The sequence below is a fragment of the Orussus abietinus genome, unplaced genomic scaffold, assembly GCF_000612105.2.
Source record: "Orussus abietinus isolate OABI.00-Male unplaced genomic scaffold, Oabi_2.0 scaffold21, whole genome shotgun sequence".
Taxonomy (NCBI): Eukaryota; Metazoa; Arthropoda; class Insecta; order Hymenoptera; family Orussidae; genus Orussus; species Orussus abietinus.
The window spans coordinates 622,160-744,055 of NW_019396018.1; the positions used below are offsets into that span (position 1 = coordinate 622,160).

Consider the following 121,896-nt stretch of genomic DNA (forward strand, 5'->3'; position numbering starts at 1 on the left):
GCGCAAAATCATTTCCAACGTGACGAAATAATCCAGACAATTCGTGTTATCAAACTTTCCTAAAAGCCACTGCGGAGTTCAAGAGATTTAATTATCATAAGACGAAACGCGTGTTCCGCCCTCTTGGCGGTCGTTAAATCCGCAAACTGCTTTTCGCAACCTCGCGACATGGACGACATGGGATATTATCATTTTTACGAGGCACGTTTCACCAAACTCGACGGATATTTTCGCGGCAATCGGGGAAATCGCCGAGGGAAACGTTCGTTTGATGTTGATTAACTCATTTTCCTTCACGGTGTATATATATATACGCTTAAAGCCCGAACAGACGAACGACCTGTTTGCGGTAATCCTGGCCGGGTTTGCGGAGTATGAAAGACGTACACTATATCGCGAACCGGAAGTCCAACGAACCGACCGGATTGCGAGCAATTATCCAGCTAAACACGGAGAAGCAGGAATTGCCGTTTCGCGTTCGCCGGACAATCGACTCGGATTGAATTTCCTTCGGCAAACACTCCGGATATCCTCGCATTATGGCGTCGAGTGGCAGGAAATCGACGATTGCCACTTGAGAACACCCTATAACACTCGATTCCGTCTCCCAAAATACGCTACTCGCGAAAAAAAAAAACTTCAACACCAACGAATCAACGCTCTAGATCATTGTTTAGTACAACAACGGAAGACTATACCCATATCTCGTTAATAGCATGTATTTCTGAAACAAAACCCTAATCATTATCTCTTTACATTATTCTAAACGATGCGTAGCTCTCTCATTTGCGTGACTTCTATTTTTGGGTATCGCGATTTTCCGGCGAACAGGGTAGTTCGTAGCTACTCAAGGAATAATCATGAAGAAATTATATCCGCACTTTACAAAACGTTTCCGTGCACCCCCCGAAAAAATTGGATCGCTTCGATTTCCGAGGAGCACACGTAAATGTAGGCAATATAACAATTCCAACGATTCACGTATTCCTAATATAAACGTTATTATATCCATCAATAGTGCTTTCTAATATATACGGTAAAAACAATTATCAGTAAATACTTAAAAGTGGCGAAGAAAATATTGCGTATTACATATCGGAAGAATTTTGATTAAGTATTCGAACTGTCGACTGCGATGGCGAGAAGATGTATCTTGACAAAGAGAAAAGAAATCTTGCCAGGTTCGTTGAAAATATTACGAGAATTCCCGGAAGAGGCAGAATCTTTCTCGAAGAGAGGGCTGTTATCCCTTCGACGACAAATCTCCAGGAAACGGATTTTCCTCGAGGAAACGTGGGCTCGGAAAACGTCTTTGCTCGTTATTAATGGACCTAATGGGCCCGTCGTGCTTGCGAATCCGCCCAAAAAGTCGAGGCCACGCATGCGAAAACTTGGAGGATCTGCAAGTACGATCGCCCGCAGGACATAAGGAACCCGACTCCGGAATTTCCTGCCGCAGACGTTAACGTAACTAGGGGAAACTTCCTGAAACTTCGAACTTCCGACGTATAAACTGTGAAAACAGTTCAGGCTCGTTTACCTGGCTGGCGTCAATGGCGTCTACCTGGACGACGTTAACCCTGTTTAACGAAAACACGACAAATAATCAACCTTCTCTTCTAGACACATGTCCCCGTTCTACCCAGTCACTGGGGAAAACCTCGGGGTAGCGAGGAGAGCTTCAATTTATAATTCCTAACGTAAATCCTACGTTGAATATCGCGTCCGAACTCCAACGATCGATAACAGCTCCCTTCGGCCCCTGATATCCATGTATTAGATTCGCCCACACGCCCGAATGACAAACTACGAGTTTCTTGTTATTCCTCCTCACCTGTCTTCGCCATCTCGGAAAACTGAAAATGATCTCCTCTTCTTAATACACCTCTCCTGGAAATAAATGCAAACACCGTTGAGATTCCCCTTAAACTGAACATTTAAGTAAGTACAATTTAAATAATGGGCTTCTGAACCAAAAACAGGAATGACTACGTGAAAATGGACGTAAATAGAAGAATCACTTAATATAGTGCTTACATGGTCAAGAGACGAGGTAGCGTTTCAAACAAGATCATGGCCCTCAGGCGAGCGATCCGTGTCTTTGTCCTAAACATCGCTTTAACGGACACTTAATTTTCTTCAAACTTCCAGCACTACCATAAGAATATTTCGGATACTTTTTACCATGTATAAATGGCATTATTAATTTGTTCTCTTTCATTTAAAAGCAAAATCATCGGAACAGATGAAAGTATTCAGAGGTTGTGTCCAGATAAAGTGCCAGTATCGTCAGCGCGACTATATTCCGACGTCGTTGTCTCCCTATGTACCTCTCTATGTGCCTACGTACCTATGCATGAACAATTATTACACCTATTTAAAATACCTACTAACGGCACTTATGCATAGTCAGGTTATTGGCGACCCATCAAGGGAAATTGATTTTCCCGGGAAAGAGGGTGGTTTTCCACTTTTGGTCGGCCCGAATGGGAAACTCTGAAATTCGGGCGTCCTGGGCGAAGGCGAACGGGTTAATGGAGTTTGTCGGACGACGGGTCCGATAGGGCCGATAGGGTAGGGAGCAATAGCGGACGTTATCAAACGCGCTCGTCCAGGGGGCGCGTACCTTGGGGTGGCTCGTAGCTACGACACGTTAGGTATCACCGTGCATACAGGAGACACCAGACCGGGTCCTCTGTACCTTCGAACTACCTTATCGACCGCCCCACATATTACCTCTGCCCCCGTGTCAAACTACAACCAATTGGGCCGAGGCACCCTCCGACCTCGTAGAGGCCGACCGTGGTCTTCCATTCGCGCATTTACATCTAGGCAGACAACGATGTCGACCCCGATGGAAAATTTATCCGATTTTTCCTCCAAAAAAGGGGAACAGGTAGATGAATTTCGCGACCCTTTAAAAGTTCCCATTGATAAGCATTTCCTTTATTCCCAACTCAATCCTTTCGGTGTGACTTTCGCCAATACGCTTTCGTCTGTAGGATATTCGAATCGCGAGTACAGCACTACACCACGAGCCAGTTATAACTGAAACTCACTATAATGAAAAGGTGAAAAAATGTGAAACTTAAGAAATTTGACCGAAGTCGCGAATCGATGCAATACTTTAACGGGTGGCTACGGACTATACCTATGATAAATGGTGGAATATACAGCGTGCGGTGATAGGTGACTATAAGCATCGGAAGGGGTAATGCATGTAGGGTGCTTTTTGTTTATTTTTTATTTTTATTTTTTTTTTGGGGAACATTGCGGGCGACCCAGAGGGGTTCTTCGCGAATCAATGGGCGGGTTCCTCGCGGACCATCGGGGCAAATAATTCCCGCGTTCCCGCCGACACACCGAAGGTGATAATTCACCGTAATTAATGTCACCGCGAAACGCGGACCGCGGATTCGCGCAATGTTTCACCGTCAAAGCGACGACCTCGATGCGAAATTCTGCGAACGGTGACCTCGATGCCCGAGAGGGGACCAACGTGAGGTCTTTGATGTCGGTCGGGCTCGTGAATCTCGAACATCGCGGGGTTTCGTCGACCTCCCCTTTCGAGGACGTCTCGAGAGCGCGATGTCGCGGAGACAGGGGTGCGATGTCTCGAACGCCGGAGTGAAGAGGAAGACGACGGAAATAAGGCAACGAAGCCTTTCATGGAAATTCACTTTCCAATGCCAATGTCGAGCGTCGTAAATGCTAGACTTTAAGGGCTGACAAGAAGACGTCAAAAATTTCTCGCGGTATTAGAATTGCTTGGCCAGAATGCAAAATGAACGAACGGTATTAAATACGGCTGAGGAACGGTAGAGAGTACAGTTTTGAGTGGTATGTGGAGCATGGTCAAAATTTCACGAGGATTCGAATGAACTTTGAATAATCGAACTGGGATCATTTTAAACAAAACTATGAACCGAAATGACGACGAAAACGCGTCCTCGTTTGAAACTTATTTCTTTGCATTTTGGACTTCTTGCCGATCGGACGAAGTGGTCTTCGCTCTCCGATAGAAAGCAAGAACCGCTTTTGTAGTTCATATTTTCAGGGAAACCCTCCTTGTGACGTCCACATGTTATATTAAAAATTATATCAATATTGGCTCAGCAAAAAATAAAAAGTCATTTGTAATTAAGGAAATAAATCTTAAGAAAGACGACCTGTGAAATAAAAACCCTGCCTATCGAAATAATGATACAATACACATATGGAAATAAGTATATTTCGTGCGAAACTCTGTCAAGTTTCATAACTATTTTGTTGTTCATTCGTAATCGATGACTGGTTTACAAAATGGCAGCGAAACTTTTGGCAAGCGATATCGAGACACATATGAAAGCGTTGAATGTCTCCAAAACGCGTTACCGGTCCTCTAACCTCGGGGATCGCAAGATTTCGAAAGCTCCCCCTCTGGAGGCCATCCCGATAGGTCGATGTCACAAAGACGAGTTTGCGATATCTCGAAGACCGAGCAGGAAGCCGGCGGAGATGAGACTCCGTCGCCTTTCAAGGAAACGTTCTCTGGAATGCCATCGTCGAGGGGTATCGCGATATTTGCGATCGCGATACAAGGCTTCGGACGTAAAGGGAGGCGGTCGAAGTTCCCTGGTGTGTTCGTCGGAGGACCTGACCGTAAAACGAACAGTAAAAAGTGCACCGAGTCGCCTGGTAAATGCCCTGTAAACGCAATTACCGTGCGCCCTTATCTAGGTGCCGACGGCGTCAGAATAAAAAAAAATGAAAGAAAAAAAACTGTCCACATACAAACTTCAGTACTTTAAATAATTTTGAGTAAATAGCTTCTCATGAAAGTTATACGTAAGTGTGGACTGTTGCTGACTGAATTCGAGGACGGAGCGGATGGGCTTCTCGGGAAGCGCGAGGGGGATGTCAACCTTTGCGTGTGCTAGCAATAGAATTTTGTTTTGAGCAATCCAGATTCGGCCGAGCTCCCCGTGACTCCTTTCGAGACATCTCCAAGAGAAATTACAGCAGTTAATCACGCATCTACCGACTCGATTTTCTTTTTTTTTTTTTCATCCTGGACAGCTTTTGACTCCGGCCTCCTTCTACATAAGGCATATTCACTCTTTCATTAATGCCGTTTAAAACGTATACCAATTATTGTAAGACTGTCCCGGTACCGTTCGTCTGTCGGGAGTGTGAATGGTCGGATGGAGACAGTCACAGGGTTAGAGATATTTTATTGAATTTAATAAATAATGCAGCATATATATATATGCTACATTATTTAATGTAGTGCCTAACTAAACGCAAATACAATGTAGGATGTTGATTATAAATTTATAATACCGCTTCGATACATATTTTGCAGAAAAGCGTGTGGCTTATCAAATTTTCCGAAGAATCACGAATAGCCAATTTCTTTTCTTTTTCTTTCCGTGGAAGATTTTGCCATAAAGTCGATCGCGATCGACGGAAAACGCTAGTGATGGATAAAACGGAGTGAAGGTGACAGGGCGATTCGCAAATCCTACAGATATCGCATTGCTCGTGAATAATAACCGGGGCGACGATTATTCAGGCTTCACGGAGTGCAATGGCGAGGCTAATATTTTCCTCGGAGTCCAATAATCGAGGCCCTCTGTGCGCCGCGTCCCAGTGGCGAGCCCTTTAACGATAATATCTTGGCAAACGAGTGTTGTTCCGTAAAATGGAATTGAATCGCGCGAATCGCTGCTACGCTTTCTACCTTTCCGGCCCTCTTTGGTCGTCTATCCTCCGTTCTGCCTCCTCTGGCGCTCCCTCTCTCTCCTCCACCCATACGCTCGAAATGGTCGGAACGCCGCTAAAATAATGAAGTCAATGGACCTCTTCGTTAATTCACGAAGCATTTCCATTCCCGGTGTTTGGATCGGTGCAAACCTCTCCACCGAGACTCGTTTGGATCCGCCGATTCAGACCTGGAGTCCAAAAACGTTATCATAAACGTGTTTGCGAGGAGACGCGGCTACAAATTGGATATCCTATGCAGTCACGCATTAATTTATTCGTCATATCGATCTAGGTTGGTCAGGAGTTCCGAAAACCACTTCGAGATGTAAAACATTGAAGGGAACTAGGAGGAACAGAAATCTTGCTGGTCTATAAACCTGGTCTGGGATTGATGGTAGGAATCAATTTGCGAGTCTTGTTTGCTATGTAGAAAGTACTAATATTGTTTATCGTTACTTCACGTTGTTGTGTAGAAGTATCAACACGGTGAGAGGTTTCTACAAAAATGAGTCATATTGGCAGGAGATGGGCCAAAGTTTCAAAAACATCATTTAAAAAAGTAATCAAAATTTTGGGAGGGGGCGAGGAAGCAGAAGTTTTACCGAAAAGTAAACCTGATCTAGTGCCGATGGTGTAGGAACCGACTTGCATATTTTGTATGCGATGCAAAGAGCACCAATTATTATCACTGCAGGTTCTCGTCCTGAAACGTCAACATTGTTGTCGTCGCGGGGACATGTCTCTACAAAAATTGGACGTTGCATGTTTTCACGTATTAATTTGTTGATCATATCGATATGGATTGATTGGGAGTTTCGAAAAATAAACCAAAGTTCGAAGAGAGCAGAAATTTTGCTGACAGAGAATTTTCTTCTGAACCTGGTCTGATGTTGAGAGCGGAAACATATTTTGTTTACCATGTACAAAACATACCGATTTCCCTTATTTATTCCTGCATACCGTCGTCCAGAAGGGACATTTCAACGGAGGCGACATCGCAGGGTCGGTCTAAGGAGAAATAATTCATTGCCTGAATAATACTGGACCTTTTCACCAGGGATTGGTATCAGATTCCAAGATTTTGAAATGCATTTTGAGAACGTCATTTCAGAGTGAGGGGAAATCGATAGGGACGCCGATAAATGCCCGGATCTGGAGCTTCGCAAAGGTCACCCCCGAGCCCTTTAAGGGAGGAGAGTTGCTTCGGTTCCCGAAGAGGAGCAAAAAGGGATTGGAGAGAAAAGTGACTCTTGAGAGAAGCGTTCTCACGGCTCGTTTCCCACGTGCCTCCGACGATTGGAAGTCGAGTAGAGGCTAAAGCGGAAATAGAGGCGAAGAATCGAAGCCTGCGGAAGCTTTCCGAGTACCCGGCAAGGGTTAGGTTCGAGTGGCCGATTGTATTGCCCGCTGAATAGCCGAGAGATAGAGAGACCGGTCTAAAGGAATTTCCAGGAAGAAGATCGCCGATCCACTAGGAAATTCGCGTGCATCACCCCGCGACGAACAATGAGGCATAAACTGCACCACTGATTTTCCCGTTTCCTTTTCATTCCATTCTATAAACATTCCCTGACGTAATTCGAAAACATCTACCCTGATAGAGAGTGCTCTAGTCCCGTAATATACTTTCTGTTTAAACGGAATTACGTGGAAACGCAAAAGTACCACCAATACCGCAAACGTTCTAAGTAGTGAAACCTACGATTAGGTAGGTAACTGTATTTTAAATGTAAATTAATTACTTTCCAAAATATAAATACGCCTCTGGGCATGAAAACCTCCTCTGTACTCTTTTCGCTAGGTGCACAAAACCGTTTCATCTTAGAGAGAAAGCGAAAGTACATCCGAAACAAAAGAACTCCCGGGTCGGAACCTCTTGCATGAAGCGCTCATTTTTAACGGCACGTATGAGGCTGAGGTGTACCACGGTAAGTCCGTTGTTGGCACCGAACATACACGGTGGTGTACGTGCTCGGAAAACGGGAGCATCTTTGCAAAGGCTACCTCTGGGAAAGGGCACTCCCGCGTCGAGAGGTTTAACGGCTGGACAAATCGGAGATCCGCACTTTCGACGTCCTCCAAGGTGTCCGAACGTGCGGCCGCCCGTGAAAACGCTAAACGTCTTAAGGGGGTCTTCCGGTTCGTTATTCGCCAAACGAATCCAGTTCCGAACTGGTCCGCCACTTGATACTTGATCCGGGGTACGTTTGTAACGATCGATCGACACCGAGTCCCTTCTTAACGATCCTTATTACACCCCTGACGGTAGGCCCGACCTTTTAACCGCGATATCACGTCTCGAGAATCCAATCGCGAGTCCGTGATAACGATCATGACATTGCGTCGATAACCCCGCCAACCTGAGAAACTGAGGAAAATGACGAAAAAACTGGCGGAAACCTAACTAATGAAATTTTTACGTAAATTTGATCGTTTTATGTTTCGGAATTATTGGTCACCAGAGTGGGTAGTGGGAGAATTCGGACATTTCTTGTCAAAGGGATGAGAGTCTAATTGTTGTGTACGGTTTTGTATATCAGTTCCGACATTACATACAAATCACCGGAATCGGCCTACATTGAAGGAAATTTTCACTCTGAGTTTGAGTAAGTGTATTTTTGTTTAGAAGAATTTATTCCTCGTTCCTTAAATTCTGAGAGATTGGTGGGGAAGTTTGAGAGTCATTTCTCGTCCTTTTGGTCATCGTGAAAATGTTCAAACGTCAAGTTTTAGCTTCAATAGTCATTGACCCAGACAGCGTCGTGAGTGGGCTCGGAAATTTACATTTTGTTCAGAAAATAAATATGTGTTCTTGAAATTTTCCTAAGGGAAGAGAAGCTCGAACTCTATCTAGGTTTAATACATCGAAATACGTTAATATTGATGATGTGTTCTTACAATTAGAGATATAAGTGTATCATTAAATAATACAACATTAAACAATTATTTACCATAAATATGGACTAGATTAGGATATGATTTGTTACGTTTTATATGAATTTATCGAAAGCGTGTAATTTCGTTACAGATTACGTCCATGTAGTTACTTAAACCTGTGGGCCCGACTTTCATCGTAGAACGTAAATCCCTAGCGAGGTGGCTATAACTGGAGCACGAGCGGAATTATCAGCGACGTTAACATCGCGGTTCTCAACTATGTCGAACTTAAGGTAACTCGACTCTCTTGAATTCGCAGAGGAGAACCTCAGCTCGAGGTTCCCTCGGAAGTGCACCTTGACTCGGTTGCGAAGCGCTGGTTACTTTGAAGGCTACTTTGGAAAATTACTCGCCGATAAATCCTCCGATCAAATTGAGTAAATTCGAGGTAATTATCTACATTAACGATACGAATTGAATATTCAATCTTGGCAAGAAATGCTATTAAAAAATTAAATCGTCTTCAGTCTTCCTAATTTTTTGCTGGCAATTCAACCTCCATTGTTCGGTTCTGAGTCTGGCAAACGATTGTTAATATAGATTGATGTGCATATGTTAAAGAAAATAATCGATGTAACTTTCGGCTCGCAATCTCGATAACCACCTCCGACTTTACGTGGTTATTAAGAAATCTGTGTACCGAGGTATATCCACCTGTTACTCGGACCTTGCGAGTAATACACGACCAGGTGAAATGCCTAGGTAAAAGGAACTATTCTCTCTCATTACCCCGAGTACCGGGTTACCTAGTTCGTCCAGCAATTTAAGTAATTCTATATTCTCAAATGTCGGAAGAACAGGTGTGTAAGCCGATAGCCGAGGTAAAGGTATGCATTACATGTCCAAAGTATGTGCAACCACGTAAGCAATAATGCCAATTATCCGGAAGATAATCATGTAGTTAGAATTTTGAAATCGATATTACAACTACTCAAGCCGCACGAAACAAACGTAATGCTAATGAAACATACAATGTAAAAGATAATAATCACGTAATGTCAGCGTTTGCAAATTTCTGAAAAAGTGTCTTTTTCATTCCATAGATTGATTATATCATTACGGAGTGATTGAAGACACTAATTTCAAATACATTCAACTGAAAATGGTTACACTATTATATATAGCTTTTACAGAAATTAGACGTGTATGTTATATTAAGCTGGTAAATTATTACTAACATGTAATGCATGCTGACTGATATTATCGTAATTCTTAGACTTAGCTTTGGTGTTTACTTTATACAAGAGTTTATTTAATTTTGTACGTTTCATTTGTTATACTCGAGTTTTACAGGAAAGGGTAACTCGAGCACTCTGTTATTAAAAACTTTGCCGATAAAGTTTCGATATCTTATCAGTGTCCGAGTTGTCGATGGAACGTCATCCCTGATCAAATGTCCCGACTTTCGTCCAGCTCGGGGATTCCTAGAGCGATGGAACAGTACTCCATTCGGGAAATGCGGGAAATATGAGAGGGTCGAGTTACACAGCCATATCGGAATGATTTGGGAAATGTTCAACTGCTTTAGAGCATGTAAGAGTAACGGAGAGATACGAAGAGAAACCTTCGCGTACTTTTTCCTGTATCCAATTTCACTAAACCAGCATCAGCGGTGCAGAATAATGTTCCTTTTCAAATGCGTTTACAACGAGAGCTACGTTCTGCCAGCAGACATATTTTCCAGGCAGATACGTGCAAGTACAAAGAGAAGAAAAATCATAGTGAAAGCGTAGAGAAAGTATGAAAAAGAACCTTCTATGCACGATGTACGTTGCGAAAAATTGAACGCAAAGGTAACACCGCGGCGAGATTTCGACTGTTTTTTTTCCCCTGAAAATACGAAAAACCGGGAATTTTTCAATACCCAACAGTATATTCTGAGTCTTTTGAATGCATTTTTTTTAATTCGTCTCTTTTATCCTGCTGTCGATGAACGCGTTGCAATGTGTTAAAGTTGTAGTTCTCTTGTAAAAGTATGAAATTAAAGTTCTCTTTGGAAACAAATATTATTTGCACTTTTAAAAGATACTACTTTGAATTGAAAAACGGTTGTCAATTGAAAGTTTCAAAGATCATACTTATTGACTACTTGATTATCAAATTTTAATTCGGTCGTTCGGCGGTTCGACCTGAATTTTGTTGATGTATGTCATTAAGGGTATGTTATCGGTTTGCGTTTGTTTAACGTGGGTCACATATTCTATCGGTAATTAAAGCATTCCATGACCTGGTTAAATACATCCCTGTCCGCGGTTTCGATGCATCCACTCTGAACCGCGTACTTTGTAGTAACGATCTACCGTATTCAGGTATTCTATAAAATAACGTACCAGACAAAAACGTTTCCAGAACGTAGTTCGCCGTTAAAGTCCATCGATCAATCTCAGATTCTCTTATATTTTATTTTCCTTCTTTTACCCAACTTCATTTTAGCCAACATAAATACCTTAAATTATTTTCGACCAAGTGAACAAGGACAGAAAGCGAAATGCAGAAAATAATATCAACTGATTCCCTATAAGACATTAGCAATTTCATAAGGTCGTATCGGTTCACAAGGTAACTCCCATGCATTGCATCACCTAGACGGAACGAAGGTCAGGTTGTCACGGAGGAGTCTCAATTTCCAAAGTTTTACGGGGACACTCTTCGGCTGACTAAGCCCCAGTCGTTCCACTAGCTCGAGTCGAGTTCCGCCTTCCTCTAGGGGATTGGCCTCTTCTTAGGTCAGCCGGAGACCGTCCTCCCTCCAGCCGCCCGAGAAAGGCATATCTTGTCGAAGAGACAACAGGGTGAAAACGAAGAGATAGAAAATACCTATATAGAGAAAAGGGAAGAGAGAATACGTGTCTTATATATCTGTGTGTATATATACATAGATTTTATATATCTTTAGAGAGAAGCAAAGGGAGAGAAGTGTTCACAGAGATGACGTTTTCTAAGACTGCACAATGGCGGTTTTAATATGACCTTCCCTGGAGGACAATAATTCACTGCTTCTTCGGTCGTGCTATATGAAACTCCCGGGAGAGGAAATATTGTTTGAAACGTTCCACGAAAATGTCATGGAACTCTTCCTTATAACTTTATTGGGGACCACTGAAGATAGATCAAAGTAACCGTTAACGGTCCACGGCGACAAATCGCTCGACGATAATTATCGTTTCATGAAAGGCGTCGCTCTAACTCGATGGGAAAAGTTGGAGATCTCTTCCCGAAATTCGTGCCGGCCACAAAATCCGACCCGAGAAATGCAATCCCGTGTATCCCGAGGGACGTCACCTAATGGTCAGAGTCCTTAATCCTCGTGTACTCGGCGATGTCGGGGAGACGAACTTCCTGGAACAAAGAGGGACATCGATCCGCAACGCGAGATTCCCACCTGCCGCAATCGCCTTTTGGGATTAGAGTCGGACCTGGGAACTTCTCCAGGTTCACTCTCCAGAGTTCCGGGATCTACGGGATACGGGGGAAGTTATTTAGTGCGAACGGCGACGTTTTTTAGTACATCGAGGTCGGGAAACTCACCGATCGGAACCTTATGACACTTTCCTACCGATTGGTACGAACCCCTTGGAACTAAACAATTTTTTCTAAATTCAAATAACAATTAATCCTACATGTTCCTACAATTTAATAATGAACGGCATTCCTTCAAACCGACAACCAAACGTTTAACCTATTCGGGACAAAATCATTTGAGGCAAACAAAATTCAAGAGAACGTTCGGATCGATGGTAGTACACACAAAATTTACTTTCTAAGTGGAATTAATCACTTCTGATAAACTAAATCTTTCTTGCTATAAAAACTTTTTGTCTCATACAAAATTGATTTTGCGGGAATCATTGGCATCGCAAAGGACACGATGACAATTTTGTACCGAATCGAATTGATTTCGCGAAAAAGTATCTCACTTTTTTAAGCGAATCAACTTTTCATTTCAAGACGTTCATACACAGAAAATCTAACGATAACGAATAATAAAAGCTTCTCGAAGGTAAGCTCAAGAAAATTGATAATCGTCTCGAATACTGGAAATGGCATGTAAACATTTCTCTCGCCTCAAGAATTCCTTGATTTATAGAAAGCTCAATATAATTGTCATAAATTTGAAAAAAAAAAGGAAATAGCTATAATAAAACTCGTTTGACGAAAAATATCGACCTAAAGAATTTGTCGACTCTATTTTCCAGTGCGTCGCCCTCAGGAACTTCCGTGCAGGATTTCACCCTCCGAGTAAAGGATTAAACCTCTGCTTCCCGTCCTCCCTCTCCTCCGGCAGTAATACTCGCGATTTAAAGAACGGTCTTTCTCGTACAAAAGGCGTTTAAATTGCACGAACGATCGAGCCGTTTGAGGGAATCCTCCTGTCTCCTCCATTTCTCCGCCGAAGGGGCGTTTCGCCCTGGTTCGCGATTTGGAAAATTCGCTGTTAGTGCGCGCAATGTCGCCGGGAGGATCGCCTCTGGCGGAGGGGGAGGGAATATTCTTTTAAAACACTTGCTCGCGAGGGCGGATGCGAGGTTCGATGGGGACACATCTGCACGCATACATATGCAGATGCAAGTGCAGGCACATGCGCAGGTGCACGTACGGCAGATACATCGGCGAGTGCATCGGTGACGGTATATAGGGCAGGCGAATGCGATGTGCCTCCACCCGGGTAACCATTTTCATTTGATAATACAGCTGCTCATTGTTACGTGGCCGGCATTATTCTAACTTGGCGAACCGGGGGCCAGCGGAGAGAGGAGATGTTGGTTTCTCGAAACATATGTCGGTGTCTGCTCGACAAAATTCTATTGCCTGCCAAGGCTCCCAATTGTCTGGGAAACAAAGGAGGCTTCGGTGTGCTCGAACGGCGCTCGAGCTTTCCATGAATCTGGATCGAATTCAGACCCGACCCCGAGCATGGCGGCTAATAATTTCGTATCATCTTGCAATTATGTGATTCTAGCATCGCTCATCGAGACTGGCTCCCTGGACCACGAGGCGACTAAACGAAGAAGCCGGAAGACTTGACTAATTATCCTTCCTTCGTTGCAAGACCCGAGTTCAATTAATTTAATCGATTTAAGTGATCGACGGACATCGCATATATATCTTTTTTATGGTAGGGAAAACTAATGTCTTTTAAAGTGAAACTTCTTATGGCACGGGGGTGTGCATAAGTTTGCATGATACAAAAGAGGCCGGATTCGGAATGTCAAACGCTCTTTTTCCAGTTAAATATTGTTTACCTTCATCTTGGTGTCTCGGCATTGACACAATTCTTGTAAATTTTAGTTTCACAAGTCATGACTATTTATATCTTATTCTTTATGTGTCAGTAATGAGACAAATGACGGACACGTTTTCGTTAGTATTAGTATGCTCTCCTCTCGGTTAATTATTGACGTTTGAAATTAATTGAAAATAATACGAATGAGAAAAAGCGTAATTATGCCCAAAACAAACAATATCGAGCATGTAAGAGCATTTAGTGAAGAAATAACAACTAATAATTCTCCTTAACTTAAAAGTTTCACCTCCAAACCGCGTTGCGATTGATACGAAGATAATCATTTTTATCTTTAGTATCGGAAATTTGATAAATAATTGCATGCTTCTTGTATTTGTAAATTGGAAAATACTGGTATAGCGCATCGTGAATTACTAACCGGAACGGATCGCTATCCTCGCAGGTGATAGGAGTGAACAGAGTGACCGATGCTTTCAAATTTGCAAGCGTTAATATGCTAATATGCTAACATGCCCGGGAAGCATGGGTTTCCCACGCATCGATCTTTTACTCGATTGAACCGCATTTCCAAAATACTAACGCGATTGTGGACAAACCCGTTTACGATGCCATTGACAGCTCACCCCTCGTACATGACAGCGAATGATAAAATACAAACTGCATTTGAAATTGCTAACATCTTTGAAATGCCGGCGTTGCACCGAATTTCACAATGTCTCCCTTTGTCACCGAAACGAAATTAAAAAACCATTATTACCTCTATATTATCTCTATTTTTATATTTTTTTCCTTAAACTATGAAGTGAAATTATATTCGGTAATCGTATAAGGTGCCCTAATTACCCCGTTCACGCCAGAACATGGGCGCAGAAATTTCATTTACGTGGGTAATTGTCGCAAAGTCGGGCAACGTTTGTTCAAGGCGCACATGCACTTGCATCCGTGTTGGGTGCATTTCGGTAGAATTTATCGGTGTCGGGGTCGATGGAGATGTCGTCTCCTTGGGAGACACAGGTGCGGATGCATTCTCGAATTCGCGGCACCTTTGGCTTACCTTTAACCCTGCATAATTGGATCGGGGTGCGCACTTTGTCTCTGAGAGTGTAGACGTGCACGGGAGTTACATCGTCGACGACGGGTGCAACCTGTTTACCTAGATTGGAAACGGCAAGATTTCATCGCTTTGCCTCGGGCTAGATCTCGAAAGCTTTCTACTTTCACGGTAATTTCCTTCCAGAGAAATGCCAGAATCATCCCCCGAAGGTGTTCCTAATCCTCGCACTAAGCGTTCGTCATAATTGCCACCCAATTCTGATGCACTTTCCGGGACGAACTGCATGTCGATTTCAGCATCTCTAGTAAGTGCGCAAGAAGTCCCTTTAATGAACGAACGTCATGCCCTGCATACTTTTTCGATTCGATGCCTGTTTTCAACAGAAAGCACGAAAAAGTATGTTTCGTTAGTTACGAATACAGTAAAATGTGTTCCAAGGACTGGATTATCTGCTCAGCTAAATGTAGGGAAAAAACGTCATTTCCGAATTATGGAAAAAGCGAAACATGTGTTTAAAATTGATGACTAATTTCGACCGGAAGCCTGAAACTGACCCTTTCGTGAATTATGAGTACAACGCCACGGGTGTCAAGGACCGAATGATTATTTTTGCTTTGATTTTCGAAAATGTCCTTTTTGTAAATTACGGTAACAACGAAGTATGCTTTTTAGAACTTGATAAATATTTTCGACTGATTGTAGATGCAGGAAATCGACCATTTTATTAATCAGGTATAATGTGATGTGCCTTGAGGTCTCGGCCATTACCATTTTGTAATAGGTATATTGGTTTGTCGATTTACGCGAAATATGCATTCCGAGCGGATCTCATTTATGCGGATGGAAATCACATAAATGTAGTTCAGTTAATCCAACCAAAATACTGAAAAATCAGTGAAAATTAGAAAGGTATCTATTTCACAAATTTGAACAAAAAAGGGAACACTGAAAATTTTCAAAATCAGATTAAGGGTTATTCTCTGTCGCTGTCGACATTCTACTTTAAAACAATTATTCTTCTCTTTTTAACTTCCTCAAGATCACTATTCACATTATTTACACAAACAGGCTTAGCTCACATTAAGCAAACCCAAAAAGGTCAGCATAATGTAATTAATACTATTGTACAATACCTTCAATATATATTTTGGAAAATCATATTTTCTATCCGCGTACAATGAGACCGCGAAAATTGAGATCGCTTATAAAAAGTACCGCGTGAACGGGGAGATTATTTGCCGTATATAAAAAGAACTGCGTAAAAAAAGGTACCACGTAAATCGAGGGGTCGAAGCAAGGTACACGAAAAAGTTCTTTTCGTGAGTTACGGTCATAATGAGGCATATGTTTAGGACTCGATTATTTCTTTCGACAAAGTGCACGATAGAGTCTTTTTCGTGAATCATAGTCATAATGAGACACGGCTTCAGGGGTCGTTGATTACCATAATGGCTCGATATCGGTTAGATGTAAAGCAGAAATTTGTGTCTAAGATACTACTTCTATATTTTAAAAATGTTTCCGTCATTTTCTGTTCCCTCGTCGACATCCACGATACCTTTCAGAGTCAAAGATAGAATTTTCACGATCGCGTACGATATAAAGTTACTTACAGATCCCAGTAAACGACGGAATTAAGGGGATGTGAAAATGGCATCCGAAAGGTTAATTGCTCATAAAACTTTTCTACGAAGTGGGTGTCCCAAATCGTTTCAAACTTTACAACGTGAAAGTGGAGGCCTTAAGATAGGTACTAAAACTCAAAAAATTTCATTTTTTATAGAAAATTTTGAAAACATCTATAATCATATTAAGAAAAAATTGAAATTTAATGAGTGTCAGGACCTTCCTTATAGTTTCTATATTCACATTGTCAAGTTAGATACGATTCGGTACACTCAGTTCGGAGAAAAGTTTCATAAACGAGACCTTTCCATGCTGCTTTCCCATCACCTTAAACGTATCGCCGATTCCATTTGCGACCCTTTTCCACGACTTTACGGACACTTAGCTGCTCTTTTACGAGCGGCAAAAGTACATTGCGAATTTACATCTCGGGAGTTCGTTAGAGATCGGTGGAGTCGCGAAGGGGTATAGAGATCAGAAGGATCGGTTATGAGCATCGATTGAAAAGCCATTAACGATTGGCTATAAATAACCCGTAAAAAGGTACCTAACCGCTGCACAACCGCTCAAATACCTCATAGATAACCAATTGTCCAATTGGAAATCTATTCGTTTCTCTTAAAATTCATGAAATTCTCAAGGCACACTTTCTGGGTTCGATAGCCATCGGCAATCGATCGACGCCACTTCGCTGTCTGGTCTAGACTTTTTCTACATTTTCCTCCACCACCGTAAATCGTTCTCCACCACCTAACACTTACTCGGTCTATCCCACTTTTTATCTCTCTTATCGGCAGTATCTTCGAGAGTCTATCGGGCAGAGGTATTCTCCAGACGAAAAAGTGAAACGAGTCGCCGATTCCACCTGGGCTCTTTTTGCGAAGGTTTATCGACACTTTGGACTCTTTTACGGCGAGCTAAAGGCACTTTGCAGATTTTCATACCCAGTCTTCGTTAGCGACCGCCATACTGGCGAAGTAGTGGATCGACGCGATCTATGGCACTCGATAAATTCCGATCGACGAACCTGGACGTGTGCTTACGGGTCTCGATTTGACGACCGGAGGGAATCCTCCATTTCCTCTTACAGTATGGACGTTAACACTCCACGATCTATGGGCTTTGCTTCATGCCCCCAATCGAAGAGCCGATTGCATGGCCTATACCATTTTGTGGTCGTATTAACTGGCCAATATTTACCTGCGGTGGCACCAAATATATGCAAAACCACAACACGTGCCGAACCATTTACTATATCGGATTTACCTATTACGATAATTGATCTTAAATTACCTTAAATTAATACCTATGCGCGCAAAAGGTGATTTTGTTAGAGTTTCGACAGAGGAACCGTGTAATCCTGGCGTAATTGGGATAATTATCCCACTTAATAATTTCATTTGAATAAGACTAAATCTGATGCACAGGGTAGGAAAAAAGTTATCGAACAATCCTTCAAACATTTTAAGATCACACGTTGTATAATTTCCTCACGTACAAATGTGTACATATTTACATGGAATATATGTATATTAGATGTATATCGGGTAAGGAAAAGTTCCAATACAATGTTTGAATTTAAAACTTTTAAAGCAATTAATGGACATTGTTCCATATACTGTAAAAAACGTTATTTTTGGTTAGTCGGTTAATAAGTAATTGTATCTCCCGAAATTAGTTCATGAAAATGTCTGACTTTGTCCACTTTATTCGGTCGAACTCGCGTCGAGCACTGATTATCGATCCGAATAACAAGGCAAGTGATACTTCCCAAGTTGAAATTTTGATCCTACTTTAAAACCACTACTTGCAGGACTTAAGTGGATTTTGAGATAATATAAAGAAGGGTAACTCCTATATAATTGAATTTACTTTCAACTTAAAAAGAGGCGGATTTTTTACGAACTTACCTACGAGGTCAAAATTAAGACTTAAACAATGGAGTAGGACGAAAAGAAGACTTACATAGGTTACGCAAGTTAAAAATAGGCCTGAAATACTTACATGGATTACGCAGGTTCAAAGTAGGCCTAAAATTTTCGACCTCGGGTCCAATTATAATCTCAAATTTACACGTAATTCCGTTGAACCCGACCGAGCCTCCGTAAGCAATGTTCCTTTGAAAATTGAATGTTCTGCACGCGCTCGACCGTACTTGCATTACAGCCATTCCTCCATACATATGTAAGCGCTTACTTGCATCCAAGAACACGTATCTCCCCGCGCGTTCCCCTAAGATTCATTGCTGACCACCCGCTAAATGCACGTGTAGATGCACCTACTTGTTTGCAGACAAATGTCCGCCGTAGATTCTACGAGGGTTGCCTCAGGCGGCTGATATTTGCCCTAACAATTTACCCTTATTCAGCTTAATCGAGGCCAGTCCCTTTAGGGTAGCCAGTACAACCCTTCGCATCGAGCGGGCCGGGATTCTCTTCGGAATCCCGATATCCCAAAGCAGCCATTTATTAATTTCGTTCCCCTAAAGCATGCGGCTGCTCGACGAGCCGCTTCCGCTCGAGGATCCATGTAAACTTGCGATCCCTGACCTGCGTTAACGACCATTAAAGGCCGATGGTCGTAAACTTGGCTATTCACAAAGGAAGACCCTCCATTTTGCGGGACCTAATATCGTCGATCAAAGGGATTTCGTAAATATTAGAGACGCGTGACTGTATAGCTGTATGAAAAGAAATATTATGTAATGACATTTATGCAAAATTGAAACGCTAGGAATATAACGCGTTAAACGGTATATGCATCTTTAGATGCACAGAAATATCTCCTATAGGTATGGTGATGCTTAACATGGACGAATTAAAACGAAATTCTGGTAACGCGAAAATGTTGTTTCAAGCGAAAAATGCAGGTGCGTATCGTAATCTTGACATAGAATTATCTGTAACGTTCGTCGATATTAATCCGGTAAGGGGAGAGAAGGTAAGAGGGCACTTTCATAATTTTGAAACTGGATTAGTCGTGGCACGGACCCTTACAGAACCGCAACCCCTTCTCGATCGGTTGAGACGGGATATTCTCTGGCATCCCGATATTGTAAAGCAGCTGTTTATTAATTTTGTTTCCCCCGAACAACCCTAGAAGTAGGTTTTTCTTGAAGAACTATGCGAGCTCGGAGCCCTGGCCTGCGTCAAGTCGTGATTACACGTGGCCAACCGTAAGCAAGGAAAGTTTTTCACCGATGGAATTTCGTGCATCGGGCGTTGGTATCGGGTATCAAAGGAATTCCACGAATTTCCATAATCTCCGTTTACACGATAATAACGGAAAACGTTGTATAGCACAACGCCGCACAACGAATTAATAGGAAATTGAGGCGATACGGAGATACCGTTGCGCCGAACAGTTTTAACAACAGCAGTTTCCAGCGATATGCGATAATCCGAGCATGAAACTGTCGGAAACTCTGGGGTGCGAGGGTGCATGTGCGAACAATTTACCCTTACGGCTTAATTCGGCTTAATCGAGATTCGCTCCCTTACGGTGGCCGTGCAACCCTTCGGATTGGACGAATCGGGATTCTCCGAAATCCCTGATATCCCCGACCAGTCATTTATTAATTGTATCTTCCAGAAACCAATGATTCTAAATGAAAGCATTTCAGGAAAAATACCGAGTCGGGATTTTCAGAAATCCCTGATACATCCTATCGCAATTTATTAATTATTAATTATACCTCCAGAAATTAATGGTTATCAATGAAAGAATTGCAGTAAAAATAAGGACGACAAAAATTCGTTATCAAAATAAAAGCCAAATACAAGTATAATAGAATAAATAATTTTATTCAAAGATATTAGGAAGAGTCCACTATACATTTTCATCCATAATACATTTCTACTTATGTAAAGAAATTCAGTAGCGAAATGAGTGGTAATTTAAAGATGGAGTGGATCGAACTTCTGCCACTTAAACCAGCGGAAGGGAAGACCTATGGTCCTATTTTAATCTTTAAGTCCTACTTTTGATTTTGTACAGCCTGCGTAATTCGAATCATGTTCTAATTTTGGTCTAGAAATAAAAAAATAGAAGTACCTGCAACTTTTAAGGTCTGAAGTAGAACCTCGGATGTATAGAAATTACTCTTTTGCATGTTATATCAAAATCCATTAAAGCTTACAATTAGAAATTCTAAGTAGGCTTATAACTTTGACTCGGGAATTAGGGAATGGATAAAAGGAAAGGTCTCTAAAATTATAATAGATCTTTGTAGGTATCGTTTAAGTAATCTTTAAGACATCATTTGTGAGAATCTTGACGACTTACAACCGGCCTTAAACATACCTCCACGACGGGAAATCGTGAATGTTAGCCGAGGAATCTCTGCAAACAGCCGCATACTTTCTTCGCCCACAGATGATGGACGATGGCACGATCTGCAGCTTCCGATACCCTGGGGCTTCCCGAGAATTTCCAATATTTCGAATACCTTTGAAAAATGACCGCGATGAGGCAAAAGTCCGGCCCGGACGCTTCCCTTTACTTTCCCGAATCGACCGAGTTGGACGAAACGCCATGTTGTAAATGGCCAGAAGAAAATTGTAAACGCTCGGAAATAGTCTCTCTTATAGGACAAGATATTCACTGAAAATATTGCGTGCGTCAAATAGAGTGTCAAGAAATTTTTTAAGGGTGTTTTGTGCTGAGTATAACTGATCACTGCCCGCGACGGAACCTTTCACAACACCTGACTATTTAAATCAACATTTCGTTAATAATTCAAGCGACAGCTGGAGAGGAGACGCTTTATGTGACCTTTTTCCGTACATTGCCCCAATTTCGGTTCGCTAATACCGACTGACGAAAATCCCGAAAAACCGAGAGAACTCGGCCACTCGTCCGGGCAGATTAAATTATAATTGATTGAACGGTATGAGACGGATGATTAACAATATACAATTCAATTAAAGAAAAACGTTTATACGTTGGTTTCTACTATACTAATTAATTATTTACATGATTTAGATTATTATTTTAAATTAATTACATTATTGAATTAGTGTTTCGCGGATAAATTGAATCAATAGTTGCAATACCCACCCGTAGAATAAAAGAATGAAAATGCTGTAAAGATGAAATAATCGACTAAATGGTCGTAATTCGCTAAAGGGGAATTACCGATATCGCAAGTGGGAAAAATCATATCGGGGGTCGTTTCTTACATCAAAGTTCGACGATTCGGCCATTAGGGAAGTCTCGCAATAACAAGGAGTAACCAGGGGTAACTAGGCCGCAAACGGGGCAAAAGCGGCACGCGAACATGGCCTGTAAAACGCGAGATATAAGTTTCCTCATAAGCGGTTTTCGAGTGTCTTCCCCGAACAGGGAGAAACAGTGCCGGGCATTATTTTAAACAGTATTTCACTGCCTCCAACCACCGAAGTGCATATTTCAAGTACTTATTTAACAAGACACTTTGAAATACCACCCCGAGGCAGCCACTTCCTTCCATAACTCTTCGATGCATTTTCCATGGAATTCTCAAGCACTCTCTCGCTTAGGCCAATTGTATCACAGCCATCCGGTCCATTCCGTGAAACTTAAATATTTAAAAATAAATTCCAAATACCTAGCAACCATTCTATGGAAGCAAATCAATTAATTTCTCGAAATCCAATTTTCGATTTCCATTTTTCTAAACGGCGTGCTTCCATGAGAGGACGAACAATCCAGGTCTGCGCAAGGGAGGGGTTGAAACGCATCGATCGGACATCGACAGGTTGATCCAGGCGAAAAATTAGGTTGATCTGGAGAGAGGGAGTCGTAAATCTTTGGGAACTCGATAATAAATCTGGGCTCGTCTTTTTTCTTCTAGGACCTCACCAGCGGCGATGCGTGCGGAGGCGCTGCGCTGAAGGCGTCGACGTTGGATTTATCGATGGCGCCATCTTGATGCAAGTCGGCCGAAGACGTGGTCCGAGGGCCTTTGGACGGCCCTCGACCTGAGTCTGTCCAGGAGTCTGGACCACCGGCTCCTGCAGGAGGACTCCTGGACTCCAGGCCACGAGGGCACGAGGATTAGCCACCCCCAAGCATCCTCCACCCCACGTGGCCGCACCCTCATCTGATAAGGTGAGGATGACCTACAGCCTCTTCGATGAAAACTGGGAAACTAAAAAAGAAACTCTACGAGCCCTTTCTCAGCAGGAAGTGATTTTTAGGAGATTAAACTTGCGGGGAAAGCGACAATTTCGAGACACTTTTTTTATAAATTATGCAGATCGGAATTTCATTGGGCTGTTTTCTAAGCCACTCGGAGTCGAATCGATATCGTAAAACGATCAGCTCAAAAAGTATAATAAGAAATAATAATAAATATGTAGAATTAGCATTAATGAAAAAAATTTGGTGCAACTTCAAATATTGTTTATAGGTGACGGATAACATGTCCACGATTTTGAATGGGTTAAGTAACGTTGATTCGACCAAATTTTAAATGAACCCTGTTCTTTTGATTTTTATGTCTGGAACAATCTAAAATGTCACTTTCTTTTAATTTCTTGGGGATATTCACAGCCCTATGTCTAATACAGACTTCTTTTTTCGTTGGAATATCGATTCACTAAAAAAAATTCCTAACCTCGAGGGAACTGAACTTGAAGGAAAGTAAGAGAAAACTACGATAATTTGCATGAGTCCCTTCAGTCTTCTCGCATTTTCCATCGCGTTATAGAACGGTGTTAAAAAGAAAACAATGCAAATGTTTCCTGGCCATGTAGTCCGCAGCTGAGTTACTTTTCCTTCTGCTTTGAACTGCCCTGGAGTTAGAACACGACACGAGCAAGAACACGATGCCGACGATAAAGTTCAACCGTGCGTGCAGAAAAACTCGTCCGCGTACTTTCCTCCCTCTCGTTGCAAGTTGTCGAAGCCGAGTTTATCGGGCGAACTTTTCCATTTATTAGCCGGCGATGAATAATTCCGCGTTACAAATGCATGGCTCGTCTAGAAACTCCGGCGGAAGGAAGCTTGCCGGAGAGATACCTCGGAAGCGATCAAATTCGAGGCAGAAATCGAGGACCGGGGAGACCGCGCCGAGAATTAAAGGAAAATTGGATACATTTGCGTAGAGGCCATGTCCCCCCAAGCAAATCCAAATAATTAGGTCAATCGTCCTCATTAACGTTGGCGCGAACAAAACCGGGCCTTCCAATCTTGCCCGCCGAGGACGGAACAGGCTCTTCCAGGCTAAAAAAAGAAACGCTACTTTCTTGCCCCGCGATTATGCGGACATTTTTCAAATTTTAATGAACCAGCCCGGCTCACCGCTAGAAAGTAAGAAAGGAAAAAAGGGAGAAAATCACGAGTCCTGCGCCAAGAGACAGAATTCAGTTTCATTAAGTTCGCGGTGATTAAAGGGGGGAAAAAAAGTACCACACACGGAAGGAAAATATAGGAGGGAAATAAAAAATGCCAAGGTCCTTTGAAGACTGGGTCCCTTTCCCTCGTTACCGCCATTGCCTTTTAACCGCTTCGGTTGCTACTCGGATTGGACCATTGAGTACAGGTAACGACCTTAATTAATCAGGCTTAATTAACACGGTTTGGAAATAAAATTCCACCCAAGAAAGATCGGCGGAGGGGGCGATGTTTTCCCTTAAGATTAAGTAAAACCCGCCTCGAGCCAGTCGATTCGAATAAGACACATTTTTTCAGGGTATTTACCGAGCTGTTTGAAATTTTACTTCATGAATTGATTTTACTTCATGTATGAGTACCTAAGGGATGTCCTGGCAATTTGAACATTTAGAATTTCGGACTAGATTTTTTTTGTTTATCCTGGACTAGAATCAAAATGGCGTCGCGCTCCTGTACTTCGATCAATATACAAGTCTCGAAGGATCTAATGCGAGAGAAAGTTTTGTTAATACTAAATGCAACCGATCGTGCTGCCGTCGATTAGAGCATCAAAAATCATGCTTGCAAGGGATTTCTTGAGTTTTACGTCGATCTCTTTATAATCATTATACTGAAACGACTAATAAACTGTAACCGCATAGATCATTTCGTAGAATTTTTCATGTAGTTAGCTGATAATCGTCGGTAACGTGGCGGTACTGTCTCAGATGGTACATCGGACAGGACTCATTTTACCTTAAAATGTCGTCTGAGAAAAAGCGAGGAAAAGAAATTTGAAATTTCATTGCATATGTCGTTCCACTTGTCAAGTTTATTAAGGGGCTTTGAATCCTTTTCGGCTCGTTTAAGGGTCTTTATCTCTTGCAAAGGATTATAGAAAAAAGTGCAGACGACTAACCGGCGGATTTAATTAGGAAAGGGAAAAATGGGAAAAGAAAAACTCTACTTTAACCGAATCCCGTGGCCGGCAACCCCCTGAAGGGCTGGTTATCTCTGCGCATCCGTCTTCATTTTTCGAGAAAACTTTTCAGGGGTTCTCACTTTTCTCACCCTGGCAAAAGTCAGTTCCGCTTTTCTTCCAACTTGCGACGTCAATCAATCGCTGCAAAATCCAGTCACCTTGAAATTTATTTACAGATATAGGTTGAACAATACGAAGAATGACTGTAATAAAATCCGATGACACCCTCATCCCACTTGTTTCGACGAAGTCACCGAAAAATCGCCCTGGTGATACGTGGCAATGTGGAAACCTAAAAGAATGATACGAGGGCAGGGGAAAACAATAAAAACGTTTGCAGAATGTTCGCCTTAATTATTGAGTTGGGTGGAAAGCCTTGCGACGGTAACGATACAATTTTAAAATTTATTTTCATTTATTGTGTTACATCCTCAATGAAAGATATTTTCTCAATTTCTATCTATGATCTGCAAACATCTATCGGACAGCTTCTGGATACCGCTCTGTGGATTTTGTAAACTTTTAGAAATGAAAATATTAAGTGTCGTAGGATATTTTAGCCAACCCAATACCTTGTAGTCAAGGGATAGTATCCATTAATCTCATGGAATTAACAATCGCAATTTTAGATCATTCTTCGTGCCAAAGAGAAAATGTTATTTACAGAAATTTGGAGTCACTGCATTTTTGAGAGACTCTACACACTCGTATTGTCATTGCTATATTTACTCCTGTTGGGAAATTTGGAAAATCGTGCCAGCTGCAGAATAAGGGAAATAGAGGTAAACCGTCGAACCGGCAAAATGGCTGATTGGTTGATTTATTTGCCCCAGGCCAGCTTTCGTATGTATCGACAAAGTATTTAGCCAATGCTAGGGCTTAAATACGAGAGCACAAGCATCGGAAGCAAACTCGAGGTCGAGGATAAATCGGATTTGAGGACAGTAATTATTGTTTGCCAACGCCGTTACCGACTGCGGGGGTTGTCCAACACAAATGTATCCCCCAGACTTTTCCTGGCCGTATAAGGGGCCGTATAAGCCTGCTGTAATTGAGAATAAATACGTTAAACAACCGAGTACATCCTTCAACGAAAATATTTGACATTGAAATAGGAAAAAATTGCAAACCCGAAAAGGAAACGATACGATTTCGTTAAATTTTTCACAGAATATTGTATGTACAAATTCGTTTTTAAGAAAATATGAAGTCCTGGGGTTTTATTCTTGATGAAAGCCTTGACGTTTGGAGAGAGGAAAACAAGAGGGAAAAGGAGAATAGAAGAGAGAGAAAGAGAGAGAGTAGGAGAAACATGATTCCTCTAGAGGATGTGAATTCAACGGCGAAGGTACATTCCGAACTGAGAAATCGAAACCGGAAAAGCACGTACTCCGGAAAGTGCATTGAATTTTTCATAATGGGGGTACAATTTCGATAAAGAGAAATGCCTCGGGAATTAAAACGCGAAATAAAAGGACCTGTGGATACGTGGAAATCAAATCCAGAGAGGGTGCGGACAATTAAATGCTAAATGTAGGGGTGAAGATGTCGAGAACTGAATTATCTAAATCACCGAGCAAGTTGATATATTTTCGAAATAAATACAGTCTCCGGTGCGTTGATTTAACTTAGGCTGTTAAAAAAATGCATCGAGTTACCGAATGAACATTTCCCGTGCTCTGTATAGAGAACCAAGAAGGGAAGAAACACAGGTGCAGTAGTTTTATTACTTTCAATACCGGAATCATGGATATGCCCACTTTGAAAAATAGCTAAGCCAGATTGCTGGACGTGAACGAAATGGACCGTAACTCGGAGATATCGTTTACGATATTAATCTTAACATTTCTGACCAGGAAGGAGAGGGTCGATAGACCGGACCGAAAGATCGAAACCAATAAAGTATCTAAACGCTTTCAATGCTAAGGAGTATTGAATTTATTGAACGCGAAACAAACCGTTCAGTACTTACCGAACCGTCTATACACATTTAAAAATTTTATAAATTATCAATGAAGATGAATGTCGTCAAGTTACATCTTCTTATTTTTTTACACCCTTGCACTGAAATGACATGCTACACGTGTAATGGCTATTTGTCTCAAGAACGGAAAGAACGTGTTACGCACATTGTCAAATTTTTCGGCGCGAAAATTGAATTTACCAAATGTCATCAATGCGTAAGCACGTTCTCAGTGATTTTAAGTTTTATTTCCCCGTAAATTGATTTGTATGTGTTGTCACGCGTGTCTGGTTATGAATTTCCAGCGCAAGTGGTTAAAAAAAGGCCGAGAATTTGTTTTATTCAATGAAAAATAGAAAAATAAATATATATACGTCATTTTGGAAGCGATCCAGACGAGATATCAGTGCTTGTTTCGAAATCGTAAACCAAATGAGTATCCTTTAAAGTAGGAATTTTAGAACCTGACCTAGGACAAATCCGAGCACCCGAGAGACCAGGGTGAAATCTTCAAATCGAAAATCGATCCGTAACACGAACTAAAAAAGTATCTTTTAATGAACGAATCTCAGCACCTCTGACCTCAGAACGGATTTAAGCGCCTCAGGGTGCAATATAAGGTTTCCTAATGAAAAAATCAATCCAAACCGCGAATCAAAAACGTATCATTGATCGAATGAATCTCAGCACCCTTGAACTCGGAACAAATCCGAGCGCATTGAAGAGCAAGAGCAAGAGAAGAACGCTTCAAATAAAAAGAAAGATTCAAATTACGAGTTAAAATTACATTTTTTAGCAAGTAGAGAAATATTTGGTTAAATGGTTGTAATTTTTGTTAATTTAACCATAGAATATGAGTATTATATGCACGACCAAATATTTAGTTGACGTGATAAAATACGTTAACTAATAATTTTCGATTGATAACATCAAATATTGTGGGAGAGCACACCAAATATTAAAGCAACTCGATACATTTAACCAAAGTCTTTAGTTTATTGGCTGAAATATTGCCTAAAATTAACAACACTTTTCAATGAAATAGTTTGTAGTCGATCAAAAGATCGACTACATTTGGTTTCTTTGAAATCGTTTGATTTTATCCAAAGAAAGAATTTTTTCTGTGCTAGTAAACAGCACCTCGGAGAGTAATATACGTTTTTCAAATTGAAAGATCGATCCAAACTCCAAGTGAAAATAATATCTTTGAGGAAACGAAGTCCATCGCCTCTACAACCGGGTCAAATCTAGACGCCTCAGGGTGCAATATACAGTGTCCATACAAAAGGTCGATCCGCACGGTGAATCAAAATATAGTTTTGAGGCGAATCTCACCAGCTCTAAACCCAGAACAAATCTCAGCACCTCAGGGAGCAGGACGAGCTCTGCAGATCGGAGGATCGACTCGGCGCTGCATCAGTTTTGCATAGGAGATGCCCTGAATTTTTCATAACGAGAAGATGATTTTCAATCCCGGGGAACGATTCCCGGGCCCCCGATGGGATATCAGGGGGAGGTTATCAGAAGAAATCGCGAGCGAATCGCCCGGAATGGGACGTCGAAGAGGCGACTTCCCTCTCGGCGTTCTCTCTCGTGGAGAACATCGACCATCGATCGAAAGGGCCGGTCATTTGCGGACGTGATACGTAGCTGCACATTATGCGCGTTTACATGCACTCCGGGGGACGTTGAATCTCGGCCGAAGGGCCGAAAGTCAATTTTGGTTAACCATCGACCTTCGAGCCGCCACCCATCGATCGACCTCGACACGCGCTGCCGGATGTCGCCGATGTCAATTAATGTTAATTTCATTTATGAGAACCAATGTCTCGCGGGGCCTTCTCTTCGGAATCGACCCTCGTCGAGCCGACGTTTTCCTCGGAGGCCTTCGTACTCCTCAATCGACAGCCATCAAACATCCTGATCATGAATTTAGACAAAAGGGGGAACTGGAGAAAAATGCTGCACAAATCGTGAAAATGAATTTTCAGTTTAGTATTTATTATTTTTTAACGGAATACATTTTTGAACTGGCACTTTTTACGGCACGGCAATGCTTGTAAGTTCGCGTATTTTGAGAAAAACTCGATTAGGAAGGAGAATCTCATTTTTTTACGGTTACCATTTACATTCATATTTGAGTTTTAATAATAACACAACTTGCATAAATGTTTTCGTTACCGTTATCTAATTTCAATTTGTTGTTTGAGAAATCAATCAACGACTGGGCTCTGACTTGGCGAAGTTAATGTCCAAATCGCCGCTCACTATTATTGGTATCTCACCAGAATTCTTTTTTTCGGTTAATTACTGTTTACATTCATTATTGTCTCTTAATATTGATATACTTTGTGTAAATGTTATTTTTACAGTTTATTAACTATATAATGAATAAGAGAGACTTCGTATAACAAAAGGGTAAACTAAGGTTTATTAAAAATGGGGTCAGTCTGTAGGGTGGCTTTCGCCCTTTGTTATCGCCGTCGTCGGTTACAGACTATCGTCCCATTTCGCTTCGAGACGGCTTTAGACCTCCGTGTCCTTTACATTTCGAGACACGTGGATCGCACACGTGAAAATCCTCGGTTTCCTTCGAAGGACCTTTCCCTTTTATTACTTTATGCATTGCCAGCCGCATCCTGGCAGCCCCCTTCGAAGCTTTCTTTAAAACTACTTTCCGTTACTACATCGAATAATTAATTTTATTTTTTAACATAAAATTGAAACCAAAAGCATGGTTTCATAATACCCTGACGGTAGATATGTATGGGGTGTTTTTATACACTTTATATTCTACGCTATAACGGCCGGTTTAATTTTTGTCAAAGTATAGAATAAAACGTGATTACGCACGAATCACGGTTAACGCGGCATCTTCAAGATAGTAGGATTGCTCCCCCAGGGTGTGCCAAAGTTTCCAGTTGAAGTGCTCAAAATCGAGGCACTTAACCCGGAATTTCAATTATCCATGGCGTACCCCTAATCAGCGGGTGAACCGCCACGTATCGGTCGATCCAGAAGCGATTAGTCCAGGTGCAGAATCTTCCCTCTGTCACCGAAATCGAAATCCATCCAAAATGTGCACCCGTAAATCCCATTTACCCCCGAACACATTTTTCTAACGAAACTTCTTATGACACGGTAATTGATACGTGTAAGTTCGTTTATCAAAGAATCTTTATTCGGAAAACGAAACGCCTTTGTTGTTACATTTAATTACTATTTACACTAATTTTTCTGATTTAATAGTGACACAATTTGCGTAAGCACTTTTTTTAGAGCAGGTGCTTTATTCTCTCATTTTATTATTGCCATTTGAAGTGAAATAAAAATAATAAACATAAAAAATCACGATAACGCCCAAAGTGACCATTTGAGCATTTGGTGAATGAATGATTAAAGATAATTAATAATGCCCAATAATTCTTTTCAACTTAGAAGTATCACTTGCAATTCTAGTGACGGCCATGCACCGATTTTTTATTTTCCGGAGGCATTTCTCAGTTCTCCCTGTCTAAGAGCATCCAACGTCCCTCCCTGCTCAAGTAGGATGTTCAAAATCGCGGCGCTTGGCCTCGAAATTTCAATTACCCGAGACCCTCCCCTAATTATCCCGAAAGCCGTCACGTCCCCCGTTTCCGCGGTGCATACCCCTGCCGAAGAATTTTCCTTTTGGTGTTTAGGGGTTGCGCGTCGCCTCTTTAACTTGCACTTAATCCGCGAGGTGTCTATACCCGAGGCATGCTCGGTGCATCCGTGTTAATTACGCGTATTGCGAGGTTCGATCCCAGGATGGATGAGAATGGAAGGTGGGGAAGGCTTGCAAGGGACAAGAACCCCTAAACGGAATCGCGAGTCCCGGGAATTAAGATCCGATATAAAAGTAGCATCTCAGAGATCAATCGTTTATGAAACTTTTCTTTTAAGCAGGCGTACCGAATCGTTTAAGATTTTACCGCGTGAATGTGCAGGCCTTAAGAAGGTCCTAATACCCATGAAATTCTCCTTATTATAAAAATCTGGAAAGTATTTATAAACAAATTTTAAAAAATTAAATTTCCTGGGAGTTAGGACCTTTCGCGGGACCTTCGTGTTTACGTGGTAAAATTTCTAACGATTCGATAGACTCTGATCGGAAAAAAGTTTCATAAACGATTGACCCCTGAGTTGCGGATTTCATGTCACCTTAAAGCCGTAACACTTTCGACAGCCACCCTGGGAACTAATTACGCGCAAACCGGAACCAAGAGAAGAGGAAAAAACACCCTATCCCCTCGAGTACTGAGACCCGGAAAAGTACACCAATTATTAGCCTCTTGATCATTCCCCGGATGTCGGGGACCTTTCGGTCGCGATTAAAACCCCACAAAGTAGCGGAGACCTTAGATTCGACCCTTAAATAGCTATTGTCGGTGTTTCGGGCGAAGAGGAGAGTCGAGGGCGAGGCGTCCCACCCTTTGACCGAAGGAGCCGCTTTGTCGTTTCAGAGCTGGAGAAGCGGCCGCTGCCGCAGCTGCCTCAGAGCTCTGAGGAGCTGGAGGATTTGCAGAAGCTCCTGCACTTCCCCGAGGAGGTGGCGCTCAGGTTGGCGGAGTGCGAGTACCAGCTCTTCTACCAGGTGCCCCCCAACGAGTACCTGCGCCACGTTTCGCAGGCCCTGACCACCCAGGTACACCAGAGGGCCCCTCGGCCGCCGCCCCCGCAGCCGCCCTCGCCCGGTCGGCACCGCGTCTTCAGGGGCTACCCGGGCTTCGGACCCTCCGCCGCCACCACCACCGCCTCCACCCAGACCGAGGAGGAGTCTTCGTGGCCCACCACCCCGCCGCCCCTGCACCGGCCTCCCCTGTTCTCCTCCGTGCAGAGCCTCATCAACCGATTTAATGAGGTACCCGCCACCCCGTTTCATCCCATTACTCGGTCTAGGCCGAATCCGTTGTCTTTACGCGAAAAATAAGGAATTTACAATTTATCAAACGACAACATTGCCGATCAAGTTTTCCTCTTCCTGCGGGAATAATTGCACCAACAGCAAAAATGTTTGCCATTGTATGGAGCGTAGGTGTAGCTGTTGTAGACGTATTTATAGAAAACGATACTTCCTAAAGTAGCTAACGAATTTGTAGTCAGAGCAGAATGAAGAAGAGTTTTCGGAGTATAATTTCGAATTGGTTTAACAGCGAGCTCGGAATGTAGGATTGGGTGAGGGAGTAAGAGAGGATTCTGACGAGAGAGTTAGGTTCTATTTGGACCGGTAATTGACGGGGTTATGATAATCTCGTAAACTTTATACCTCCATTTTCCTCCATTTTGCTCAGGATTCCCAGATAATTCCATTATCCGCGGATGAGCTATCGGCTGCGATCGATCATTTGCATTCCACGAGAGCACGTTGTACTTGAATGACCGACTCTTGTTCCGCAGATTGCACCGGAAGCGATCGATTGGTTTTTAGTCACCATTGTCTCTTGCAGTCCAGACCTACATACATGTAGTGATTAAATATAATAAGCGACTCCTTCGGTCTTCGCTCTTTATTAAACATATAATCCTAAATTAAATTCAGCACAAAACTGACAACCTTGTGATATAAATGTTAAATTATTTAACCATTTATCTACGACGGAGTCGGACGTGGAGATATACCATCTGTACGGATAGCTCGACCAGGGAGTGTTAATATTTTATTTGAACACGATATTCATTTGTCGCTTTGAATACATGGGAACGAAGGGGGCCACTAATGTTGCGCTTCGTAGACAAAACATCGATCAGGCAGAAGCCACTTTAGCGGCGTTTCGTAATTAAAGGGTTAATAAACGCTCATTCGCCATTCGTCCACGTCAATTTTCGTAGTTAGTTACCGTCCATATCACTTTGTCAGCAATCTTTTCAAATATATCTTGGCATGGCACCGTCGACACGAGAATATATACTGTCGTTACCTCTTTTATCTAATTCAGCCTAATAATCTACGAACTCGTAAAACATTTTTCTACGCTTTCCCGGGTTCCTGTGACATCGTTGGGAAGCATCTTATCATTTATTTTGTTTCCCTACTTGGTAATTAAATGCCTGCTTTTGATCACCAGGTGAGCACATGGGTCACCCACGTGATAACGAGCAGCCCCACCGTGGAGGAGCGGCAGGCCGTGCTCTCCTGTCTTTTGAGGGTGGCTCAAACCTGCTGGAACACCGGGAACTTTAATGCGGCCATGGAGATCATTGCCGGCCTCAAGTAAGAGATTTGTATTAACTCTAACCTTTCCGCACAATGCACATCCAACTAGGGGATTAGTTAACACCAGCATCTATGTAGACCGGCAACCCTAAATAAGCTCTCATAGCACCCTTCGGGAGGTGTTCCGAAGAGAGAGTCCCGACATCCTGAGAACTATTTCGAACAGATCCGTTCACCGCGAAATTGAAGATGGATGCAATTGTGTTCGGCCAATATTCCTGGAAATTCAATCAATGCAAACGCCATTTACGTAGTAGAACGACAGTTTGCAGCAGCTAACTCATTTACTCTTGTGCCGGGTGATCCAGAATTAAGATGAAGTGAAACCCGCCGAGAAACTTAATCACTGTCGGTACGAACAAATTCTGCTAGCTGTTTGAAACTAATAACTATTATAATAAATATATAAAAACTATTTGAAACAATTCGCCGCGTTATCTACATTCGTATTTAAATTAATTGTGTCGTCCTACATTGAGAATTGTAAGGAGTAGCATACTCCATATGTCGTTTCGTCCAATGCTCATATGTTGATCTAAATATGAGGGCACACGCCATATTGATTTTAATCTTGGATATATTAACACATTTTTATTCGAAAGTATAGATTTCGAACGTGTCAGGAAGTTCCTTAGGTACTCGCAATTAATGTAATAAAATTTCAAACGGTCTGGTCGAATACACTCAGAACAATGTGTCTTATTTAAATAGACTGATTTGAGACGAGTTTCACTTCACCTTAAATATCTCGATCAGATTGAATATCTTAACATGGTTAGATACCTGTTCGTTTGCTGCTCGAAGCCTGAATTTGTTTGAGAATTTTCTATTATTGTATAAGCGTGTTCAGGAAAATACCAGTTTCCATTTCTACTCACCACTTGCTGCCGTTAAAGCCAATCGCTCTAATGAGGGTGTTGCGTGTTGCCTGGTAAATAATTTATTCAACGACGCGATGCATTAACTCGTGGGAATAAGCCATGACAAAATAATTGACAACGGTTGCCTCCTTCCGGAATGTCTAATTGCTCAATAACCGAGTTCAGTCTACCTCCGCGGTACAAATAATTCCATCATCTACTCTAAATGGAAATGAAAACAAACTGAACATCAAACAATACCAACGAGACAAAGCTACAAAACTTGACCAGAGCCTTTATCTTCGAAATTTACATTATTGGACCACCTAGAATTCAAAACCACCGACTCGAAAGAAATTCTGTTGACACTTACGGTCCTGTAAACTTCCCGATTGAACGAGCATAGGATATAAAGATTAAATTTCCAACTCGTAGAACTTTCCAACGTTACGTCGTCCTCCGAGTTCTAGAATTGCGTATCTCGCAATTTATTTCCATTCGTTGGTTCCTACTCTCTGTTCCCTTTCCACTGTCCCAGATTCGTGTATTCCGCCATTCATTTCGAATGATTGGGTCCACCTTCTTGTTCTCCATTTCCTACTTCGATATTCTGTACCCCTCCACGGTTGGGTATCGTTTTTTGTTCCGAATTATGTACTTTTCAATCGTTATTCCTTTTCCTTTAATTACTTTCTGGCTGTAAAAGACCGTTTTGGAAATAAAAATGAAATTTACTGTATTAATAAATTCGTGAAATTCAAAATTAGCTATTATACGTCATTCGGCGTTTGTAGGTATAAAGGAAGAGAATACGACGAACGATTGGGTTAAATTTTGCGACCGAAAATCCTTTCTTATCTGATAGTGCCGTTTGAAAAATATTTTCCTTGTGAGCGAAGATTCTTTTTATTGTCGGGCAAACAACCAGGGTGCTTCGGACGTCTCGAATGGCTCGTCGTCGACGTTATGTCGCAGAACGACTGCGATTCCCTCGGAATCGTGGATAACGTCGATCTATGCAAAGATCTAGGCTCACTCCTAATCTCGCGCGTATTCGCGATTCGCCTTTACGAGCTGAGTATCCTCCTAAGGGAGAAGAACGGCGAGTCGTCCGACCTCTTTTCCAACCTCCTCCTTTTTCCCAAAGATCCGAGCCCGAGATCCTCCGCCTTTTCCTGCGCTTAGAGAAATGGACGATGAAAGAAAGATATCCAAAATGATGAATCCTCTCCTGCCCGAGAACTTGGATTTAAAAGGGGTGCCTCATCCCATAATCCACTTCCAAGACGATACAATTTTCATCCCACCTCATCGCGACTATTGCTACAAAATAGAGTCTAACCGCAGGATTTAAATTTCTCGATCAATAAATGCATTAATAACAAATCGGTGTTAAGAAAACTTCCAAATTAAAGAGAACTGTTACGTATTGTTGATCATTCTGAATTATTCTTTCACGAAATGTCCTCGCGCGTTCGGTACTGGTAGTCTTTGATATAATTACTTTCATTTTTATTTCTATTATTTTTACTTCAGTTTAAATATCGATTGAATTGAGGGAATAACGCATAAAGACGAACATAAATTGTAATTGACTTAGCAGAAATTGGGATAAGACCCCAATGATAATGAGCAGCGATTTAAATATCAGTATTTCCTACCCAGAAGCAAATCGACTTCTTAGACAACAGATTTAAATGAAAGAATGCTTGAAATGAAACTTATCCGTAAATTGTATCAATACTAAAACCCAAATCGAATGTAATTAGTAATTATCTGTAAAAGAAAGCGATTCTCCTTCCTAAACGACTCCCTTTTATAACACGCAAGCTTACGCGCACTACCGTGGCGAAACGAAGTGTAACTGGAAAAAGTCGCGCGGATTTTGTGCCAATTTTATCGAGGCGTGTTGCCACAATTTCATGGATTTATCCATCTCAGCCGGTGTCTTGGAGGTCTTAAAGTTTAAGGCGGTCTCACTTCCCGTCGTTAAAAGCGGATGCGAGGAAAAATTCTAAATCCACCTTTGCTCCGGGGTTCAGGAACGAAAGCCCCGACAGGGCAAGGAACAGAGGATGTGAAAGTTTCGCGTCCGGTCCGGACACTCCGGACTCGTCCGACTCCTTTCCGAGTCGTCTCGAGCCGTTTCGAGTCGTTTCGAGTCGTCCGAGTCGGTTCGAATCGTCCGACTCATCTCGCGAGTCGTCCTAACTCCTTGGCCAGATCTCGCGCTGCACTCTGCATTATTAAACCCTGAAAGACTCTTCTGAATCCGTCTTGTACGCATATTGCAGCCCGAGTGAGTTCCGGTGGGTGTCCATTAACCGCCCCCAGGGGCCGACGTCCGTAAACCTTTATGAGCTACCTCAATTTCCGGGGACGATCCAGACATTCTGACCCGTTTGTCCAGGACCTGGTCCGCGGCGGTTTCGTGCTTTCCAGCTTTCGAGCTTGTCAAGCCTCGAGCACTCCTCTCCGAGGACGAGATCTCGTGACGCCCAACTGCCGAGTGCTTTGTTAAAAAATTTCATACGTCTACCTTTCCATCGGTCACAAAAATTAACTCGAATTATTTTCTATGTAACGCTACGCTTTTAAGCGCTTAAACTTGCATTTAGCGCGAAACTACCGAACTTCTGGACAATTCTGATGAGGAAATGATGGTACACTGTAGAAAATAACCCCCCGGCTCGATCGAACCAGGAAACTACCCCTGAATTCTGATATCGTTTGGGGAAAAACAGAACTTTAAACAATTAAAGCTCGGATCGTAATTTAATAGGTGCTTTCACCTGGATACCCATGAAACTCGAAAATTAGTCGATAACCATGAAACTAATTACCCACCAGCGGCTGAAAAAACATCGATATCTGAAAACCATTGTTGCGCATATCTGATAACCACATAAATCGTATATCATGCTGAAAGGAGTCGTTGACCGTATCTCGGTAATTACAAATGTTTTTAAACTAAAACTGAATCACTTCCTCTATACGTTGATCCAAGCGAAACATTTAAGTTTCTCATTTGCACGATTTTTATTTTCAGGTATTACGATTCTTTTCCGAACAATGTATCTCAGCTATCACGTGGTATCTTGAACGAACTCAATCATCTTGATCGTTATTCCTACTTTCACGTTATTTAACGTTTTTCTAAAATTCTCGAGTCCTTCCAGTCGTTCCAATTTTCGGCGACGATCCGAACATTCTAATCCGTTTGTCTTGATCTTGAGTTCGCGGTCTTCGGTAAATTCGGACGTTTTGATTACTCAAGATCGTCGTTTCGAGTCCTCCGAGGAGTTTCCGAACACTTCCTCGAGGAATAACGAAACTTTCTACCACGTCGTTAAAAAAGTGTGTAACTAGTTTTTCACCAGGGAAATGCCGTTCTTACGCTTTCCCGAGTTCGTTTGCTCTGCTCGGAGAGAGCGCCCTTCTTAAACGCGTTACTTGCCCTCCTCTTCCAAGAACCTCATGAATTTCAAATTTGACCTTCACCGTTCCCATTACCTTCGCATTGCACATTTTCCGTTTAGGGTGATGCAGAACCTATTGCAAAATTTACGGAAAGTCCAACGTCGACGGAACTTCTCAGTTCGCCCCACAGTGGGTTAGAATCCCAAAGTCCTTACCAAAAATCGAAAAACCAACTTCGTTATATTCTGTTTTAATTCACACAGTTTTGTAAAGCAGGGTTTCCTCCGTGTAATACTGAAACTACAGCTACCTAGGTTTTATACCTTTTTTGCGATTACTCTTTACCAAAACTAGTGTTGTAATACTTAATAATGAATCACTTAACATTTAATTAATAAATGACAATGCATCATACTTAAACGTAAAGAAGCAAGAATAACACAAAAAGGTAGCGATGGTATAAAAATGTAAATGTCTAAATTAAAATGGCAAAGTGATATCAGGCGGTAAAAGAAGCAAACGTCCATCGACTTATGTATTTGGTTTTGCGTTACGATTGCAATGCTTTTTCTATCCGGATACATTTAGAAACGTAATATATAATGTAAACGGTCAGCTTGTACTCGGCAAGATCTTTTCTTTTTTTTTTTTTCAGGGCTTTTGTCAAGGTTTTTAAAAAGATCTCACGTATTACTGGTAGCGGGTACGAATTTCGATTTACCAAAATCAATCGAGGAAGCGACACTTCGAAATCGCTTTAAGTAATGCCGGTAGAGTAAAAGTCCGAGACGGAGTGAAGTCGAGCGATTAATGAGCGTTTCGATCAAAAGACTCGGTGGCTCGAGATGCAGAAAAAGAAGCGCATCTCGCGGTGCATTTCGGTCTTCTCGGGACTCACAAGAGTCCAGGTGCACCAGGAGTATGCTCAGAGTATTCCTCGAAAGAGTCAACAATGAAGGAGACGAGGAATAAAAGAGCAATGCCGGGCGCTGTTTGCCGCTCGCTCCTGCTAGGATGCATTTTGAAACAATGCAAGTGCATGAAACAATCGTATCTCGGAGCTCGGAGAGCGCGCCGTCGATTCCGATCCTTCAATTCGGTTCCCAATCAATCTCGATTTATTCGCAGCCATATCGGGCCAGTTTCAGGCCAGATAGTCCATGGCTGCTATATCGAAGGTCGCGTTTTACTCTCCTGTACTCCTGCTTTGTGTCTCCTCGAGATACAACACGGGAAATTAATGGGCGATGCGTTCCACGAGCAATCTGCCCATGAATAAAAGCACTCGTAAAGTAAGGATCGTTCTCACAGGATTCAGAACAATTCCACTTAAAATAGAAAAACATTGAAAATCCCTCACTGAATGCCCAAAATTAAAAGTTGAAAATGAAGGGTGAACATTTTCTTAAAATTTAAACTTAAATAGCGTTTCCTGGGTATTTCTTGAAAATACTTAATTGGAACTAGTGGACCGATTTGATGGAAAGAAAACCACAAGAACTTACGTATCAGTCTAATATTTAGAAACGCTTAAATTAATATTACTCATAATGTGCGTACTTTATGTTTCATCCCAAGTAATCGGGAGGGTCTGGTTAGGGTCAGAAAAAAGGGCAATATCTACCCGCAATTATTACTTAACCAGGGAAACGGTTTTGGTCATCGATTCAGCCCCGGTACGTCACTGATAATTAACAAAAGAAATTTTTGAAAAGACCGAGCCTTTCCCTTGGAGAGCATCCTTTAGAAATACAGAAGCTGAATATTAATTTCGCCTCGAATCGGCGATGGCCGCTTAAGGGCCGGTTTCGCCTCGGAGGAAGGAAAAGTACAGCGAAGAAGGGAAACGAGATATGCCGAGGACGAGTGGAAGAGGCGGAAACGGAGAGGGCAAAAAATGACTGCGGCCTCGATGGGAACTCCTCTTGACCCTGTTTAAAGACCTTAAAACGAAGTCGACGGTAGCCAGGCCGGATCGAAAAGGGTTGGAAGACGCGATGTCGCGGCTGCCGGAATTTCCGCAGACCTGGATTCTCGAAAATCTCACCCCTTCTGCGGGGGTGGCATAAATTACGCGATATGCCGCGCCGGAGCTTCGCTCTAAATCAACCTAACATTTCCCTACGTCAGTCCAGAGAATTTATCCCAGAAGTCCTGCGGGACGAAGGGGATGAAAGGGGAAACAACGAAACGAGACGAAAGAGACAGAGGCGGCGAATCTTGGCCGGGAGAAGGCGATTCCGCGTTCACCTCGAAATCGGGAAAACAAGGGAAATGGAATCTTCGTAATACCTCTGTCTAGACCGAGAACGGGAATACGGACCGTGTATAATTCTTGACGGCACAGAACGGAGGTTAATGCGCTTTTTACAGGGGGTCGTAAACGCAACGAGGCTGAAGGAGTCAAATGTCGGGCTTTAAGCGACCTAGAACTGTCCACACATGAGGGAAATACGAGGTTGAAAAATGTTTCAGATTAAATTTCGCGTCTGATATGCAGTCTCTGTGATTAAAAAAAAATGTAAAGTTAGAGGTTTCGCTGTTTAAGGGGATATTTTTGCGTTTTCTTATTTTATTTCCATAGCGTAGGAATTGGCATTGCGTTTCAAAGCTAGCCGGCAGTCTTTGTAAATATATAAGAAAATATAAGGTAAAGGTTAGGGTTGTTTAAGGGTCGTTCTTTTATTCTTTCATTTTTCTTACAATATATTTGACGCTCTGTTTTAGATATGATACGCACTCCTTATAGATTTAAGACATTGTCAAGTTAGAAATTGGAGTTGTTAAAGGGTAATTTTTCTTTTTGTTCCATTTGAGGGAGGGTCCTCATCTGCCGTGCAGATTTATATGGAGAGAAATATTGCCTGATTCTGCGTGGGGGGAATATAACTCGAGAGATTCATTCGGAATGCTCGGGAGAAGCCTTTGGGATCGATCGAAAAGTGAATCGAATTTCGATGTATGCACCCCCGCGTGTTTCGGAGCGAGAAACGAAGTATCGGAAAAGGGACTCCGAGCTCCGATTCCGTGACTCCTTTAGTTACTTCGGCACGGATGTCTCTCCATGTCGGTATATTTTTGCTTTTCCTCCCCGACCTCGAGATTTCGTATAATAATACTCGTGGACTGGATTGAAAGGGACTTTGCGAGGGGAACGCGTTTGCAGAAAGATTGTGCAAAATTCCGAGACTCGTCAAACGCGACCACATCACCTCTGCACTAGATCTTAAAATTTATTCATAAACCTAATCCGATTTCGAAAAAACTTCCCGAGTCATCCAACACCCGAAAGCCCGACAAATATCTCGAATTTTTCATTTTTAAACTCACGGAATAACCCACCGCTTTTTCTTCCAGCTCAAAATTACGTTGCAAACAAAGCTCTGACGCGTCACACGAAAATAATTCAGAAAACACCACGTAAAATATTACAGCTACGCATTAAAACAATAAGTGAAATTCCCTCGCGCGGTACACATTAAAGCTGAAATGAAAACGTAACAGGGATAGGAACTGAAATGAAAAACGTGCACTGCACGTTAAACGCGATATTAATTTTCGACCTACCGATGAAATAGGTACTTCATAATGCATTAACTTTCCCTTCTAATCAATTTTCATCGTGACAATGATAATGTTACGTATACATAATCACCGCACATTACTGACCCGAGCCTCGCGAAAATCGAATATGGCTTGGATGCTAAATGAATTTCTCGCGTGTACATCCCAATCTCTCGCGACAATGATCGCGTAAACGCAACATAGTACATGCAGTTATGTACTCCATCAGAGAATGCTCATGTCCTTGGTCCCATGTTTGCTGGAATTTGCGAAGTTCCGCGATGGCTTGTAAGGCCGTTGTTGGCAAGTCCCGGTCATGGGACTTGCGCTTTTCGGGGCTTTCGGAGGACATCTCCTGCAGGTTGTGGCAAATGTCGGAGGTCGTATCCTTCGGGAAGTGATCTCGGTATTATCGAGCTCGTACAGTGGAGAAAGACGGAAATACTCCTACCAGGAATAAATTAGGACCCGATCATTCGGAACCCGCTTAAGAATAAATCTCGGACGTCTCTCTGGTCCAGCTTCGTTGGGTCGCGAGGTGTCAGGATTTGAATAATCGAGGATATCCCGACGCTTCATTCAGGGATGGAATTTAATTTACTTGCGGAGAATGCAAGAGTACCTTGCCAGAAGTTCGGAAAATCGCTCTATATCTCTAGTTCTAAAAATTACCCTATGACGTTTACCGGGAAGCAGACAAATTATTGCGTTTGGGAAGGGAAAAGTTTGCTTCAAAGTATAGCAGTGAAAGAATGTTGATTTATATCATCAACATGGATGAATAATACATTAACTAAAAATGAATACGTGTTCTAATATTACATGTATACTAAGGACAGATCTTATTTCGGTGGGATTCCCGACATGACACATCTTCGTTCGATTTATTCCTGCACTGAGGAAAAAGATTAGTTAACTGAAACAAATATGTATTGTTGCCTGAATCATATACGATTGTGAAAACAATTATTCTGTTGAGAAGAAAAACTGATATCGGGGAGTTAAACTAATCGTTGTTGATTTAAACAAATTTTGTATATTCGATCTGACATTTTTTTGGACACATTTGATCGGAGGATTTTGTTGCACCAATGCATATTTCTTTGAGTCAACCAACTTTTTTTTTCTCTTCAGTACGGAATAAAAATTTACTTCCGGAAGAAGATATTAAAGCCGATTGACGAAAACTGGCGTTCATAAAAAAAGGTTACGAAGTATGAGGATTTAAAGGAAAACCATTGAATTATTAGATCAGTCCAAATTTCTGTGACTTCCTGGCAATCTTTCAAATTCTGAGTTGAGACATAAGTTCGAGCTTTTTTTTTTCATTTTTTGAACGATTTGAACGAAAAGACTTCGACGAACTTATGGCGCAACTCAAAAGGGTATTTTTCTTTAAGCTATACTGTAAGTATCTAGAAGTCTTCATTTTAATGTTGCCGTTACAGGTCCAACAAGCTAAAGCCTTTCTGGCAGAGTGTTAACGAGACACTTCCGGTGCTGGAATACCTCTCCTCGGCCCTTTTGTCTTCCGAATATGATCAAGCCCTGGGCCGGGCCCTTGCGATGCCGGATTGTCCGGTGGTTCCATTTTTCGGAGCCTTCCTACGTGAGCTGCGCGAAGCCATCGCTGTGGAGTCTAAGGTGAGCTGTGTTCAAAAAGTAACACACCAAATATATATTATTTCTCCCTATAATAATCCACTCCTAACATGGTTATACCCTCAGTCCTACAAAACAACACCTCACTTAGCAACCTTACTGAAGAAATTATGTGCATCGATGATATTCTGATAATTTGCGGGAAATAATAGCGTATTAAAAAGATACACTTTCAAAAACGTATCGATATTTCGAACACTTTCGAATACAAGTGTGTACTGAAACCACAAACAGCGGCACTAGAAATGAAAACTATACTACATTTCGAAGAACATCGTTTCTACGTGAAAGTTTGTACAAATGTGCTCAAAATGTTGGACAAAACAGTAAGATGAGACAAGAAATCGGCACAAATGTTAATAAATGTATTGCAACGCGTTTTTCTTAAAATGCATACAATTGTGCACGGATAGGTAATCGAAAATAGGTATACAAAAGTATACAAGTTTTCGTATACGCGTCTTATAATAATCGTACATATGCCTCCGTACACAATTATCTATGAATTCTCGCAGACTCGTATGTACTCGTAAAATTGGTATTCGAAAGATTACAAAATTTAATATACATATCCACTGATATACGTATACAGTAAACTAAAATCCCGAAACCAATTATTTACGAAATTTCGAAATATTGTATCCTTAAAATCCATCAACTACATGTATAGTAAATTTCAAACAGATATTTTTTATATGTCAGGTGAAATTATTCCACATATGTCCTAACTCCCTAGTTTCTCGTAACAAATCGTCGGAAACTTCTTTTCGTCGATTTGAGGCATGTAGAAATTCTCTGTGAGAAAAATTGCAAGTGGAAAATTGAAAACTTCACGAGGAAAGAAGTGGCTAAAACAGAAATTCGGTTTTGAGAGTCTTCTTTCAAGGATGAAAATAAAATGGAAGCTTTAAATCCCCGAGAAAATTTAAGTAAACGTTTTACTTCAGCTACATTTCACGACTTTAAGTTTCCGCCTAAGTGGTTTCTCTCGCGGGACTCTTTACAACAGATTCAGCCATGTTTAACGTTAATTCCCGAAGCCAAGGTAAAGGCTGTTAAATGTTCCTCCGAGTCCATCGTTACGCTTAACGACGTCGTGCAGAGATTTTCCATCCCACGGTGTCTTTTGAAGAGGAAAACCCGACGTTAAGTGGCACGGCTTGCCGGAATATATGTCTCCATTTAGTTCTGCACGGGACATTATTCGAAGACCATTGCACCGGGCTTTATTTTCAAATAATCTATTCGGGACAGTACATTAACTGCCGCCCCCAAGCTCCGCATTTTCGATTGCATATTCCCTGGTTAATAGATACTCTGTTTAAATACCTCCAAATACGGCCCCTTCAAGAGCGAAAATTACTCCGATTGATGTAATTGATTAATTCGTTATTTCTAGAGCACTCTGAAAATACTACGTCTATTTAACTATTAAACACAAGTAGTGCGTGAAAAAAAAAACTGTTATAACGTCCCGTGAACACGAAGAGGTCATTTCAGACATTTTGTAGCTTCTCAAACGGATATAATATGTCAGCAAGCCACTTAAGAAATGAGCAAATATTTCAATAAATCATTTCAGAAGATTCGGGATGCGAAGCGGTGATTCGTTTAGTAGAACTGGAAGAATAAAAAAGTTATCGTGAGATATCATTCGTTTCCTGTTGTTTCCTGTATGTCGTTGAGCGCTCGTTGAGGCGTATCAACGGCGACCAGCGAAAACATAAAGCCGGAAAAGGAGCCAAGATGGAGGAAAGCGTGGTCGCGATTTGGCAGGACACCAGAAAAGTTCATCGATCAAATCCAGCTATCGTGTTCTTGCCCGGAAACCATCAAGGCGTGAGTCTCAAACACGGAACTTAAAGCGAAAAAGCACTGTCAAAAGTGACCGCTCGAAGAGAACGAATTCCACTCCGATCGAATTGGAAGTCCTTTTGTTTCCACGCCAAGTGCAAGCGGCATCCAAGAAAGAGAGAAACCCTTTTCCGCCATCCTCCACTCCCAAAGGAATTAAGGTTTTCTGCGGGGACGAAATTACGTTCCCTCGACAGAATTATCCGGTTACTTTAACGTTTCGCTCTCTTTACTCAAATCATAACGTCAAAGATGTGATATTTTTGACGTTCCTTTACAGTGAAGACCAAAGGAAATCGGGCACAATCCTAACGCGGTACGATTGTAATGTCGGTGATAAGTAAGTTAAATATTTATATAAAAGCTGGCAACATTGTCATATGTAAGTATGAGAAATTGTCTCAAACAATCCTCCGAAAGGTGACCTGTAAATTCGAAGCGGTTTGGGTGAACAATAGTTTTTCTACTCCTGAGGCATGTTATTGAGAAGTTTCAGAATGGATAAGTTATGGGTTAGCATTTCCTTTTATATGAATTTTGTCATATTTGCTTGTTGATAAGGTACCAGGGTAAAAGTTTATTTATTGTTTTCTATCAAAGAATTCCTATTATTTTAACTATCTTTACCTTTTACGTCTTACCTGTTACAATTGGCCCGCAAGGGGTGTAGTTGTAACAACTGTCAAGTATGACTTCAACCATTTCTTTTTATAATTCGTAACGAAAGTCACTGCAGTTAAGTGACTAAATCTCATTGCTCAAGTCACAACTATAATATTCTTCTTTGCTCAAAAATATTTGGGCGAAAAGCCAAAAAATCACTTTACTAATCATTGTTTCAACTGTACTCGATCTTCCCTAGTTGTTGAAAATCGCAGATCTAAAAGGAGAATAAACCTTAAAGTAACGTGCTTGAGAAGTAAGAATCGTTGGTTGAATTTTCTCTAATTACAATTTAAAGCTCTCGTTAAAATGCGAAGCAAACGCAAATTTTCGAGGCGCCAAAGGAAAGTTCGTTTATAAACCTCATCCGATATTCAATTAAAATGCTTCAAACTCGAGAACTGTTTCCGAGATTTAATTATTGTATAGTAACTGTAAACTTGAATGATTTCTACGATTCTCCAGTTTTCCAAATTTCGCTTAAAATATTGATATATCTTGCGGCAAGTTATACCATGCACCCATGTGAGGGAATCAAAGGAAATTGCAAATTAGCTTAGTTACTCTGCGAATTATGCTTACACTGATCGAATCATGTGCGAAACGTAAAGGGAGGATTTTACGATATCCGACATCGTGAAAGAGAAACCTATTCATCGGAAACGATAGCAGAGGATTGTCCTGTATTTACGGACATTATTCAAAGTGTTTATCAGGTCGTTATCGCTTTAATTTAATCATGCATTGTGATATCAATTGATCGCATTCACGCTGATGCTAGGCATCAAGATTAATCGATGATATCTGGAAATTCGGAAATTTTATCAGCGATGATTATACGAAATACCTGTGGTAACAAATTTCGCATTTGCGAAGGATCTTTCCCCAGATCATTTTACAGGTACAACTCCTGATTACCTTTGATGTTTTTATTTAAATAATCGGTAATGTTTTATCTCTGGAAGAACTTACGCTGCGTTCATCATCGAAGAAGTCGTCGTAACCCGAAGGAGAAGGAGAAGAAAATCACAAAAACGTCAAGGAGAGGGGTTTCTATCGGCCTCCAGCAGATAATATGGTTGTAGGCCGGCGGAAACTACTTGCTCTTGTCGTTAATACTCATCGTCTCAAATCAAACATCAAGATTTTCATTAAAAAGAAAAGCACGATACTTTTTAACGATATTTTGTTTTCAACATTCTTTCGTGCCGCTCAAGTTTCGCATTGAAAACGAACCTTGATCCGAAAATGAAGCTTCACCGATCGGCAAAATGTAGACTCTAATTATAATCCATAATTAATCTCTAACTCCGCCTGAAAACTGATATGCCATTTAATATTTAACGATCGAAGAGACTGCATTATTTGTTAAGCGAGTTAGATAGGTATTACTAATTATTATTGAATAATACAGACGCAATGTTATGAATTATTGATTAGCGTGAATTGTGAATTATTTAGTCATAGAATGGCGTCAATATCCAGGAACATTTGTTTTCGATTGTAGATGTTAAGTACGTATATTAAGACAAGGTAATGACCTCTTTTCTGCTCTTTACAGCCCTTTAAACCTTAGGAAAATATTATCAAACATTATAGACGATATGAACTTCAAAATTCTTATAAAAGTATGTGTTGATAACGATACCGATACCGAGCTATGTCCAAAGTTTGAATTGAATTACACGGGGTAACTAGAAAATGGATTAATAGCGCTTAAATTTCTATTTTAATTTCAGCATGCACTCCGTTTTCGTTCCATTGAAGGAAATGATTCTCAGTCAGCCTGTCTGACAATTTATTCACATATCTACTGTCACGGAGCAGAACTTTTCAATCATTAATAGGAAATCAGATTCGCGGTGTAAAAATGTAAATTTAATCATTCTGGGAAATTATGAACCGAAATTTAGATAAAAATGAATTCGATTATATTAAGGAGGAAGAAATAGTTTCCAAAACGGAGTAAATACTTGTATCGGTTTTCTGATCGATCCGAGACGTGTTCTTTTAGCGAAGTGATATTTGGAGACGAGAGGAATCACCAGATGACAGACCCTCGCCGAATGTCTCGCAGATCCCGACACGCTTTTCCACTTCGCGATGAACGAGTTTTTAACGCGGAATGGTACGTCAAGATCCATCGTCGGATCTCGAGACGAGTGTCTAAAAATGGCGACAATAATGTTAAGAAAGCCTCTCAGAAAAGCAATGCATTACTTTTGATAATTGTACACCCAAAGCGTTAAAATTCTCCCTTTTTTCTCTCACTTGTCGACACTTTCTCTTGTTCGGAAATTCCGTTTGAGTGTTCTTCTTTCTAACAATACTGTATATAAATTTAAATTTCCCCTATATGAACGTTCGGCACAATTGGAATAACCTTTTGCAGGGGATGGCGCTTACAGTTTCCAATTATACTAAGTTTCTTCAAATTTCTAAATTTTCAATCTCGCGAAAAAGAGGTTCTTTGAGGGACAAGTTTGGTTTCGTGTAGCTAGTGAGTGCTGACTGACGGTACATGTGTAATAAATCAAACAACGAGACTCGCGTTTGCGACCAAAGGGCTTTTCCGGACACCAAAATAAAAGGGACTCCAATCCCCGACCTTCTTAAGGACATGTATCGCATAGCTCTCTGTGTAATGCGTAGCTAAGGGTTCGACCAACCAATCGGGGGAGTTCAAACGCGAACCCAACCCCTAAGAGCGATTCGCAGGGTCGACGTTTCATTTTGCGAATTCCAACCCCCCATCGACGCGCAATACCCCCGACGACTCGATACCGCGGAATTTTAACATCCCCTTCGGTCTCGCGGACCCCATCGACTACGAGATACTCCGAAAAGCTCCAAGATTAGATACCTTCAGTCCAGACTGATTTAGACAAGAAGTAACGAAAATTCCTAACTCGAAAATGACCCAATGTAGGGGGTCGATCTAGACCATTTGCATAAATAATAAATCTCCGCTAAAAACGCTTTGATGTATACAAAATCTCGCCGCTTATGTTCTACGTTAGGTTTCTAGATTCATCTAGATGGAAGAAGTATTAAAATCATATTAAAAAACCAGATACATAAATCATTGGTCCGCTTGCACGCGACCGCAAAACCCGGCATCGGTTGTTTCGCCGGGAATAATGTAAAAAAGAATGTAACTTTCATTTATTTACATTATTACCATGGAAAAGACGCACCGGTTTTGCCGGTCTGGTGCAAACGGCGTTAGATGTCTGCTTGCCATGCGATCTAGCATCAACGTGTCATTCTGATATTTCCATTCACGAATGTTGACCCCTTCGTTACTTTTTTACCTTACCACTGCTCCTTTACATCCAAGCATAATGCATTGATATGTAACGATCGATTGTGAAATGTTTCCATACCGAGTACTATACCAGATTGTATAAAAAGCAGCTCGAGTTGAAATTTTGATCCCGCTTAGGGCCTCCAATTGTAGGACTTAAATGAATTTTGACGCGATATACTTTCACACGTTTGAGATCCTATTTTCGACCTAGGATATTTCCATTTCTTTTACTAGTACCTAAAGTAGAACTTAACTCGAATAAAGTAGGACGTGAAAGGTCGAAGGAGGACTTAGAAGGGTGAAACAGGACCAAAAGAGGTCTTACGTGAGTTATGCAGGCTTAAAGGAGGGCTAAAATCTCAACTCGACAGATATCCAGTAACATCCGCACTTGGCATTGTAACATAATGTCAATGCTTTACCCCGTTAAAGAAGGCGGTAAAATCAATTTTAAATTGAACAATATATAAATACTAGAAAACGTACCATACATCAATCCTACCCTTGATAACACAAATTCCGTTGCAAGAAATCGTCCAACCCTCTCAAGTACAATCATTGGACGACAAATACCAGACCGTTCCCCGTTGCTTCCTACCCCGATACCTCCGCAAGCACCCCAAGGTTGATCCCGACCACCGCGAAACTCTGTCCAGTTTAATCGAAACGATAGTTTTATTACGCGATAACTTTTCGCCTTTGAATCCTCGTTCCCAAGTGGCCGCAACGAGGCCAGTCTCCTCGTCGTCCCAAACTCGTGCAGACGTCCGCACCCTCTTCTCGGCCCCATTGGGCAAACCCAATAACGGGCACTCGGGTGTTCTCCAGCCCTTGGGAGTCGAAACGCCTCACTCGATAACTCGCCGCTTCGATTGCAGCACCCAGCCGAGTGCAGGGAGAAAGGGGCTTCGCAAACTATCGGTAGGGAGGGCGAATCCCTCGACAACGTGCCTTCGTCCTCGCCCGGCGCGAGGGCCAGTGCGGAAAGTGGCGGAGAGTCGCCGTCCGGATGGAGCAGCTCCAGGAACACTCCCAGGACCGGGTCCCTGAGGAGGCCGGAGAGGGCCGGGGACGCCAACGCGGTCCTGGACAAGGTGGCCCTGTTCCACCGACACCGACAGGCTCGCGTCAAGGAGGCCGCAAGCGGGTCTTCGGGGTCGCTCGCCTCGGCCGGCTCGGTCGGGCCTCTTCGTCGCACCCCCAGCGTCCTGGCCTCTTCGGCGCCCTCTTCGGAGCCCTCCTCGGCGTCCTCCTCGGGTCCCGAGCCCGCCCACCCTCTGGAGGAGTGCGACGAGAACGACTACCACCTTGACCTAGACACCTACAAGCCGGTTCAGCCCCTCGCTATCGACCATGGGATCGCCCTCTTCCCCGTGGCCGCCCCCAACGCCGGGATGGACCTCCATCTCCTGCAGGTGAGTCATTCGGTGTGCGTTTCCCGCGGAGGGGCTGTACGCAAATGGACCGTATCAAGTGGAAAAAAGATGTTTGCAGTGTTAAGATAGAACACTTATCCATGGCACGCCATTACCCCAAAGGACTTTTTGTGTGCATCTTTCTCAGATTCACGGGGTGAAGAAAGCTAGTTGATGGAATGGCAACTCGGGGTGGATCGTGCTGACGAGGTGCTGCTGGAAACCTCGAATTTGAGTTACCGGAGTGCTTTTGCGGTCATCTCGAAAATATAGAGTAATTAATTAAATGATTAATTGCCTTAGAGGGATTTATACGAAAGATGGCCTCGTGGAACGTGCCCTGGCACCTGTTGACTGGATTTTGAAAGATCAGGGGAGTGATGCAGGGATGGGGTGGGGTTACTCTTTTAGATGTGAGGGGCCACGGTTACTTTTCATTATTCCTGGGTGTTTATCATGCCAATAGAAACGCTTTCGAAAATAGTACGATTGCGTTTTGCTGCGTGGGTTGCGGGCTTGTTGGATCGGTATTTTTGTGAGGTGATATTTGGGGATAAATGTTGATTTTGCTAAATTAACAGTGGGCCTACATGCGCGACCGTACGTAATGGTGGAAATATAAATATACCCCTGAGTCCTGTGAACCCGAAAGGGTTAATTCCGCGGCAAGGGAGAGTAAATCGAAATTGACCAATCCCCTTAGGGAAATCGCGAAGCGATTCGATGCATCGGTAAATCCAGTGTTCCCACAGCCTCGTTGTGGCTGCATTCAGCCACACCGAGGATGCAAAACCTCAATAGTATCTGTAGTTAACGTGCAGAACCGGACGATGCCCTACTTAAAATTCTATCTTACTCAGCCATTTATATTCGAAAAATGAAATAACGTTTCGACATATCTTCCATTCATCTACCTCGAGTTGAAAATTCTAGTTCCACTACTGGCACTTGCCTGGGATAAATCTAAAACGCTCAAATGCATCCCAGATGAACATCAAAGATGGAAAATAAATGCGGCAGCAAGGAACACTCACTAACCGTATGAAACATTTTCGAAAGTAGATTAAATCCTCGTGCATCCCTCGCTCCGCCTTCGCGCAAAGAAACCCGGATTTTTGTATCCAATTTGGTTCCACGATCCGCAAAAGTTTGAACGATCGACCAATCTTCGATTCTCCGGGAGGCTACCCCACTTCAAAGTCAAGCGCCCTCGCGAGTACCTGAAGTGTATGCACGAGAAGAAAAAAAAAAGAAAAAGAAAACCATCGAAATCCTTAGAGAGGAAAAAATCCACCAAAAAGTAAACAACACCGTGAGGTCAAAAGCCCTTTATCCGGAGGTTTTGAAAACTCTTCAGTTTACTGTATAAAACATAATATCAAGGAGGAACGTAACTAACTCGAAGAAAGTCTCCGAGAACGAGCCCTCGCTTCGAGGGGTAGAACTACCCTTTATTCCAACAGAGGTCCACGTAAAGACGACGGAATATTCCCCGGCGTCCAAGTTACACCCGAGGATGTTCCGCGTTCGCCATTTACCCCCAACAATGACGTTTCAGGTGTTGCACCACGGCTCCACCCTGGTCCACTGGGACTGCGAAGGAGCCAGCTCTCGGACGGCTTTGGTTTTCGCGAGGATCGACCGAGCTTGCGGAACCATCGTCTGGGAGAAGCCTCCCTGGAGTCCCCTCAGGACAGCTCCCCCGGGATCCGGGAGCGAGTTCCTCCTGAACGTTAACCCCGAAGAAGGCGTGCCGACCGGGCTGGTCAGTAGATACGCCACCCAGCAGGACGACTGCACCCTGGTCAGCCTGGAGGAAGGATATCTGGACCTGACAGCGGTCAAGGAGATCACCGTTGGATGCTGCGACAGGGACAAAGAGGCCGACCTGCGGAGTACCTGCAGGAGATACGGCCTCCCTGCACCTGACTCCTGTATCGGCCTGATGTACGGCTCCAACCTGTCCGACAATCGACTCATGTTTCTACTCTGCCCACCGTCCCTCAACAAGTAAGCGGAATCTTTATCCTTATAATTGCTTCGTTTGCCTTTTTCTATTGTTTTTCTTTTTTTTTTTTCACATAGAATTACGACTTTGTTCTCGTTGCACGTGGGAGTACGCGCAGAAATCTATTTGGTTGAATCAATTCAATTTCTGTTGGTTTAAACGTAAAATATAGTTATACGAACAATCATGTATTTGGTTGATGTGACGAAATACTTTGGGTAATAATTTTTCGCTGATCACGTCAAATATTAAAGTCATTTCGTGCATGTAATCAAAATATTCGGTTCATACCTAAAGTATTTTCTGAAACTAACAAGGCGATTTAACCAAGACGCTTTAGTTGATTGGAGCAAGCAAGTTTGATCAAGTGAACTGAAATTCGGTTAACTCGACCAAAACGTTTTCTGAAAACATCTAAATGCAGTCAATAAATGAAACCAATTTTTTTTTCTACGTGTCCTAACTCAGCGCTCGAATGTTACGAAAATTAAACATGACGTACGTAGGTACGCGAGCGAGACAAAGACTACGTAATTCTACGTGTGATGCGATTATACCTAAATTTTTTTAAGTGAAACTTCTTATAGCACGGTAGTATGTGTCAATTCCCATGTTATATGAAAGGAGTCCGATTAAGAAACTGAAACGCTTTTCTTGATGTAACTCCTGTTACAATGCATTGTCTTAACGGGAACAGTCCTACAGGAATTAATAATGGACACTGAAACATTTGTCGAAACATGGAAGTGACTTCTCATCAACATGAGTCAGCATTTTCCATATTAGCACTCTATAAAATAATTCGCATCGAGCTAACATAAATTAATAGGGAGAAGTGATCTATTTTTAACCATTATCTCTCGATACTTCATTCTAAACGAGTCTATTACTCGAAACGGCATTTAATTACTTTCGCTTAAATAGTGAAGCACGCTTTACGTCGTTGTCTTGAATTTAGTTGACCAGCGAGATGCGGCGTAATTACAGAATTACTTTTCATTAAACAGTGAAACACGATTTAATTAATTAAGTGCTTTTAATACAATTACAGTAGCGCAGCAGACTGCGAAGAACGTCTATTGCACGGCGCTGAAGAGACAGTTTGCGAAGGTCGTCCTAACTATTGCTAACTTTAAATGAAGACTTCCTATTGACCGTGGACAGTCATTCGAAAATAAATAAATTTCGATACTATTTTTTTGTTTCACAAAACGATATTAAACGAGGAATTTTCATTGGTTGTGGATAAGCATTCGGAAATGAATAAATTTCGATACGATTTTATATAAAACTTCCCAAGCATTCCCTTCACGGTGTAAAAGAAATTAGTTCATTCAACAAATTCGATTGAAGATAATTGTTTTGGTTCACTTAAAAAAACGTTTCGGTTGAAAGAACCGAATTTCAGTTCCCTAGGTCAAACTCATTCGCTTCATTCAGCTAAAGTGTTTTGATTAAATCGTTCAGTTCATTTTAGAAAAAATTTTAGTTGTAAATTAAATATCATAGATAAATACCACATTTAGCTTTGATATTTTATGCGATCTACCAAAATATGTGACGTAATCGACATAAAGTTATTAACTAAAGAATTTTGTCATGCTAACAAAATATTTGTTTGGCCGTATAGTAATTACATTTTATGGTCGAATCAACAAAGATGTATTGATTCAACCGAATATTTTTCTGCATATAGTCTAGTAACGGGTGGAATGTTCGTTTTCAAAAGATTCTTACTTTAATGACTTTGACACCGCCTGTTATTTTTCAAAACTACTCGGGACGGAAAACCAATGAAAAATTCATTTTAATTTTTATTTCACTCGCCCGCAGTTCATTTCTCCGCGGTTTCAACTTAACGATGGACGCAGTTGATTACCGCAATATTTACGGCTTCGAGTTGGCCAATAAAATACCGGGTAATATACTGGCTGTCGTTAAATTGCGGTATTTCGCAGGGGTAAGGGTAATGGAAAACATCGGTGAAATTTCTACTAATTGAATCGTAACGAAACGTTCACTGGGTACTGTGACCATGGATCTTTCTGCAATTTTATCGAGCCAGTTTTTTTCACTCGCGGAACTTCGTAAAACTGCGCGTTCCATGTTCTTTGATCATCCAGGTTAACTTAGCTCTTCTTTATAAAATCGACCTTCTCTGATGAAATAATATTTGCCAGCAGAAGGCAGGGAGTCAAAATTAGTTCAACTTAATTCAATTCCTCCTTGCAGAAGCGACGAAGCTGCGTTCTGATGTACTCGACGAAAACGACGACTACTCAATTTCATATTCATTCGTTTCATTTGTTATTCCGATCCTTTTACGACGCGTTATGTGTTAATCTAATAACATAGAAAACGTCTGAGCGAAGCTTCAGATTTTCCAGCATCAAAATGAAATTTGCATGTTATATGCGTGTACAACGTTGGTAGAAATGTTTGTCAATTTCATACATTTTTAGTACTCAGAGTTATACTAAAATTACCAATTTGATATGATTTAAAATATAAGCAAGTTTTTGAAATTGATGTCAATTTATCCGACACTTTTTAATACAGTTTATAAAATTAGAGAGCCAGTACATTACATACAGCTAAGAGTGTATTATAAATTCAGTACGTCGTATCTGTAAAACTTGTAACATGAATTCATAATGTTCTTTTAATGGTGATATTTTCACATTTAGAACAAGACAATTTTTTTTATAAAACATTTCACATTTCGAACAAGACACTTTTAGACAATTAGAATATTCCGTTGTTATAACTGACGTATCCAAATACAGGAATTGTAAAAAAAAGAGATCAACATTTTGTCCACGAGTTCATGTGAATTGTGTGCGATTCCGCATACACTTAAAGTTAAATGAAAGCCGAAGTTAATTAAACTCATAATTATGAGTAACCAGACACTTTTTAGGGGAAAAATGCTCTTCTACCGCATTCAACATTTTTCTTGTGACATTTCCGTCCACCGGGTACTTTTGTCTCCAGTTTTACACTTCTTTCGCTAATATGCAAAATGATTTATCACTTATTCCGCTTTTCCCGAATATGAGGAGAATTCAAAGGACGAATTTCGGATTTTCTTTCCCGCGTCGAACGTTGAAATAATCGGTTCTGTAAAAGTTAGCTGAACAAAAGAACGTTTACACTTCTCTCGGACAATAGCATAAAGTTCTTTTGTCCTTTAACCAGTACTTGTCTTCGACGGTACAATTGTCTTTAGAGAATCAAGACCTTTTCCTTAGTTTCCCGAGTTCGTTTCGTAACGTCTGTACATGGCGGGAACGAGTTGTAAAGACTTAACGAATCCCTTTGATCTCGACACAGAGCCGAGATTTATAGTCTGAAAGTTACGTCGGAAAGGAAAGGTTCACCTCGTAAATCGATAGCCCAATTGACACGTATAAAAGTTTCGAAGACTCTAGGCTTTAGCCTTCCGGAATGGATTTAAAACAGGAAGGTACAGACTAAAAATCTCCGGTTAACTCTTCGATGCGAGGCTTTAAACAGTTGGATATCATTTTCCACCGTAAAATAACTCCTTATTTTTATACTTTATTTATACCCACAAACTGCACTGACGAGGCATTTTTCACGAAAAACCAATTAATTTCGCCTAGGAAGTAAAGTTTTCGCTCAAGATGTAGAGTTTAACTCGGTCGCGTTCTCGTTAAAAAAGAGAAAGGTTAATTGGGCATTTTAGGTTGACTTTTTAGTAAAACATTTCGTAGATTATTATCTACGAAATATTATTATCTATAATATATTATTATCTACGAAATGTTTCGTTTCCGTTAACGTGCAACTTGCGAGTCGGTGCATTTTTAGATTTATTTATTTATGATCGTTGTCCTCGCTTTCAGAATATGGTACACGGGCCTGTGCTGCATCCTAAAAGGCCTGAAGCGTCAGCAGCAGTTGACAGACCGAAGATCCCGCTGGTTGAAGGAAAAGTATCTACAATTGTTTTTCGAAGAACGTTGTTTGGAGCCAATGACAGCAGATGCCATCCGTTCTTTCGGCGGGCGCGACTGGTCGATGACAGAAAGCATCGGCACCCTGTCACCGACCAGCAGTTCCACTCTTCGGCGTCGAAACGTCAAAGGAAAAAAGACAAAATCCATCGGCAACATCCACGCGTTGACGAAGGTTCGTGGTCAGAATTTAAAATATCTTTACGATGCATATGACGATTCCAGGGAACTCTTGATTCTAACACAATAGCCGCCTATTACATAAGTAATCGAAATGTCCTATATGATAACATCTAATCCGTGAACAAAATTGATATTGCCCCCTTTGGAACCGGATACACCAAATCGCTGTAACTAGAACAAGAATCTGACATCTAATCCAAGAAACACACCCCACGCAGTGCGATAAATATAACGATCAATTAGATGTGCAACAGATCATTCTTGTATAAAACCCCAATCGGTAAGAAAAAGTTGCAAAATGTTCAAATCAGGTAGCTAATAACTAGTTGGCTAATAGCTAGCCAATAATCAAACCTCTAGGAGACCCACAAGAAGTTGGCAAACCCTTAAAGTTCTTAAAAAGTATCAACATTCTACACGCACTATAAAATTGATGTCCCCAAGATACACCCACCCTACGCGACGATGTGTCCCTAACAACCAGAGTAGCTAATGCAACGCTAAATACTGTAAAAAGAAAATACCAATAAGGATCCCTTAACGAATGCCAAATACAAGAGAACACTCCTGGACTTAATTTTCGACTTTAAGATGTAAGATCCATGCTCATACCTCACATTTGACGTTAAAAAACGTCTTTTGGTTGCAGTCTTTAAATTACTAAAAGTCCTCCTTTGACCCTAACAGCTGGTTGCACCAACGTTTCAATTGAAATGCTTAATCAAAGATTACTTAACGCGAGACTGGAGTTAATCGCTCGATGTCGGGTGGCAGCGGATTTCATCTTTAGTTAGCCTAATTTTTGTTAGTGCACTACGAATTTCGTTAATTTTACGCTAATCGCGATTTGTGTAACCGACCCTAAAAGTGAGGTATGAGTATTAACCCTTGATCGGTCAGAAATGTTGATGGATCCCTTTCCATGACGGCGTTCTTCAGGAACTGAGCTTCAAGCAGTACGACTCCTCGTCCTCGGACGGAGGTCTGAGTGCAGCCCCTCTGCGCCACGTGGCCGGCAGCAGGGAATCCTTGACGAGGATTATCCCAGCATCCCCCAGGTCCAGCAGGGACAGGGTACCACCTCGCAGCCCCCCGGGCTCTGCCGAGAGGATCGTGACCTCGACCCTGCCGTACTCCAGTTTACAGAGGTGCGTTGTCCTTGGATTCCGAGCGATGTCAGAGTGGCGGATGATGGGTCCTAATGAGCCGGAGGCAGCCTATTGTGTGTTGCCAGAGAGAAGGACAGGAACGGGTCCAGCGGACCAGGACTTGTCGCTGACTCGCCCTGGCAGGTCAAGGCCAGGGCCACTTCCATCATGTACGAGACCCAGCTCAACTTCGTCGAGTTCGTCGCCCTCTTCCGCTCGTTCAGCCTGAGGGCCAGGAAGGACCTCAGGGACCTCTTCGCCCAGCTGGCCATCAATTGCAGGAGTCAAAGCGATGGTTCGCTACGAGACTTCACCGCCCGTCCGCTGGTTCTCAGGCAGACTAGCGACAGCACCCCCCAACGCATCGGTACGCACCAAGTGTGTGCTCCTCCAGCTGGGCTGGATGTCCTTTCCGTGCAGTCGATCGAGATTTTCTCCCAATTGTTACTTTTGTCCCCTCTGGCTGAATTCGGTTAAGTTAAAGCGGGGTTCCTGATCCTGGCGTGGACCGATAACACCATATCGAGGAGTAATTCCGAGTCGAAACGTTAAACCTACTTACAATTAGAACCCCTAATTGTAGACCCTAAATGGGTTGGTAACGTTGTTGAAGTCCGACTTTTATACCCTTATGCTCTTCTCATCTTAAATTAAATCCTGTTTTAAACTTTTGTAATCCGCCACATCGAGTTGAGCAATTTCTCAGTTCTACTTTGATCCTGGTGCGTCCTACTTTAAACGAGAACACTAATTCCTAAGAATTGTAATTTTTACAAATTGATACGTGTAAGTACAAAAGACAGGGTAATGTTAGATAATAGAAGTAAATGTACATATTAAATTGAGGAGCAGGCTAGTTTTATTCTTATTCTTTTTTATTAACAGACAATTCAATTTATAGTCCATTGTCAATATGCGTATAAATACAAAGTGATGCATCGAGGCCAGAGTTTGGAGGACTACTCTGAGAAAATGTAGCTATGAAATAGGCGTCAGTCTCTAAAAGGGATATGATACTCAACGACGGAAAAAGAGAATAACTTTACAAATCGTAATTTTACAAACTGTAGTTACGGATCATATCTTTCTTAGGGAGTGGCGCCTATTTCACAACTCATGTGGTAATGTTTAATACTGTTCTTTCTGAGTGCAAACGAGGTCCCTATTTTAGGCTTAAAAATAGAAGAAATAAAAATATCTGCCCCCTTCAATGTCCAAAGTAGGATCTGGTTTGTACAGAGGTAAACCCTCTCTAAATCCTTTTAAAACCCATTTGAGGCCTACAATTAGAGGTTCTCGGTAGAATTAAAATTTCAGGTTGATGAAATGATTAACAATGAGATAAACATTTCTTCATTTGCAACCGACAGACTTGAATTCGTTGCTCGATACAGTGTGCGTGTCGCTTTTAGTTCCACTAGGTATCAAATGCATTAGTGATTGGTCTGCTCATCGATTTCCTCCCGTAGGTCTACTAACGAGGAACAACTCAATCGACTGTTACGAGTACAAGACGAGCAGCAACCTACACAAGAAGCAGATCTTCGACGCCGTGGCAGCAGCTAGTATCGTCAACAACTGCTCCGGCGTTGACACCTCGAAATCCCAGGTGATTACCCTGGCCACCTTCACCAAGTTCCTGGAGTCCCGACAGCAGGAGAAACTTACGGACGAAGAGATCAAGGCTCTGGTCAAGGTAAATATCCAGAGAAAATAACTATTCCATTGTGAACCCACTAAACAAAACTCCAATTCCAGCAACCTTCCTTCAACACATCTACTTCCCTTCTTGCGTCTATTCGATGTCACAAAAAATTGTATAAATATCATAAAATCCAAGAAAGAGAATACAAATTCCCAAAATGAGCTTCACCTATGAAGGCGGTAAAGGGAGAAATGATCCTTGTAAGATCATTTCGGAGTAATTTGAAGAACTTATATGTTCCGTGCGCGACACTCATGTATGTAAATTCATCGCGGACTTTGAAATGTCAGACAAATTCCCAGAAAGGGACTTACTGCCTGCTTGGGCCCATCGGGCCATTTCCCAATTTAGCAATTTTCTGACGCTGAAATCGGTTCGTAAATTTTAGTTTTCTACGATACGGTTCTATTGGCCCATACGTCCCATCGCGGAAGTTTAGGGTTCTTTAGAATTTTCTCGAGTTGACCGTCCCTATTCTTTACCGCTAACACGTGCGCGCAACATGCACACGTGCATACAACATGTTTTTTTCCATCTGCACAGCAACTAAAAATTTTCCGTTTTCACCCAACCGTATTGGACAGCTACCAACCAATCACGAGGCTGACTATTCGATTTTAACCGCCCTTCTTAAAATCAGTCAGCCAATCGCTATACAAGAAATATGCTACCACCTCCTCAAAAAATGTAATGCGACCGGAGGAGGAATTTTGTATTTTTTCTGTAAGTCAGTCAGTCTCCGTCTCTCGATAATTCAACGTCTCTCGTCAGCCTTCACCATCATCTCTGCAACAGTTATCGTTATTCACGCGTGAAGAGCTGACAAAATTCACGTGAGCAGTTGTATGAATATCCCATTTTGCAAGTCTACTTGCAAAAACAATCGGGATTCACACAACAACTGCCCGACAAACTAGCCGGGCAGAACACTATACGTATACCGACGGTTAGGGTCTTCAGGGTCCAGGGTTCAGAGACACCGGGGTGTAGGTAAACGTCTTCGAGGAATTCGAAGTAACGCAATCGTTTACAAAGAATCCTTGACCAAGGAAGAGAGAGATTGACACTTCCTCGGAGCATACGAGTCTTACATGTCAACGCGTTAAAATACAGTTCACAGTATAGAGATCGTTGTGCAGCCGTAATGCAGTAAACTCTGTTTGCTCTCGTTTCAGAGACACGAGCCGGACCCGACGTTGCGTACACAGTACTGTTTGTCTTTCGAAGGCTTTGCACGTTACATGATGGACAAAGACAATTACGCTTTCCCCAACGAGTACGCGACTCCCTGTGACGAGGAGATGCAGCAGCCTCTTTCCCAGTACTACATAGCAAGCTCGCATAACACCTATCTCACCGGGCACCAGCTCAAAGGCGAATCCTCCGTGCAACTATATTCCCAGGTTGGTTGGAACGCTAAGTGATATAATTAAATATGCCTAATGAGGGAACTCACCGTTCAATTACACGAAGGGGATTAGAAGACGCGAGGCAAGTTTCCGCGATCGTAAAGCCAGTTCAGGTACACCGTGCAGATGAAACAGTGCACTTGGAGATTGATACAGTTAACTAAGATCATCCTGCGTAGATACAAAGTGTTGAAAGGAGACAAGTCGTGAGAACGTGTACGTAGTGTTTTTAATCGAAGGAGCGAGTGGACGAAGGAGCTGTATGACATTTATCAAATTTTGTTATATTTAGCTTTTAACCTACCTTTAATCTACCAAGCGGATACTTTTTAAAGGAACATACGGTAGATATTTAATTTTAATATCTGTAATAATAAAAGAGTTCCAGGATATTTCACAAAATTCCTGTTTTCTCGACAATTGATATTTGTCATCTAGCCTCTTCAATTAATGAATGATAGTAGGAGATGGATTCTCTGGAGAACGATTGTTTACCATTTCAATCCTGGTCCTATGTTTGGTCAATGTTCTCTTCTAGTGGTCAATGTGAATTTAATTACCATAACTGGAGATTGGCCGACGTGACGCCCCAAAATACTTCAAGTATTTACCTACCGTTTCAAAGAGCTGAGAAAAACTATTTTCAGTAGACGTTGTTTCGATCTCTCGTTTTTTGGGCGAATGAGTCGGTTGGGTTTCTTTGGGCTTTGAGTTCCCGTTTGGTCGGTGGATTTCTAAATGGAGGAACGGTGAAAAGAAGTAATGGTGGCAATGGCTTGCAGGTTCTACTGACCGGATGTCGCTGCGTGGAACTGGACTGCTGGGACGGGGATGATGGTTCACCTCTGATCTATCATGGACACACGTTTACCACGAAGATCCCTTTCCGGTCGGTGGTGGAGGCCATCGACAAGAGCGCCTTCGTCAGCTCGCCATATCCGGTCATTTTGTCCCTCGAGAACCATTGCTCTCAGAGTCAGCAAGCCAGGATGGCGCAGATATTCCAGGTGATCCATACACCATTAATCATCTAGAACCAAGTGGAGTAAACGTAAACGTTTCTTATATACTTGCATTTCTAGTGTTTAACGATAAATTCTTGACAATTGTAACAATACCCATATACTTCGAACTGTTTCAAGTTTTTTCGCCAAGTTTCACCTTTAAATGTTTATTTTCTACGTTTCAAGGGTTGCTTTCAATTATCCCAAAGAAAAATTAGGCTATGCAAAATTTAGCGGGTAATGGAAACCTGCATTCATTGCCCTATTAAATTCAATAGTATAATTTAATGGGGAAAACGTGAGCAGAAATGCAAATGAGCATTTTGTATGCGTGGGTATCAATTTATTTCTGCAGCGCTTAGACTGCAGCGGGATAAACTGTTCAACTGCATCACCCGAGGGGCTATTCACTATGAAATCAGGGAAAACGATTTCCTTCTTTGAGAACCGATTGCCTTTGATTTCTTATGATAAGCAATGAGATTGCCAAGTCAATGTCAAGTCTTGAAGGTCTTGATTTATCCAGGTGGCATGATTAACATCTATCACAAATTGTTACCAGAGACGATGTCTAAAGTTCTCCTTCCTCAATTTCAGACAGTCTTTGGGGAAAAGCTGGTTACCAAGTTCCTCTTCGACGCGGACTTTGGGGACGATCCTCAGCTGCCTTCTCCGTCGCAGCTTCGGTACCGCATTTTGATAAAGAATAAAAAACTGGTTGTTGATCCTGGGGGCTCCTTGGCCTATGCGGCACTCGGTCCTCGGGGTAAAATGTTGATGTCGGATCGGGCTTCCTCTATGAAGCAGATGCGCACAGATACGAGCAGCGCTTCGGCCGTTGAATACTACAGCGAGGGCGAGGATGACGAGGAGGGTGACGTCTATGACGATAACGAAGAGAACGCCGACGGTGAGTAATATGTGACACCAGAAATAAACCTCTACGGCTTGGATATGTTCCTAAAGAGTTACGTCAGGATGGAAATTTGAAAGAATCGGATTTCCTATCATAAGTTTAATTCATTGAATTCATAAAGCTGTGCGCGTAATCGACTCCACTGCAACGAGAATTGTCCGAAAAGGCTGCCAAAATTGCAGCAAAATTGCTCCATTGCAGTCATTTTGGTTTACAAAAGGAAAGGACATTGACACGTCCTTTATACTTGTATAACAAAGTCCCATCCATAACAGTTTCGTTCAAATTTTCCGTTTTTCTACAAAATATTGCAGATAATCGCAATGATTTGTAGACACTCGTCGTGGAATAATCCTTTAATTCTTGCTTCAAGGACATAGGGATATTCCGAAGAATTAATAGCACACTGTACGATAAATCCCCCTGAAAGGTGTATTTTCGTTTTCAGACAATTCCATCTCCAGCTACGAGAGGTCCCTCGGAAGCAACCAAATCCCCCACAGCCGCTTCAAGTCGGACACGGCCGTGGAAGACAAATCCCAAAAGCAGAGCAGTCAAATAGCTAAGGAACTGTCGGATCTGGTTGTATATCTACAGGCGATTAAATTCCGCGGGCTGAACACAACTCCAGGGACCTGTCCCATCGGGAAACCACGACACCAACCGCACACCGGTACGGTTCAAAGACACAGCATAGCCGGAATCGGTACCAGCAGTATCGCGTCCTCTTCGGGATCGCCCCAATCCCTGTCGACGTCGGCTTCGATAGCCAGCGGGGGCAGCAACATCGAGAACTTCTTCAGATCCACCCGAGGCGTTCCCGCCTGTTTCCAGTGTTCCTCTCTGAACGAAAACGCGGCGAAAAAAATTTGTCGCAAGCAACCCTTGGGAGTAGTCGCGCACGCGGAGACTCAGCTGATCCGCACCTATCCAGCGGGTATGAGGATAGATTCGTCAAATTTCAACCCGGTCATCTTCTGGGCCTTCGGCATCCAGATGGTGGCCCTGAATTACCAGACCGACGACGCGGCCCTCCATTTAAATGCCGCCATGTTCGAGCAAAACGGGCAGGGTGGATACGTGAGGAAACCGTCCGTCATGTGGGACAAGGGCCACATGATGTACAGGCGGTTCAATCCCTGGGACAAGGAATTCGACGGGTTGCATTCGGCACACCTAACGCTATCGGTGGTATCCGGGCAGTACGTCTCCCCCACGAACCTGTTAGCCAACACCTACGTAGAGATCGAGATGGTAGGGATCCCCATAGACTGTGCCAAACACAAGACCAAGGTCGTCCATAGCAACGCCCTGAACCCTATATGGAATGAGAAGTTCTGCTACCAGGTGATGTTCAAGGACCTGGCCTTCCTGAGGTTCAGCGTGGTAGAGGCCAGCTCCCATCACCTGATCGCACAGCGAGTCCTACCTCTGAAGTGCCTGAGACCGGGCTACAGACACGTGAGACTGCGCTCCTGCAAGAACAAACCCCTGGCCCTATCTACCCTGTTCATCTACTCGAGGATGGAGGAGGAGAGCCTGGACTTCAACGCCTGCTGCCACGATCACAAGGAGTCCAAGAAGACGTCCTCCGGCAAGGAGCCCGAGAAGCTGACCACAGTCGACCCGGGTCTCGGTGGAGTGACCCTCAAGCGGCGCATGTTCTTCCTGATGGTCTATCACGTGATCCCGGAAGAGCCGTACACCATCCTGAAGGTGACGCAGGAGAGCACCACCCAGGAGGTCATGCTGCAGGCTCTGCAGAAGGCAGGGATCTCCGCCGACCACGTGGACGAATACATCCTGGTAGAGGAGGTGTCCCGGGGCTGGGAGAAGAGGGACCGGGAGGAGCTGCCCACTCAGAGGGTCCTGGACCCCACGGAGCACCCGCTCCAGGCCCAGGCCCTCTGGAAGGGGCAAGGGCGGTTCCTGCTGAAGAGGGTCGGCGACGACCCCAGCAGCAGGGCCTGGTTGGCCTCCATCAGAAGCACGGCGGGCCACTCGAAACTTTGCGACAACGCCGCCCGGGACCAGGAGCAATCGCACATCTGGGGCGAGGCCAACACCTTCCTGGTCTGCATCTACAACGTCTCGCCGGAGATTCCGTACGCCATCCTCAGGGTGCCGGTCAGCAGCTCCGCGCAGGACGTCCTGGCCCAGGCGCTGGTCAAGGCTCGCAGGATGGAGGACCCCATGAAATTCGCTCTCATCGAGGAGCTCGAGTGGGGCGGCGCCGGCGCCGTTGGCAGCGGCAACCGACAGCTAAGGGTACTCAGGGATGACGAGAACGTCTACAGCACCCAGGCCTTCTGGAAGACCCTCGGTAGGTTCATCCTCAGGGAACGGGAGCAGGCCATCCCCAGGCGACACCTGTTGCCGGCCACCCTCGACAGGCTGAGCAAGGGCTTCTCCGTGGGGAGGTCCGTCTCCCTGCCGGGGTCCAGCAAGGAGAAGGTCCCCGTCGCCGAAGCCCTCTCGGACCCCACCTCCAGGGGTCTGAGGCATCGACTCCTCCTCTCGGGTCGCCGAAGAGAGGTCCACTCTGATGGCGAAGAGTGTCGAGAGTCCGACCTACTCAACGCCGCTCTTCACCTCAAGAAGGTTTCCTTACGCAAATTCCGCGTCTGGAAATCTTAGTGGACGTCTCTCGGGGGATCGTCGCTCACGTCCTTCCTCGCTAATATGAGGAAGTAGAGGATCGAGGGGTCGATCGGTCGATCCGCTGGTCGACCGATCGATCGCTCGCTAGTCGGTGGATCGTGCGAGTCGCGCAAGGATTCCACAGGGCCCGAACAAATAACGATTATTTATTTGCTATCATTTCTACGATTCTTTACCTTGAATTTCCCTAATTTTTAGTTCTCTCTTGGTTCGTGAAACAAAAATGCGATCGCACAACTTTGTACGCGACTTTCGTGAGTGATTTTAATTATAAGCATTGATAATGATATCAGTTACGCCGATGTTAAGAAAATTTAAACGACTTGTCGAAGGAAGGGTTTGTCTAATTTTTTAATTAACGTTCCGCTGATCATGTTACACTGCGCTGAGCGAAGAAAATTTCTTTCTAGGCGAAATAAATTGCGGCAATTCAAACCTTTCTTGCCGAAGAAATTTCTTAACCATGTCGAAATTAACTTTCGATATAAGAAATTATCAATGGCGAATAAATATTTTTTGAAGTCGATGCAAGATCGATGTCACCAGTAAGTGACAAAGTTTCGCGTGAAAACGTCAGGTTTACTGTAAATCAACTTTCATTCCAAGGCGTTTATATACAGAAAGTCTGACAATAACGAATAATAAAAGCTCAGCGAAGCTAAGCCAAAAGAAAAGTGAACATCATTTCAAACGTGTATTAATTTAATTCAATCAACCCTACAATATACTTTAGTTAGCAACAGCTAATAAAAATCTTATCGTCACGAAAATTCCATTTGTTTTCGTATAGAAAGTGACTTTTTTCGCTCAGAATGGTGCCGTCGACTAATGCCATATTTGCAAATGACTGTTTAAAACGAAATCATACGTAACCATACAAACCAGAGTAACTCTTGCTAGTTTGTCTGTACCGGTGTGCAAAACAACTAACGAATCCGAGCAGGGTTGAGTTTCCCTAGGATTTTATTTCTCCCCCGCTTTTCCCGGCCATTGTTATAGGAGCGAATATTCAACCGGTTAGCGGGAATTCGGGTTTTTATGGATTTCCAATAAAAGCCCTATTTCTCTGCTCGGGGCCTGCGGAATCCCGAGGAAATAACGCCGCGCGCGATCGGCCGGCTTTCTCCGATGGTCAATGCGTTCCCACGTAACGCATACGCGAGCGACGTCGCGCCGAGTAACGTTGATTTTTGTACAACGAATCTGGCAGCAGCTTAGCGTGTCGATTAAGTCAAATGTCGCGAGTCATTCCTTTTTAGAGCACGATCGTCCACGCCAAGCGCACGCCAATCTAGTCACGAATCGTTTAGCCGCATCTTTGCCGGTGCGGGCTGACGGACAAGCATCGCGCGAGTACCTAGAATAAATATATTAACATAGTCCATGTTTCGAAATTTCCCACTTGGCATTATTAAAACAAGCCACAAGAACCGAGTACAATAAGGGTGAAATTGATCGCACAATTTATTGATCTCCCTTTAGTGTAATTAACTATTTCATTGCGACAATCCTGTTTGATCGGGGCAGTAAGTTGGGAGGTGGACGAGTTCTTATGTTCTAGAAATAGGATGACCGAGATTATGAACGGCGAATATTAAATTTTCACGAAGAGTTGCGCCTTAATATTTGCCATAAATTCTATTATTTTGGTATCAACTGATTGCTTTTGGTCGTCTATTATGTGCAGTTTGGCTCGGTGCCCGTTTTTAACCTCGATAGAGGGAAGGGGATAGGATGAAATTGTTGTCAGTGGCAGGAAATTTCGAGACACGGCCGCAATGAAACGTAGATGAATTTCAATTAACCTAATGCCGGGACCCGTTCACACGATTTGACGGATCGGAAACGCCGTCGGTCGTTTAGAGATCCTAAGCAAATGCCGTTTAACGATCGTACCTATGCCCACCGTTACGCTAGAGGGTAGATCGATGTACCTATTGTTACGCCTGTAATGTCATCGTTCTACTTTTTATTCCTCGAGCCGACGAGGCCCGATTTCGCTGGATCGAGATGCGAGACGGTCCAGCCGAAACCTGCGAAAAGTCCCTGCATCGCATTTGAACGACGTTCCTGATGCAAGATACCTTCCGAAATCCGCACAAAGTACCGTGACGTCCAACTTAATACTCCGAGCCTGAAGATATCACAATTCCGACCTCTGGGTACAAAAATCAAGAATATCAGAATTCCACCTCTATCAAGTAAACTGCTAATCTCTTTGATAACCCTGAATGTCGAGATTCCATATCCAACTTCTGCGAGAATATTTAAAAACGACGTCTTTAAACATATCACTACACTCTCGCTGAACTTATCTACTATTTTTATTAAAGAACCAGAGTCCGGTGCGTTCGAGAAAAAATTCAACCTTTTTTTTTTTATCTCCATATACTATTAAAACCCGAAACACAACTTTTCCCTACGTCGCAGTACTTCTGGCGGAGGAAAATAAAGACCGGGGTCCCACTGAACGCGTTGGATGTCACGAGTGCGGCGCGTCAACGCATCGATAATGAAGAACTAATCAGAATTGCGACAATGTTACGTACAAGATTATATGCAGTCCTAATTAAAATTTCATCCTCGATGCGTTGACGCGTCGCGCTCTGTGTGACACCTAACGCGCTTAGTGGATTTCTGGCCAAATGAACGGAAAATAATCTTACAGGATCGTTAGCTCTCATTATAAGATCGTATAAAGGGGAAAAAAAGAAAAAAAAAGAAGAAAAACCAAAGAAGAAGGCTTCTCATCGCAACGTTGTACTGTCTATTTGCGACTACTTTAACGTTTGGGACCATTCTCATAAGATTATAACCGAGTTCTCGCGAAGCCACGATCAGTATTAAGTTTATATTCGGTGTGGAAACGTAATTACGAATCCGATTAGCCGAACGGACCGATCGGGCGCATATCCCCTGTGTACATATCCGAAGATAACTTAAATTAATGGAGAGAATGACGCGCCCTTTTCAGAGTGCGTCCACCTAAAATAATCAACGGCATACTTTTATATACGAAACGGCCGGAAAAGTTCCGCCAATGCCGGGCTGGCCCGGCTGCGGAAACTCCCAATTCTGACTCCAAGGCTCGTTCGCCCTCGTCGCTTCGTTTCCGGCGTTTCTTACGTATTCGGCGTCTCCGCGACACTCGCTTTTTCCGAGTTTTCTCGCAAAAAGAGGGCACTTCCCCTCGGTGGGCTTTAAACGGGAGCTGGGCACACATTCAAAGTGGTTCTCCTCAAAATCCTAAATTAACATTTCTCAACTCGCTGACTGGTTGCCTTATTTTATTTACTCTTCTAATTAATTAAATAATAGGTTTTCATTGCCTTGGTCAAATACGCTGCTCGCCAGAAAATTGCAGGACCCTCAAAATTAAATCGTGAAAATCAGGGACTGACATATATTAAGATAACGTAAAAAGGTGATGATTCGATTTTGGTTTCCAAAAATAGTAGTAATTACCGCGTGAGTCATAATCTTCCATTCGATATCGTAAACGACATGTAGTTATCGGATATATACGCCTTTGATTTTTAGATTAGTTTTTTTTTTCTTTTTTTTTGGAGAGCAGGGTATTTCTAGTAATCTGTTTTCTTTATGTTTTCATGATACCGATGGGACTTGCACCCAATCGTTTCTAAACATTTGGAAAATATTAATTTTGAGGCCATATTTGTGATATTTGTTTGTTAACCATTTTAATAGGCGGTCTCGCTTAAATGAACTTATGACATTTGCTATAACGATTGAATGAATTTTCGATATCGAGCGTTTTGGATCAATGATAAAAGCTGGATAATCATGACGAATCGTCAGACTAGTTTCGGCCTGACTTCATTAATGTTTTAAAATATTAATTTAACAGCGGCGAAAGTAGGAAAAATAGGTAATTGACGATAGAAAGATGGGAATTTGTCAGCTTAGGATGAGTTTCGCTAAGTAACGATTTCGAGTGAGTACCCAGATCCGTCTTAGAAGTACCTCCCATATAGGTTGAATGTTCCTTTGGGACGTTCCTAGGACATTCTAACCGAGAATCACAAGTCCTAATAACGTCCCATCGAGTACTGTGTGGGAATTCTGTCTGTAAATATAGGTCTGAACTATTCGTTTGAAAATCTCTCGGTGTTGCCATGTCTGTATGGCGAATGTCGCTCTTCGAGAAAGGTGCGACCCCTCGGACCTAAGAGAAAACACGGCGAAGGCTTCCCCAGGAATGAATAAATTCTCATTTAATCAAAACAATTAACACGATGCGGAGCAATAACCTGACTTATCAGAGCCGAATACAAGATACTTGGTAACATACAAATTTTTCAACAAGGAACATTTTTTCTGCCTACATTGAGTCAAGCCACCACCTTCTGTCAGCTTAATTGATTGACCTGAAAAATGATATATATCTCGGTGTATCGTCAGAGGCTTAAGAAATATGGTTAAACTGTTTCTCTTTAAGATGAATTCTAATCGATTGGTTGGACAGTAAAATTTGTAGTTTAAAACCTTATAAAAAAAGAATCACTTCTTCGGTTATTCCACACGTTGTCTTAAAATCAGATGTACTAAATAGTATGATAAACCCGACTCGGTGAAATTAAGTCCAAGATAATTTTTAGAAAATTTCATTTACAAGTTCCAACCAAGTGCAATTGATTTAGAGTAAAGTATATGGCTCGGTATTCGATTTGCATTATAGTTAATTAATAATTTACAGATCGATGGTTAAGAGTACGTTGCCAAAGGGGAAACCGATAGCCAGGGTGTCGCGTCCGATTGCTCGGAAAGACCAGAGTCCGTATTGTTGAAACGTATTGACAAATGGCATCGCGTTGTCGTTAAAAGTGACAAAATTGTTGGGGATCCAACAATTTGTCAAGATAAATGGGAAGTACGGACCCGAAAAGGACGCAGTTTTATCGTAGACATCTTAAGCCGCGTTATAGCTCGTCGGATACCACGTTTACGGTAGCATAGGGACTACTTTTTAGCGTAATTACACGAGTAGCATTTATTCGTTTTGAATAACATGTAACCACAGCATGCGGCCACTTTAGACTACGTAACTTATTGCGGATAATATTATAAATATTGTTGAAGATATCTACATGTAAATAAACATGAATGCATTTTTTTATACTCGCGCTGCATCCTTACTCGAAAAGAATCGGGTTCAAGATGGCAGCAAAAATGACTATGCCCAAAATCTCCGTTCCAATGTTAACATGCAAATTTATGTCCTGTCGGCTCATTATCTGTAAACGTGATTTTATCTTCTTCTACTTTTAACAGGTTTCCGAGCATGTTGGAATTTACGAAGTTATGATCGACACGTACAAGGCGTGAAAAGAATCTGGGTAAGAGTACAAAGTCAATTTAGTGAAAGTGCATATTGGAGATATGGTGGGTTGCACTATAGGCGAAAGGGCAATTTCTTGATTGGTGCCTCAAAAGGAGCCTTAAATATGTCTGGTAACCTTCAACTCAGCAAAAAGTTTGGAAAGAAATCTTAAATCCCTTTCCGATCACCCTCGATTCACAACGAGGGGCGCATTCTGCAATTAGAAGAAAAGAGCATTTATAATCAATCAGAGAGGAACTAATCAGACATAAAATACCGTTTACTCAATATTTCAAACATATCTATTGCACTAGTGTAAGGGGTGTACAATGGATGGCACGGATAATTGGTCAACAAGGGCATTTATTCAACGGTGATTCTTCGTCGTATGCCGGTCAGAGGCTACTCGTCTCTTCGCCCTGCCGCTCGGTGGCGCACCGTTCGCTGGCCCAAACTACAACAGCTTACATTAGTAAATACAGAGATGAGTTGGGAGATTGCTCACGGGCAAGATCGTGCGAACGCATTCTGTGCTGCCCTCTGGTTTCGTACGTTAGCTTCCATCGTTTTTTGCCCCCAAGAGCGGCGCAACGAATTTCTGATAGGAGCTCGCACACTCGCGATGGCGGTACCATCTACCAGTCGCCGTTGGCGGCTCACGTACTCGCGATGGTAATACCATGCGGCAGTTGACGGTGGTGGCTTACCTGTGCTTACCGACACTACTCGCTTTTGATGATAAGGGAAGAACACTCGTGACGCTCCATTTGACTTTACCTACTTATCTACTACTATTAAGTACATTGTTGCCTCGAAGTCGACGTGATGCGGAGCTTTGGGGCACGCGTCGGTGTCGCGTACGGTACCCACATGCAGCGAATCTGTATGAGTGCGATCGCTCCTAAAAATCTTAGCGCGTTCCAACCAGCCAAGCGCCAAGCTACGGGTCCAGACGTTGAGTATGTGCGCGTTCGGCGCTACACTTGACGAGTATGCGTGAGAGTCGAATATTGCGAAAAATCCTCCCGAGGCTTACCTAACTGCGGATATAAGCCGAGTCATTTCGCGTATGATTTTTACAATTTCCTACTAGCGTTATTGAGTGTTTTCAAGCATACTCGTCGAATGTAGCGCCGAACGCACACATACTCAACGTCTCAACCCGTAGCTTGGCGCTTGGCTGGTTGGGACGTGTGAAGATTTCTAGGAACGATCGCACTCTCACAGATTCGCTGCATGAGAGTTCCGTACGCGACACCGACGCGTGCCCCAAAGCTCCGCATCACGTCGACTTCGAGACAACAATGTACTTAATAGTAGTAGATAAGTAGATAAAGTCAAATGGAGCGTCACGAGTGTTCTTCCCTTACCATCAAAAGCGAGCAGTGCCGGAAAGCGTAGGTAAGCCACCACCATCAACTGCCGCATGGTATTACCATCGCGAGTGCGCGAGCTCCTATCAGCAGAGATGAACACTGCTATCAGAAATTTGTTGCGCCGCCCTTGGGGGCAAAAAACGGTGAAAGCTAACGTACGAAACCAGAGGGCAGCACAGGATACGATTGCATGATCCTGCCCGTGAGCAATCTCCCAACTCATCTCTGGTAAATAATAGTACAGTCCTCCAAGCAATATATAATAATATAGTAAATAAGAAGGACACAATCACCATATACGTATAAATGTGAATTGTACTAGAGAGAGAATGAGAGAGTAAGCTTTGTATTTATATTTATCTAAAAAAACAATGGTACGTAAAATGGAGACAATAATTATAAAGTACATGAAAAATGATATTGGTACAATTTGCATGTATCTTTGGAAGGGGCAAGCTGTTAATCGTAACCTTTTATGATGCAAGTAGCAGGTGGTATCAGTATAACCGATGCGTAAACATGCACACAGATAATAGATAATGCTTATCGCCGCCAGACCTCGGTATCGGCTAAGAGAAATTCATGTTCAATTCGTTTTTCAGATTTATTCAAAACGTTCGTCTTACAACGTCAACATCGACTACATCTGCTATTCAGAGTAAACTTAAACAGGATCCAATTGAAAGATAGAATAACTACCGATTTTTGGCCCGTCACTATGCCAGTAATTACAAGTGTTAAATTAATAACTAATTTATAACATCACAAATTGCTTTGAATCATTCAAAAAGGTAATATTGATATATTTGTGATTTTTTCTGAACAGCGATTGGAGTTCTCTTTTAGAGGTTTCATTGTTCCGGTGCTGACGCCATTTAAGGATGACAGGTAACATCAAACAAGGTACCATACCAAATTATTATCAATTGTTTGTAAACAAGATATACATAATAGTACAGAATAAGTACGTAAGTAGACGAATATTCTGGTTGCTCCAGTGCATTATTTTAAGGACTTGTTAAAAATTTCTCACTGTTTATGATAAACAACAAATTACTTAAAAATCGAATTTAATATTTATACAGCGCGAGAACTATAGATATATCAGTCATACCAAAATATGCTGCATATCTTGAAAAGAAGGGTGTCAAGGGAATTCTAGGTAAAACCTATCAAAATAATGATGTATTAATGAAATTTGTGAGTGGGGCGTTAATACTTACCTCTGTAACATTCTTTTGTATTTGTATACACAAGTTAATGGAACTAGTGGGGAAGGAATGTCAATGTGTGTAGCGGAGAGAAAAACTGTTGCTGTAGCATGGTCGAATGCAGTCAAAACTACGAAACAACACTTGATGATACAAGTTGGTGGAGCTCCACTTCCAGATGTCCTTGAATTGGTGAATAACTATACGAAAAAACACTAGGATAATGAAATTTTATAAATTTATCATATTACACAGGCAAAGCATGCAGAGAGTATCAAGGCGGACTCTTTGCTTTGTTTACCAGAATTGTACTTTAAACCAAGTAATTCTGAAGATTTGACTGAATATTTAAATATGGTGGGTAAAGCAGCTCCATCCACTCCACTTTTGTATTACCATTTTCCAGAAATGACAAATGTTAACAGTAAGTTGAACACACTTGTCTTTACAAAATTGTATCATACCTTTTCATTTCGTTATTTTTACTTACACTCATTACGTTGTTGAAATCCTATTTTAGTACATATGGGCCAATGCTTAGGATCACTCGGCGACAGAATACCATCTTTTGTTGGAATAAAATTTACAAGTACAAATTTGGAAGAAGTATCACAAGCCTTGAATGTCGATAATGGAAAGTATGCAATATTTCTGGGTAGTGACCAGGTAATGAAAGAATTAGTAATAATGGAGACACCATAATTTTTGTGAACAAAGACTATATTTTGAAACATGGATACTTTCTAAAGTTTTTATCTTCGTCAAATATTCTTTATCGCAGATTTGAGAAGCCTAATATTGGTTCAAGTACAGATAACAAAATTTTATTTTCACTTTAGATAATGGTCGCTGGTATGGCTCTTGGATTAAACTCATTTATACCAACAAGCGTAAACATGTTCCCAGAGCTTGCTCTAGAAATGCTTGAAGCAGGAAAAAAAGGAGATTTCACAACAGCAAGAAAATGTCAAGAGAAGCTCTCCAAAGCAGTGATAATTATATCAAAATATGGTATTAACAACTTCAGTGCTTTGATCCAAAAAAATCTAATATACTCTAAATCAAACTTTAGAGAGAACACGTAATTATACGCTAATATGGTTCCGAATAAATATTTTAGGCACATGGGTCCAAACAATGAAAGCAGCTATGAACATCTTAACTGACATCAACGTGGGCATTCCCCGTGCACCTCTCAAGGCCCTCTGCGAAGAACAAATTGCTTCAATGAAAAACGAACTTTCACATTTAAATTATAAAATTTAAATTTGAAAATGTGTATCATGACTCAAAAGGATTCTTGCTCAAGAAAAAAGGAACTAAAATCAAGAACATCATTAGATCGTCAGAAAAGTGTGTAAAGTCTATATACGATATACAAAAATATGGGTTTCTTAAGATCTTCCGCTATAAAGCAAATAATAAATGGTTCACTGTATATACGTACTTCTCTTAATTAAATAAAAAAAATGCCAGATCTCTAATTTTTCTCAATTCACAATAACTCCTTTAAACCAATGAAATATATTTATTTATTAATTTGTTTGCGTCGCCAAAATTTGCCGGCAAACATAAAAAATGAGGTTAGGACGAGCCTCACTTTCAAAATTTACCATCGAATTGCAGCGTTCTTAGAATTCTTGTTCTAGGTAGAAATGGAACTGACTCGAAGGAAATAGTTACTAATGAATGGCGCTTACATGCGTGCAAGTTTTTTTTCTATGAATTCGTAAGAAATACTGTGGAAAAAAAGCTGCAAAAATACATACCTACATTTGAAGAGACAGCACAGCAACGACTAGCAACCTGGCAATGACATTCTATTAGATTATAAATCGGTATTGCGCAACCTAAATAGTGGCGCCATCTCGACGCGAGAAAAGTAACTAATTCCATGAATCTACTTTTTTTTCAATGTGGAATTCTAAGCCGAAGTAGACATTTTATGTAATTCTGAATAAATTTGTCTACTATTTATTTAACATCTTTCGCAGCATAATGCCAAATTGTCACTACATGTAATACCTCATCATATCTACTATATCACATCTATTATAACTAGCCAACACTTTTCTTATCCGCAAACGACGTACGTTAACAATTCGAAAAACGTACAGTGAAAATATTACATGTACGTATGTTTATAAAGTAAGATGTACATACATTTGGTAATGTAAGCTAAACCACGTAACGAATTGATACACTAACACAAATATTAATATACAGACATGCCCAAATTAAGTAAATAAAAGTAGATCACTCAAAATTCCGTGAATAAATTCATTTCATTTTAAATCTACTAGTCAAATTTGAATCACCTGCATCTTTCTCTCAAGACACTGCCGATATTAGTAAAAATGACTCGTAAATTATTTGTTCAAGAATGAAAATATCAACAGCTCGTTGTCATCGAATTAATAAAAAAAATTCAGATACTTCGGACGGAAAATAACACCATCAGTATCGAAATGAAGCTCGATCTCTAAACTCGAGATGTTGACGAGGGCAAAGACCAGGCATCGACTTCCGCGGATAATTATCTTTCCTATCTCTCTCGACCTAGATTTAATCTCCTCATTGATGTTTGTTCTTGATCTTTAGGACCACCGCAGAGATCTCATTGATTGACAAGCTGAGATCCTGTTAAATCGATTCCGCTAAACGAAGTGCTAGAAGGAGTGAAATTAAATAGTCGGGAAAATAATTCATTCTCATATCACAAAATAGAACTACAGTTTACCTCTAACATAATTACACACATAGTACTAGAATAAAAAAGAGAAGAGTAACAAAAGGGTTGCACAGCTCGTGCCGACTTTCTTAATTTCTGCCGCCACTGACAAATTTAAAAACGATTTTAAAATACATTGATCGTCAGCTCTTTTCCACTGAGAATAAAAAGGGTCGCTCAGGAATTAGTATTTTTTATCCTACCCCTTTATGCGCTGACATTCAAATGATATTGCGTTAGTGAAAACGACGTTCAATTACAATATTTCCTAAAACTACATTAATCAATTACATTAAAAATACTCTAAACCAGCGACCCCCACTTCTCAATTCGTTATTTATACATCGAGTATTTCGTATAATTAATCATTCTAATCCAAAATAGATACAGGTAAACGTAGCCAAGATTTCACACCGTGAGGTATAATCTATATTGTCGATCTTCCTAAGATTATTGAAGTCAATGGTAAAAAACATTATTTACAGGCGGATAGTGCCTCATGAATTACCCGGCAAGCTTTTACAGAACCTATTTACTGATGACGAGGAATAACTACGAATTAGAGGAATTTACGGAAGCAATATTCAAATCTCGAATACAACATTTCTTTGGCCTTTTAGATATCCACTCTTTGATCCCAGGAATCTCGGAGATTTTGTCAGCATACTCCTTCAAGAAGGGATATTCTTGTAGAATGTCGAATCCAATGGCGACTTCAAAATAGGGTTGCAAGCTCACAAACATAAGATCCGCCCACGTCACCTATTTTCAACAGAAAGAATTGGAAAATTATATTTCCGTCGCAGACGGAACATCAAATTAACATGTCTAATAAATTCATTCATCTGGCTGAATCAAAAATTAAATATAAATTGTCAAACCCTCATACCCTATTCCCGTAAAAGAAGCCGCCATTCTCTTCGATGATCTTCTCAAACTTCTCTAGAAAATACGGAATCTTCTCCTTAATGACGATGTCTCTCTTTCTAGCCTTTTCTTCGGGATTAGTATCCCACAAAACCTCGGTGAAAACTAGCAAGTTCAAATCGAGACATGTGCGATTAGTAATACTGAGAGGAATACATTTTACAACCAAAAGTATTGAATACAAATTTAATTAAAGTGAGCGCAACATTAATGGTTTATCTGTCAGTAACTCTAAGTTAATAACTCTAAGTATCCATCAAATAAACGCACCCATTTTTTCAAAGAATGAAAAACAGTTTGATATTTTTATCCTTTACGTGATTTACTTATAATGGGCAATAGTAAAAAAAATGAGAATGAAGTTGAAGTGTTATAATTAATATGGGTGTTATATTGTATAATATTCAAAGGATTGATCCTGTCAAAACGTACATATTCGAAAGTCGTTGATTGAATAAGCGATTGAGTCGATCTCCATGTTTTCCTTATCATCTTTTCCTGCTAGTCCATATTGCTTCGCTAAATATCGGGCGATAGCCATCGATTGGTGATAGCGTTTCCCGTCGATCTCGATAACCGGTACTTGTCCAAAGGGCATTTCTGTGCAATAATCAGTGCCATAATGTTATAACAACGTCGGGCAAATTAATTTCCTTAGGGATCCGTAACATTTTATTACAGGATACCTGATTTCCTCTCTACACATTTAGGCTTAAAACATCTGATACAAATATTACATAATGATTTGTCTCTTTTTAACCTGAATTATGCCAACGAAGAAAGAGACAAAAAGATTTTCTCCTCAGAGCAAATCATACTTTCTAATACCACTAACACGAACTTAATTTATCGTGCTTATGTTTACAAAAAGAGCAACGATAATAAACTCTAGAATGAGATTTTTAAACCACATTAAGCGAGTCGATCTTTGATCTGAAACGGCGTACGTGCAGATTTCTGCAACTAAAGAGACTAGACTAGACAACTAATTGCCGTATCTTGTTTATACTAGAATAAAGCGACCACGTCCATTTCCTAAGGAGGACAATAAAAAGGAAAATTGAAAAGACGATGTTTCATTTATACATTTAAAGATTTTCACTAACTGAAAAATAGGAAATGTCCTAAATTCAACTGCGATAACTCCCGTATCACTTTGTAACAATTTAACGCGGGTTCTTGTGATATAAACTTCTAGAAATACAAATCTTGCTACTATAGGGTCTTTAAAATTTATCAACTTTGTACTAGCATATAATCTAATTTTGCAATGTAATGAAAAATAGGAATGTGTTTTCATTGTTTTTCCAGTTGAAAAATTCGATTAGTGCGATCGACTTTCATGATAATCTTACATGCTCATGCATTATCTTATGTATCGCGTAACATCATACTCTATAGTTACATAAATAAAAGAAATTTAAGGGGCAATGGCCGTCTTGTTATGATGCGGAAAAATCTACATGTTCAACAGCAATATCCTTCCTTACAGAAAAAAATATGCATACATATGCATAAATAACGTAAAAAACATCCCATCGAAGCTATTGTCGAAACTCATCCCTCGAGAGATTTTCAACTCGCTAATCATCACTTACAGAGTGATTTTCTAATTTATCACAAAGTTGCAATTAACATAGAAAACTGAAAAATCATTATGTTATGATATTTTCATGATACAACACATTTTAACATAGATCATTCATTAGGANTATATAGGCTGATCACCTTAAGGTGATACGAAAAAGTCGGCCTATATATATAAGAGGTCAAATCGTTGGTGAAAGTATTCTCCGAATTGGGTGTACCGATTCGTTTTATATTTTACCACGTGAATATGGAAGCCCTAAAGTAGGTCCTGAAACTTGTGAAATTTAATTTTTTATCTTTACTAAGTGGGGACTAGAACCAACATGGCGTGGTCTGTGCACGTTTTCGATGTTTTACGCTTCTCGGCGGCTTAGAATCGAAAATGAAGAGTTTCAAGGCCTACCTCGAATAATTCAGAATATCGTAGAATTGAAATATTACAAAGTTAGATGGGAAAATGTGGAAAATACTTTCACCAACGATTGCAAGAGAATGCTGGTTTGCCTCGGGGCTAACACATGTTTTTAGAGCAAAAATTTAGTTGCAGCTAAACGTCACAGATGGCGGCGTTGGTCCTGAACAGTCGTTAGAATAATGAATTCGCGGGATTTCGACAGTTTTACATCGATCTCTTCATCATTACTTTACCGAAATGACATATGGAAGGCTTCAGTTCGTATAATTCTCAACGTGGACTGTAAAAGACATCAACATAAATATAAATGTCGAGAACCGAACGCGCCAACTTATGTTGCCACTTGAGTATCCAAAATGACGTTATCACTAAAAAGTGTATAGATGAATTTTAATTTATCTACCTCGATTAAATTTCTCAGCACCTTTTATATCATCGTAAGGAAACAGAAACGACAAGAAAATTTTTAACAAGAAACGCCGAACGCAGGATGCGAAGTTCTAAACAACTTGTGGTCGCCGATAAATTACATCCCGAGTTTTATCTATAAAAAACAAGTAGAAATACGCCATAGAAATATTAACCCTTTATAACGTTAAATCAAGTAGAAGTCAAATATCTGTATATGTACACATTTTAGATCATATTTGATTTTTCCGGCATAACTGAATGTAGCACCTTACAATTGTATCACCCCTTTGCGACCAAGGAATTTATATATCAATCATAAATGAATTCTTACTTTGTGATAGAAAGTTAACGTTTACTAATTTCACATTACATCATATATTTCATATCTGAAAAAATAAATTCTCTTATAGAGGGTTAACCGCGAGGCCAAGGCATTTCGACACTCAAAATTGAATATTTGCATTTTTGGATGTCAAATCGAAGTTATAAACTTACAATTCTCAATCCTGACATCAGTGCAGATCGTATGAACTATACATACACTACGAGAAATATCTGTTCAAAATCTAGTATACATATAGCCAAGATTTTTTCAAAATATTGTATTTCGAAATTTCGTACACAACTATGTTCCGTATTTTATACGGTATACGATATATGAATTTCAGAGGCTATGTATCGGGGTTGACATAAATCCGGTTTTTTTACAAAAAGCCCAGCCCAATGGTTTTAACCGATTTGAACCATATTTAAACCGGGGTCTTTCCATTGTTTTATCCCTAGTATGCGCATCCCTACTATGCGCAGTAATAAAAATATGTTTAAATGCTACCTACACCGTAGATTAGTTAGAATTTATTTTCATTTGTTTAGATGTGAGTGGAACGCATGTGTAGGTACAGAGTGGATACAATATTAAAATTAATTCCACCCTACGTACCGATGGATTTTATAAAATAGTTTTTAGCAGTCAAAACCTTGGGTACAACCGAGTGGTTTTTTTTATGTATTTTATTTACTGGAAAAAAATCGGATAAAACCACTGGTTTTAACCGGAATGGGTCAAATTTTGCGAACCCAGGTATGTATACCAGAATCTTTGGTATACTAATTTCTGACCACATGTGTGAGAATTCATAGGCAGTTGTGAAGGAAGAACATATACAACTATCATTAGCATGGCCACGAAAACTCGGATACTTTCGAATACCGTTTTACGATCACGTACACGATACACAATTATATCCATTTAGAAAAAAGCGCCTAACAGTACTATTATTATACCACTTGTACTGATTTCCTTCTTCATCTAACCATTTCGTTCGAAATCTGAAATATTTCTATACAAATTCTCACATGGTGTTTACGGAATTGTAGTATCTTTGTCCGGCTTTCGTTTCAAGTGCTGCTGTTCCTGGTATCGGTATACATTTCCGTTCGAAAGAGTTCGAAATGTCGAAACATTTTTAACAGTGTAATCATAGCCACAGAAAAAGAAAAAGGTGAAAAAATATTTGAAGTGCCGTGAAGCCTTATTCGGTTTATGCAATATATTTTATGATATAATATTCGGTTTATGCAATATATTTGATGATATAATATTCAGTTTATGGAATATAATTGATGATATAAACATTTACCAGATTTCCGATCGAGCCAGTCGTCCAGGGTGATCCTTTCGTCGATGAAGGGCTGCCTCGCGTAGCTTAAAATCAGCCTCACCGCCTCGGCGATCCCAGTGGTCTCGAAATACGTTAACTTGATGTCCGGCATGTTCCTCGGATTCTGCGGAAGGAGAGAGATCCTTCTTAGATAAATGAGTCGCGACCGGACCCGGTCGCGATCGATTCGCGATCAATCCGCGAGGAAATCGCGGCCGATTGTGCGGAGGACAGGAGCCGATTACGCGAACGCGAGACTGAAATTACTCGAGGTGGCTTCGGATTACTTCCCGCTTAAAGGCTCGGATGGCTCTGGTTACATTCTCGATATGACTCGCACTAACTTCTCTTCTCTTCGCGCCAAAGCTTAAAGCATCGCGAAAGCCAAAACGTTATCACCGCAGATCGTTCTTCCCCACGGTGTGTCATTCGCGATGCTCCGCTAAATCGCGGTTATCGCCGCGAATCTCTCCCTATCGGTCGCCAGTGATGTTTCCGCATATCGAGGCCTTCACTGATCGAAAAAAAATCACTTTCTATTAAAAAAAAGAAAAAGAAAAGAAAATAGGGGGAAATTCTTATAACGAACAGATTTTTACCTGTTCTTATTTTGGAATAAAACGTTGATTCACTTCAGAAAAGTGGGAGACGGAAGAATTAATTAATTAATATTCCTGTACCAAAGTAGAATTTCATAGATTCATCGTAAATTATATGCTGTCTCTCGAAACTCTGTCACTGACCGATGTACTTTCTTTCTCGTCAACTTGGAATAACATTCATTTGCTATTAAGGTTTCATATCAAATATTAAATAGCTTGAATTAAATACAATATTTTATCGAAAGAAATGATATATCTTCCATAAATATTTTCAATACCTGATGGATTTCGCGCTAATTGAGCTCGTAAAAGATGTTCCCCTGTGATAAAATGGATAGGCCCTGAAATGTCTTTGATTCTGCACGTGGTTTTGTGACATTGCATTTAATACATTTCTTAATCATTTCGGTTGAAAGGAAATTGTATGTTTAAATATGATTTACTCTAGAAATAGAGAAGAAGAAAACACTGATTAAAAGTCATACATAAGAAATGAAAGATAACCTGGCAGGAAATATTCCACTCGGTATGTCTTTCACGTGGAATCCACCATCTAGCTAATTTCTCGTAATTTTAAATCGATCTACACGAGCAACACGTGGGGGAAGTGTTTTTCGCCGATGAATCTTAATTATTACATAACGTCGTTCCCATAAACGCATTTCTGTCTACAATTTCTGCACGGAGTCCCGCATTAACCAGATTATGGTATTATATTTAAAGCGTATTCATTCAGTTCTGTTTACTCCAACAGGTATTCTCCATGAATGGAGATTTAGCCATTCTGAATCACCCTTTACGCGCGACACGTGCAGCGCGAATTTCTTTCCTTCGTTTTTTGAACAGCTTAAACCCATGGACTTTTAAAATATTTCAAAATAGCGGGCTTATGGAGACTGTAAACTTTGCGATTTTTTTCACGGTGTACATGATTTCAGATAAATGGCGCATCAGAAGCAAAATGTTAAGGTAGTTTCCAGAAACTAGGACAGATTATTAAAGAACCAATCACACCAATCTAGAATGACATAGAAATCATTTATTCATTGTTTTATATTTCACTTTAATCGCTAATATCTTTAGATCGAACATTTTCGTCAAAAATTCCTACCCTCGGTTCTTAATGAATCTTTTCTAGTTTCTAAAACTACCTTAACTCTTTATTTCAAGTTTACCATTCTTCTAGAGTCATGTACACCGTGAAAAAATGTAAAAACTTCCAGCCTCCACAAGTCCGCCGTTTTTAAAACATTTTGAAAACAATTTTATCTTAAATTCTCCGAAAAATATCGAATAAAACAGCCCCATAAGCAAGTATTTCCTATTCTTTCCAGTCCCTTTCCAATTTACTTAGATTAAAACACATCCCAACCTACAAACCCCCTTAAGGAGATTGAAACCTTTCGCTGAACTGGGTGTACCGAATCGATTCACATTTTACAATGTGAACATGTAGTCTATAAATAAGGTACCGATACTCATAAATTTTCATTTTTTGTACCAAATTTTAAAAATACCTATAAACAGATTTTTTTTAAATTGAAATCTCACGAGTTTCAGGGCCTTCCATGTACTCTTTATTTTATCACTCTACTATATTAACGTTGTAAAGTTCACAAATGATTCGGTAAACTCAATTTGGAGAAAAGTTATATAAACAAGACCTCTTCGACGCTACTTTCACATCACGTTAAACCGCAGTTCAGAAACTCGCGTGTCCTTTTTACATAGCCGACGCTTTGTCTCCTGGATCGGCATTTCTACTGTTTCGGGATGCCGATTGGACAGGTAAATCGTGCACCTGCCGGTGATCCGGAGTGGCGTTACGCAATTGGCTGATTCCGGTGTAACCGGGTCGCTTATATCGGAAAGCATTGCGACACGTGTACGGATTCTCCCACGATGTTCTTACCTCCTGCATGCTACAATTACGCATTACGTAAGGGACCTATACCGGTCTCTCTCCCTCGCTCTCGGTTAAGTGATCGCGGCTAATTTGCGTCTCATTTTCCTCTCTCGAGCGGGTCCTCGTGGAAGAGGAGTCCATCGCAAGGATCGGGAGGATCATTAAAATCGAGGTTCGATCGAGCTCCGAGTGCGCTCTATTAGGATGCAAATGCACATTCGAAAAACCAGCTCCCCCTCGTCCCTTCCCGATGACGAGGGTCGGGATTTGCATGAGCACCGGGCGGACGGAAAAGTACCGTCATTGACTCGCCGCGATAATTTCGATTTTCAATGCGGATTTCCATGTTTCCACGCCGATAATCGGTCGCGATTTCTTGTCAGAACATACCGATGTATCGGAATTACTTTGATTGGAATTACTGACGCATCCGGCCGGCGCTCTAGCCGGTGACGTCAACATTTTATATCGTATTCATGATGTGAGCAGTTTTTACAGTCTTTCTACCATTTAATAGCTAATTACTGCGTTTCCACGCGCGCGCCGGAGACGTATTACAAACGAGATTATTCTAGAACTAATCTCTTTAAAAATTTTCATTAAGAATGCCCTTAACGACTGTGTGTAATTCTTAATGTCGTTGATAATCACCATTCTTAACGATGCGCGTTGAGAAACGACTCTTCGGAATTCGTCCAATAACGTTTCACGCGTATCATTACAGAAAAATTTGAGTACAAGAATACCTTATTTTTTCAGATCTCTGTATACCCATATTACCATGGACGGTGCAAAGTTTCTAGAGATTTTTAATGCCGTTCCTAGTGACGATGTTCTTACTAACACCTATTAATAAGCATTTCCCAAAAAGTATTCAACCAATTTTTCAAACGTTTAATTACCCGAACCATTGAAATTTGGGCGGGAGTAAAAAATGCCACGTATATTGCTGGTGTGAAAATATCCACGGTGTAAATTTTCTAGCAATTACCAAAGTCATTGTTGATGCCGTTATTAATAAAGCCTGTTAAGTAGCCCCCCAAAGTCCCCGAAGAAAATGCAACACGTATAATAACGTAAAGCATGAACATTTTAGTAGAAGGGAACAATGCCTCGCCTTTCGCATATCTCATTGAGGACCCAAATTACCATGCGCGATACGAATTCTCTCGTTTTTGGGTTCAGTGCCAGTACCGGTTATTGTTGAAATCAATTTGACACCCAAAGTACGCAAGCAAACCAGGTAAATTTTTTGGAGACAATGAAATAGAATTTTGCATAGCCTACTCCTTCTCTAACTCTCGTTTGAGATGATTCACGAGTCTTCCGAGTTTCATAAAAATTGGAGGCGGCAGCCTCGTAGATCTTCCTCCAAGGCGCCAAACAAATCATTCATCAGGTAATAGCGTAGTTGGTGAATAATTATAGGTCATACAATGACAGTCCCGTGTCGTTACACGGGCGATTACTTTTTCAGTGCAACCGATTATTCCGAAAGGCGATATTCTCGATGCTCGACCGATACCACGTGTACATTAGCGGAGACCTTTTCTCATTACCAAAGTCATCCTTTGGCTCTTTCGGCACGTGGCGGAGGCTGCGGTAATCCTCCGACTACGTGAGACCGCCAAGTCCGAAGTCTAGGAATCGAGAGTGTTATATCGTGTCCCGGTGACGAAGAGACGCTCCTAAGAAATTGTTTGTACACTTGCCCAACGACTGAATCGTCGTTACGGATTCGAATCGGACGGAACAGCCAAATGTCTCGATTTTCACCTGTGAATTTATCGGCGGTCAATCGCGCTAGAATGTCCCAAAAAGAATCCTGGCCCAATTAAAGAAAATCCGATACTAAGAGAGGGCGAGTTAGAAAATGGTAAAATATGTATATTACTGGGAAATGAAATTGGTCGGATAGTCGAACGGGAAATATTTGGAATTTTCAACAACTCGCGGGGTGATTGTAGCGCGCAGGTGATAAGGACGAGCTGGCACTGATATCGATCCTAAGGGGGGTCTCGCTAGACCTGCGAACACCTTTCGGTCAAATTTGATAAGTGGACCTTACATTTTTCATGACACCTCTTACACCTCCTACAATCTTCCACTACAATTGAAGAATAAGAACCAAGCTATCAAATTTTTTTTTTAACACTTTTCTATTTCGAGTTGAGTGGAGTGTGGCATTTTTTTTTCTTATTTTTTCTTTCAAACTGCCTCTCTTTTTCGAGTTTTTCTCGACGCGTACATGTAATTTATATGTCCGTGGAAAAAGTAAATCACCGCCTCGTCCTCCATTCTCTGAGTACAAATTTAAGAAACTTGGTAATACTTCCAACATTCTTATAAAATCCAATTTCTGTTTCGTTTCTGTCTATTCTTAGCTGCAAATTTATAATATCTCCACCATTCAATCCGTAGATTTTAACAAATAAATCGAAATTCCAAATATCTTTAAGCACTACGTAAAAAAGTATTCTACGTAAATATCAATATTATCCGAAATAGAATACATTTTCGCTAAATGAAAGATTCCTTTGATATACTTGGTACAGCTAAAAGAATTCGTGTAATCTTAATTAGATTCCACGCGCACACTACGAAGGAATATATTCCATTATCTGACCGATCGGCTACATACCAAGCTTTCAAATTCGTACTCTTAATGAAACTATTTATATCAATTAGATATGCTCCTTTCCGCTTTGCCGATAAAAAAAGTGACGATAAGAAATAAGTACTTTTTTACGTGAGTAATATAAACGGACTTCCTCGGAGGCTTGAAATTCGAAACCTCGTATCGATCGTTCGCAATCAATTTCTCGTATCTCTGCGAAACATTTTCCTTTTCCGAAAGTCTCCGTCTGGAAATATAACGCGTACCTCGGACGATATACCGTGTAATATGACATCCAATTGATGTCTATAAAATTCTACTATTTCTTATAAACGAGGAAACGTTAGCAAAGAATTTGTTTATGTACACGCTCAGCTGATAAACGAGCAAGTGTTAACTCCCCCGACAACACAAGTTCCTGACTTCGGATACATTGACCTAAGAGTCTCGAATACCAGCTGATCGTCTTAAAGTGAATTTAATCGCTTGCAATTACTTCCACGTGTACAAAGAAATTTGACTGTAACCTATTAATACTAATCAATGACTCGATTATCGATTAACCCAAAGCTGAGTAAACTCCTATTCCAAACGAATTTCGGCAAACTGTTAGCATAGTTGAAAATATGATTAGAAACAATATTTCGCTTTTAACCATTTTTAGCAAAAAGTTGGAAACAGTGAACATATTACATGTGTACACAGAGAAGCACAGTTTCTATTGGGTTAGCTAAACAATTTTGCAACACTAACGACACAATTTTCAACTTTATTCTTATTTATTGAATTACAACTTAAATGATATATTCTCCACTTCTAGTTATAATCCGTGTCCGTCTATCGAGTAGCTTCTTGATGCCTCTGTTCAAGTTTTTGTCAGATTTTAGAAATGAAAATATAATCTAGGATAGGAGTTTTTAGCCAACCCAATGAAACATAATCGCTCCTCTTTAGCGAAATCGAATTAAATAGGGATATTAATATAATAAATACTATTCAGAGATACATATAATGGGCTCCACTATATTCGGAACATTGAAAATAACCCAGATAACAATGCAAATTATCTGCGACCATTAAATATCAACGTAATATAAACGACGTCATTTTCCAGCACATTTCCGAGTATCTTAGGAACCTTGTCGGAATTTGGTCGAATAAATATCTCTTTGATTTAAATACCGCGTAATTGAGCCAAGTCACGTTTCCCCGATTCAACCGCTCGTGGCCGGGCTATGTAAACATAATTCAAACAACTCAACTTAGGTCAAACTAAGTGCACAATTACCCGACAAATTTGGAGAGATAATCCCTTTAGATCTAACAAACCTGTTCCCCTAATGTACAGGTGGAATTCCTCTCTTTGACCCTCTTCAAACAATTTCTATCGAAATTTCAGCCCCACATCGAACCCGCGTAACCCAAATGAAACATCTTTCGGTCCTGTTTCCCACATTAAGTCCTGCTTTCGACCTTGTGCATCTTATTTAATACGACGTTCTCCTTTAGGCCTACAGGTAGAAGAAATGGAAATATCTCTCAAGTTTAAGGTTTGAGGCAGGACCTCAATTATGTAAGAGTTACCCTAGTTTATATCAGGTCGATTAAAAAGTTCTGAGACACTTCTCTCACCTCTTCGACACAAGTGTTTCAGAACTTTTGGACCGACGTACTGTTATCTCAAGCCCCATTTAAGGCTCACAGAGGTTCTAAGTGAGATCGAAATTACTACCCGGGGAATAAACACAATTTAAACCAAATACAGAATTATCGAGTTTTCGAGCTTTCGAGAGAGCCCCCTTAGATTTAGCTAACTTCCTTCCCGAACGCGATTCCCTCCTCGTGTACCGGCGGAATCCGTACCGTTGACATTCCTAGTCGTTAAATCGCGCCCAACGATTCACGTGGGTAGTATTCTCGCTAGGTTTCTACACATCGAGCAGTACTCTCATTTTCACAGTCAGATATTAGAAATACACAAGGAAAGAAAGAATATAAACAACCGAAAGTGAAGGAAATATTTTTTCTCGAGCCTTTTCGGGACTCGATCGAATTTTTCGGCGCATTCCTTACCATCGGCAGGACCTGTACTTACGAACGATTTAATGTCGAACGAAATGCTCTCACCACCGGACCACCGATACCACTAACAATAAAGTCGCACCCGCAGTAGTGTTGAGTAGACTTTGCGACGCGGCTTGCGAGTGGTGGGACAAGACGGAGACTTGACTTGCCGAACGAAGACCGAGGGAATGGTAGGGAAAGTGGTCAGATGGAAGGGGCGAGGACGTCGAGGTTTTCTTGATAATGGGATCTTGCAATTGTCCTTCCGAATTTGACCTTTTCACTGCGGCAGGAGCTGAGTTTGAAAAACCACGAATGCGTCGGTGCACCTTCCTGGGATTGCCTCTCTACGTGAACTCACCAAGGCGAGCTGGTCTTCTCACCGCTGTTTGTTTATGTTTCTTCCTGCCTCGTTTGCGCTGGAAATTGTACAAACTTTCAGGCTTTTGAACCACCATCTTCTTGGCCGAAAACTACGAAAACTTGTGGCGACTAGGAGACCGTTCAAAAAAACGTGAACATCGCGTTTAGTACATCATATGACGATGTAGCTTAAGTGACAAATAATTCGGATGCTTATAGAAGTTCATTTGAGAACGATTTATATCATTCTGAAAATATCCGTAACATTATTTCGGCCACAGTTCGATGAGCACAAATAGTTCGTCGAGAACATTTTTTTCACTTTCAGGTACTACCTTTGAAAAGCTAATCTATTAAGTAGGGAATATTCCGAGGTAAATTTGTGTATTTATATTTAATATATCTTACGAGAAGCTATTCACTCGGGAATCGGTGAAAACGATTTCCTTGTTTGAGAGCCGATTGCCTTTGATTTCATATGATAAACAACAACGCGATTAGGTAACAAGTGGCATTCGGCCATAAAATTGTTAATGTTCGGTGATTTCCAACGGTTTCCAGTGATTTCCGCTTGCGATTTCCAACTGATTTCCACATCAATTCGAGCGTTAAAATCCTTGATTTCTTGAGTGAATACCCCCTCGATTTTTTAAAATTAAATTCAATGACTTCAGTCGAGAATGTTTTAGTATTGACAGTCATGCAGGGTTATGAAGATTCACGCTACAGGATTTAACAATTTTTGTTTAAATTCGAGAAAAATTGTTCTACTATCCACACTACATCCCATGGTGGTAATTATTAAATACTTACGTGACTTACTCATGCTGAACACTAAAATGCATCCTTCTACTATTGTTTAAATAAAACCTTCACTTTTAAACGGTCTGATATGAAAAGATACCAGAATGTTTCTGTTAGTTTAACAACAGAGGCTTAAGTAATGAAGACTTTGGATCCATTTAATGCAATGTACTAATGTATTACCTGATACACGTCGGACTATCTTATAATTATGTGCACGGAGATGAAATAAATCAACAAGGAGATATGCGACTTTTAAAATATGTCAATGCGTTTCTTCGTCACTCGACACTGCGTTATATTAAGTGAGCGGCCCATTTTTTCACTATCGCCATTATGGAAATAAGCAACATCACATATAGATTTACTAAGTTTTTTTTGCTTCATACCGTATCAAGAAGATAGGGGGCTCAGAAAACAGCGTGCACGCTCCAATTATAAGACCATCGGGACCTTCTTTTTGCATATCTTTATGTGCAAATATTCATCCGTGACGTCGAATTGAAAGTAGTATTTGATAAAATCACATAAATATCCGAAGCAGTTATCGTCCATTGGAATGTCCTGTGATTTTTTATCACCTAAAAAAGAAGACTGGTGACCTATTAATCTAGTGAAACTGCAGAAGGAGGTCGTCAGCGGAAAGCGTCAGTTGATAGACCTATTAAACATTTGAAAGAATATTTCCATCAGAAAAAAGTAGAACACTTTCAAACGAGCACGCCGAAACTAAAAGTTCCGTTTCGGTCTGTTGTTTAGCCACTCTTTAATTTTCGGAATCGATTGGACTTTTTCCTTCAATGTTCTCAAATGAGGACGATCCTTCGTGACATCGAACTCCAAGCAGTAGTTGTAGAAATCCAATATGGCGACGAAATATATGTCCGCATAACTCAGCTAGGTCAAAAAGGAACCTTTAAATACGTCCACCTGGATATGATTTCTATTAATCTTCTTTGTCTACAAAATACTTACTTTTCCACCGTGAAAGTAGCCATCGTTGCTCTTGACAAGATCCTCGAAACGATTAAGGTAAAATGGCGCGGTGTTTTTCACGGTTTCGGCCTTTTTCTTCGCTTTTTGCACCGGGTCGTCCTCGCGGAAGAAGAGAGCTATTTCTAAATAAGAAGAAATTAAATAATTGATAATTGTATTATGAATCGTAATCGTATCTTATCATCTCTTAATATAAGGTCATATTGAAATATTCAAATTAAGAAACACTGTTGCGTCTCAGACAAGTTCATGGTCCTCAACTGAGGGCTGCGTCCCTTTACTCTAAACATCACTCTAATGGAAATTTAATTTTCTTTAAATGACCAGTGACGCTATTAAAACATGCCATACACTCTTTAATACACACGGACGGTATTATTAATTTTTTCTCTTTCATTCCAGGTTCAATTTATTTTACACTGCATCGCGTTGAAGATAATTACAATTTAAGTAACCTCGTTAATTTTGGAAGGGCTTACGTTTTCTCAGTTCGTGAATAGCTTCTGCTGCGGAATCAACCTGTAGAACATCCAGATCGGTATCTCCTAATAAGTCGAGTTTCTTGGCGAGGTATCGGCAAATCGGCAATGTCTGAGAGTACTTTTTCCCATCTATTTCGAGGACCGGTACTTGGCCGAAGGGCATTGCTGTGAAAGAAAATGACCCACACCTAATCAGCGTGATGCATGCCATTCAAACACAGCAGAAGTGACTTTATTGCCGGAGAAATAAGTACAATTAAACTAATTGTTTTCTTGCGAATGATACGCAAGCCAACGCAGAGATTATCTGTACCTAGTCATTACGCGAGCCTTGAACGGTCTTACGTGTACTGATATAGCTTCTCCTTTCTCTGCAAAAAAAAAAAAGCAACCCTTTCAGTCTCTCTTAGAACGTGAACACGTGTTATCACTTGATTACCATGTTAAAAGTGTTTCAAGATTTCGAACACTTTCGATTACAAATATTATACTAAAATCAGCATCAGCGATACTCGAAATGAAAACGAATTAAATGTATACTGAATTTCGAACTACTCTAAAAAAGCGAACGTGTAGAAATATTCAACATTCCGAACACTTTCGAATACAAATACATACTAACACCACAAAATCGCACTCGATGAGAAAACCGAACAACTTGTATCCATACAACATTTCGAAAAACACTATTTCTACGTCGGAATTCCTAAACGATAAAACAGCAGAACAAAGGTGAAAACCAAACGAAATTCTAATAAATGTACTAAAACGCGCATTTTTCAAAATGCATACAATTGTGTATGTGTACGTGATCGCAAAGCAGTATTCAAAAGTATCCGAGTTTTCGTAGTCACATCTAATGACATACTGTATACTAGAATGCGTATCTCCATATACAATTACCTGTAAATATTCACAGATAAGGTCGAAAAGTAATATATGCAAAAGATTTCGAAATTCACTATACCGAAATTCGTATATTAAAGTCCCGAATACAACTGTACCCTCCAATTTGAAGATATTGCACCTTGAAGAAACATCGACTACATGTATACCACATATCGAAATGATATTATTACCAGGGTATTTGGTTTCGAATTGCGCATTTTTTATTCCGCAGCCTGCTTTCTTTCACATTTAAACGAGGACTTCTGGCGTTGGATCTCGTACAATAAATTCCAGAAATCGTGCAAGCTACGTTAACGGTAAATGAAGGAGTACCAATTACACGAAGAGGTGTAATCTGGTTTCGAGAACGAGGCCACGTGTCGCATCCAAAGAGTGGAATTGATTTTCTCCTTACAACCGGCTTCGCTGGAAGCGCATTCGCGTCGCGTGAGCTATCAAATCCATAAGTCGCGACTATTACGTTAACGCTGAATAAATGTGCATTAAGAGTAACAAGAGGGGGCGAGATATGCAGTCTTGTTTTCAGAAGGGGGCCACGTGTCGGGTCCAACGACTCACTTGGCTCGATTTTCGCCCACGTCTCGTCTCGCCCCAGACGCAGGGCCATTAGGTATATGCGCTATAAATTGCATCAATTGCGCCGATTACGTTAACGTTGAGTAAATAAACATTAAGAATAATAAGGAGCACGATCTCGTTTTCGGGAGGCCACGTGCGGAGTCCAACGACCCGATCCCGATTCGATTTTCGCCGTTCTTCGGCGTACCTTACGTGCACCGTAAACTTTATAAATCGCACCAATTGCATTAACGTTAAACAAGCAAGGACCGAGACAAACGAGAGTTCCCGAAGTGGCTTCCAAAAGGAGGTCATGGGTACAGTTAATTTCGCGTGGATTTCGCCGCTCTCCGAACCCCCGATCATTCTGGAGTGCAACCTACTTACCTTGGCCACCTTAAATATACCCTTCAATGGTTATATGATTTTTCCGAAAAGTCAATTACAGGGATTTAGAGTGCCATGGGAGGATAAAGGGGCAATGATACTTATGAAAATTCCTTGGCTATTTCCTGTCCCCCGGTGGAACGGAGTAGGATCTTATCATGTTTTAAAGTAAGAAAAATTCCGCGATTCGATTAAACCCCAATTTTAAATACGATTTCAGGAAATCACGGTAATTGCATTAACTATTAACAAATATCGGTAGAGTGAGAGTAAAAGGTGATCTGATCTGATTTTTCAAGAGAGATAGTCTGGTTGGCCAATGTCATGATTTTCACCCAAATATCTCGTCTTGTACCAGAGGCAAATGCCCAATAATGCAATCAAACTTCAAAAGTGAGAGCCGGTTAAAGATAAATACAGCTCAGTACTAACAGAAACATGGAAATAAACTTTAAGAAAAGGATCGCATCAAGAATCACCTGCTTTCACTATTGCCTATGGATTTCCATTACGTTATCTGTATATTTCACTCTCGTCGCTCGATACTGAGAGTTCATTTACTTTCTTCAGATTCTATGAAATCCACACACTGTATCAACCGCGTTAAAGATAAATAAATAATTAGCTGAGAGAGTAACGCCCTAACGCTAATGAAAACGTTAACGTTGTCTCAATACCAAAACATAATGATGAAAATAAATCAGAAAACTCGGTAGAGTTTCGCGCCAAATGCATAAAAGAACACAGTAATTAACTATAGAAAAACAAAAATTGGGGTCAGATGTGAATAATCACGACTGACGATTTTAGTATGAACATCTCCAAGCCAGAAGCACCATCACCGATTGACTTCCTAGACAACAAATAATAGTACAAGTACAACGGTACTCTTAAAAAGGTAGAAATAAGCCTAAAGGAAAGTCGACGTCATCCGCTTTCACCATGGGCTCCCATTACGTTGCATGTACATTTTATACTCCCCCGTTCGACTCTACGAGTTCCCTGATTCACCTACACTAAAAATCACAAGATACATCGACCGTGTTAGAGATAAATAAATAAAAAAATAAAAAAAAAAACGAGAATAACATCAGCACGTGCATTCTGGTTTTCAAATGAGAAAGCACACGTGGCGTTCAAGATACGCATGCCTAGATTTTCGCCTACGCTCCTCTTGCATGAAAAGTGCGCCCATTGTATGCGACATCGGATATTAAAATAGCCGCGATGGCGGTAACTCGAAATAAATTAATATTAAAGGAGAAAAATAGAGGCGATCCGAGGCAGAGGCGCGGAGTCGAGCGACTCACATGATTTGATCTTCGCCCACGCCTCTCCACGATCTAGACGCACATCCTCGAAGTCGAAGTCGCCGTAGCTCAGGAGGAACCTAATTGGCTCGCCCAGCCCCATAATGTCGAAGTACAGAAGCCGGTACCTCGTCATTGCGGCTTCGCGGGGGATGCGCTCGGATAGTGGATACGATGCAAGGATGCGCCAATCGCGTGACCGCGCGACTCGGTCGAGCAGAAACACCGGGCGCACGCGCGGCTCGTCTTGCTCGTTTCTGCAACTGCGAATCGTTTATTAGGCCCGAGCGGGAAGGTCAGGCTAGCTTCGACTCACGCCGAAGTAGAAAGCACCGGGACCGACGCGCGCACTGACGCTGATTTTTTCCTTTGCGCAAGATACGAGGAATCCCCCTTCGCGTCCCAGTTCCAGGCCCCCCTTCATCGGACACGTGGAGTGGCGCTGACCGATCTCTGCCCAGTTCCCGTGTTGACGCATGATACCCAATAAATAGTAACCATGCGGGACGCTAGATGGCAGCACGGGCGAATTAAAGCATTACAGAATGTCCCCCTCTCCCTCCAGCCCCGACACGCGCGCGATACTGGACAAAAACAGATTTAGAATCGAAATACCACGAAAGGCTCTATAGCTGTTCACTAAGAGATTGAAGCTTGTGCTGAATCGCACATTCCTAACTCATTAGCTCATCTCTGCTCATTGTCTTGATATGACATAATTATTGAAGACTTAAAAAATGTATGACATCCACGACATACAGAAACACCTCTTAATGGCATTCTTTATTGCAATATTACTCTATTTATGTATAGAAATATACACGTGTATTTAAGAGGATATGCAAGGCGCTAAGCAATTTAATCTACGTCGATAAAGTAAAATTCATCTGTACCCTTTTCGATGGTAATGCCGTTTTGAACACTCAAGTGGTAACATAAGCTGGCGCGTTCCATTACCGACATTTATATTTATGTTGAAGTCTTTTACAGTCTACGTTGAGAATTACACGAACTGAAGGGTTCTATATGTCATTTCGGCAAAGTAATGATAAAAAGATCCATGTAAAATTGCCGAAATCCCATGAATTCATGACTGTTTATATTTTGACAAACCAACGTCGCCATCTGTGAGGTTTAGCTGCAACTAAATGTTTGCTCTAAAAACACATGTAGCCGCAGGACAAGTCAGGGATACATGGGAAGGGAGCGACGTCTGTAAGAAAGAAAACGCACGTGTTAGTCAACGTATACTTTGCGGAAGAGTAAAACACACGTAGAATGCCGGGAGGAGTATATGGAAGGAGAATGGACGATCTGTAAGAGAGAGAACGCATGTGTTAGCCAACCGTTTTCGACACCACAGGAGAAAGAGAGATGTACAGAGAGATTTTCGGAAGTGTCTTTTCCACGAAGAACTTTATTAAGAAAAGAAAGAAAGAATAAGAATACCACTATGTAATCTGATATATTATTAAGATTCGACTAAAATATTGTTCTAATTGAAAAGAATGTTCTTTGCCATTAATAAAAAAACACGATACACTTTTAAAGACGTCACATCGTACCCAATCGTGCCGAATAAACTACCTTAGTGCGCAAGCGCGTCAACCATATTGAATTTTAGTTCAGCTACTTCTGGGTGTAAGCTATGGTGGCGGTAGTAACACTGAACAAAACATTTCCATAGAAGTGCTACCCCCTGAGACAGTGTGAATAAGACAAACAGAGGATGTGTTTCCAGCATAATGAAAGAACATGAGATAGAAAATGGCAAGGGAAGAGGGAATGGAAGCGACTGCGGCGCCACCACGCAGTTGGCTAACATAACTAAAATATTGGCCAATTTTTCTGAGCATCGGAGGCCCGTATCCTTCTGAGCATCTATGGAGACTTCTGTATTCTTTGGCTCTACCGGTGACGCGTCGGCTTCGGTGACGTCACGCTGATCGCGCTCGCTGATTGACTCTTGCCGCCGACGCCCAAGCGGCCGACCAATCGGAGCTGCCCGTCCTCACCCCGCAGTAGAAAGAGTCGCTACAGAAGTCGCAGTTACGAAAAAAATTCACCGGTGGCTGCTCACCCCAAAAACTGACAGAAAACACTTAAAAACGCCTCAAAACGCTTAAAAACGTCAAAAACATTAACGTTTTTTTTTTCTTATATATAAATCATTCCTCTGCAGTGCGTCTACAGAGTACACGTGCTCCTTAATCGTTTCTCAGGCCCTGAACAGCAAAGCGTTCAGATCAAAGGTTTTTTCTTTATCTAATCTTTATAATTACTCTACATGGCCCTGCACTTAGCGCGTGTTAAGCTGCTGATGAAGTTCCGAAATAACTTCAAGCACGACTGACTTTCTTTCCCATTGCGATCTCGAGGCGAGAGAACAATCTGTGGATGATAAATGGCCCCGAAGGAAGAAATTATTAAATTACACTTTTTCGTTATAAGTGTGGTTTTTTCGGTATCTAAAATTATGCCGATAAAGCCGGGGGGGTGAAAAGGCACAGGCCTTTGAACGGTATAGCGCTCGTTGAAGGCTGCTCCGGTGAACCTTTTTGACTCTTCGCCCGTGCGGGAGGCCGAGGCGCAAATGGACTACGGATGAAAGAAGAAAAGGTTGAAAGCGCGCTAAAAATACTCCGCGCGGAACTGCACCTGTAAAATCATGGCGGCAGATGTAACGCGATTCTTCGCAGAGCCGAGCCTCAGTTGTAAAGAATTGGAGATCAATATAAGAATGAACGTCTTACCGGTGCGATAATCCAGTTACAAAGGTTTTGGAAAAGTATTCCATTACCGAAACTCGATCACCTTAAGCATCATACCTTCAGAGCATTAATTTATTACTCCCTAAAACAGCAAAAATCAGCTGAAAAAAAAATGAATTCAGCAGAATGGATCTCGCAATTATTCTGCAATTGCTCTGCGAAACGGCAGATTCCATTTCTCGAGGACGCCCAATGTTAACGGGTGAAATAATTGTAAAAAATTCGGAAAAAAGGACTAGAGATGAATCAAGTTAATTGGAGTAATTAAACCGGGGCAGGATAGACGGTAGTTTTAAGCTCTACTTATGGGGCAACCCGGCAACTTACATGATCTACTTGAATTCGTGAATAACCCCAGGGGTCTCTCGAGAAGCATCTCCCGCCGAAAAAGCAACATGTATATGAACCAAGTTAAAGGGGACCCTATTACTCCCGACAGCATTCCTTGTGACATAGATCTTCCCTTGACTAGACACTTATGACACGTTCCGAAAAAGATTTCACCGAAAAAAAAAGAAGGGGGGGAGGGAACATTCTACTGAAATACCGTTTCCTCGTTTCTTTTTTTTTCTGCCGGGATATTTATCAGTGAAATTGTGTTTGCGTTTACGTGCGTTAAATTTTACGTAGCCGGGCATTTGTCAGTGTTCTAAATATACGTTTCTGGCGTGAAACATTTATTGTGCCACATGCGTTCCTCGGGGTCGCACATGGGCCGAACATCCCCGAAACCGAAATGTCAACCCTCGAGGGCTGTCACTAATTGGGAAAACTCTCACAAAGGAATATTTTTCAATCCCTTGTCTGGCGCAGACGGGGCGTTTTATTTTTACCCAATTCGTGGAAATGTGGATTATGTTTACTTTGAATTATTATTCGAGGGTAAATAGAACGGGCAAATTAATATAAAAATGAATTCCTGGTCGGAGAGAAATCGAGAGAGCTCGTCCAGTGAAACCTTCATTTCGCGAGGCGAAACAGGAGCTGCGTTAAAACTCTCGCGATGATATTTAACCCCGGAAATCACCTAGACTTCTAGATGCACTACTTACGTCAGTGCTCACTTATCGAAACAATAGCGGCTCTTGTTTCTCCGCCCTGTATACATTCGCCATCGCTTAAAAAACAATCGCCCGTTTAAATCCAATTACACCGATGGAACGACATTGCGAATCAACGTAACGTCGCCTCGACGAGAGCAATAATCAACGCGAAATCATAGGCCGTCCAAATCGTTACATTGCATAGGAAGGAAACAGGAAACAAACTAATGAGATAGATAACGAAGCAATGTACAAATAAATTATCCGTCTGGATATAATCCCAGGTTTCGATCAAGCCTCCCTCAGGTGACTCAGAATCGCTCCCCCGAAACCTCTTAAAGTGATATGAAAGGGCCATTCGAGGGGTTAATCGTTTACGGAACGTTTCTCCGAACTAGACATACCGAATCGTTTTAAATTTGACCACATTAACATAGAAGCCTCAAATAAAGTCCCAATACCCGTAACATTTCACTTTCTATAAAGAAATAAAAAAATTTCTTACACAACATTCTTCTTAATAAAACATCATGGATATCAGGACCTTACTTAAGGCCTCCACGTTCACGAAGTAAAATCTCTGACGATTCACCCAATGCGGAGAAAAGTTTCATAAACGAGCCTCCTTTCGCATCCTCTTAAGGGGATCTGAAGGCATCTGAAGGGTCAATCGTTCAATTTCTAAAATTTCTATAAAAAATTTTCTTTTAAATTTAAATTTCACGGCTGTCAGGATCTTTCTTATAGCCTCCTTGTTTCCGTTGTAAAGTTTGAAAGCTTTCACGTCCCCTTAAACCCCCATCAACGGTTCCTCTTCCTGTAAATCCATCAATCGGTGTCCGACTTCGCGAATCCCTCCCAGATCGAAGGTTAAAAAAAGGTGTTAAAAGTCTATCAAGACCATCCTTCGGAATCCACCCTGACGTGGGCTAATCTAATTGAAGGAACTTCAGGAGAGCGCCCCTGCCTTGTCCCGCGTTTGCGGTCTTCCGGGGCTTTGGAGAGCGGACTCAAGGTGAGCAACCCTCTCCGAGTCGGCAGTGCTCGGGTCCCTCGGGTCCCCGCAGGTCCTCATTAGGGGAAACCTCGCGGAGCGTCCGACCGCTAAAAGACCCCAAAGCGCCGCCGACAGGGGGTGACTGCAACCCCATCTGGTTCGGCCACGAGGGCGCGTACCTCGGGGCATGCGCGCGCCGGAGTCGCTAGGGGTTGTTGCCGCTCCGGGAGGAGCTGCTCGCCAGTGACTCAGAATGCCTCTCTGAACGGACGACGAAGGACTTGACTCGGCAAGGGCGAGCTGCGTATCCCCGCGTACGATGCGCCGGGCCCACCCCTAGCGCCCTAGCGCCCCCGCATCTCCTCGCGAGCGACCGCGACGCGATGGAAGTCGGGCTCGCGTGAAGTGTCCGAACGGTGAGCCGACATCTCTCCGGCCTTTCACCTTTGATGCCACCGCCGAGAACCACCCCTTAGCCATGAACGTGAGTAGTCCCCGAGATCCGCAACGAAGGGGCCGCAGCCATATTGCCACATCGCACTATTCGCGTCACGCTTCCACGCCTACTCTGCACATACCCTGGGTATATACGCTCAAATACCCTACGACGTGAACGCCATTTCACGGCTCCTTATTGTTAGATGCGACGATTTTTACCGCTAGTTAACGTCCACTCGCGACGTAGAAAAATGTGTTAAGGGTGAATTATCGAGAACGAGGGTGATCAGTCGAGCCCTGGTGCCTTGAAACGAGATTCGAAACTCATTCCTCGCTGAAGCAGCGTCGGGTGCGGATCGATACTTTCCCGAAGGGATTCGTATTCCGCTCGCGGAATTTTTCACCCTCGGCCTCGGTCTCCACGGAGGGTGAGAATCGCCTTGTAGGTTACACGGGGCTTTGGCTGGCAAGCTTCGCGAAATTGTCCTTCTAAGCCGTGGGCATGATCGCAAATCCGGGTGCAAGTTTAAGGGTCCTGACGTTCCGTATAATTTTATGGACCGCCCTAATGAATATTCGCGTCCCCATATTGGAATGCCTCCGTGGATCTTTTTCGTTTACTCCGATCACGGTTTTTAAATCCCACCCCAAGGTTATCGGATATGTGTCGGGGTAACCGCATCCATTAACCTTCCCCATAGTACGCATCGAACATGGGTGCCCGTTACTCTCATAAAACGTAGATTTAATTGCCGGATTAACCCCGTTACAGGGAAGTCGTTTTCAAGAGGTGGGCGAACACTGCTCTGCTATCGATCCCGCTTTCGCCATGCAGCCCCTTTCCGTGCCCGTGCCCGCAATAAATTTAATTACGCGCGTAATCTTCGATTCACCCGAAACAATTCGCAGCCACGTTCTATAAAGGTGCGGTTTACGTTCGATTTAAATACTGCGGTATCGAGATCAAGGCATTCGACGTTAAAGGGCAGATATACGATCAGATTCGACCCCCCATCAACTGGAGACCGTACACTGTTACAAAAAGTATTATAATTTTATAACATTTTTGTTGTCAGTTTTATTCAGACATGGTAAATTAATTTTATATCATATTAGCAAGAAATTCACAAAATGTGTCATAAATTTATTACATAAGTGTATTAATTTTCCCACGCGATTTCATAAAGTCTTAACACGATGTCATCAAATTATAAGTTCATTTAGAAATTTCTAACGAATGTATCACCACTTCACTTTTAGGACATTAAATGTATAATTCTACTACAATCTTATGTACTAAAAGTGCATGTATTTTATAAATATCACTAGAGTGTACTGCTGTGCTCGTTTGTCTATGACACGAATTTGTCCAGACAGGCAGTCTTTAGAGGCTTCTCGTCAGCGGTTCGAGATACTCTTCCGATCAGCGGAGTCGCATTTCTGCGTGGTGGTAATTTCGCGGTAACTTATACGTCATGACCCAAGAATCGTGAAGCCAGTGTCGAGCAATTATGACGGTTTAGCGCGTCGCTCCTTGACGCTCGGTGACAATTCGAGCCCTGGGTTTGTCTTCTGCGATAAAGTATTCTTCCGCGATCAGAGGCCGTTTTGCTTGCCGCTACGTGTCACTCGCGAGGTAACTTTCGTCGGAAACCCGACAGTTCTGTGAACGTAATGAAAGTCATAAAGGACAACGATTGCGGACGATTCGAGTGACCGTTTACCTAGCTCGGTGCTCCTCCGTACGCCTAGCGGAAGTAATTAAAAGGTCAGTCAATATTTTTATAAAGGGGACCCATTTGCTGTTAATTCAAGGCTGAGGTTTCGATAAAGGTGATTCTCCTCCGCTCGATATCCTCGCCGGATATGCGGTAGAGAAGGTAATGGAAATAATTTTCCATGATCTTCTAGGATACACGATAAGGGAGCATTATGTTGCGTTGAATTTCCCGGTCCAATAATGGGAATAAGAAAATTGTATAAGCTACTCTGCGAAGAGACCTTGCCATAAAAAGGTACCTCCTGAACATTTTACCTTCTTCGATATCGCCCAGGAAATTCGATTTGCCAAGTTAATTCACTGTATTTGGTCACTGGAGATTGCACCAGGAATATAAGCTGTAAGAAGAAAAATCCGCAGTTACCTAGAAGTAACTTAGTTCAATGCAATGTCGCACGACAAGCAGCTGTAATTAAATACACGTCCTAGCCTTGAAGACACAATGGAGCGCGGCGTGGAGCCGTCTTAGTCCCACTTCGAGCCATTGTCAAGTGAAGCATGTACAACATACATTATTAACGTGCATTATTCGCCCAAGAATTCTGCCCCAATTATCCTCAACATTGCGCTAAAGAAGCCTATTCGGGAGTCCACCTGCAAGGGATATCTTTGTAATTGCAACGACTAAATGAAATGCAGTCATCTGGAAGGAGTCCAAGAGACGTGATCACGGTAAAAGTGGGAAAGTTAGGGACACGGCTTAATCGGAGAAAGGGAAATGCCAATTTTCCAGCGAAACCCGAGACGATAAAGGAAACCTCTCACGATCTTTGCCTCTCTTTATATTCTATAGACGTGCAGTCGCGATAAATAAAAATGCGTCCGTGGTACGGCATCGGCTAATCGAGTGCACGATATCGAGTACTCTAAATTATCTCCCGCTCTTCAATTCTGAGAGGGCCCTCGATCTTATCGGAAACGATAAGGATAAATGTCTATCGACTTCTGAAACGTATTATTCCCGGTAAAAATGTACATTTTTACGTAGGACTTTCATACGAACCCCACACGTGCGTGGATATGGCGGAAGAGGTCGCAATCCCCTCACCGCTGTCGCTTTCAATTTTAAGGAAAGTCTCCTGCCTGCTCAATGAGCAGTTCAAAAGGAAACTTCCCTGTTGTTCCTCTCTTGGACGCGCCTCTTCCAACGCTCACGTTAACGCGTATATGTGCGAACGCATGCGTTACATTCTGATGACGTTTCCATGCAGCCAGTTGTTATTTAGGACAGCACATATCTCGCCTTTGGCCCGAAACACATGTGAATGAACACGGGTGCCGGTATACCCTGCCTAGTTCCCATAGACCTGTGACAAATGGCCCCACCGACACCCCGTAGCCGACCAACGTACGTCAGCTAAGAAATAAATGAAATGTCCCTGCACCCTTCGAAAGGATCTAGGAATCCGAGCACGCCTTTCAAGATCACTCGCAGCATCCAATATCTCCTCGCATTGCACTTTCGTACAATCATTCGAACACATTTCGACCGACCTTAACACATTCGCGACCGCTGACGTGAATTCACGTCATATTAAATTCTAATCCTGATTGCCGCTGACGTGAATCACGTCCATAACGATACACGATACAAGTTTGCGGCAACCCGTTTCATAATTTCATTATTTTCGCCGGTATTCCATATTTGAAACGGAAAAAATTTGCCGGTCGCGAATGTGTTAAGCGTCGAATTTCAACTCCTTCGAGACGAAACATTCAGCAGAAATGAATTCCTATGTAATCTTAAATTCAAATAAATATTTCTCCACTAATACTTTCCTCTCCCCGTACAAGTTGCGTCGAAACGCCATTCATACTCAACCCCATAGATGCTAAAAATTAATGCTCCGCATTTTTTTTCAGGTCCTAACATCGGAGATGGTTCATGGCAACGGCGACCGGATCGGTAAGCGTTCCCCTGGAATGAGACCCAATCGCGTCACGATCATTCAGTCTTAATAGCTTTTCTCATTTCCACGACGTTTCCACTTAAAACCTAATCAACGCCCTCTATCAGTACCCCCCCTACTTTCGAATGTATCTCTTGAAAAATTTTCCGAGATTCCCAAAACCTCATTCACGGAGTGACTTTAGGGAAAGTTAAGAAAACTTCCACCGGAGCATTTTCTCCGATGCGCTCTAAATACTGGTCTGGGAAGCGGACCCTTTTTCATCCCCCTTCGAGGATTTCGGCAGGGTTTTCTCGAGGATTTTCGAGGAGGCATTCACGAAGGCGCTTCGCCGTAGTGAATTCGACGAGCCGTGAGTAGGCACGGGCTCGGGCTCTATTCTGGCCGAGGCGGTATAGTGGCGGTATTATTAATAGAGATTAAACTCCGCGTCGTGTAGTGTCGTGTGCAGGGCGTCCGCAGCTTTCCCGCGCAGAGCTTCTCGTGCAGCCTCGCGCTCAAGACAGTCTGACTCACGTCGTGTCACGATCCCTCGAGTGGTCTCGCTCTCTCCGGCCGGTTCTTTCTCTCCCGGAGCGCGCATCCGAGAGCGCGGCCCACATGCGCGCCCGGCTCGTGCACGTGCAAGAGTGAGATCGGTCGCGCGCGCGCGAGCCTTTATATACGGGCGCGCCGTCGTGCGTGCGCGGAAGCGCGCATCTGTGCGAGTGCGCAGCCCGCATTGCGCGCGGCGAGCACGTCGCGCGAGTACATGGATTCTCGGATATCGCCAATTGGCGCGGCCGTATCTCCCTTAATTAGCGATGCGCTTCTTTCCCCGTGTTACTTAACCCCTAACTAAATGCAACCTCCGCAGTGCCGCGAGGACGTGTGCGTGCGCACCGCGAGACGCGCCCACGACGCCGGGGAGTGACTTTAATCGTGACTTTTGATGGGCCAGTTGATCGTGACTTTTCCGTGTCAGTGATACCCGTCCGTTTCCTTGTAGGTACATCCTCGCCGTGCTTCTGCGAATCGCGGGTGAACGACCGAGTAAAGTGTAAAAGAGGTGGAGGGAAGATGGGAGTTAATTCGGGTTTAGGACTTTTTAAAGGTCTTTCTTTCCCTGGCAATGGCTTGTGACGAGGGTCTAGGGGGTATCGAGGGGGCTACCTAACGTTCGCTTCTATCGAAGGTTTTCCTTTCGTTAATTATCACGCTTCCGTGCTATATTCTCGTCGGGTTGCTCGTAAGTGCTCTTTTAACTCCGCGACTTGCGCGCCAGTTTCGGAATACGCGAAAGACGCGACAGCAAGTATGTTTTTAGGGACGCGTGCATCGACCGGTCTCGGTTCCATATGTATGACGGTTCCGCCGTGTCGCGTAAAATGGGACACCATGTATAATGCAACGATCTCGCATTTTATCACGGTAAACGATCGTTTCCACGTGTAATCGTTGGCTTCGCGAGTGCGTCCGCGCAGGCGCCGACGTATCCCGGCGGAAACGCCTACATGTGGAAACCATCGGGCAGGATTACACCTTATTGTCGGCGCAATATTTCAGGCGTTGATTGATCTACAGATATTCCGTGACGCGTACTCGATTTAAGCCTTCGACGCCCGGCGTCTTTGCGCAACATGTTTCCCAAGAACAAACGATATCAGGGAGAAAGTGTCGCCGTAAGAATGAAATTGGACATTTTCTTAAGATAATTGCAGTCCTCCGAGATAATGAATTTTTTATTTTCCTCGACGTCTTTGTAAACATGTTTATCCATGTCTCGCGTCAATAGCTGGTCGATTGCATAGCTCGTCGATGATCCGTTTAACGTCGTCCCATTATGCCGGCTTGAAAGCTGCAGTTACTCCGCAAGTACCTCCTCAAGACTCCGTGGCTCCGTGAATACTTATTTATGTCCTCGTACTCGCGCAGGAGAAAATAATAAGTCAAGGAATGCCGCAAAAATAGAACCGCGAGAATTTTGCTGACCACGTCAGTGCCGGTTTTCGCGCTTCTCCGTCGGCTTTTTGTACCGCGCATTTTCCCGAGTACGGGTGCAAACGGATATACGGCAGTAACGTGCATTTAAGAGAGAATACTTTTTAAATACCGGATGGAAATGGAATTTTTTTAACGGTACAATTTCTCTAGAAACGTCAACGCGCGTTATGATTATTTAGAAAATGTTGGTACGAGGAGAGTTCGGTGCGCACGTGGTCGTGCCGGGGCATTAAAAGACTCTTTGAAAGTTCTTGCGAGGTCGTTCCTCTTCTATATAAAGGCATATCGTGGATTACACTGAGGAGAGTACGTAACGTACATGTACACGCGACAGGGGAATATTGCCGATATCTCTCGTAAACTGGACATATCGGCGATTTCACATACAACTACCAGCTGGTTATGCGAATTGCCGACAATCAGCCGGTCAAGCTGGTTTTATTCGGTGTTTACGAGCACAGAGGAATCTCGCGATGCGATAGCGCGAATCCTGAGAGGCTGCGAATTTAAATTCACCATAATGGATATTAACTACCGGGCATAGTTAATTGCAAATATTAAGATCCCAAAGGATATCAAATTGTGATAGGAAAATTTCATGGCACCTTAGCTGTTTCTATAAAGAGATAAAAAAATACGCACTTTGAAAACACAGTATTCGCTCCGTAATGGGATCGATTAATCATTCGAATCGGTTTCGAAAGTGCCGCTTCAGTCCAAGATTTATAAGAATCTTTCTTTCACGTGTACTCGGCACAGCAATGCTCTGACCAGAGAAAATCGATATTCCTTTAATTGAAGAAATAAATGAAATTCAGCTCCGATTTATACTACGTGACAAGACCTATTTACCACCGGTGTCAGATTAACAGATCTGGCGCAATGCTGGGCGACAATTTTTTCAACATTAAATCGGCTTCCGAGGACCGTGTCGGTCATTCGGAAAAAACTCTGGGAAATTTCAATGAGAATTAAAAAGCATTAGACGTGCAGGGTAATCCCTCGCGGCATAATTATTTCCGGCTCGAAGCGATCCCCGTTTCTTTGGCCTGCCTACAACGTTGGCGTCATTTCCGGTCGATGGACGAGTCGAGATGAACCTGACCGGAAGTCGAGAAGCGCAGCTTCGAGCTGCATAGCCGATGGGCATTTTCGAGCATTCGGAGGCCGACTTAATGCCTTTACAGCCGTCGATAGATTCGACCGCTCGGGCACGATTGACTCATTACTCGTTGCAATTTCATCGCTCGAACGCTCCGAGTGACGTAATTCCTATTACGAGCGGAATCGAGGGGGATTGAGCCAAAAAGTAGATCATGAGTCTCAAATGTCCGCGGTCCGACGTGATAATAATTGGTGTAAGGTCATTTAATTGCTTCAATTGCGATGGGGCAGTCCATCGAGTTAAGTAGAAATAAAACTCCATCAACGATCCGGCGTATCGTGCCGATAATTTCACTTCCTGTACCTTAGAGACCGTTAAGGCAATGAAACCGGCGAAGCGTAATATTTTCGTGCAATATAATAAGCATTTCGATGTATCTTGGTACTTGAATGAATTCCAAGTTAGAAGATCAGTTAATGTATTTACAGTTTCGGATATGAAATTCCGCGATATTTTGACGCGTGCCCTGACACGTCATACTAGACGTAACGTTACTCAGAATTATCGGATGACTCGAGTCATACAATGCCTTAGAGATAACCCGTAAATGGCTCATTTTGAACCGGGATAGAAAATCTCGGATGACCGGTAGCTATGACTAAACTGCAGTTAAAGATAAACTCGCGCTGGCTTACAGTGCCAAGTAAAAAAAAAAAATTGGCATGATCAAAATACTGTACCGAGTAATAACCACTCGACATAAGAATGGTTTAACCGTGAATTCTCACAAAACTGCGCGTATCTCGAGAAACTCTGTTAATTGTTCCTTGATAATTCATCGGCATGATTCAGTTGTACCGCCACTTCCTTAAAGTAAAATCTGCAGGCAAATACCACCCCTTGAGTGACTCACTTTGTATAATTTTAAAGACGCTTTAAGAATAGGCACAGCGGTATGGTACGGAGTAAAAAAAATATGCACGTATAAACTATTTCAGTCGGCTGATTTCAGATGGGGGGAGGTTAAAGTTAGAACTCATTAAACAACTATGCGAAACAACTCCGACCACCTCTTTCACGTCGAACGCGTTAATCCGCGGTATCCTCGATACACCTTAAAAAATGACTTACTACTTAGCCTACCACCAGCCCCAATTAAAGAAAACTGCTATATGCCGAAAATGCATTCCGCAATTTTCCCTATTTCATACCTGGGGTATAATTCTTGAGAATAAGGGACAGAATAAATAAATGAATTCTGCGTTTCGCTTATTTGTATTCGGTTTATCGGTGCGATGGATAAACGTTGCACCTTTGGCCGTCTCTTTATCGCAGCATACTCTTTCAGCGTTAATCTGGCCGAGGGCTCTCGGCTCGTCGGAAGTGCACGCGCGAAGTACTCCTTCTCTAGGTGCTCGGAAAGCTCGCCACGTAGGTGCGTGAGACTTTTATGAATGGTGCGTCGCAAAGCTCGCGGACGAGTCAAGGGAGTGCATCGAGTTGCAGCGGAAGAGGCAGAAGCGCTCGCTTACGGCGCACATTACGGTGCAGGTAACATTCGCCCACCGAGACATCCCAGAGACGTAGATTGAATTAACCGCGGTCAACAGGGACTCGATGTGAGCCAGACTGTGAAGTGCCGCACCGTGTGAAACCAGCTAGTGAAACCATCTAGTGAAACCATCGGACGAGGGGGATAAATTTGATCGGAGTGCAAGTTACGGGGCGGATCCGATCAATGAAGCTGAAGAGTAAACGGCTGATGACCGCCCGTACCCAAGAAAGGGTTTGAGTCAACCTCTCATGGGTCTAGAATAAATTGCAACCAGCGTAAGGACTGGTAGGATTATCCAAAGGATATTTTCGCCTAAGGTGCGACCCTAGATGTTCATCGGACATTTAGACCCCGGCACGGCGGGAACCGAAAGTACCGCATCCAAGGTATACTTATACACGCGGTAATCAAAAGTGCGGAACTAATCAAAACCGAGCGAAGCGTGCCGTACTCCATCTCCGGTGGAGTCGAACGGCGGCCAATTGCGCGTCTCTCGCGATCAGTAGCCGGGATCGTATCAATGTCGCGAGGAGACGTAAATCGGATGTGCGGCTAGCCGATCGAAGACGGGATATCGCGAGCTGGGAAGGTTCTTTGAATATTTTTTGTGCGTCTCGAGTGGTCGATCGGAGGCGGCGTGTGCATCGAGTCGCGATCAAAAGTGCTGCTCGAGAGCGCACGGCGCTTCGTCGTCGAAGTTGAACGAGCGATTGGCAGTATTTGGTGACAATCGATGTCGCAACGGGACGCAACGTCGGGCTCGAGGCTCGAGTAGGAAGAAGCTGCCGGGTCGGGGACTCGGATAAGGCGAAAGAGCGAATCCGAGGAGGCAGCAGCGGCTAGTATGCCGCTGTGATAAGAAGGGCGCATCCAACAGCGGCAAATGATGCTAGTGCTCTTGCTGTGCGTCATCATGAAGATTGCAGAGTTCTCCGTGGGGCGCACCGTCAGTGCACCCTTGCAGGTCCCCGTCAGGCCCTCCGAAAATGGGAACCGGAAGCGACAGGGCCGACATCGCGGCCGCAAATCGGTCGACAAGTCCGCGCGATTTCCCCGAAAACGTAAGATGCAACTCGGGATTATTTTTCTTCTACCTCTCTCCGAACGCCCCTCGCGCTTTCTAACACCTCTGCACGCGTGGGTGTACTAACTGCGCTAATCCACTACGTGTGTTTGCGAATTGCTGGCGATAAACTTGACCGGTGGAGTCAGACCCCGCCGATGGTGCCAAACGTCATTTTGCTGGCATACCCAAGAGCATCTGATATTATACCGACAGAAATATTCATCACAGAATAGTAGCAATGATAGTATTAAGAATGAAACATTTCCATGGAACAATTTTACCTTATTGGTGGAGCAAGTTTGCGCTACATTGTGTTCCTATTGGACTAGTACGGTTGTTGGTACTTGCGTTCAGTTTGTCTTTTTCCCGGATTTGTCGCCTTGAAGTTTACCCTGGCAGAATGACGTTCGGGGAGCCAAATGCGAATTGCAAAACACTGTTCCGTAGCTGTGAAAATATTACTTTTTAATTCGGTCCTCGTTGTGATAATATTGTCCCACGTGTCAACGCGTGTCGTTTAAGTTACTAACCGGTGAATTTATTTGAGAAAAGAGGGTACTCGTTTTTAGGACAGATAGCCCGGGAACGCTTTGAAATAGGGCGGCCGTTTTGGCCGATTTTATTTCGTGCCCAGCCTTGGTTATGCAACAAGAACAGAGATTTTTGTTACGAGAGTAATGAGAGGATGTGACGGTTTGACAGAGTGAGTGAATAAACGGTCAATCTAAACACTTCATTTGATTTCGCCCCTTCGTCCCGGCCGAAGGACTGCACGTATGTATACATGTTGGAGATGATTGTTGATTTTAATGCGACGGAGTGCACATTATTCACTTCAAATTGATATTAATTTGCCTGATGAGGCGACATTTCGAATGGAAATATTCGAGCTGATTGCTGTGCAGGATAGTAGAACGGAGGTTCGCTAACGTTAATGCTCTTCCGGCTGCGACCTCCAATTTGTATTGGGAGTAAACATTGTAGTCAATTAAAAGGAGAGCGAAAAATCGAAATGGTTATTAATGGACATTTTAAAAACGATGTTCGAGGTCGTTTGTCGGCATGGTGTAAGGCAACACACATAGCGTCGGGGCGTCTGTCGTAATCTGGCGCCGTTACTCGCGCCAACAGCTTCTCTCTCTATATCATATTATACCTCAGAGTTTAACATCTACAGTGCCAATCCTCTCGGCCGTTCGTGCAAAGAGCGATTCAAGTACGTGGAAAGAATTTTTATAACAACTTTTTCCTTTAATCCGTGCTCCAATTTCCCGACAGAATAAAAACACGCTCCCGAACTTCGTAACGCTTGAGTGACGATTCCTCGAGACGTCTATTTTCATTTTTATTCCACCTACCACGTGGACTCTCTTTTTCAATCTTTCCCTTAAATCCCTCCGCTTATTCTTACTCGATTTCTGGATAATCCGTTAGTAAATTACATGCATTGAGGTAGTGATGCCACTCGATCCGATTTTTTGCACCTTCCACCCGTACCACTTCATTGATTCACCTTATTTCTTTTTTTCACACACCTTTGCTGTGTTTTTATCTAAATATTAATAATATAAGCAAATTTACGGTATTACTAGTGTCACATTTTATTACCGTGGTTACATTTGATCTCGACGGAAATGAATGTAAAAATTGAGGAAGGCGCGAAGGCTAATACCGTTCTACAGGCCTGCAAAGCTTCACCAACATTCGTTAGAATTCCCGGCAGCGATGCTCGAGAATATCGTGAGAATCTCTGCGCTTCATTGAAAGTAAACATTTGTGTACATCTACCGTTGTCCCCTGGAAAGAGGGCACCCACACAAGAATTCAGGACGTGTTTGCATTAAGCATTCGCTGTACGATACACTCTGGTAGCGACTGTGCAACTCTTACATAGGCGTAGGCACAATGAGTTTCCAATCGCTCATAGCATTGGCTTCGTCGATCGGCACAGTGTATTGAGCTAACTGTCACCGTACGGACCCAGCCTGGAGAGGTTTCCGATCATTTTTGCCCCTAAGCTAAAAAAAAATGAAAAAAGAACTCGGATAACCCGCGATTCCACGTGAGCAATGCAATTGGAAGGCTGTTGGTCCAGGTAGGAGATTAAAACGATAAAAGTAAAATATACAATTAAATCCAATTTGTCCGCAATCTTCCGCCGTCAGCGTTAAAGCCTCCTGCAACTCGTAGAATTTAATTGAAAATATGAAATGATATTTTCACGGTAAAAAGAAAATAGAAATAAAATCACGTCGAAATTTCACGCGTTCTCCAGTACGGATCCAAACGGTCGAACTTGGACAAAACTCTTATTTGGTTAATCGTCGTCGTAAAGAAAAAAAATATACTTTTGTCTCTTGTCGAAGAGCATGATCGACGATCAATTTTTGTCATTTACTTATTTAATGTACAGGCAACGTTTGCGCGAAAGCCAACGCCTCTGATCAATCTCTCGTCCTGTCGATCGGCGAGACGTATACGTTTTTTGCCATGAAAACATCATTGTCTCCCTCGCTAACGGTGATATAACTACACCCACGTATTTGTAGCAGCTAAACCGCATATGAAATTGAGGCCACCAAGAATACGGCGAAGCATCGAATTCATTTCGCGAGCGACAATTCAAAGTGTCCTTTATATCCGTCCCCCCGACTTGACTCCTTGTCCGTTCTTTATGCTCGTGTTACTTGACCTCAGCATTGAATTCGCTTTAGGGGAGCATAGATTTTCAGTGGTCTTTTGACGCGAGTTAATAATAGCCTCGATCTTTGTCCTCGCTCCACTGGTGAACTTGGAGGATAATGTCTTTCTTTCTTTCCTTTTTGTTTCTTTTCCCGCGAGGCAATAGACGTTGCGCAAATTTAAAGCGACGTGAAACTCCGAGGAAACATTTCTCCCATAATCTCACAAATAAGCTAACGGCCTTCGATTACTCCACAAACCGTCAAAAAAGATTTTCAATATCCCTACGCTAATTGAATATTTTTGTAATATCAAAGATCAGCCCAAACAATACTCGACGCGCGGCGATTGATTGAAATCGGCCGATAGGTAATATCGTTCCGATTAAAAATCATTTCGGTCTCGAATTAATTTATCGATACGTCATTTCGTTATTTCCTGCACGCTTGACACTCAGCTTGACTCCTTGTACGTTATTTATTCTCGGGTTACTTGACCTCGACACTGAATTCCCTTTACGGAGTATAGATTTTCAATATTCTTCCGCCACGAGCTAACAATACATAAGCCAGATCCTCGTCCTCGCGTCTCGCTGGTGAGCTTAGGATATAATCCTCTGTTTACCGAAGAATAGGCATCAGGCCGATTTAAAGTGTTCCTTAGGATTAAGTTACGACCTAACTATAGCTCCGAACTTAATCCTCGTATTTCTCGTCGCCTTCGGTACTACAGTTAACAAACCTGACCCATTCGTCACGCTGTATTAGCATGCATCGGGAAACAGTGCGATCCATTTGTCCCGATATCTGCCACATGAGTTATATCCCAACAGTCCAACTGCGTAACAATATCGTACTTACCTTGTAACAAGCCGATCTCAAGTTTCAAGTGGGTGCCTCGATCCTTCGTCCATCATCTTGAACTAAAAGAGCGACGTTCAACATAACCCTTAAAACAGACACCGAATTAAATCCAACAAATCAATCCCGCCCTCAATAAAACTTCATTCCCGAACATGCGCGACATTCAAAAGTTGCATAATTTCTAAACATTTGTCCTGGCAATATCAAAAACATCCTCGGGGATTTGAAAGTATCTCGAGCATCGTTTCCGGATTCGCCTCGCGTTCGCGGCACGGCGCGGACGGTTTTCAAACGCGCCGCCATGCGCGCGGGTCCGTTCAGCCAATCGGGAGCGAGGAGCGGTCACGTGACGTCGCGCCCCGCCACATGCACACTCATGCATGCACCAACTCCGCGACTCCGCCGTCTCGTTCCCCGCGGCCCAATGAACCACGGGAAACGGAGCGAACATTCCACGGAGTCTGCGGAGGAGACCGGGTGATCAGGGCGGAACGGAGGGCGGAGAGGGTGGAACAACGGGGTGGAATGCGTGGGTGCTCCGGCTACTTTCAAGTGGCGCCAGGTACCAGACGAGACACTACCGTCGGCCATTGTTGCCAATCGCCCACCGCTCGTTATCGCGGCTGCATCCGCGCGTATCGGCGCGTGCCACGGTCGAAGGGTGGCTCGGGGTCGCCTGCTCCGAATTGGCACCTAGGAGCCAGGTGTGTCATTGGCCCAAAGCGGTCCAGGGGAAAGATGTCGGCCGGTCGTTGGCCAGTGCAACGGCTGCGTCGACGGTGGATCGATCGCGGGCTCGTCATGTAAGAAGGTAGTACGCCCGCGGTTGGAACTCGCCTGACAGTCGATTATTCACGAGCGCGCACGACCTTCGCTCTCTTTCTCTCTTTCTCCGGCGGTCCCGTCGTCGCTTTTCTTTACGACGACGGATGTCCCATCCTCCGTTCCTCGTCAACGCGGCTCTGTCGCATCGATTCTGATGTATGTACGACGAAGGTCCCCGATTAAGGGCGGATGTTCGATCGAATGCTTTCGGGTCAAGGGGGATGATGAAAGGAACTGCGGCGATATTGTTACCAAGGTCGTCAGCTGATTGTTTTCCATGTGGTCCGAGAGGGTGTCAGAATGGAACATAAAGTTGGGTGACATGGAAATTCGAGTCGTGTTAACGGAAACGCAGTTCGATAGGAATTTAGTTAGTCTTTGGTGGGTGGATTGTGAATTTTGGAGGGTGAAAGAGACAATAGGGTCTGAAAGCCTATTTGGGTGGATTTGAGAAAGTGAATGTGATATCTTTTATAAATGGATTGTCAACTTAGGTCAAGATTGCTCGTTCATTTTTGAGTCTATGATGATGTTCTTTTATTAATGTTATTGGTGCATTCGTTTTGATACATCTACAGTAAATGTAAGGGGTGAATTTCTATTGAATGGCTTTGATTCGCAAGAGATGGTGGAGGGAACGGTCCCAATCTGGGTACGGAAGTAAAAAGTTAAAAATGGCATTCTATCGATATTTAACCTACCGGTATCTATCGATGGATTGTGATGTGTTAAGTGCCAAAAAAAGAAAATGGACTTTGATCCTGAAACTGAATCAGCTACTGATAACTGGGTGCTGCATTTTAAAATGTAGACCATTTAAATGTAGCATCGATAATTATATTTAATGGATAGAAAAGAGTTTAGTTCTATCATTGTTCTCCCCATTATCATTTTTTATTATTACTGCAATTGTGGCATTACCTGTTTTTTAAGAATTTTTTAAGCGTACTTTTTCATGTATAACTACCAATGATTTGATATTTATGCACTATAAAGCAAATGAAATGTGATAATTTATTCTCAGGTGCCGGTGGGGGAGCTGCAGTAATGGAAGATCCACAAACCCCTGGTTCTGATTGCAATTCGAATCCTGCAACGGATTCCATCACTCAGGACCTGGTTAATTCAGAGTTCATTCAGGATAATTCTGAATACCAGTGGTTTGTTGACTACAGGTAAATATAATTTTCAATTCCATTCTCTTTTAATAATTTAGAACATTCCGCGATGATACGTCGATTACTTATATATTATGAATTCAATTGTATCCGCATCTCGATATTGACATAACGTTTAGTTACAGAGATGGAGCGCTACCGGTTCACCCCAGTGTGCTCACTTCGCTATCTGCATCATATACCCAAGATGATCTGGGGTACTATGATGATCTCGTTCGAAATTTGGATGCTAATTTGGCAGAAGTCGACATGGAAAGTTTTCGGACTGCAGATATTCATACTCTCTTTACTGCTCTACCTGTCATGTGCACTGATCCAGTCCAGCACTCGGAGGTATTGAATTCTATTATAGCATTTTGTATACAAAGGAACGAGTGAATATGTTAAATACAAAAGAGACTGACAATGATTCATTAGGTCGTTGGAAAAACAGAATAAGTATTGGATCCATGGTCCATGATGCTAATTAAGTACTTTTTAATTATCCATTATCACACAAATCATGTACAAGTTATACGGTTAAAATTTCTTATCAAAAATAATGTTTCGTGGAAGGAGTACATTAATTAAGACACGTCATATATAGTTTGACATATAAATTACAAAATTCAATTTGTTTTCTTCTCGGGATAGTCTAACTATCAAAGGGAAAGGTATGCCAGTATTACTGGTTCTGTCATGGAAAAGCTTGACTTTGGCTCTTCGATCAGTCCTCATAGCAGCAGCCAGGTATGCCAATGGCTGCTTGATGCATCAGAGTTTTGCTTTTATGTTATGTTGTTTTGTCATTTTTGTTTATTATAATTTAAAAAGCTAAAAATTATTGTTCAAGCTGCTATGAAAATGAAATTTCAAGATACTAACGCATGAATTTTATTGCTATTTCATCGTCCGCATGAAATACACGTTGAAGTACAAATATACAGGGCCGTCTTTATAAATGAAAATGCCTGAATATCTTTGTTTAAGGAAAATGCAATTGTACACAAAATTTTCTATATGATATAAATAAATATATCTTTTTTCCTAGGGAGAAGACTCGGCTTGTTCTACCACAGATACGATATCCATATGCAAGTCTTCTTTATTATTCTCCCCCGTAAAGGAGACACCTGTATTGCCTCCAGGGGGCAGTTACAGTGTCGACTCCCTGGACTGCGAAGACATGTTACTTACGTGCCAAGCGAACAATAAAAATAATTATACTATCGCTTTTGAAGGCAGCATTGCAATGTATTCCGATGGTTTTCAAGATTCCGATACCCAAGGTGAGTTTGTTATGAATATAATTCAACCCAAAGTCTATAAAGCCATGAATGGCCAGAATGATCTAATACAATAAACCAGCGTAATGTTGAACTAATTGAAATAATATATATTAACAAATTGCTTTCAGAAAAACAAAAATTATATGATTCTCCAGATCCCTACTACGACGAAAAGTTGGATTTAAAAAATATCTTGGACTTATCGATGGCATGTTCCGACTCTAAAATTTACACAACCTGGAGTAACTTGAAACGGTCATCCATGAATAATGCAATGACACGGCATCCTTCTGGTAATAATAATACGATTCCAAACTTTTTACAAGGAAGTGGAAATATAGCATTAAACTCTGTAAAGAGGAGTCAAAGTTTGCCTGATCTTACTCGGACGCGTGATCTACACATTAATGTTCCACTCAATTTCTCGGTGAGTGCGGAAAAGAAAAAATAAATCTTGTGGTGCAAGAGGAATTATGAAAAACAATGTTGTATTAAATTTATTGGTATTTTTTACTCATCACTCTTTACAGGTTGATTCTGCGGAGTCAAATAATCATGCAGTAAATCTACACAGTTCTGGCTCCGTAATGAGCCGTTCGATGAACGAAGATAGCTCGGAAAGTGTGGAAAATGCCTCAACTGGGAAGAAACTTCAGAATTTAAGTTTGGTACGATTGTTTATGAAGCAAAAGAGTACGAGTGCGGAAGGGATGAGTCTGACTCTGGACCAGTCTGATTCTGTGAGTGACGGTGGTTGGCTAACCACGAACAGTAGCGACAGCGGAACTCACAATACAAACACTCAAATACAGAGACATAATATCAATAGCGCCTCTAATCATCAACATTCTGGTAACGACTTCTCCATTAACTGGGTCAAAGCTGATCAATACAACAATGGTGGTACAGAGAGCTTTACAGAAGCGTACGACGATGGTACGAAAAAAGCCTCGTCATTAAAAGAGTACAACAAGGATCCCGAGACGGATCCAGTTGACGAATTGAGCGAAAGCTTAACAAAATCTCTGTCTACTTTTGACAGTGACAGAGGTACCAGAGAACACCAAGAATATCATAGTAAAGTTCATATGAATTCAAAGCGTGGCTCGAAAGGTGCTTGGAAAAATTTGCCGGAAAAGAAGTATACTATTTCCAGGACAACTGGAATCCAGGCAAACGCTGAAGTCGAGGATAATGCAGTTCAGACATCGCTGGTCTATCCGATGCCTGAGGAGAAATCTAATAGCCAGCCAGCAGTACGCGAAACGATATTGAATAAAACGCCAGTATACGTTGTATATCCAAATTATGCTTTGCCAGACTTATCATTCCTTAATTCTAAGGATAGCACGTATGAGAACGTTGCACTGAAGCCGCAAGGCTTCGACAAGGGTGGAACGGATTGGAAGCGACCAGGTAGATCCAGTAGGCCTTTCTCTTGCAACGATATCGATGCACTTAAACAACGTGGATTCTCCCATGTCAAGGATTGGGAGTCGTTGACGTTCCTTTTACCAATTGAGTACAAAAAGATTCTTCACGACGTGCCAGAGGTACCAAAATATGTCAGACTTTCCGACGAAGTCAAAAAACCACTGTTCTGCCTTTCTCCACCTATGCGTCATAGGACACGTACATTGAGTGAAATACTCCCTAATAATACTTCTTCGTCTAGTAGTACCACTACGCAACCATCCTCCGGTTACAGAGGTTCCTCCACAATTCTCACAGACTCGGCGAATCAACAGGGGTCGACGAATAACGCAACCAATCCACTGTATCTATATCGGTACGACAGCATCAGCTCGGAAGCAAGTCTAATGTGCCAGGATAGTAAATCGCAGAGACCGAGTACTCAGTCAAGAACGAACTTTCCTGCACTTCCTAAACGGTCTATTTCTTTGCCACACGGCGAGAAATCTACAAATCGCTTCACCGGTCTTAGCAAAATCCCTCCCAGGCCTCCGTTGCCCAGAAGCATATTGAGGAAAAACAGAGTTTCCACTAATAAGAGGTACAGTATGTTTGAAATGGGAGGTGTAGAGGAGGTCGAGGATCAATCTTCTACGGAGACCAACAAACGGATGTCTTTGCAAGAGCCGTACTGTATGAATAATGATATGCATTTAATAAGACGTGGGAGGATCATAGACTCGGAGAAGGACATCGATGAAGTTGAAGAAAGATATTATGCAGGTAGCTCTTTGAATTTCCTCACTCTGTTCAAAATATTGTATAACTTGTCTTACTTATTCTACATCCTTATGTAGAGAGGCTGAAGGAAGCTATTAGTCGGGGATGCGTGGACGCAGAGATAGATGTCTCCGATAACAGCGAAGACGACGTGAAACAATTGGAGGAATTCCTTAAACGCAGTGGGTTTTCATCCCAAAGCAGTGACGGGGATAGAGATGATCTCGATATTAAATTACGGTCTTATGTGAGAAAATTCTTAGCTCTTAAAATGAACAAAGACGTGTACAAGAACGTAGATATGTTGGAGTCCCAAAAGAAATCTGTCAGCTTCGCTGTACACCAAAGAAGAAGATATTTAGACAATAAGGTGAGATAGAAAGCGAAGAATGAACGAGAGTAATGATCGGTTATTCAATTTATATAATTTATACGTCAATTTCAGGCAAACGAGGTAAGCGGCACTTCTGTTGAACGGAACAATGTCGTTTCCCCGAATAGTGGTTTAAGCGAGATTCGAAGCGAATCAAGGACGATTGACTTGGATGAAAAGAAAAGTACGTCCATTTTGAGATTCTGAATCCAAGATTTCATTAGTATTAAATCGAAATTTAAACTTTGTCCAATATTTCAGAGATGATGAAGAGTACTGGTAAAGCAGTTGATCTGTTATTAAAGTATTGGAACAGTGAACCTATACAAAGTCGACAAGGCTACAACGATAAGAACGAGTGCTCGCAGATTTGTCTCAGTAATTTATGCCCGTCTCTCTACGCTATTATGTCCGATGGACTGAAACCGCATTTGAATTCAACGTTTGGACCGATAACGAACAGCGTCTGGCAAGTGGTTGAAGCTTCTTCTCAACAAGGTCCCCTCACCAAAACCTTAAACGAATTGGTGCAGAAGATCAACGGGGAAGACTTCATAACCGAAGGAATGCTCAAATTCCACGCATTCGTTTTCGGTCTTTTGAAGTAATTCATCTTATATTACCCGATGAAGTATAATTTAAAGAAAAAAAAAATGATAGCTTCTGACTTTATCCGAATTGCCTTTTTTCAGTCTACGGGCATTGGACGCGTGGTTTGCTTACCTTTGTACTCGTGAATCGATCCTAAGGAAGCATTACACCGGCAGCAGCCTCTTTGTCGATGCCTTGAGTAGTTCTACCGCCCGAGAAGTTGTCGAAACCTTTTTGGAAATCCTGCAGCCTCTCTCTTCATGCCCATTCCAGCTGGATCTTCTCTATCAGTATAGGCAACTTCACAATAGTTTTGGAAATACGATCAACGTGAGATTAAATATTTCTTACAAAATCTTTACAAATCAATATCTCCATGAGATAAGAAAATTCACTCACGGTTTTATGGATTTTCAGACCACCGTCCTCAGGAATGCCGAATCGCCCCTGGAACAACACAGTCACGTACCCACGGAAGGTCGAACGGATACTAACGCAAGTCCGAAGAAGATTCGACCGCGTTCCTACGTGGCTCCTACCTATGACCATAAACAAATCGGTGTACACAAAAACGACCTGGATAACCTAACCAAGAAGCGTTGGAGTCACCTTGGAGTCGGTTCAAAAGTGTTCCAAGCTCTTGATAAAGTAGCATCCGAAGATTCCGAAGAATACACGGACAGTTTGGAACACTCACCATTGAACAGAGCTTCATCGAGGAAGGCTGCAGCCACGAGAATGCGCAGCCCAGACATCAAGGCTGAAGATGAAGACTCGATCCCGGCTGAGTTTAAATTCAAGAAACTCCATGAAAAGTGGGAACTCATGATCAGCAATGAAGAACAGGCCGCTGCTCCTGCACCTCCATCTCCAAACAGGACTCCGACGAGCATAGGGAAATCCAAAATACCTCGGCTGTTGCCGTCTCCAACGAAACAGCCTTGCAATCTACCATTGGGGACCGGCAAGAGTGTAAAGTCTCCTGTATCCGGAATTCCTACACCAAAGAAAGTTCCGGCTATCCCAACAGCAAAGGGCGTGACGAAGAAACCAGATCTTCGAGGAAAGGACACGTCGGGACGTACGAGTAGGGTCGATCAGGACACTGTAGGTGTCACGAGGAATCATCTAATGAGGCCGAGTTCGTTGCCCTATAAATCACATGGGGTCACTGCAAAAGAGAAGAATACTATATCACCTCATCGCAGAGCTGCCTCTACGTCTCTACCAAGGCCAACTTCTATGGGGGCTGCTAGACACCCACCAAAACCTGCGCCAAAGTTAGTAAATATAAACGAGAGTGTTTACTATACATTGTGGACATTTCATGGGCCGTATACGAAATCCATTGGCTAGTTCTTAGAGCCATATGCGATAAGTTAAAAAAACGCGGGTTTTTCATATTACTCGAATTAGAATTCAATTCATTATTCAAAATATTATTCAAGTATCCTTAAAGGTTCCTGTAATGTTTATTTAAAGTGATCATTCAATTGTCCACTCTAATCTTAATTTCATAACTTGTGGTATCTTTATGACGTTGCAGGGAAGTCCGTACACTTACTCACCGATTACCCTCGGACAATGGTCACTTGTCCTTCGGGGAAGGGGAAAAGTTGAAAGTAATACTCGAGGTGGATAAGAAATGGCTGCTGTGTGCGAAAGGCGAGAGGAAGGGACTGGTACCGCGCGATTGCGTCGTACCTGTACAGACCTAACCCACGGCATGACGTTACGTACCTCAATTTAGACTACGTAACATTGAATTGACACAGGACGGAAAAGGAAACCTGGAGTAAACAAATGAAGGAACACGCGCGAAAGCCTGAAGTACGTGTACAGTGTATTAAAAAGGGAACGTTGACGAAATATGCGCATCAAGGATAATACCCCGTTCGACGCTACGCGTCTCGGTCGCATTACGCAGAAGAGAAAGATGGAACTATTAAATGCTTCGTTTATATCAAGTGCGATAGTATTATTATTAATGTCACTGGTAAGAAAGTAGAAATACCGCTAGTCATAGGCTTTCGAACCAGATTGTATTTAATTATTTGAACATATACTTATTTATAATCCGAATGTACATATATACAGTAACGACGCTGGCTAAAGTAAGGATGATAATGATGACTAGTAATAACTTATATGACATTATATTTGTAACTGTGATCATAGCGGATAGGCGAATAACTTTACCGAGGCGAAGCTGCATCAGACTCCTTGTTCGAAATCCGATTCTTCGAATGGTTTTATCTTGCAATGCTGATACCTGCTCGAGATATGTCGTACGCGCAAATTCTGTTTTTCGTTTCATCTGGATGTATAAATCACTACATTGGGAGCTTGTGATTCGTGATAACCACATTTTTTACTTGCTTTATGTATTATTTAATATGTGAATGCATAAAGTATAATCGAATAAAACTCATAAGTACAAGAATGGTGTCATTTTCGTCCCCCCTGATGCGATAATAAAAATTGCTATTAAATTGTCCACGGATAATTGTGCTCGTCATTTGAGACTAGCTCTAATGATGATGCCTTTCGATATTTCAATGGTATTGTTTTTAAATATTTAAAGAAATCCAGTGTTACCGTTCATTTGCATTGTACAAAACTGTATTATTATGGATTATTTCCGTGCAGTCTTACCATTCCCGGGCGGCCATAGTGGGATGAATATTAGATGAAACTGTGCTTGCTTCCTCCTAGTGTTCTATGCAACAACGGCACTGAAACAGGATCAATAAATGGTGCATCGGGCGTGCCGGCAGAAGCCGAGAGTAGTTTCCACAATGGCTGCTTATATTCCACGATATTCTCCCGGGTTCTGTAAAATCTTCATCTAAATCTTATTCTTGCAAGTTTAAATAATGCACATCTTTAAGTACAAGCTTCGAGGTTTAGTACGTAAGGGAAATAAAAATTAAAAGCAGAGATCGTTATCGACGTGATCGCTGACAATGCTTTTCATGCTAAGGTATCCCAATCGATGTATTTCCTTCCAACAGAGACTAACGATGAAGTTCATAGCTTTGTAAGTTCATATCCTCATTCTATCATAGGAACGGTAATTAAGAAAGGAAAACAACCTAGTAATTAAACATTACATCGATTCAGGTGGCGAGAGAGTAGAATCTTGGTCGCTCATCTACTCTCTTCCAATAATAATTCCTCCAATTCTTTCGCTCGAATCCCATATTCAATTCCGCAAAAGTGATATAAAAATAAATATCGAGATGATTAAATCATTTCGATGTCGGGAAAGGAGTTAAAAGAAAAGTTCTTTGAAACATCTGCGTACCGAGGTGAAGTACCAAGGTGTACCGAAGGCGCCCACGCAAAATCGGACTCGGCGAACAAACCGTGCGGTTATTTCAATATATTGATTTTATTACAAAATTCTTGTATTTAGGCTACAACATGTAATATAATAATGACGTTCGGTCTAAACCTTTACCGGAACAGAAGGTGAACCGCACCGCATTCGCTATTGCTCCGAAAAGTCGACCCGCTAGAGCTGCGCTTCGGGGAAAGCACATTTGTAAACGCAGGAAGAGTGCATAACCTGCCTAGTCGATCACATGCCATAATTATTACTAAGTCGCACGATGATTCTCAAGCCCTTTCCACATTATCGCCAAGTTCGTTACCTAATCGGAAAAAAAAACGAGCTTAAAGAAGTGCGCGCCATAGGAGCAAC

General features: G+C 42.0%; 5 protein-coding genes across 21 annotated transcripts; 3 read left to right on the plus strand and 2 right to left on the minus strand.

The window, feature by feature from the left end:
- Nucleotides 1–33,120: 33,120 nt before the first annotated feature.
- Nucleotides 33,121–64,884, plus strand: LOC105697481 (1-phosphatidylinositol 4,5-bisphosphate phosphodiesterase epsilon-1). The gene is made up of 12 exons (XM_023434764.1): nucleotides 33,121–33,143; nucleotides 42,439–42,634; nucleotides 49,358–49,894; nucleotides 51,453–51,904; nucleotides 55,772–56,057; nucleotides 57,005–57,213; nucleotides 57,282–57,580; nucleotides 58,683–58,909; nucleotides 60,094–60,321; nucleotides 61,110–61,334; nucleotides 61,929–62,241; nucleotides 62,678–64,884. Exons 1-12 carry the CDS (start codon nucleotides 33,121–33,123, stop codon nucleotides 64,882–64,884), a joined length of 5,202 nt encoding a protein of 1,733 aa, XP_023290532.1.
- A 6,716-nt stretch (nucleotides 64,885–71,600) lies between these two features.
- LOC105697763 (N-acetylneuraminate lyase) lies at nucleotides 71,601–74,320 on the plus strand. 7 transcript variants are annotated; one of them, XM_012421396.1, is made up of 9 exons: nucleotides 71,601–71,650; nucleotides 72,228–72,349; nucleotides 72,452–72,513; nucleotides 72,711–72,787; nucleotides 72,883–73,028; nucleotides 73,092–73,260; nucleotides 73,357–73,502; nucleotides 73,676–73,847; nucleotides 73,957–74,320. In XM_012421396.1, the coding sequence occupies exons 2-9, from the start codon at nucleotides 72,344–72,346 to the stop codon at nucleotides 74,100–74,102; spliced, it is 924 nt and encodes a 307-aa protein (XP_012276819.1). In that variant the 5' UTR covers nucleotides 71,601–71,650; nucleotides 72,228–72,343; the 3' UTR covers nucleotides 74,103–74,320. The 7 variants fall into 7 exon arrangements, with proteins under 7 accessions (XP_012276819.1, XP_012276822.1, XP_012276816.1 ...); XM_012421399.2 differs by lacking the exon at nucleotides 71,601–71,650 and adding an exon at nucleotides 71,797–71,853 and having other exon boundaries at nucleotides 72,452–72,528; XM_012421393.2 differs by lacking the exon at nucleotides 71,601–71,650 and adding an exon at nucleotides 71,797–71,853.
- Nucleotides 74,321–74,787: 467 nt separating this feature from the next.
- Nucleotides 74,788–88,155, minus strand: LOC105697570 (glutathione S-transferase). Its single transcript, XM_023434765.1, has 5 exons — nucleotides 87,792–88,155; nucleotides 80,551–80,695; nucleotides 76,927–77,094; nucleotides 76,457–76,599; nucleotides 74,788–76,329 (listed from the first exon to the last, which is right to left on the minus strand). Exons 2-5 carry the CDS (start codon nucleotides 80,681–80,683, stop codon nucleotides 76,120–76,122), a joined length of 654 nt encoding a protein of 217 aa, XP_023290533.1. The 5' UTR covers nucleotides 80,684–80,695; nucleotides 87,792–88,155; the 3' UTR covers nucleotides 74,788–76,119.
- Nucleotides 88,156–89,064: 909 nt separating this feature from the next.
- Nucleotides 89,065–93,955, minus strand: LOC105697571 (glutathione S-transferase). 2 transcript variants are annotated; one of them, XM_012420990.2, is made up of 5 exons: nucleotides 93,886–93,955; nucleotides 93,570–93,832; nucleotides 90,403–90,570; nucleotides 89,903–90,045; nucleotides 89,065–89,824 (listed from the first exon to the last, which is right to left on the minus strand). In XM_012420990.2, exons 2-5 carry the CDS (start codon nucleotides 93,703–93,705, stop codon nucleotides 89,657–89,659), a joined length of 615 nt encoding a protein of 204 aa, XP_012276413.1. In that variant the 5' UTR covers nucleotides 93,706–93,832; nucleotides 93,886–93,955; the 3' UTR covers nucleotides 89,065–89,656. The 2 variants fall into 2 exon arrangements, with proteins under 2 accessions (XP_012276413.1, XP_023290534.1); XM_023434766.1 differs by having other exon boundaries at nucleotides 93,570–93,926.
- A 4,888-nt stretch (nucleotides 93,956–98,843) lies between these two features.
- LOC105697569 lies at nucleotides 98,844–120,630 on the plus strand. Of its 10 annotated transcripts, none has more exons than XM_012420984.2 (14): nucleotides 98,844–98,864; nucleotides 102,462–102,504; nucleotides 113,612–113,762; nucleotides 113,885–114,098; nucleotides 114,399–114,494; nucleotides 114,796–115,033; nucleotides 115,162–115,460; nucleotides 115,564–117,229; nucleotides 117,304–117,596; nucleotides 117,672–117,783; nucleotides 117,861–118,203; nucleotides 118,292–118,520; nucleotides 118,608–119,470; nucleotides 119,737–120,630. In XM_012420984.2, the coding sequence occupies exons 1-14, from the start codon at nucleotides 98,859–98,861 to the stop codon at nucleotides 119,906–119,908; spliced, it is 4,725 nt and encodes a 1,574-aa protein (XP_012276407.1). In that variant the 5' UTR covers nucleotides 98,844–98,858; the 3' UTR covers nucleotides 119,909–120,630. The 10 variants fall into 10 exon arrangements, with proteins under 10 accessions (XP_012276407.1, XP_012276402.1, XP_012276401.1 ...); XM_012420979.2 differs by lacking the exons at nucleotides 98,844–98,864; nucleotides 102,462–102,504 and adding exons at nucleotides 103,054–107,147; nucleotides 107,207–108,212; XM_012420978.2 differs by lacking the exons at nucleotides 98,844–98,864; nucleotides 102,462–102,504 and adding exons at nucleotides 103,054–104,169; nucleotides 106,945–108,212.
- The last annotated feature ends 1,266 nt before the right edge of the window (nucleotides 120,631–121,896 follow it).

Excerpts from the sequence above, each read along its gene's own strand:
- LOC105697481 (XM_023434764.1), top strand. The coding sequence starts at position 33,121 with ATGGAGATCATTGCCGGCCTCAA. Across the intron at positions 58,910-60,093 it reads AGATCAAGGCTCTGGTCAAG|AGACACGAGCCGGACCCGAC; the intron begins GTAAATATCCAG and ends CTCTCGTTTCAG. Across the intron at positions 61,335-61,928 it reads GGATGGCGCAGATATTCCAG|ACAGTCTTTGGGGAAAAGCT; the intron begins GTGATCCATACA and ends CCTCAATTTCAG.
- LOC105697763 (XM_012421392.1), top strand. Across the intron at positions 72,514-72,710 it reads ACGCCATTTAAGGATGACAG|CGCGAGAACTATAGATATAT; the intron begins GTAACATCAAAC and ends ATATTTATACAG. Across the intron at positions 73,503-73,675 it reads TATTTCTGGGTAGTGACCAG|ATAATGGTCGCTGGTATGGC; the intron begins GTAATGAAAGAA and ends TTTTCACTTTAG.
- LOC105697570 (XM_023434765.1), bottom strand. The coding sequence starts at position 80,683 with ATGCCGGACATCAAGTTAACGTATTTCGAGACCACTGGGATCGCCGAG. Across the intron at positions 76,600-76,926 it reads AATCAACGACTTTCGAATAT|TTTTCACCGAGGTTTTGTGG; the intron begins GTACGTTTTGAC and ends TGAACTTGCTAG. Across the intron at positions 76,330-76,456 it reads GCTTCTTTTACGGGAATAGG|GTGACGTGGGCGGATCTTAT; the intron begins GTATGAGGGTTT and ends TGTTGAAAATAG.
- LOC105697571 (XM_012420990.2), bottom strand. The coding sequence starts at position 93,705 with ATGACGAGGTACCGGCTTCTGTACTTCGACATTATGGGGCTGGGCGAG. Across the intron at positions 90,571-93,569 it reads GTGGGCGAAGATCAAATCAT|CAATGCCCTTCGGCCAAGTA; the intron begins GTGAGTCGCTCG and ends TTTCTTTCACAG. Across the intron at positions 90,046-90,402 it reads TATTCACGAACTGAGAAAAC|AAATAGCTCTCTTCTTCCGC; the intron begins GTAAGCCCTTCC and ends CTTCTTATTTAG.
- LOC105697569 (XM_012420977.2), top strand. The coding sequence starts at position 108,035 with ATGATGCTAGTGCTCTTGCTGTGCGTCATCATGAAGATTGCAGAGTTC. Across the intron at positions 108,213-113,611 it reads CGCGCGATTTCCCCGAAAAC|GTGCCGGTGGGGGAGCTGCA; the intron begins GTAAGATGCAAC and ends ATTTATTCTCAG. Across the intron at positions 113,763-113,884 it reads CAGTGGTTTGTTGACTACAG|TTACAGAGATGGAGCGCTAC; the intron begins GTAAATATAATT and ends CATAACGTTTAG.